General features: G+C 39.3%; 1 long non-coding RNA gene across 1 annotated transcript; it reads right to left on the bottom strand.

The window, feature by feature from the left end:
- Positions 1 to 85,785: 85,785 nt before the first annotated feature.
- Positions 85,786 to 143,739, bottom strand: LOC132647975 (uncharacterized). The gene is made up of 3 exons (XR_009586299.1): positions 143,476 to 143,739; positions 133,392 to 133,481; positions 85,786 to 86,630 (listed from the first exon to the last, which is right to left on the bottom strand). It is a non-coding gene; the product is annotated as an uncharacterized LOC132647975 (long non-coding RNA).
- Between the last annotated feature and the right edge of the window lie 440 nt (positions 143,740 to 144,179).

Raw genomic sequence — 144,179 nt, 5'->3', positions numbered from 1 at the left:
CTTCTTCTCTCCCCACAAACCTCTTCTGCCCTGATTTCCTCAGTTGCTCACTGCCTTGCCTGCTTTTGCTTGTCCCCTGTCTTGGCTCTATCTTGTGTCTAAGACTGTGCTGGTCAACAGTAAAGACAGGACCTGAAGTATTCTTCCTCTCTTTTGCCTTCTGGAAACCTAACTAACCGTTACCTTCTCTTTTGCTGGTTTTTTTTTTTTTTTTTTTTTTTTTTTTTTTTTTTTTTTTTTTGATGCTAAACAAATCCTCTTTGGCCTATCCTAGTAACTTTAAGCCAAACCTTGCTGTTGTTCTTGACATATTTTAGACTTTAAGAAAATGGATTGTCAGTGAGTTAATCATGGCAATCCTGAGCATAACCATTCCAACTTACCTGCCATTTAAATGTGGCCATGTGGCTCCAATCCATAAACACTCTCTTAGATGTCTCAAAGACTGAAGAGTTCTTGGTAAAGGCTTCCTGCAAGAATGGCTTCTGTACTGTTTTAACTCTTCAAAAAAATGTACTGCTTTTCTTAATCTCTTTCTTACTTGAGAGAATGTGACTGTTCGTAGCTTACAGGACAATGCTTGAAAGTTGAAAGCATTTGCGTGGTCAGCCTACCAGCTTAGCAACTTTCCAGTCCAGTTCCCTACACGGAAAAAATACGTTCCTGTTCTACAGAAATTAGTATCGACTGTCTGATTGTTATTTGCAGCTGACTATTCTGCTGATTCATTAAAATATTTCTTCTGCTGCTTATTAGTTATTCTTCAATTTCTTTGAATATGTATATTATTACTCTAACTAATTAATAATATTTAGCAATTACTTTTGGGAATTTTCATTTTTGTCTGGAAAATAAAGTCAGAATGCAGCATAACCCTCAAACGGAGTCTTGTAGCTGACACAACTAAGCTTTTTTAAAGCTTCATTCACCTCATTGAGCTTTATTTACGAATTATACAATCTTCTAGATATTCCGTTGTCTATTCTTTCATCTCCAAAACCACTTTCTAAACAACCGCTCTCAGTTTATTCTCATTCTCACAGTTGAGGACACTAAGGAAAAAGCCACACATATTTACATCGCAGCGGTAAACGCTGACCCCAAGAAGTGTAGCTTCAAAGCCTTGTTTTTAGTAACCATGCTACACCATGCATTTGACGAATGGTTCCAGCTTTCCAATTTATTGGCGAGTTATCACATTTGCACACACTCGGCAAACACACACACAATCACACACCCCACTCTCATTTAGACAACACTACACAATTTTTTTTCTGTTTATAGGACAATCATTTTCACACATGCTCTTTCAGTCCCGGGCTATTTGTGTTTTAGTAGCTATAGTAAAGCTATGTAAAGATTAAGTTTATTCAAAAGATTAATTCTAGCCTTTATCCAAACACTAGTTAACAGCAGACCTTTCTGCCTAGCTGTTAGATGGCTTCAAGTGAAGGCATTCACTTTATACCAAGTTAGATTTGACATGAATTTTCACTCTCTATTGGACTGAAGCCAAAACCTCAACTTTTCTAAAGTTTTAAGAGTAAAACTTCAGGCAGGCTTCCTGTCTTTTCTCTTTATACATCTCATGAGTTCTTGGGTTTTTTCAGGATAAGAACCAAAAGGATGTATTTCCCAGCCTAATATATCCATTGAGAAAACCTGTCACTTTAATTATTGTTTTCAGTAAATCATTATTTAGAGAATAGATAATCAAATGCTTATGTTATAATTAAATTTAATATGCTTTAATTATCACAAAACAAAATACTAGCGAAGTTATAGCAGAGTAGAAACTTTCCAAACTTTGCAAGTTTTGTGAGCTTAGGCCTAACTCTTCACACAGTTAACTACGTAAAGCGGGGTGCCTAACCCTGCCTCCAAGCCTGACAGGGAATTTTAAGGAAATACACACCACTATTCTCACACTGTTCTCATGCTAAGTCAGGCTCTAATCTGTGTGCTCTGTGTATAAATTTGTCTAGTCATCACAGTGATGCTATGAGATGGCCACTGTTAATATTTTCAGAGCTGAACAAATGGAGAAATGGATTGATTAAATGATTTGTCCAAATTCAGTTTGAAAGCCATAGAGGCAACTCACATAGGCAACCCCATGTCTGTGCTCTAACCACTGCCCTCCATCTTGTTTCAGAGACTATTCTCACTTTTGCCATGAAAAAATAAATGATGCATAAACAACTCTTCAAATTAAATGAAATGCCAAATTGAACTATATATGGTGTAAGAATTGATACATGTACAAATATAGCTGGAATCAGGATGTATAGCCTTAAGCGAATCTAAGCATCACTCATACATATGCATGTAGATCTGTATAGATTCATATTTTGAAAATTTTCTACAAAAGCTATTTTATTTTTTATTAAAGTTTATATTTTTAAATCATTGTAGACTATTAGGCAATTATAAAAAATAGAACAGAGGATCTGTATTCTCTTTCAAGCCACTGTAATCATCAGTAACTAATGTACTATATATTATGTATACACACATGCAGAGAAAGGGGAGATACAGAACACCTCTTCTCTACAGGATCCTCTTTCTTACACAGATTCTATTCTTACTCTGCCCTCCCCCACCCTCGCCCCATTCTGAACTCTAGACAACTAATCTCTTTCTCAATTTTCTATGAAGTCAATACTTGTAAACCAATTAGTTTCCACAAATATTTACCCTTGTATTTCTTAGTCCAAAACGTTGGGTACTGATGCATTTGGGTCTGTGATGGCACTGTAGAATCAACAGCACAAGGAGATGAGAAGTGGCTTCTTTCTCATTTCCCTGTGCCACTTTCCTCTTTACATTTAGCTTAAAGTTTTGACAGTTTTGAGCTTTATAGGTGTGAAGGACTTTTTTAAATTTCACATTCTAAACTCTTAATAAACTTTCCTTCTTGTTTACATGGTCATTTGTTAGACAAGGAAGCACAAAGATCATAGAAATGTCTAGCAGAAGTTCACCTATCGGTGAAAGAATCTTGGTTACTAAAGAGTTCTGCACATTACTCTCTAATGGTCTTTTGAGAAACATAAACCAATCCATCTATCACATAGAATCTGACCATGTGCTATGCACAGCAAACAAAGAGAGCTGAGTGTTCATTGTCTGCATTGGAGCTGTATGTAACTTTTTATACTTTGCTGCCTTTTCTAAAATGTGTATGACAGAAATTAAATTCTATATAGAAATATCAGAAATGATTTTCTTTATTCTATTTCTGAAGATTTTCTTAGCTGAAAGAAAAAAGGCAGATGCACATGCTTTTGTTTTATAGTTCTCCTCTCCTTTTCTCTTCTTTCTCTTCTCTGTCTCTCTGTGTAAGCGTATATGTGTTTGTGTGTTTTTATACATGTGTGTTTGGAGTGCGTATATGTGTGCTTTCTGATCTTTCAGTGTAATATGTTCTAAATATTCTTGAAAATCTTTAGTAAGACTTTTTTTATATTAATTACAGTTTATTCACTTTGTATCCCAGCTGTAGCCTCCTTCCTCATTCCCTCCCAATCCCACTCTCCTTCCCTCATCTCCTCCTTGCCCCTCTGTAAGTCCACTGATAAGGGAAGACCTTCTCCCCTTCCATATGACCCTAGCTTATCATCAGGACTGGCTGCAATGTCCTCCTCTATGGCCTAGCAAGGCTGCTCTTCCCTCTGGGCTTGGAGGGGGGGTCAAAGAGCTAGCCACAGAGTTAGTGCCAGAGACAGTCCCTGTTCCCATTACTAGGGAACACACTCGGATACTGAGCTGCCATGGGCTACGTCTGAGTAGGGGTTCTAGGTTCTAGGTTATATTCAAGAATGGTCCTTCGTTAGATCTCAGAAAAGATCCCTGTGCCCAGATATATTTGGTCCTTGTGGAGCTCCTGTCTTCTCCAGGTCTTACTAACTCCCACTTCTTTCATATGGTTTGGTTATGAGTCTCAGCATCTGCTTTGATACATTGCTAGGTAGAGTCTTTCAGAGGCACTCTGTGGTAGGCTCCTTTCCTGTTTCCTCTTTTCTCCTATTTCTAATGTCCATCCCATTTGTCTTTCTAAGTGAGGATTGATCACCTTACCCCATGTCCTCCTTCTTGTTTAGCTTCTTTAGGTGTACAGATTTTAGTATATTTATCCTATATTATATGTCTAATATCCACTTATAAGTGAGTATACACAGTGTGTGTCTTTCTCCTTCTGGGATACCTCACTCAGGATGATTTTTTTCTAGTTCTCACCATTTGCCTGCAAATTTCATGATTTCCTCGTTTTTAATTGCTGAGTAGTATTCCATTGTGTAAATGTACCACAATTTCTATATCCATGCCTCAGCTGAAGGACATCTGGGCTGTCCAAGCCTGTAGTCCCAGCTACTTGGGAGGCTGAGACAGGAGGATTGCTTGAGTCTAGGAGTTCTGATCTATAGTGGCTATGCCGATAGGGTGTCCGCACTAAGTTCAGCATCAATATGGTGACCTCCAGGGAGCGAGGGACCACCAAGTTCCCTAAGAAGGGGTGAACTGGCCCAGGTCAGAAACGAGCAGGTCAAAAAATGAGCAGGTCAAAACTCCCGTGTTGATCAGTAAGACGTTTTTAAAAACGAGAATTTCTCTGGTATTTATTGATAAGCTAGCAAAATCACCTTGATTCTCAAAAGCTATTTTTCATAGTTTCTAAACCTTCTAAAGGATGCTAATGAGCTAAGTTTTGTTGACAGGGCTTAAGTGACCCCACCCACGATGCAGCGCTAGTTCGTGCAGGCAGACTGGACAAGTAAATGTGATCATGCTTGAATTTTTTCATGGTTAGGACAAAACCGTCCACACACCATTCATTTACTAGTCCTGTTTGATCAGCTTAATTTTACAAGTTTGTTCCCCCCCCCCCCTTCAATTTCTTTCTATCTAACCTTTAGCCATGTGCATTACAGATGCGCGCCCTCGGGCTGGCTTATGGCCAGAGGTTTTTGGAGAGTCCGAGAAGACATGCAGCCTCCTCTAAAGGCGCTCCCTGTCGCGCTAACGGTGAACATTCTCCTGCCACCAGCAGTGTGGAGCCAGGCTCCACAGGCCTCACCTCCCACCTAGGCTAAAGCATTCACAGCATCTGCATGGCATTAAAGCCCAGAGTAAATAAATGTTTCCTCTTCTCTTCAAAGGCAGTGGTGTTTGTGTGTGTGTGTGTGTGTGTGTGTGCGCGTGTGTGCGTGTGTGCGTGTGCGTGTGTGTGTCTGCTGGGAGGGTCCAGTGTTTGTTTGCTTCTCCAGCCTATATAATACAAAGGCCGTGGTTTGAAATGTATACAGACAATTCTTCCTTTAAATCTGGACGTTGGCATATGGCAATTTTGCTGATTTGTGAGCTTCCTTTTTTTTTTTTTTTTTCCCTGATATTTCAATAATCGTTTTTGTGTGCTAACAGGAAGGAAGGATACTTTCCTTTTATCTGAGCATTCACTGCTAGCATGTAAATTGTCACTCAAGTTTCCATACCTTAGTGGCACATTTGTTCAAAGTTTATTTAAAGCTTCCCATGCACCCTTCATCTTTAGTCCTGTTTAAACAACTTGATTTTCCCCAAGTTTCTTTTCTTTTTCTAACTTTGTCTGTGTGATAAGTACTCTGTGAAGTGAAACAAATGGGCGAACTTCTGTCCCACTGGATAAGCACATCTACCTCAGAAAACAGGTGGAAGCAGGCCAGTTAAATGAGGCAGTAGCCAGTCAGATGAAAACGAAAAAGAAAGGAAGGAAACTAAATGCCCTTACAGTTGTCTTAGTGGGTAAAGCTGCTTGTTCCCAAGCCTGGTGACCTACAACCCACTGATCTAAGGAGAGAACCAGCCCCCTGACTCGCTTAAAGTTCTGCTAAAGTTAACTTAAGGAAATGTAAAGTATTTTCAAAACGTGTGTGCGTGCGGGGGGGGGCACACTCACATGGGTGTGTGCATGTGAGGGTGCGTGTGTATGGGCGCACATGTGGGGGTGCACGTGTGTGTGGGTCAGTGTGTACATATATTCATGCGTGTGTGTGTGTGTGTGTGTGCGCGCGTGCGCATGCACCACACATTTTAGCACCTACCGAAATGTACCCACTCATTAACATGTACCCTATTGGAAATGGATGGTGTGGACTAATTTTCAGTCTTCCGTTGACGTGTTTAGATAACTCTTAAGTGGCATGATACTTGACTGTAATGTAACTATCTTTATTATGAGTGACATAATTATCATAATTCTCGCTTTTAAAAGCCCTCTTTCTGAGAGCCTTTTCCCCCCTTTGTGAAAATCAAAACAGTTACTTCACTCCATGCTCTGTGGAGATGACTGACAATTGATGAAAACATACCCAGCTCCCACAAATAATTTTAATTTCCTTCCAAAATAAAAAAATGTGTTAATTCCTCATGCCTATAACAAAAATATTTTCATAATGATACTGTTTACACAGATTTAATCAGTTGTGTCACTGGGGTACAGCAAAAACAGCAATGTGACCTGCTGAGATTTCACAACAGATTGCCGTTTACAATCAAGGCAGCAAGAGCCACTCAAGTGCACGGCTCTCACCCCAATTACTAATTAATCAGACACAGAGAGGGCTCTATAAAAGGCAAAAAAAATCAGTTGTGCGCCCCATAAACCTGAAGAAGGCCTTCTTTATTTTCTTAAGCAGAACAGTGGCCCAAGGTGTAAAATCCTGTGAGGAGCCTATCTTGTACATACAACCTTCAGACTCCACTGCGTGCTTTCTTAGCCCCGCTCTCTTTGGAAAGGCTTTGGATACAAAATTTCACACTATGGCAATATCCCAAAATCATTAAAATGTCAGTGTGCTGCTTTCTGTACAAAGCAAGAGAGTGGTTGGCTTTTGTGAGTCTCTGTACCTGTACATTTTTTAATAACTTCCTGAATGTATAGAATTGAGGGTTATAAGTATATGCAAGAATATTTTGGGAATTATGAAAAACGGCAATCAGATACTGTCTGGGTCAATTTGGACACAATGTCATTGAATGGAAAATATATTTGATCCCCTTCACATGGGGCTCTGATCATAGTAGCCTTGCAAACTTCTCAGTTTGACAAAAGAAAAAAAAATGGAAGAAAGATAGAGAAGGAGAGAGGGAGGGAGGGAGAAAGGAAGGAAGGAAGGAAGGAAGGAAGGAAGGAAGGAAGGAAGGAGAGTCAAATTGCTTATTTTAGCCATATTTAGAATAATGTGTCTAATTTTCATTTTCCTTCCTTTCCTGAATAAGCCCTTTATTGACAGCTTTCATTTTGACATGCCTGGCAGCTGTGGGCCTTCAGCGGCTCTTGGGAAAGGAAGGAAGAAGTACGAACCAGGCCGCTGGTTGTGGAGTCTTAAACAGCCTGGTCAAATGAAAACCTACATGCCCGGAGCCTCGCTTCAGGCCTAAAGGTAGGCAGATTGGCACTCCCACTATATCTGAATCAAGAGGTAAAGAAACAGCAACTTTGATAATATAAGCTGACCCAGTTTTGCTTAGAGTGAGTTCTGGAAACTGCCATGGAGTGGAATATCATAATACAGATTATGTTTTTGTGGAGAGAGCATGCAGTGACTGGAGTCTTGCATTTTTTAACCAAGGAGCATATCACAGTAACCATAGCCATGACAAAAATAGACTGTCAACTAAAAATGTAACAGCTACAAGCCACTTTTAGGATTCAAGCAACTTACTTATGCTTCAGGTCCTAAATGTACACTACGCACCAAACAGAGAAGAGAGTGTAGCATTTCGTGGCGTTTCTAGCTCTTCTTCACCCGTAAGAGTAAGTCCCCACCTCTCTATAAATTTATTGCATGGAACTAGGTAACTTTTAAGGTTCCACAACAGTTACAACCTAGACCTAACACACTGAAACTCTCTTTTAAGAAGCACCTGCTGAGGAGATGGTTTAATTGACACAGTGTGTGCTCTGGGGCCATGAGGGACTGAACCCCTGTGTGATCAGCACGCATGTAAAACTCATGTGTCCTGGTACATGACTGCAGATCCAGCACTAGGGAAGGGAAGATCCTGAAGCCTTGCCAGTCAGCCAGGCTAGCCAAATCGGTGAGCCTCCGGTTCAGTGAAAGGCATCATCCTGACACAAACAGGTAAAGAATGCCGAGGAACACACATGACACTGACATCTGGTCTCCTCCAAACACACATGCACCACCCCCACATTCTACGGGAAGCATCCATTCTCCGATGAATTTCTAACAGTTGTGTTTACAACCCAGAGCATCTGAAAAGCACGGACACCTGAGCTGGTGCTGTCTCTTTCTCTTGACCACTTTGTCTCCAATAAACAGATAGATGTTGCAATAAATGGTGGGAGTTCACACTTCAGCAAGAATTAGGTTTTTGTTGTTGTTGTTGTTGTTTTGTTTTTGTTTTTTCCACCATAAGCTGAAGGAAGGGAGAGGTGCTGCCTGCCGCATTCTCCTGGCATCCTGGCTTCTCCAGGAAGGTGTTGTCTACCTGTGAGGTAGACATGTCCACCTGTGAGGATGAAGGGCTGGAGAGAGAGAGAGAGATCCATAGGTAGGTAAAATGTTTGCTGTTTAAGTGTGTGGACCCAAATGAACACCCAGCACCCACTTCAGAAATCCAGGCATGAGGGCATCACTTGTCATCACTGTGCTGGGAAGTCAGGGCTCACCAGCCAGTCACCCTCGCCTTCTTAGACTACCGTCTCAAAATAAAGTGGATAGTGCCTGAGGAGCAACACCTAGGGTCTTCTCTCCTCCGTGTGCGCACATATGTGCGCACACTCATACACACACACTCATGCACACGTGCATGTACACAGTTGTCTGCAACACACGTGCACACCTGTGTGGACAGACAGACAGACAGACACACACACACACACACACAAATGATCCAATGAATCTAAGCTGGGATCAATCACCGCATGACCTGTCCAGAATTACTTTAAGAAAGCACATTAGAAAAACAAAATCTGATGGTGACTATTTTAAGATAGTCGACCTACTTTTTCTTGTTACTGTTATTGACAGTGATTTAGGGAGAAGGGCCTTCTTTATTTCCCCAGGATCCCACAATGAAGTCACCTCAGTGCATCCAAAGCTGCAGCAACCATTTAGTTCAGAACCAACGGTGTTAACCAAGCCACAACAGGGCTTAGCAGCAATTCCTATATTAGTTTTCTTATGTGATGTTTTCTTTAGTGACTAAGAGGTCACTAAATGACCACTTACGGTCATTTAGGTAAAAGGGAAGGTACTCCAACTGATGCTTTTATAAGAATCATATTCCAAAATAAGATTGTTGATAATCTTAGATGTAAACTACAGGGCATTAACCAACAAGAGCTTGGCCCTTTAGAGCCTAGACTCTAAGCTAATGGTCACACTCGTGAGATGGCATGTTAAACACATGCCCCAGACCATCTACTAAGCTGCACCTGGGCCAGGGAACTTGCAAGTACCAAGGGAAGGAATGAACTTAATTTGCATTAAACATACCATTATTCAGTAATTTCTGTGAGAAAAAAATGACTATGAGTTTCATCCATGGATTCCATGGATCCTTACGTTTCACACACAGCTTCTCTCTCTCTCATTCTCTCTCTCCATCATTCTTATCTTTCAATCCATCTTATCTTATAGGAGGACAGGCTATAACTAAGCCATATGAAATACAGTGCAAGCCACAAAAATATCGAATCATCTGTGATTATCTTCTCACCTGTAAGTCTTTTGAAAACAGAACTTTGAGTGCCATCATGTGAAAACATCTTTCAGCATTGTTACATACCCCATGATGTTGCCAGGTAGAGTCAATATTTGAGTTTACAAATATTCAGGATGAGAACTAGGACATGGCATAGTGTGGGTGGGAAAATCACCGGTTAAGCTCAATGTCCCTTAGCTGAGGAGCTATTGGTAACTGATGGTCTCTGGAGGAGGGAGGTGTAGTTTTCCTCAATGTTGTGGCCCATAGTAAGTTTCCCATGTCCCCACACCAATGCATACACCTGCGGGACTGATTGAACTCAGAGTCGGAGGAGAAAAAGAGAAAATGAAGCTGAGAAGGGAATATGATGTATATGATAGAATATGCATCTTATGCTCTCCACAAGGAGAGAAACAGAACCAAAAATTCTGGACACGGGTCTTTTCTGAGACTGATACTCCAACTAAGGATAATTGATGGAGATAAACTAGAACCCCTGCACAGATGTTGCCCATGGTAGTTCAGTGTCCAAGTGGGTTCCATAGTAATGGGAACAGGGACTGTCTCTGATATGAACTGATGGGCCTGATCTTTGATCACCTCCCTCTGAGGAGGAGCAACCTTACCAGGCCACAGAAGAAGACAGTCAGCTACTCCTGATGAGACCTGATAGACTAGGATCAGAAGGAAGGAGAGGAAGACCTCCTTTATCAGTGGATTTGGGGAGGGGCATATGTGGAGAAGGAGGAGGGAGGGTAGGATTGGGAGGGGAAAAGGGGAAATACAAAGTGAAAAAGTGTAATTAATAAAAATTAAAATAAAAAACAGAAAAAATAATCAAAACCAAGTAATGATGATTAAGATTGCCATGCTCCTTCTTGCTTAGCTTCTTTAGGTCTGTAGATTTTAGTATGGTTATCTATATTATATGTCTAATAACTGCTTATAAGTGAGTATATACCATGCATGTCTTTCTACTTCTAGGTTACCTCATTCAGGCTGATCTTTTCTAGTTCCATCCATTTGCTTGCATATTTCATGATTTCCTTGTTTTTAATTGCTGAGTAGCAATTACATCTTTGAGGTATATGCCCAGGAGTGGTATAGCTGGGTCTTGAATTAGGTTAATTCCCAGTTTTCTGAGAAAGTGCCAGATTGATTTCCAAAGTATTTGGAAAAGATTGCACTCCCACCACCAATGGAGGAGGGTTCCTTTGATGCATCAACCAAGACCATACATGAAGAGGACCTAGAACCCCTGCTCAGAGGTAGCCCATGGGCATCTCGGTCTTCATTGGGGGTTCCCTAGTAAAGGGAGCAGGGCCAGTCTCTGACATGAACTCTGTTGCCTGCTCATTGATCACCTCTCCCTGATAGGGTGGCCTTACCAGGCCACAGAGGAAGAGAATCCAGATGGTCCTGATGAGACTTGATAGGCTAGGATCAGCTAGTAAGGGAGGAGGACTCCCCCATTTTAAGTGGACTAGGGAGGGGAATAAGGGAAAAAAGGGAGAGAGGGTGGTACCAGAAGGAGATGAGGGAGGAGACTATATTTGTGATACAAAGTGAATAAATTATAAAAAAAATAATTAAATAAAAAAATTTTAAAAAGAGTGCCGTGCTCTCTGAACATTGCTGAAAGTTCAGAAAAGTAGATTTTTTTATAGTTTATCATCTCAGGAAATATTGTATAAGCAAAGTGTTGAGCAGAGTAGTGAATCTCCTTGGGTAATACCACCTCTTATATCTGGGCAGGGAATCAGTCTCTGACACTCATGAGCCTAACAGCACTCCATGGAGAACCCAAATTCTGATATATGTCTTCTGTAGAGATGGAAAAAGGGAAACACGTCTCCTAAGGAGTGGTAGATTTGAATAATGAGCCCAAGGACAAATACAGAAACTGTTCTTGATTCATTCATGAATGCATAAAAAAAGAACACGATAAAGATATCTTTAAGAGTGCCTTTAATATTCTAATCAAAGCAAAGGCAAAAGATGACAGAAATAGATGTAAAAGGGAGTGAATGATTCACACATGCTGTCATTTGGTATGTTAAATTTTCCTATGCCTCCATTCTTTGAGACTCAGGAATGCTTAGAAGAAGCAATCACTATATGGAGCCCATGTGTCTACAGGAAGTTTTTGTCAGATGGAGTTGTCAGTGGACCACAAGGAATGAAGAGGGTGGAACTGCGTAGATGAAGGCTCCTCTAAGTGGGAGAGTAGAGGAACAGCGGTTACGTTGCATCCTCACCCAGAGCTGTTGCTTCTCAGGAAGTAACCGCACTTTCCATAAGGCCATTGATCCAGGATTTTAAACACAGCTTGGGGACAGATTGAGGACAAAAACTTAAACATGGCTTTCTCTGAATTGGCTGTATTGTAATAGTTTTTGGCTATCATTCAGGCTTTCTTTTAAAAAGAATATGTGTATGAAAGTTGCCCACATGTATATCTGTGTGCGTGCATGTTGTGCTCACGAAGGCCAAAAGAGTGTGCGGTATATTCTCAGACTGGAGTTATGGACGGTTGTTAGCCACCATGTGGGTGTTGAGAATTGAACCCCTTTCCTCTCGAAAAGCAACTCGTGTCTTTACGCCATCTCTCTATCCCCTCCATCAGAATTTACTAAATGTGAGCTCACATCATTCTGAACATGTACGAGCATTCTGAATCATGTATCATGAAATGAATTATTGGCATGCTTTGGTTCCCTCAGCCGCCCCCAGAAAAGAAAGATTAGAAACACAATTTTTAAATATTGTTTACCACAGCGAGAAAGCCACAACTCACATAGGTGATAAACTGTGCTGCCTGGCCATTTTTGTGGATAGCCCTTTTGTTCTTAGAGAATAGTTAAAAAAAAATTAAAATGAAATCCTATTGGATAAAGGCAACATAATTAAGACAGAGGAGGAAAAATACACGGGTTATATTCTACACTCGTTGAGCCCTGGATGGCATTTATCTAATGGCAGAGGCACAGTGTCACATATGTAAGTAATGTCTTACGTTCAGAAAGCCACACAGCAGCACAGCATGCACAAAAACCAGCAGCAGCAGCAGCAGCTGCTGCAGCATCTTTGATACTTCTTCCCTCCACTTCAGTTTGAGTAGGCTAGAACACTGCTTAGAAGATGCCCTTCCCATAGTCGCTGTCACTCATGAATCTCCCTAAAAATGTTTAATCATTTCATGAGAAGGCTGTTTTTTTGTGATTCTGAGCATTCCATATTCCATTACTTTGCCTCAGTTTTAGAAATGATGCTATTGATTAGTATTTCTCTTGCTGTGCCTAACTCTGAAACTGTAAGCATAGCATTTAATTAGAAACCCAGCCTACAAGAGGTGCAGGGATAGCCTTGCACAGGACCAAGAGCTGAACAATTAATTAGGGTTCATTCAAGAGGTTCTTAGACTCCATGTAGACAATTGATGCGGATAATTTGGTGTAAATGTGTTGTTGGTTCAGGTTTATTCTGCAAATCAACTTTTTCAGCAATGTGAGCACCGGTTTGATAATGGGAGGCTACACATCAATTAAGACTCGGGGCAAGGTTGGCATATACTCCAGTTTGTAGAGTACTTGCCTAGTATGTACAAAGCTCTAGGTTCAGTTTCTGCCACCACACGAAAACCAAGCTTTGGTTGCTGTAATCCAGCACTTTGGAGGCAAAGGCACAAGGATCAGAAGTTCTAGGTCATCACTAGCTATATAGCAAGTCTGAGGCCATTCTGAGGTATCCGAGGCCATACTTTAAAACTAAGTCACCTCATTTTACTTTTTACCAACCGTATTAAAATTTACGTTACTCATTTGAGCTGACTTTAAATACTGGTTTTTTGTTTTGTTTTCAGTCTCTATGTTTCTCTTTGGTATTAACCTGAATGAGGAGTAATGCTTTTGAGAAACACTCTAACTTCTGCACTCTTTGGAACAAAGCAAGTTTTTTTTTGTTGTTGTTGTTGTTTTTTGTTTTTCTTTTTCCTCTTCATGAATTTGGTGATTTTTCTGTTGTCATTCTTTTGTGAAACAGCAATAAAACTAAAATTCCTTTTGGAAAAAAAAAGAGATACAGGGATAAAGATAAGCAGAGATGGATGGAATGTTCAACCAAGCCCTGGCCCAACCTGAGAACCACCCCAGGGCAAAGAGCCAATCTCTGACACTCTGCTATGCTTGGAGTTGGGAGTCTAACATAGTTGTCTTCTGAGAGGCTCTGCCCAGCGAAAGATTGAAACAGATGCTGAGACTCAGCCAAAGATTGGGCAGAGCACAGGGAGCCTTGTGGAAGATTTTGGGGAAGAATAGAAGGAGTCAGAGGGGACATGAGCTTGACAAGAAGACCAACAGAGCCAACTAACCTGGGTCCAGGAGGGTCCTGTGGAGACTGAAGCATGGATTGGCTCTAGGCCCCATACATATACATACTGGAAGGGCAACTTGGTCTTCTTGTAGGCTTCCTAGTAAGGGGAGCAGGGAGCAGTTTCTGACATGGACTATGTTGCATGCTTTTCCATCACTTCCCCCTGTTGGGGCCGCCCTGCCAGGCCACTGTAGAAGAGGATGTGTTAGTCCTGTTGTGACTTGAAGTGCTGGAGCGGGCTGGGGGTGGGAGCACTTTCCTGAGGGAGAGCGGTGAGAGAAGAGGGGAAGATAGAGGGTAAGGTGTGACCAGGAGGAGAAGAAGATGGGGACTACAATTGGAATTTAAAGTGAACAACTAAATAAATAAAATTAAAAGTTTTCAAAAACACCAAAAAAAAGAAAGAAAAGGTAATAATATTGCAATATTTCAAGCTAATAATACTGTAAGTTAAACTTAGTTGACCGAAAAACAGGGGTGTGATTGTGAGAAGAAGGGAGAAGGCATTTGTTCGGAGAAGGGAGTTTCTGATGACTATGAGACACAGTGGTGAATCTGTCTAGAATATAGTATATACATTTATGAAACTGTCAAAGAATGAACCAGTTTTAAAAAAGAAGAAAACAGTACAAAGTGACCAGATCATTAAAAAAACATTAACTATTTTGTTTTTTTAAAGAGAACTTCTAACAATCCCCATTTGACAGCTACTCGTATATTCTAACATGAGGCCATTTCTCTTTATTTTGTCAAATGCATGGCTATTCCCATAGCACTGGTGGGGACGAGGTGGGGAGGGAGAGTCTTTAAACTCATCCTACCCCTTAACAACTTAACAGGGAAATTAAATGCACATCTGTAAATAAATGCATCATTAGATTCTCATCAATTTGTAAGCTTCACTTGACGTACGGCTGAAATAATCCCACAAGGAAGACTAAGTAAATGCCTGTTTCCAGGCACACACCAAATAGATAAAAATAGGGGCTTGATGGGTGAGGACAGGTTATTTAAACATAAAATTCTTCAGAGTCTAGAAACACCTTTACTACCATTTAGCGTGAGAAGCCATTGTGTGTACCCGGCCACCAGTGTGTTCGTTAGCAGAGGAGAGCACTGGACACATTAGAGGACCACAGTAAACAACTAATGATGCACTTGAGCAGTAACAGGTTGTCATTAGACCAGCATCTGCTCTCATCAGAGTTAATTATTCAGTTGCTTTGTTTTCCAAGTAGGTGTCTGGTAAAATTTAGCAGAATCTTAATTAAAACACATTTCCAAACTCCTTAGATGCTCATCTCATCTAAAGAAATCAAGACAATTTCCACTATAAACATCAAGCTTCAGTTGAGCTATCTAATAGAAGAAGGAACTCAGCCAATACAACGGGTTAGGTATTAACTATTGGTATGCCCGGAGCATGCAGAGGAGCATCCCGAAAAGCAACTGGCTTTTCCCCTCAGAATACAAGGTCAGATAACAAGGATGGCAATGTACTAAATTTACTCCAGCCATATTATATAGCAACTAAAAAATATTATATATGCTTGTGACACTAAAATATAGAAAGCTAAATTGAATGTCTATATTTAAGCTCAAATTCATTATTTAGAACTGAAAATATATCCTACAGTAGCAGCTACCTTTAATCCCAGCATTCTGGAGGAAGTCCAGGGAATCCAGAACTAAATAGTATATGCTTGTCTCAAATCACACACACACACACACACACACACACACACATCATATTTTAATATTTAATATTTCAAACAAAATTTCAAAAAATGTAACTTTTTTTTAAAAAGTAGCACATGGTTATGCCAATGGAGATTCTAGTTAAATCACTAATATCAATAGAAACACATCAAGTATTTGCAATGTCAATATGTCATGAGTAGAGTCATATGAAAATGGTTCTGTCATATGAATATAAATATTGATAGAATAAAATTTTTCTAATTCTTTGGTGTTTTTATTTCCTAATGTAAAAAAATTAAATCAATCAATCAATAATAATCATCATTTTTGACCTATAACTTAAATTCCTGGAAAAAATAGGTGACGTGAATGGAATAGAAGGGAAATAAAGAGAGAGAGAGAGAGGGAAAGAGGAGAAAGAAACAGTAACCAAGAGAAAGAAATGGAATTATTTCATAGCAGTAAATAGAGTTTAGTCAAAAAGTGCTACCAACTCCTGTTCTAAGCTTTAGGGACAATGACTTCTCTCTGAGTCTTTAGCATCTATCACACTGCCTAGAGGGTAAATGGCAAGAGATTCTTTGTTTAGATAATTTAATGTTGGCTTTATTCTGCTATCATGTCCCATAATGCTTGACCCCAGTACCGAACTGGGGAGTGGGAACAGATATGGTTACTTGATTTCATTTATCGCAGATATTAAGCTGTTAGCTCCTAAAGTGGGTGGAGTCCTGTTGAACAGATATCTACATATTACATACAATAGGACTCTTTTGCAGCCATACAGTTAATAACGATGTTATTAAGAATGAGTGAGTCAGTCATTAATAAAAATCCTTGGTCAATATATTCCATGAACTCACAAAGATTTGCATAGATCTCAACTTCTCCTGCCTCTCCTCACCAAATTTTTGATACGCCTCAGCCACTGAGACTAGGGTATATTTTATGTTCCCATTATACCTTTGCATAACTCCTATTGCTTTGATTATATTTAGCCTGAGTAATGTACATATCCAGGCATTTTGGTTGCTGCCTGTAGTCAGGGTCCATCTTGTACATTGCTTGGGCATTTGCTCAGGACTCGCTGTTTTCATGAGGACTGCTTCTCTGGGCTTCTTAGCGATAAAGAGTTGCTGGCCTGCTGCAGTGCTGCTGTTCCTTCCATAGCTGTGGTGAATGCACTGTATCTTCTGGGAGGCATACACCATTAGTCAGGTTACAGGCTAAAGCTCTGTAACAGATGGATCCCAAACAGTAAATTGAGAAAAATGGAATGTGGTTCTGCTCTCATGTACCAGGCTAGAAGTGGACGGGCAGTCCTGGTGAGTGGCAGAGTTCTGCTTCCGGTCATCCAGGCCTCTGCTTACTTTCCTCTTTACTTCCAAATGTCTAGGGCATTGCCATCTGTTAAAGTTGGGTCATGGTCACTTCTTATCCTTACCCCTGAGATGGAAGTTAAAAAAGAGATGCCAATTTTCTTTTCAGTACAAAGGTTGTGCATAACATTTTAGTTCACATTCCACTGACGAAAGTATAACCCTTTGCATTCAGTTAGCTGAAATCAACCCAAGGCTAGCAAATGCTGCCTATGGTATGGTCATCATGTTTCAGCAACTATAAGAGTATAATAAAAGAATAGATTCTGGTAAACATACAGTACAACCAGGGAAAAACAAAGTGAAACAAGCATCAGGTATGAGCATCTGAATTTTGGGTAAAATGGTTTTTTTGTGACTAGAATCCACATAAAGAGGTCTGCCTCAGAAGCACTGGTTGTGTATTCCTACCAGGGAGCCCTGGTGTCACAGCATCGCTAAGTAGTACTGTTCAGTATGGAGAAAAAAGCCCAGCATGCTTCTGTAGATCTCATCAAAGAGTTTTGTCTATCATCCTAGCTCTTGAGAGCATAAAGTTACTCTAAATATGATCTGTTATGTGCTTCTACTCCACATGTATTAAAATCAAAACATACAAAAACCAGGTTAAAAGATAAATGATGGTAAGTAATTATCATTGGCCTAGAAGTCTGGAGGTTAGAGTCCTAGTACCTACCACTGCATCCTCTTTCCAATGGCCATTCACAAAGTCCTTATATATACATCTAAAGGCGCCAATACCCAATGATGTACCCCAAGTCTACAAAGTCAGCTCCAGCTTCTACACAGGGCTTTTTATTTTTCTCCTACAATACCTTAGAATCATGGTAGTAGGCTCTCAAAAATGATTTCTTTAAAAATTAGATGAAACAAATGATGGGTAATTAGAATGGCCCTGGCTATGCCTGACATAATAAAGCATTTCTCAAACCGTGTCACAACTTATGCAATCAGTTATGTGTTCAACACAATGATGAGTTTCCTTTTCTGTTCAAAAGACGACTGGTTCGGCTATAAGCAAACAACAGTGCTTGGTTTAAGTTCAAGACCATGACAGCACAATTAGGGATCTCTAGGGCTATACAATTCAAATTACTTACACAATGTACTTGAATGAAAGCGCATTTATGATGTCCATCTCTATGCTCAACGAATATACTCCAATAATTATTTTTAAATTATGTTCTGTTTCGCTAACAAAGATAAGCAATGAAGTCAGGGACACGGTGTCACTAATTGCCATTAACCTGTAGACGGATATCATTGATTTAGAGCTAAAAGGGAACCTCTATGATCCCCAGTGGCTCAACAGGGAGGAAATGAAAGGCACTGAGCAAATATAAAGCACCTACTCCAAGGAACATAGTCCTTGAAGGAAAAAGGGGACAGTTTAGTGAATAAGGTAGCAAATATATTTGGGTCTCATAACGGACAAATTTAAGTTAACAAATAGAAATAGTAGAAACCAGAGGGCTCTAGAAGCCACGTATGCCTATCCTGTGAGCTCTTCCTCACAGGGCTATGGATGAGAGGGCAGGCTAACAGGGGCCTGTAAAGCATGGCACAAGGTAGGACAACTGCGGCACCATTAAAGTCTGGCCCCGCCTTACATCCAACTTTTCGCTGGATTAGGGAAGTAGCCAATTCAGTCAGTGGGCCAAAGGACGCCTGAGTAAGGCCTACTGGAGTGTGACCTCAGCTTTACCAGCTCTCGGAGACAGTCACCTAGAGTTTGTAGGCAGATTTCATTTTAATACCGGTTTTCCTGAAAGCGTCTGCCTTTGGACTTGATTCGCTTAGAAGTTTTCTCTGTTCCTTTCAAAGTTTGTTATTTTAATTCATAAGGCTAGACTGACCTTGGGTTGGGGATACTGGGCTTAGAAGACAGTTGCGGTGCTTTGAAATAATAAACGTGCCCTGAAAATACACATAACAAGTAACATTACAGGAAAAGGGCAGGTTAGATTTACAAGTACACATGTATATGCATATAAATAAGTGCATGCAATAACAATTAGTGAAAAAAAAGAGAACACGAATTAGAATGAAAGAAAGGAGGTAACTGGAATGGGTTGGAGGCAGGGAAGGGAGGAGAGAAAAGTTGTAATTAAATTATAATCTCAAAAGGTTTTTTGTTGTTTTTCTGTTTTGTTTTGTTTTGTTTTGTTTTGTTTTGTTTTGTTTTGTTTTTAATGTGTCCCATAGTTTTGGGTAGTAAAATGTTTACCCCCCATTTGGTCCTGTTTGGGAAGGTGTAGGAGGTATGGTCTTGTGTGAAGGAGTTTGTCACTGGGCATGGGCTGTCAGAGTTTAATATTCACGGGTGTTTCTTCTTGGTTTTCTCTACTTTACGTTTGTAGTTCACCCTGAGAAGTACAGCTTCCTGTCTCTCACACCTTTCGCTGCCATATTTCCCCTCTGGAATCATAGCTCAAATAAACACCTTTTCTACGTTGCTTTGTCCATAGTGTTTTATTAAGGTACTAGGAAAGTAACTAAGACAACATCTATCCTAAAAAAGTGTTTAAAATATAGAAAGAACTCCTGTCTAGATTCAGGGCCAAAATATAAACCAGCAATACATTGGCCTCTGTTTGTCTTTTGGGATTATTTTCTGTAACCCTCTCTCATTCTACACTTGACATGACCTATAATTATAAGGCCTCATGCTGGCTTCTCAAACAAAGGGAAACATTTTAGATTTGTTTAACAGAGGACATATTGCCCCTATGCAGAAATGCATATCATTGTTCAAACGGTATGATTTAACATGCTTTGCTATAATCTTGCAAAAATTATTATTGATGTGGAGGGTTTTTTTTTAACAAAAAAAAAAGAGTTTCAAAATCTAAATTACCATAGTCCAAAAACATTTGTTGATGAGTAATGATTGAGAACAACCTATGGCCATGGTACCTTCAGAACAGCCTGAAAGAATCACACTTTTGCCAAAAGTACTTTTCATCTCCAGTGCTGCTGTGACATGATTTTAAAGCAGCTGAGATTAAGCCATTAAAATTAACTAATGTCTAGACTCAAAATAGGAGTGTTAAATCTGGAAACCTATTTTTATGTGGCCCTCAGAGAACTTACCAGGGTGTTGATACTCAGTTGTTTTTTATTAAATTTTTATTTTTTATATTATTTACATTTTATTTGCTTTGTATCCAAGCTGTAGCCTCTCCATCATTCCCTCCCAGTCCCACCCACCTTCCCTCATCTCCTCCCATGTCCCTCTCCAAGTCCACTGATAATTCTCCTCCCCTTCCATATGACCCTAGCTTATCAGGTCTCATCAGGACTGTCCTCCTCTGTAGCCTGCCAAGGCTGTGCCCCCAACAGGGGGGTGGTCAAAGAGCCATCCACTGAGTTCATGTCAGAGACAGTCCCTGGTCCCCTTACTAGGGTACCTTCTTGGATACTGAGCTGCCATGGGCTACATCTGAGCAGGGGTTCTAGGTTATATCCATGAATGGTCCTTGGTTGGAGTATCAGTCTCAGAAAAGACCCCTGTGCCCAGACTTTTTTGGTTCTGTTGCTTTCCTTGTGGAGCTCCTATCCTCTCTAGGTCTTATTAACTCCCCCTTCTTTCATATGAATCCCTGAACTCTGCCCAAATTTTGGTTATGAGTCTCAGCATCTGCTTTGATAGCCTGCTGGCAGAGGCCCTCTGTGGTAGGTTCCTATCCTGTTTCCTGTTTTCTCTTTCTTCCAATGTCCATCCCTTAAACATACTAAAATATGTACACCTAAAGAAGCTAAACAAGAAAGAGGACCCTGGGTAAGATGATCACTACTCACTCAGACACTAAGTTTTTATTACATTTCCTCTAATTGGTAGATTAAATTTCTTGCTATCTGTTATCAGAGATGTCAGTCTGAAGGTTCAATGCTTTTTTAATGAGCTTGGAATATTTTGCTTTTCGTTGAATATGTTTCTTCTTTTTTTTCTTCTCCTCCTCCTCCTCCTCCTTTTCTTCTTTCTGACTTGATCTCTCCACTCCCATCTATCTTTTCTTCTATCCCTCTCCCATTTCGTTCCCTCCCCCAGCCCTTCCTGAGTATTGACTGAGTCCTTAATAGGGGCCTAATACCTTGCTAGGTATCAGAGCTGCAGATGCAATTTGTTTAATTTAAGCCTATGATGTATCAGTGATGCAAAATAACTTACAATGATGTCTACTTCTGAAAGGCATATGCATCCTTTGTACTTGGGAAACTTAAAATTTCTACTTTCCAAATCTGGCCCGAGAGTTTTAGAGAAGTATCCAACTCAACCCCAAACCATTCTTCTTTCTTTTGCAAAAGGGAGAGGAACTAGAGAGATGGTTCGGTGTTTAACAGCACTAGTTGCTTCCTCGCAGGACTTGGGCTCCATTTCTGACACCCACACAGCAGTTCACAATGCTCTACAATTCTGGCTTCAGGAGATCTGATGCCTCGTTCTGCCTTTCATGGGCGACACATGTATGCAGTACACAGACATGTATGCTGGCAAAACACCCACAAATTAATTAATTATTTAGTCAATTAAAGAAGGAAAGAAGAAGGGGTGAACTTTCTATATGAATTTTAGCTCAACTACATCTCTCCGAATTTGAGGTACTGAGGTGTGTATAATAACCATCTATGGCCACCAGTCTGGGTCCTGGTACAGGTATCTTGTGCCCCAAATCTCTCCAAGGCTACAGCAATAGTTTCCTCCTAGACATCACAGTAAAAACAATATAATTGACTGTTTGACTCTATTTTTTTTCCAGTAGTCAGGTTGTACAATGTACTTAGCTGTAGGTTTGTAGACCCGCTACATTTTTATGACTTAGTCAACATGAAATCTAAGAATGGGTTATAAACTGTCACTTTATGAGATGATGAGAGGGAGATTGAGAGCTCGACAATGGAAGTTAAAAATCCCACCACAACAGATGGCCTGTGCCATTTCGAATGGAGCCTCCCTTAGGATCAAACCCTCGTGGAGGCTATTAAAGTTTCTGCTTGTATGAGAAAATGCCGTTTCAATATTGATGGCTATGTCTGTATGACCTCTACCGAGAGCAAAGTCAGCGAGGTTTCCCCCTTGATTCACAAGGAGGGAAACACTGAAGCAGGAAGTCTTAACCCACCCAGCAGCGCACGCATCTTCGAGAACCGACTAAAATGACAGCAGGGTAACAAAACCGTGCTACTCAATGCAAGACTCGCCTCAAGGAATAAAAATAAAATAGGCACATTACTCCTCAAAGACACATATTTTATTTAGTTGTTAAGCGTAGAGTGTTGGAATTTTTGAAGAACCGTTGCTGTTTAATAGAGGTGAAAGTTTTAATGTGAATGCTGCCTGTGTGAGCGCGTGTGTGCAAAGTTGGCGTGACACATTCTGCTCAAATTAGACTTCTAAATAACTAGTAACAGCTGCGGTGCTTAGAAATCGGTTGGTTTTAAGCGGTGATGTCATGTGCTTATATAAGCAGAATAGGTGTGTTTATCAGACAGGGTGCTTAGGATTCGGCCATTCGTTATCTGAAAGAGAACGTGAGCGCAGGTATTTTCATTCAGAGGCTACAAACACGCCTCACCTACAAATCAATGTTTCCAGCTCCCTAAATGTTTAGCCTTGTATATCATTTAAAAAAACATGTAGACCCATTTAGATAGCAGAGATAGGACATACAAAATTATTTCGTGCTAGCATGAGAAATTACCAAACAAAATTGTGAATTTGTATTCACTTACGGTCCCCAGTCTTCATTAAAATTCCTGCTACATACATAGATGACTTTCTCTTCAGTCCACAGCGAAAATTGTTTAAAACGTCACCCGGAAAACAGCCAAGTTTGTAGGACCAAATGTTATTTTCTGGAGGCATATGAGCAGCTAAGCTAGAGTAGAAAACATAATTTTAAGAGCAATTAGAATTAATTAAATTAATTAAATAGCTTTCCTATTGATAAACATGGGTCAGAAATGAATGCCAAGGAATAGTTTGCCTAAAATATAGGACAAAAAGCAATGCATAAGCACAGATAATTATTATTTAAACAACTTGACTAAAAATAATTGAAGAAAGTAATATTATGTAGAGTAAGGAAATGAAGAAAAATTAAAATTAAAGGTGTGAAGCAGGAAGATTCTTCCCACTTACTAGAGACCTAAGGTCACGAATAAGTAGATCTGGTTTCCCTTCACACTCATAAAGATAGAAAGATGGTAGCAATACCCATGGGCTTATTTTGATATTGTCATTTAAAAGATCAGGTTAATTATACAAGCATTATTCATTTGTGTGAAAAGATTTGACGCCTGTTCTCGATTAAAGAAAAGCTCTTAAGAAATGAATTCAATTTCATTTTGAGACCCAAGATGCGGCTGTTTAAAAATGTCTCCCTCCAAAGCCGTACTTCGCGAAGGAGGCAAGGCAAGCCTTCCGTTCAGAACCGCGGAGGAAGAGCGCTCTTCCACGGAAGCTCGTCTCCCTCTCTCTGCACTGCTCATCTGTCTCTGAAGTGGGGAAGTCTGGTGCTAACACACTTCCCTCACGGATAATCAGCGCCTCTCATTTCAGCCATTAAGCATGTAAAGGCAAGTCGTTTGAGAGCTGGTCCTATCTCTTCTAATCCCGCGTAGGCTAAATGAAATTCGAGTTCTCAAAATGGCTTGTCATCGTGGAAGAGGAAGGAAGACGTGTTTAAGAGGGCACTTGGAGGAAGGATTGCTTCCAAAAGAAGCCATGGCGATACAATATGGTAAGAGAAAATAATAAAAAAAAAAAAAAAGAAGAAGAAGAAGAAGAAGAGGAAGAAAAAAAAAACTGTTTGCTGTGTCCTCTGGGCTGGAGCGTTTCCTGTTTGGAGATATTTCACAAAAATGATTTCACAGGCAAATGGTTTAATGCATGGCCAGCCAATTTAGCCTTTATTTTAAATATATTCTTTATGCATATAGATATTTTGAGATTGTGCCTTCTGGAATGATTACTGAAACCACATTGAAAAGTCATTATGCAGAAACATGGGTGTACGGATAGTTCATAGCTCGGGGGAACTATAAATAGAAGTGAGTGAATCTTGTTAAAGAGTTCATGTCCTGGTTATTTAAAAGAACGATCTTGGTGGCATTGATTAGCTCTAACACTTCTAATTTGCATTTCACTAAAATAAACTACAGAAAACAAACACACTCAATTTTTTGGAAAGGAATATTGATGAAAATATACTGAATTAGGAAATGACATACAGGGTTTGGACATACAGAAGACAACCTTCCTTTGTCCATCATGTCACTATGCTTCAGCTCTCAGGAGATACAAAGCAAGAACCTATGTGAGTTGTACATATTCTATAGGCCCGTGTGACATCTTACTAGCTTCCAGAAATTTCACTGATAATTTAAAGTAAAGGTGATGCCATTCCTTACTCTAAATTTGCATGGCAATGCCAATTAAAGGTGATTGTTGTAAACATTAGTCACTATCAAAGTAACAGAACATGGCTTTAAGACAGCTTTCCCCCCCTGTCTATCCATAAGTTTAGTGAAATAAAACAGCATGCTAGTTTTGTTAAAATCCTAACATCCTTCTTATAAGAAATAGAACCTTTGAAGTGAGTAGAGATTTGCCCACTTTATTAATTTTTTTTCTGAGGCTCTTTAGGGACTTAGGAATTGTCTGTTTCCACACATCAAAGCAGCTAGTGACCTACTATGTTGTAATTTTTAGAACTGGGTACAACGGCTCCTGCCTGTCCTCCAGCACTTAAGAGTCTAAAGCAAGAAGGTTGCTACAAACTCAAGGCTGACTCAAAACATAATAAACAAACAGACAAATACCTCCACATGGACGATATTTCCATGACTTTGGTGGACACTAAATGATGTTAAGACATATTTGGAAGAGTGGTTGCCTATTTATACACATTCATATACATAAACACATATGCTGCTTTTAAATTTATATCGTAATCATTGAACAAGGCTAAAATTGTAGAACATCATACGCATTTAAAATGAGTTTTTCAAAGTCAAGGAGCTTGTATTTCTAAGTACCTTCATTCATTGCCCAGGAGTTTTAAAACAATAAAAGATAATCATTGAGACCAGGATTGCAATCTTTCTGTTAATATAATTGACATAAAGTCTCTGCATTTATGAAGACCACATTAAGTAGCAGAATGAAAGTGAGGAATGTACATTGTATGATAAGTTTAAATTCCCGTGCACGAAATACCTTTCCTGAATTTATTTTTCATGGAAAGTAGCTACAAATAATTTCATTCAAAATGCGTACAGAAAGGCAGTTAGTGATCATGGAATCTGCATCGTCTTTCCCCAAGCGTACTGAAACAACCTCCCTCCCCTCCATCTCTTTTGCCACTTACTAATACGGACAACTTCTAGCTAACCACAATCAGTTAACAGTTTTCTTCCCAAAAGTTAGTCGTTCATAGTTCATGAAAATGATGTAGTGTAGTAGGTTCCGGGATTTTTTTTTTTTACTCTGAATTAAACATTACACAGTGTGTACATGTATCAAAACTTCTCTGTGAATCCACTCCCCAGATATGTACAATTTTATGCTTCTGCGAATCATTTAAAATTACTAATTTTTTAAAATAAAGAATTCAAAGAAGCTTGTGCCATGGTATTCAAATAGGTCCTGCGAAGCATTATGCTGAGGTATGTGGTGAGAAAATTAAGCCCATGAACAGCAGGAAAGATGTTTGTGCAACATATGCCAATGACATAGTCATTTGCCATCACTTAAATGAACCCAAAAGATAGTATTTTGGGCTTTTATACAAAAAGAAGGATTTGACTGGAAATTTTTAAAATCTTTTAAAACTATAGGAAATCACTATGAATACATTTCAAATTGAACTGCTACGGTTTAATTTAGCTCCATCACATTCATTTTCATTGATGGATGTTAATCACTCAGTTATTATTTCTATAAATAAAAACAAGAGTATTTTGACATAAAGCACATAATAAGCTTGAACTCGTGGGGAACTGAAGTAATCCAAATCCAAAGAAAGTGTGAAGCTCAAATGTTACCCTTGGACAAGTTTCTTGTTTCTTCCATTTATCAACAAATTTTTCAATTCTTTATCAAATGCTTATAAGCCATACTAGTCTTTCACCACACTTTGAGCACAGGAATGTGCTGCATTCACTTAGTTGGCTGAGGACATGCTGTTTAGAATAGAGCCAAAACACTACTGCCTGTATGGGGGCCAGTAATAATCTATCAGTGATCATTTAACTTCAGTAAGGTACCTGATGGGAAAGAGATCAGCTAGAGTTCAAACCCATTTTATTTTTTTAATGACCAAAGAAAGAGAACAGTTCATAGTGGTCAGCCTGCACTAGCCGAGTCTGGGAGACTCAGTGGCTTTGTTTCCCGTCAATGACAGACTGAAGCCAGCATGGAGAGAAGAGATGAGAGGAGGCACCAGTGACCCTCAAATAACTCTTTGTTCTAATATATCCCAATGTTCTCATTCACTCTACTCCAAAGGACTGTGACAAGAATTTCGGTAAGTTAGCCAAAATTACCTATGCGGCTTGCGTGAACCTCACTGCTTCTGATATATTTGTAGTAATCAATAGGTCTAATCACACTACACTGTGACAGCTCACCCAAACTACTGCCATGTAGCTCACAGGAAGTGTGTCACCACCGTATGGTACCAGGCCTTTAGGAAACACTTAGCACATGTAGGCAAACAGCTGGACTAAAATAACGGAGGAAATTAAACCAAATGATTAAGTCATCTGTCTGTGGCAGAACAGGACTCTGGCGTGAACTACTTCCATTCTGTTTAGGTCTTAAGAGGAAGTGAGTTCTGTATCCACCATGTTGAGGTAGAAAGCACTGACTGTGAGTGAAGAAACAGCTGAGATGGTGGAAACTCTTCCTTCCTTCCACCAGCCTCACAGTAAATACATTGGTAAACCATATAAGCAAGGATCTTACTTGCCCCTCATGATGTGGTCTTACCAGGCCACAGGGGAAGAGGATCCAGACAGTCCTGGTGAGACTTGATAAACTATGGGCAGATGGCAGAGGAGGAGAACTCCCCCTTTCAGTGGACTATGGGAAAAGGAAAGGGGGTGGAGAGGAAAGGGGAGTGGGACTGGGAAGAGTTGAGGGAGGGGGCTTTGATCTGGATATATAATGAATAAATTATGAAAAAAAATAAAAAATAAATAAAATAAAAACCAAACAAGGATCTTTGGAACTTTTGGATTCTGAGAACCAGAAGCCCAGCATGAATGAAACCCAGGATAGACCTTAGTGTAGTCTAAGTTCTTCAATATAGTGTCTGAAGAAAGTACTTCTGTATATGAACTTGAAAACAGCCTCACCAAGCTCTGGTTTGTGCTTACAAAAACAACAGAGAATTCCTAACTCGCCCCACAGCCTCTGCCCTGCCATTGCTCCATGCTCAGGCAGTTAAATAAAAGCCTGCTAGGGAGACCAGACAACAGCTAATGTGGGAACACTATGGACAACAACAGTGGTTAATATTGTGACCAGGACCATAGCTGGACAGACAAACACTAAAGCAGATAGCCCCGCAGCACATCCAGAGATCAGAAAACCAAAGGGAGAGGTCAGTAAGCACACAGGGTCTATAACTGACACCCAACCCCACCCCAGGGTCCTGATAAAAAATAATATGCAAATGCAATTTTCACACTCGGCATGAGGAGAGGCAGAAAAAGAAAGGAAGTAGAAGTAAGCGTATTCACTGGACTGAGATTAAATTCTGAATTTATGCTATTTAAAACAGACTACAACTGAGATATCTTGGGTGGGAGAAATTACTGTTTTTATCTCAAGGAGCAAATATAGGTACTCATGAGTGAGTTGAGCTCGTAGAAATATATAGAAGTATTTTAAATCTGTTACAACACATACTCATCTAAAAGAAATCTGGAAGAGGGATAAGGTACTTATACATGTCAAATACTGAAATGTACCATTTGTTAATTATATTCTCTTCCGGCAACTGCACAATTTCCGAGTATGGGTAGTAGGTCTCAGAGAGCAAGAACTATAGTAGAAAACCAACTTTCTATTTATATAATATAATTTCTTATTACAAAGCTGGCTTTTGACAGTGAAACATGAATGTTCATTGAAATAAATGATTTAGAACATATGATCTGCTATAAATATGTGAACTCAAGACTTGGAATGTCTAGGTCTTTGCTCAGTCTCCTATGAGCTCTTGTGTTTATCATGTAACAGATCTGCAATTCAGTCTGTTAATTTGTGAAAGAGGAAATAGAGTCTTCCAGCTCTACCACTTATAGCTCTCATGGGAAGCGTGTGATACTACATGGGAAAGTACTTCTGAACCATGAAGTTCTATGAAGACATAACCTCAAAATGAGAACCGTCTCTCTCTCTCTCTCTCTCTCTCTCTCTCTCTCTCTCTCTCTCTCTTTCTCGCTCTCTCTCTCTCTCTCTCTCTCTCTCTCTCTCTCTCTCTCTCCCTCTCTCTCTCAGACTACTTACTTTGTGGCTGTGACTATTCAAACAACTACTTATGAGTGGCTGGGGGCATGACATACATAGTAACCTTTGGTGGCTCAGTGAAACAAAGTTCTTCTTTCTTGTCTATGCTTCATGTTCAAAGAAGGAGACTGTCTTGTATGTTCATGTGGGACCGTAGTCTGACAAAAACCACATCATCTTTAATGTTGCTTCATGAGGAAGTGTTATTAAAATGTATGGAAGAGAAAGGACATGGAGAATCTGAGCCCAACTTGTATGTTTTTTTTTCAGCTCAAAAATAATAAAATGTATTCAAATCTCATTGCCCCCAATTTAATATGTAACCTTCAGCAAGGAATAAAATGTTTGCGTGTATAAAAAATGAAGAAAAAAGTAGGTAAGAAAAAGTTTATACCCTCAAATAAAAATGTATTACAAATAGGAGCATATCTCAGAGGCAGAGTATATTTTTAGCATGTGAAACGCCCTGGGTTCAACACACGGTATATGAAAAGTGAAGACTTATAGATGAATAATAATGTCTTTTCAAGGTTATTTAACTGTTAAATACAAATGAAAATATAAACACCATGTTTCTAGTGGTTATCACTTCAAAATGCCCCAAAGCAGAGAGATAATTCATAGTTTAGACGCATTTTTAGAAGGTATACATTTGCCCTTTCTTCTAATAAGAACATGTCTATTTTCCTTTCTATAACACAGCATAAATCACTCCACCTGCTGTACCAGAGAGTTTAGATACAGTACGTGAATCAAAGGGATATGTGACCTAGGTGTTGCCAATCATATTCCATTATTCTGGCAAAGATAGCAAGAACAAAACCTTTGTATAGACAAACGCTATTCAATTCGAAGATTACTTTGTGTAATAATTACTTAGGAAGTTTCATTATCTGGTGGATCACAACGGTAAGGGAGAATGCAAGAGCTGGTGGAGCGGACCTAAAATCAGGAGGAAAAAGAATAAAAAGTGACAATAGTGAGTCTGTGTGTTCAGTAGAATCTGAAGGAAATGCAAGGCTAGTCAATTTGCTAATTTTGATTCATCTGAGATTTGTAGCTTGCTAGCTCTGGCTTGCACATGAAAACTGTATGAGCTGAACTAACTAATTACAATGATCTTTACAATTATACCTTGTGACCTCTGGAAGATATATCAGACTTTAAAAACTCAAGGGAGGGACTTAGACATCCTGGGAGCCATAACAGAGTGAGACAAAATATGAATGGGAGCAACAGTTACAGAAGTTGCTATAGCACACACTGTGTTAGTAACCAAAGGATGGGAAACAAAGAGTCAAAAGATTATAAAGGATGGTAAAATTCAGACAGAAATGGTTTTGCTTTATTTTTTGTCTTTTGGGTTTTTTTTTTTTTTTTTTTTTTTTTTTTTGTCCAATAAGGAGTGGGGAACTGAATAAGAGTCCTATAATACACAAGAAAAACCAAAGTGAGTATGGACAGCACCGATATACCAGGTCTTCAGGTACTGAAATTCTCACAGTCAGACTCTATAAACAACTGTACCTACGAGATAGATTAAGTTGTATTTACACATTCAGTTTTGTATTTATTCTTTGGATTGTTATGTAACAATTAAAAAATAGAGGTCATGAATTTGAGAGAGAGGAAGAGAAGGTAAAAAAGAGTTGAAAAGAAGAAAGAGAAGGAGAAATATTTTAATTTCAAAAACTAAGGAAGTTTAAAAATCTCACCTTAAATTTTGACAAAGAATGTGAAGTTATAAAACTGTCTAATGCAAGTTTGAAATGAACACAAATATCTCAAATATCAAAATGAACTAAAGTGAAGAATTCAGTGGGCAGTTTTAACATTATATATGTATATAAATAAAGAAAAAATCGGAAAATAAGAAATTAAAATAATTTTAAAAAAAAAGAAATGGCAAAAAGATGGACAACTTATAAAGAGGGAACTACTGTGAGAATTGAAGTGCACATGAAACCAGGTACAGAGAAAGAGAAAAAATGAGGAGCACGGCAAGGTTGAACAGTAATGTAGATAAAAGCTCTGGAATTTTTCTAAAAATTGATGAAATGCATAAACTCACTGATTGAAGTAAAAGAATGAAAATCATAAGCAGAAGAGATTAAAACTAATTTTATACAGAAGTGTAATGGAGTGACAGTTGATTTAAAAAAAAAAAGATGGAGTTACAGTCAACTTTCTACATGCTGAAATAGTTGAGATTATGGGTTTTGAATGCACAAATCCTGACAGTGAACATCACCAACAAACTGAAAATAAGTAACATCCTGTGAAAACAGAAAGAGAAAAGGTGATCCGGAACTTTAAAAAGATTTAGAAGAAATCAAAGGGAAGTGAAACAACAAACCCAAGAGAAAACATAAGGACCATCGCTGGATACAATAGTGAAGGTTCCAGAGTGTTTCATGAACTCACAGGACAGGGCCTGCTCACACAGGAGCAAAACAGTGTATGGGGTGGTGGAGCATATGAAAGACCACAGAACAATCTCTGGGGTTATTTTTTAAATAAAATTACTTCTAGCATCTTCTCTAGATTTATTAGTTTTTACAGTAAAACTAATAAATCAATACCTTTTAATAATATAAGTATAGAGATACGTTTAAAGTAACACTGTTACTGAACAACCAATGAAGACATACAAAAGCAGGAGAGAGGTATAAAAACTGCTTTCGAGAAAGTAAAACAAGCAAAACATAATAAAACCCACGCGGGATACCCAAACCAGTATTATGAGTTTTCTCTAGCAATTAATACCTACATTAATAGAGCAGAAAGAGATCAATTGTTGCACTTGCAGAAATTAAAAAAAACAAAAACAAACAGACTGCTTCCTTTTCTCTTTGTTGTGACCAAATTCCCTGCAGGAAGCAACCTAGGAAGGAAGGAAGTTCTTTTGGCTTCTGGTTCAAGGGGAAACATTCAAGAAGACACAAGTGGAGCAGAGGGCAGGACCAGGCTATAAGCTTCAAGTCTGCACTGCAGAGATACATTAACTAAAAGCTCAAAATAGCACTAACAGCTAGAAAACAAGTGTTGATACAATGAGCCCGTGGAATTTATTTCACATTCAAATCACAGCAACAAACAAACTCAAAATTAGTAGAAGGAAAGTATTTAAGAATCAGAACAGAAATGAATGTTCTAAAGACAAAGAAAACAGCAAAAGATCAGTGGGGCAAAAGCTGATCTTTCAAAAGGTCAAGTTCACACTGATTCACATTGTAAAAGAGAAAGATTTTATTAGGAGAAACCTCCATGTGCTCAGCCAAAACATTGTTAGAAGTAAGAAAGAAATTCAAAACATAAGTTGTCATAACTTGGTAGCAGCATTATCAAATTATCTGAAAAACTCATCAGGAAAACAAACCTACCAAAACGAACAAATAGCTACCAAGGAAATGCTAAGAAAACCTAGGAATGGGCTGGGAGCTGCCTAGGGATGAAGTGCTGGCTAACTAAGTATCAGGACCTCCTAGTCCAACATAAAGACAGGTGAGGCAGCATGTATCTGTGATCCCTGTACTGGGGAAGGGCAAAGGTGTGGATCCTGAAGGTTTTCATATCAGCTAGTCGAGGCAAATCAATGAACACCAAGTTTCACGAGAGAATCTGGATCAAAAATTAATACCTGACATTGGCATCCACATACACCAACACAGGTGAGTTTTTATACATCCACACACATGTGTATACTACACAAAAACACACACACAGAAATAGAAAGAATCCATAGTATTAGACTACAAAAGTCTGTATTCTTAAAACCTCCATGCTACCCAAAAAGACTAGAAAATTCAATACAGCTTACTCAGAAGAAACAAATGAAAACCAATGACTTCTAACTAGAAAATACGGTATACTTTTATACCATATAAACAGAGAGAAAGAGAGAACTGAATACCCAAAGCTACCCATAACTAAAAGAACAATAGTGAGCTATGAAACTATCTGATTGCAAAATATAATACAGAGCTATGACATTGAAATCCCAATACAAAACTAAAAACAGGTACAAGTCAATGGAATAAGACAAAAGCCTAAAATAAACCCTTTAAACATCTGTATCCAAGTGATCTTCACCAATGTACGAAGGTGAGCATTCTAGAAAAAGGATAATCTTTTTAATACATAGTGTTGAAAAAACTGAATGTCTACATGCAAAGGATTCAAAAAGTATTTTTATTTCTCACCACAAACAAAAATCAACACAAACACATAAATGAAAGTGTATAAGGGGTAACACTATTAATCAAGACGGAGGACTCTGGCTAAAATGCTCAATCCCCATCACAAAGGCAAAGAGGATGGGCATCAGAAAAAGAAGAAAACGGGAAACAAGTTAGGAGCCTGCAACAGAGGGCCTCTGAAAGGCTCTGCCCTGCAGACTATCAAAGTAGATGCTGAGACTTATGGCCAACTGTTGGGCAGAGTGCATGGAATCTTATGAAAGAAGTGGGAAATAGTAAGATCTGGAGAGGACAGGAACTCCACAAGGAGAGCAACAGAACCAGAAAATTTGAACACAGGGATCTTTCCAGAGACTCAGACTCCAATCAAGTACCATGTATAGAGATAACCTAGAACCCCTGCACAGATGTAGCCCGTGGCAGTTCAGTGTCCAAATGGGTTCCATGGTAATGGAAAGAGGGACTGCCTCTGACATAAACTGATTGGCCTGTTCTTTGATCACCTCCCCCTGAGGGGGGAGCAGCCTTACCAGGCCACAGAAGATGGCAATGCAGCCACTCCTGATGAGATCTGATAGACTAGGATCAAAAGGAAAGAGAGGAGGACATCCCCTATCTGTGGACTTCGGGAGGGACATGCATGGAGAACAGGGAGAGAAGGTGGGATTAGGAAGGGGAGGAGGGGAGGTTATGAGAAGATACAAAGTGAATAAAGTGTAATTATTAAAAGTTAAAATAAAAAAAGAAAAAAATGTAAGGTGAGGAAAGGTGTTTTTATTAAAAAGAGACCCATAAAAGCATTGGAAACAAGACAATCTCCAAGCTAGAAGCTTCCTGTTTATCCAAGGAAACAGCAGGCTGAATAAGCAACTGAAAAAATGAGAAAATGTTTGCCAACTGTACTAAGACATTGACATAGAAGACATTACAAAAATTAATTAATACTCCACTGGCAATGGGAAAAGAGAGTCCTTCTTGGTGCTGCTTGTCTTATATCAGTCAGAGAACACTAGATGACAGTCCTTTCTCCATCCTAACTTGATGCCTGCCTTGGTGGCCAAAGCTGTTTTATGCCTAGGACACATAAAAATCAAATCAATTCAAATCCAGGTGGTGCAGCACGGGAGGAGGAAGACAAACAGCCCCGTGATGATCCACAGCATACGGTGTGGGTGGGAAGGATGCCCACAGACCTGTCCTCTGCCCCATGGCACAGAAAGGCCGTGGACACAGAAACCTGCCTACCACCATGCAGTGCAGCAAGGAAAGAAGAAGACAGAGACCTGAGGACCGCCACCCACAGACCTACTCTACTGCGTGGCCCAAAATCTGTATCATCTGCTAACAGCTGGGACTCGTGAAAGGGCCAGTCTTGCTGTTTCAAAGCTTTAGGATCTCCATGACACTGAACAACAACATAACTGGGAGGAAGCCTGGTGAGCGTTCAATATTGATGATGGTGTCACAGAAACCAGACACCTCGAGCCAGATCGTTGCAATGAACATTTGCAAGTGAAGATGTGCGAACAAGTAGATATTCTGTGGGACACAATACGACATACTACAGCTTCCACGATGAGACTTTTTTTTCTATTTTGTGTGTATGTGTGTTTGTCTTTTCTTTGTGGGGGAGGCTGCAAGGGCAAAGTGAATAAATGAGGGGAACAGGGGGATAAGCAGGACTGCGTTGCATGACGTGAAACACAAAGAATCAATAGAAAGTTTAAAAATAATTTAAGAGCAACTATTATATCCACATAGACTTTTTAAATTAAGTACATTTAAATTAAAATATAATAAATATAATTACACTAGTTCTCCCCTTCCTCCCTCCAAGCTCTTCTATGTATCCCATCCCTCATGCTTCCTCGCAAATTCATAGCCCGATGTTTTTCCTATCATTTTTATTGTTACATATGTGCATAAATGCATAAATATTTAACTATAACCTGCTGAGTCCGTTTGGCGTTGCTTATATGTATATTATATCAGGGATAATTATTTAAAATAAAATAACTAATTAGGGGCTCATTCCCCGAGAAGGCTAATTCTTCCCCTCTCCACATTCTCCACTTGCCTGAGTTACTTGTATAGGGTATGGCCCCATGAGATTACCCTCTTCACTATTGTATGTCTACTGCTCTTCTCTTTTTTATATTATTATTAAGTTGCACTTCTTCACATTACACACTGAATGCAGCCTCCTTCCTCCTCTCCTCCTGGTGGGTCCTACCCTCACACCCTTTTTCGTCCCTCCTTCCCCTTCTTCTCAGGAATAGGGAGTCCTCCTCCCCCCATATCAACCCTACTCAGATCATCAAGTCACATCATGAATGAGCATATCCTCATCTGCTGAGGCCAGGAAAGGCACCAGCTAGGGAGAAGTAATCCAAAAGCAGGCAACAAAGTCCATATCAGAGGCAGCCCCTGTTCCACTTGCTTGGGAGCTCATACAAAGACCAAGCTGCCCATCAGTTACATATGTGTAAGGGGGCTAGGTCCATACCATGCATGCTCTTGGTTGTTGCTTCAGTCTCTGTAAGCCCCCCCCATAGTAGTTGGAGTTAGTTGTCTCTGTTGCTCTTTCTGTATGGTTCTTGTCCCTTCTGGGTCCTTCTATCCTCCCCCTACACACACACTTCCATCAGACTCCCTGCGCTTTGCCCCATGTTTGGCTGCTGACTCTCAGTATCTGCTTCAATCCACTGCTGGGTGGAACCTCTCAGATGACAGTTATGCTAGGCTCCTGTCTGCAAGCATAGCAGTGTATCATTAATAGTGTCAGGGGTTGGCTCTTTACTGCAGGGTGAGTCTCAGGTAGGGCCAGTTATTGGTTGGGCATTCCCCAAATCTCTGTTCTCTCTTTATTTCTGTACTTCTTGTAGGCAGGGTAATTTTGGGGTCAAATATTTTGTGGGTGGGTTGTTGTTCCCCTCCCAGCCATATTGCTGAACTATTATGAACAACTTCTCTGACACTGCTAGGAGACGCAATCTAACAACAGATATTCTTGTGCTCTGGTTCTTAATATCTTTATACCTTTATGAAATTCTACTTAGCCATCCTAAAGGAAGCACTCTTGCTGTCTGTGGCAGCAAAGATGCAACATTCTGCTGCACTCAAGAAACACACCTTAGCAACAAAGATAGACACTATCCAGACTAAAGAGCTGGAAAAAGGGTTTTCCAAGCAAACGAACCCAAGAAGCAAGCTGCAATAGCCACCCTAATACCTAATTTAAAAAATACTTTCAACCAAAATTACTCAAAAGGAATGGGGAAGGACACTTCATTCCCATAAAAAAAAGCCACTTAGAGGACATCACACTCCTGGACATCTATGCCCCAAATATAAGGGCACCTGCATTCATTAAAGAAACATTATTAAAGCTTAAGTCACACATTGATCTCAGCACAGTAATAATGGGAGACATCAACACCCCACTCCCACCAATGGACAGATCATCAAGACAGAAGCTAAATAGAGAAATATTGAAACTAACAGAGGTCGTGAATCAAGTGGACCTAATGTATGTCTACAGAACTTTTCCCCTGAACACAAAAGAAAACACTTTTTTTTCTCTCAGCACTACAATGAACCCTCTCCAAAACTGACCATATAGTCAGTTGCAAAGCAAACCTCAGCCAATACATAAAAATTAAATTAATCTATGTTCTTTATCAGAAAAAAAACCATTAAAAGTGGCAGGGGGAAAAGGCCAAAACATATAAAAGGTAGACCTATCAGAATCACACCTGACTTCCTGACTTCTCAACAAAGACTATGAAAGTCAGAAGGGCCTGGGCAGATGTCATGCCCACATGGATTAAAGCTAGACCTCAACAACAACAGAAACAAGAAAAAGCCTACACACTCTTGAAGAATGAACAACTCCCTGATCAATGATCACTGGGTGAGGGAAGAACTAAAGAAACAAATTAAAGGCTCTCTAGAATCCAATGAAAATGAGGGCACAACTTACCCAAACATATGGGACACCATGAAAGCAATGCGAAGAGGAAAATTCATAGCACTGTCTTCAAAAAGAAATTGGAGAGATGCCATATTAGCAACTTAACAAAAACTTAAAAACAGAAGCAAACACACCCAAGAGGAGTAAACACTTCTTGTGCTATTTCTTATCTATTTTTATTTCTTCTATTGATAACTCCTTGAATATTTTGTTGAGTTCTTCATATATTTTAGATATTTTATGCCCTGTCAGCTACATAGCTATAACAGTTTATCTCTTGTTCTGTAGGTTTCTTCTTCACTAGATTAATTATTTTTATCTGTACAGACGCTTTTGATTTTTATGAGGATACTATCAATTATTGGCCTTTTTTCCTGGACAAATGAAATACTGTTCAGAGAGTACATATAGTGAGAGACTTTAATAAAGATGTTTTTAAAAGCCTGAGATAATTGTAGAATATTTTTATTTTTCAAAAATTGGATGCAATATATACATACATATAATAAATATCATTATATATGCATATAATTATATATTTGTATATATAATATATCATACATAAATGTATAACATATAGTTAGTTTATGTTTAGTTTATGTTATATATGCATATGTTTTATATACATATATATTCATATACATATATAAATGTGTGTACATGTATTTTTTATGGTAATGCTACTCAGGCTGACTATGTAGTTTTCAAGAACCATAGAGTGTCTAACAAAACCCCCAATACCGGGCATGAGAAAACTCCTTTGAAGTTGTTGTTCTGAGGTGTCCAAGAGACTCCCCCAAACAATCTAAGGTCTTGCTCTTGCTTTTGCTGCTCCTCCCAGAGTTTGAAGGTACGTCCTGCGGATGAAGATACCACACACTCTGCACACAGTACTCAGAAGTTTCAAGCTGGATCTACCCTGACCACCTCCCATTTTTCATTGCCAATGGTTCCTAGGCAAGCTGCCAAAGGAGAGCATTGATCAATAGTCCTTCCCATGAAGGAGTGACCATGGAGTGTCAGGCCCCAAAACAGACAAGTGTAACACAGTTTTTGAGTGTAAAATTCAGTAAAGTTCATAGAATAGGGGACAAAATAATTATTAAAGACCAGATGACTAACAGGTCTGCTGTGAGATTCCTTCTCCTAGAAATGACAAGGAAACTACACCCATAATATCTCAACAATATGTCTGCCTGAGCAAGACCCAAACAATAATGACACCAATAGACATGATATCATGAAGGGGGGGGGTGTCTAATAGGACCCCACCTTAGACAATGAAACTACAGGCAATGAATGACTGCTAAGAGAGGGAGAATTAATCTTTCCGTTAGCTCCCTAATTGGTTATCCAATACCAAGTTATCAGTCTTGCAATCGCATGCATAACAAGCAGCACTAAATGGATCTTGTGGTTGTATTTACACATTTATGCACATATATACATATATCTGTAGAAAGGGGTCGTGTATTTGAGAGGGAGTGGGGTGTAAGGGGAACATGGAGGATTTAAAGACAGGAGATGGAAGGAAAAAAATGAGTAATTATATTTTAATTAAACTTAAAAGCTTTTTAGCATAATATTTTACTGATTCTTTGGGAATTTCTTATCAACTCCCCAATTGCCCATCTTTCCAACCCAACTCTTGTGCCCTCCCCTTCACAAAAATAAAGAAAAAAAAACAAGTCCAGTTTGTGTTATCTATATATTCATTGCAGCATGGTCAAACTCTCAGTGGCCTGCCCCTTAAACAGAATTCCGTCCCCTCCTCTACCCCAGCCAGAAGCCAGAAATTGTAGAGAACACTTCAGCATCCTCATCACACCTTTTAAGAGTTCTATTCAATGGCTTCCTGTTTAGGTTAGTACTTTTTTTTGGGGGGGGAGGAGGTGAGATGGGATAGAGGTTGTGACAGGAGCTTTTCATATCCCTTGTTCTCTATTGTGTGTCTGCCGTCATTGATATCACTGCAAAAGTACCTTCCTTTCTCTACAATCAGAGCAAGGAAGAACACAGATCATGGCGTCCACATGGTTTCTGTTGACAGTATAAACCACTAACAAAGCCCTGGGAGCCAGCCTAGGCAAGAGACATTGACATGGTCTCAGGCTGCAGAACAGACCATGAATGTCCGCTTGGCTTTCCATGGGACCATGGGCCATGGACATCAACACTGACCCTGGCTGCAGGAAGACCGCAGACCCAGATATGGCCCTCTGTGATAGCACAAGCCAGGACATCACCATGGCTTCAGGTGGCAGCACGAGCCACTTTCATCAATATGACCCCAGAAGCAGCAAAAATGTGAAGTTTTTTCAAGTAACTGAATGTCACTGTGATGGCTATTCTTATGTCAATATGACACATCTGGAGTTAACTAAAATCCAAGCAGCCGAGTATACCTGTGAGGGATTTTTCTTAATTAAATCATTGGAACTGGGAAGAGCCACCTTTAGGTGGGATCTTTTGAGATGGGAAGATAAATCCACTTTTAATCTGGATCACACCTTCTGTGGCAGCCTATAGAATGGTCATGGAAGAAAAAAGCTCTTGCTCTTTACCTGCTTACACTAGTTTCTCACTGGCAAGTCCATTCCTTCACTGACATTAGAGCCTACTTCTCCAGGATTCCAGCATCTAATGAAGACCAGCTGAGACATCCAGCCTTGTGGAATGAACTACTGGATTCTCAGACTTTCTATTGGTATTTAGCCAATAAAACTTCCAGTTGGCTCCAAATGCTCTCAGAGACCATTGTGGAAGATGGAGCAAAAATATTACAAGAGTCATAGGTCAAGGGGTATTGGAACAAAATTGTTACATTCATGAACTCACAGAAGTTGTGCTTGCCTGCAGAAGATCAAGCCAGTCAACGTTCAATCAGGGAGGAGGTAAATAGATTAAGTAGACCTATTTACTAAGGCCCCTTGCTGAGGCGTTTGAATAAATGATGCTTTCTCAAAGAGAGACTGCCAGTTTTCTTTCAGGTTTTGGAGGACAGAAAGGGGACCATGGCTCAATGGATGTCCCTATATTCAGGAATATGTGGGCACGAAATTTGGAGTTCAAGGTTTATTAATGTTTTGTTTTGTTTTGTTTTTTTTTCAAAAATAAAATTAGTAAATGAAATCTGCAGTATAGCAGTACGGAAGTAGACCTTGGAAGAGTAGATAGCTTATATGACTAAAATATACCATTTGAAATTTCCAAATGATTATTAAAAATCTCCAGCTATGGAAGGCAGTTTCCATTACTTTACACAGCTTAAGGGGAAAGCTGACATTTCTAGAGCCACCGATTTGAAAATCCTCTCAAACAGAATTCTGAGTGTTTATTTATTGTGATTTGTTTACAATGGTTTGTGCAAGCTGAATTAATTGGAAGCCCTTATCTCTAAGTGATAGATCACTTACTTCATGGTTCCACTTTAAAATAATAGAATCCTTGCCAATATATCTCAGATAACCTATGCAAGTGATAGAAGCACCTGGTGTATACATACCAAAGCCATGCACTTTTTTCCACTACCTAATGCTGTAGAGGGGCAGATAAGGAACCTCTCCTCTCCCCAGAGTGCTAGTTGAGATGTTAAACACTGTGAAAACACACTGAAGACTATTAGAAATCACTATTAACATTTATGATAAGGACTTTTGGAAAATGCTCTTTCTGGTGTTTGCCTACAATTAAGTAAAGATGTTAGGTGATGTGGTGATTTGGCTCCTTAGTGAATGGCATTTAGACACTTCGCCACAACCCAGCTCCTTGAAGACAACACTGTCATTCTAACAGTCAGAGTGCTCTTAGACCATTCCTAAACAGAGCAGAGCCAGAAGTGGCTGAAGAGTCAGGGCAGCAGCCAGTCACAGGAATAAGCAACAGAACAATAGCAAAGGCTGGGGCTAATGCTGGTTTGTAGTTAGCAATGGCAGCCATTGCAGCAACCAAAGCAATGAGAAGCAAGATTATGTTTTGGAGAGCAGTCAGTGGGGGAAGGGGTAGACAGAAACAGTAAGGAAGTTCAGAACACTTAGATCAAATGAAGTAGAAGGCTGCTAGGTGCTGGAGAGAGAGAAAGAGAGAGAGAGAGAGAGAGAGAGAGAGAGAGAGAGAGAGAGAGAGAGAGAGAGATATGCCAGGAATTAAGAGACTCTGAGACATCTAAGCTAAGAACTCTAACAGAAGCCATCAGCAATGGATGGGGAATCCCAGCACATAGGCCTGGTGATAGAACTGCTACCGAGTATCGAAGGCTGCAAATCCCAGTTCTCCTAGCTTGACACCAAAGCCATAACGCTTGTTACTGTGCAGCTGAGAGCCCTAGTCCCACACTGTTGCACAAGATCCGTTACACTGTCGCCTACCACATGGTCACCCTTGCTGCTCTAGGCTGTCTGCTACTGCTTCTCGCTGGTATTAGAAGTCAAGTGTAACAAAAACTGCCAAGGATCTGCGCTAGAACAGCTTCACCCAGCCATGACCTTGTTTTGAAAGAGCAAAGGGATCCTGGCCAACAGACCAGCACCGGCAAGACTGCCCTTGTAGTGAGGCCACTCCCAGGAAGTCAGCCTTGCAGTCTGCTCCTTCATGTAGGAGCAAAGCAGCTCAGGGAAGCAGCAATGGCAAGGCTCAGAACACACCCACACAATTGCCTCCCTGCTCCTGAACATCAGCTGTTGAGCGGGGGAATGAAGCCGGAATTATCACCAGCTGTTTCCCAAGCTGTTTTGGCAGCAATTCAGAAAAAGAGTAGACTCTCCAGGCATATTCTTGAGTAATGTTACCGAAACAGAAGCTCTGTCTCCAGAAACATACAATACAGGAAAGAGACAAATGGGCTCAATTTTTTTACCTTCCAATCTGCATCTCAAGCTCCTAATTTAAGATTTAGATTCGTCACCAACACTTGAACTGCCCTCTTTGGCTGGCTCTGTGAATGCTGGTGCCTCCTCCTTCTTATTAACTAAATCCAGCTAGAGCTGGTTTTGATGTGAGGTTCGAGTTGTAGGAGTATGGAGTCAGACAACGAAACCACCCGAGTTTGGTTTCCTCTGGTTTTTGTTTTTGTTTTTTGTTTTTTTTTTTTTATTTTGCGCTGTAGCTCCTGTTAATTACTACACTATTAACTACTTTGAAATTTATCAGAGAGAAGTTTTCCTGAACAGTAAATGGTGGGTCATATTGCCAAGTCACTTCTTTCTTAAAATTGGTTCCATTTATGTAGCTTAGAGAAAAGAAGATGGGAGACACAGACTGTAATACAAATGATGACTCCAGTTCCTAACTGGAGTAACCTAAAACAACGAATTGTATTGATGATTAAGGTTTCTATTTTGTTTTTTTCCCCTCCATTTATTTATTTATTTAATCCCTTTACATCCTGCTATCAGCCCTCTCCCTCCTCTTCAACCAGTCCCATGCCCACATCCTCCTCTTCCCACTCCCCCATCTCCTTCCTCCCAGAAAAGGGGAGGCCCCCAATTGGTTCCAGTCCACACTGGTATCTCAAGTCATGGCAAGACTAAACATAAACTCTCCCACCAGAAATTGACAAGGCAGCCCAGCTTGGGAAAAGCGACTCAGCAGCTGGTAACAGAGCCAGAAACAGCCACTGCTCCTATTCTTAGGGGACACACGTGGTGACCAAGCTACACATTTGCTACAGCTGAAAAGGGTTCTAGGTTCAGTCTATACAAGCTCATTGGTAGGTGGTTCAGTCGCCCTGAGCATTTATGGACACAGATTAATTTAATCTGTAGGTCTTCTTATCATGTCCTTGACCCCTTGGCTCCCTCTATCCTTCCTCCAACATTTCCACAAGACTCCCCAAGCTCAGCCCATTACTTGGCCTGTATTTCTGCATCTGTCTCCATCAGCTGCTGAAGGAATCCTCTCAGAAGAGAGTTATGCTAGCCTCCCATCTGAAAACATAGCAAAGTAACATTGGTTGGCCCTCTCCCGTGGGGTAGGACAACAGAGTAAAAATACCCGTGCCCAGAGGGCCTTGCAGAGACTGGTACTCCAACCAGGGACAATGCATGGAGAACACCTAGAACCCCTGTTCAAAGGAAGCCCATAGGATTCTCAGTGTCCAAGTGGGTTCCCTAGTAAGAGGAACAGGGGCTGTCCCTGACATGGACTCAGTAACTATCTCTTTGATCACCTCCCCCTGGGGGGGGGGGGTGCAGCCTTGCCAGGCCACAGAGGAAGACAATGCAGCCAGTCCTCATGAGACCTGATAGGCTAGGGTCAGATGAAAGGGGAGGAGGACCTCCCTATTAGGGGACTAGGGAAAGGGCATAGGCGGAATAGAGGGAGGGTGAGTGGGACTGGGAAGAAATGAGGGAGGGGGCTCCAGCAGGGATACAAGGTAAATAAATTGTAATAAATAAATAAATGAATAATTAAATAAATATTGATTTTAAAAAAGGATTGATGGAATGGCAAACGAGTGGCTGGTCCAGCTTGATGATTAGGTTTTAAGTATGTGCACACACCCACACACACATTGCTACCCATCCGTGCCCCATACTGTTTCTACAGGCTTGGTAGAAAGTCCCTTAATTCCACAGTAACCAATACATAAAAGAGTCATTGCTCAATGAACAGCATATGAATTCATTTAGAAACATGTCACCTGGTCTCTTACAACAAAGAATATTTGGAAGTGAACCATTCTTATATCGAGGAAGAAAGTCAAGTAAAATTTCCATACCAAAAGTTTATTGAGAAGTCAGAGCTAAGAGAAATGCTACTAACTCTCATTTTCCTTTGAGGGTTTTTCCAAAAACACTCAAGCTATCTCACATGTCTCAGTGCATGACTGCTTTCTTGCCAAATCCAACTTGAAATATTATATTCTAAATATACATGTCACATAAGCATGAATATCCTTTCCTTACTTGAATGAGGTCTGGCCAAACAGTTTCCTGGCAGTTGTTACAACTATAAGAATACACTAGGATACCACAGAGCCAGCCAAAAAATTAGTAGGCTAACTGCCATGTAAGAATATGAAGATATTTATTTGATCAATATTAACAGGCTTTATGAGCAAGTCTGTATAGCAAAGGCACTCTTTGACTTTAGCATTTCCAATGTTCTTACTGATAGAAGAAGAAAGAAAACTTGAGCCTGGCAAAGTACCACGACAGAGTTAATTAACCTCTTTATTTTATCTAATAAGGAATAAGAAATTTAAACATGTAAAAATAAAAAGGAAAAGTACATTCATCTTCAGTAGCAGCGAATTGGGGTTTCATTAGACAAAAAGCACTTGCTCTCCTAATACTGTGCTCATTTACTTCAGCATGTTGGAGTTCTTCATATGAATGCCTTTTATTCCTGTAGCTACCTTACAGCACCAGCTATGACCTCCATATAAAGCTCAATAGATGATCCACAACCTCACATCATTCCCTTGTTCTCAAGAAAGACAGAAGGAGTTTTAATCTATTCATGATGTTAGCAGTGGACTGAGTTTTTTTGCAGCTGCCATTTATCAGACTGAGAAAATTGCCTCATTTTTCTCTTTACTTAGAATCTTTCCCTCATCATGAATGGATATTAAATTTTGTCAGAAGATTTTTTTCTGCATCAACTGAAATGATCATATGTTTCTTTTCTTTCAGTCTGTCAGCAGAGTGAATTCACCAGATTGTGTTGATTCGTTTTCAAAAGTTAATACAGTCTTGTATATTTAGGGTAAGCCCTACCTGGTAATATGTTATTTGTTATATTGTTGAATCTGAGTTAGTATTTTCCATTGATGTTCACAGGGGACATTGAACTGTGCTTTCATTTCTAATTAGGTGTTTCTTTAGTTTGGGCATTAAGGTAAATCTTGCCTTGTGATATCAGTTGGAAGGTGTTTCCACTTTGTATTAGTAAAATTCTGCTGCCTGATAAATTAAATAAACTTAGTAGAGAATAATCTTATGCTGGAATTAGCATTATAATCCTGCTGAGTCTTATGTTTGGGACATCACGGGGCTTTCATCACAGGGTCTGCGAAGGCTCATCACCTCTCCCTCCTCCTCTGCTTCTCTCTGCCTTCTACTTTTGTTGCAATTTCTTTCTATGTCGTTCTGTTGTTGTATCCTTTTCTTTTCAGCCGTTTCCTCCATCTTCTTCTTTACATCCCTTCCATAATGGATAAGCCATTCTTAATAGAATTCTGTGCAAAAGCAGACCTTAGGCCTGATCGGCTTGGGGCCATACAGCTTGCCAACTCTTGGTCCAAGACTCATTTGTTCTACAACTGAGACAATACTCAGGTTGACTCTACTCAATACCTGACATGTTAGAAGCTCTCTCCATTTTCATTATGGCAACACAAATCACTGACCAGCCAGGTAAGCTTCAGGCTCTGCTTGGTGTTGTGTCTTCCCCCGGCGGCCTGTGTGCTTGAACACTTGGTTCTCAGCTAGTAGCACTGTTTTGAAAGGCTGGGGAACTGTCGGGAGCCTCACTAGAGGAAGTTGGTCACCAGAGTCAGGCTTGAGGTTTCACAGGCTAGCCCAGCTTCCTGTGTTTTCTGTCTACTTCCTGGCTGTATGAGATCGGCCGGCCTCCTGCTCCTTTGACCGTGCTTTCCCCACCATGACGGTATGTGCTCTGGAACTGTAAGTCAGGAAAAACCCTTCAGTCTTTGCATTGCTTCCTCTCGGATATTTTGTCATAACACCGGAGAAAGGTGACTAACGCACACTCAGATTTCCGAATAGCTCCTTTCCTAGTCCCAAGCTGTCTCTTCCTATCTGTGACTTGGTAAATGCACAGTAAAGACTATGTTCCTGCTATCAAGCTCTTTGCATGTTGATCTTTTCTGCCTACAACCTTGACTCAACTATAGCCATTGTGGTCAGATCCAACTTGACCTTCTCAATATGCAGAGAACCCTGGGATTGGGGGGGGGGTGTTCCTCCTGTACTCATACAGTGATCTGGGATTATTGCCTTTATCATAGTGTCTGTTGAACTCCACTCTTGAGTGTCCTCCTTTCCAGCGACCTTCTACAACATTCTAGAAGCATGATTTTAACACACCATCTTTACAATCCTAAAACTTATTTGAAACTTGTTCAGTTGGGCAGTGTATTAATTTTAAGATATTATTATATTAATGTACTCAAAGCTTGAGTGAAAGCTAATTTCATTGAGTCAAAAGTATTATAAGAAATTACAATGAAAGTGTACATATTAGTAAATGTGTAAAAGCCATCTATCGAATGATAATAACCATACTCATTTTCCTAGGAAAAATATTAGTTTTAATAATAATCTTTCCCTAAATTCAAATGAGAAGTGGACATAACAAAGGTCTTTGAGTACATTAACATTTACAAGAAGCTTAAATGTCCAGCTTTTAATGTTGAACAAGTTTTATAACTAATGAGATGCAAGAATCTTTTAGTTACCAATTATAATTATTTACATTGTTAGGCAATAAATTAGGTAATTAAATAATTGATCTCACTTTAATTTTTGTTTTTACAAATATTGACCTTGGTGGACATTTTCCTGTGTTTTATTGGACTGATGAATAAAAAGACACTAACCTTTACACATCTTCAATGGAGTATTTTGAACATTTCCAAGGACACTAAAAAATACAAAGATTCTTTGTCTAATCAATGCTACTGAGAATCATTTCAAGTTTTTTAAGGTGTCAGCTTAATATTGTATTGGAATAAAATGGGCAAATTGGATATATAATCAATACAAACTGTGTTTCATTTGCTCTAACATCTTAGACATCTCATGAAAGAATACAACTCCTTCCTGGTCCTGGGAAAAGAATCTCTATGAAAGTGGATTAACATTTATCTTTGGAATATAAAGTTAAAAAGAATTTAGTGCATAACTTTGCCTGTCTGGAAGAGATGGCATTAAATGGCATATGTAAATTATATATAATATTATCCTTACTTGCAACGCCCTCAATATGACAACTGATTTTTTTTTTTTCTTTTTAGGTTCAGTGAAATTCCTCATGAACTCTGCTTTTTAGGGAAAGAACTTTCTGGACTCGTTATCTAATTTTTTTTAATCTTTCATTATAACTGCTATATTGTAAGACCTCTATCATCTGGGCAATTTCCCATCACTTACGAAGCTTAACAGTACCTCAATTACAGGAAGACAATTTAACCTAGAAAGAAAATTTAACTTGCAGATACTCCAGACTAGTCTCATCTGGGAGTCATGATCAGATCCTTGGGGTTTGGCTGGTAGTATGCACCACAAAAGTACTGTACCTTATAAGCAAGCCTGCGGACTTAATGGAGAGCAAGATGAACTTCTCCCCAGAACATAGGCTCAAGAACCCTACTCATATCTCTGCCCTGGGGTCTAAATATGTTTTCTGGTTGATTGTATAATCATAGCCTTCTCTCCAAACACCAAATGCACTCCTGTGAAGGAAGAGTCAGTTGATTTCTCTTTACCTAAATATTGTCAAGGTAAGTCTTTGGGGTCCAAGGTCCTAATGCCTCCAGAAGAGAAAATTGTGTGACAGTAACAAGTACAAAGAGACCTAAGGGAACAAATCCTGATGACACCTTGATCAAGGCATTCAGGTCTCCACAACTCTGTTATTTAATCCACCCAGACTGTGGCATTTTCTTAAGGCAGATGTAGTCTCTGGAAGACTGAGATAGACCTCTCCCTTCATCACATCCACTCAAGAAAAAACCTCCTGTGGGCCAGACGGGGCTTCTTGTCTGAGGAGCAATTTTTTTCCTCTCCTGCATGCTTTTGCATGTGATGTTTTCAGCCTTCCTTTCATTTTCTCCCAATTACAAATATACCTCATTTTCATGAACACAAAAACCTTAGTGCTGCTGGTAAAACTGAAAACTTCTGTGGACTACATCAGGAGATTATTTTTTTTTGAGAAATAAACAATAAATCTATTCTTTTTATAAATAGTTGCTGAACATTTGTGCTACGTATTTCTTTTTTTAATTTATTTACTTTTTATTCACTTTACATCTTGGTTGTAGCTCCTTCCCTCCTCACCTCCTAGTCCACTGTACCTCTCCCCCTTCCTCTCCCCATTCGCCTCTTCCTTGGAAAAGGGAAGCTCTCTTTCCTAACCACCCCAGCTCATCAAGTTGTATCAGGACTGAACATGTCCTCTTCCCCTGTGGCCTGGCATGGCAGTCCCACCAGGGAAAGTGATCAAAACGCCAACAGTGAGTTCATAAATATGCAGTCCCCCCCCCTTCCCTAACTACAGGACCCACATGAAGCCTAAGCTGCCCATATGCTAGATCTTGGTAGTGGGCCTAGGTCAAGTTCATCCAAGGTCCTTAGTTGATGCTTCGGTCTCAGCAAGCCCCCTGGGCCCTGTTCTCTCTTTATCCCTGCACACCTTGTAGGCAGGGTAAATTTGGGGTTGAAGTTTTTATGGGTGGGTTGATATTTCCCCCCTCTACTAGGAGACTACTCTAAAGGGTGTCCTCTTCAGTGTCTGTGCTCTCTGCTACTAGGAGTCTCTGGTTGAATCCTCTTCATCCTCCCAGGAGTCTACCTTGACTTAGCTCTCCAGGTTGTCACAGAGATACCCCCACCCTCAGTTTCTCTTTTCTCTCCAGGCCTTCTGCCCTCTCTCCCTTTCTCTTCCCGGTTCTGATCTCCACCCTGTTAATTCTCTGTGTCCCTTCTACTACCTTGTTCTGTCTTCAACCACGACGAGTGTCTATTCTGTCTCCCCTTCCAAGTGAGATGTATGCATCCTCCCTTGTATCCTCCTTGTTATTTATCTTCTTTGGGTCTTTACCTCATAGTGTGCTTATCCTGTATTATATAGACAAAATTATGTAATAGCTATTAGTGGATCCCTTCACGCAAACAAAACTCTCCCTCTCAAAATGCATCCTAAGAAAGTCACCAAAAAAAAAAAAAAAAGGAAAAGAAAGAAAGAAAGAAAGATCAAACTATACGAAAACTCATCAAGACGTTGTTTAAGGAAGCTGCAAGATATGCTGTGTTTGTACATGTGACAACGTGACATTTGGGATGAGGGTAGGGTAGAGGCAATGGTGGCGGTGGAAGAATGGGGGTGATGGGGATGACTGTGGCAGTAAGGTAATGATGGGTTGGGAGTAGTAGTGGTAATGGAGGTAGTGAGAGGGTCATGGTGGAGGGGGGTGATAGTGTTAGCAGTGGTCTAAATAAGAATGCCCCTCATTGGCTCAAATATTTGGATGATGGTGGTGTTTCGGTAAGTTTATAGGGTGTGGTCTGTTAAAGGAAGTATTCGCTGAGAGCAGGCTTTCAGGTTTAAACCCATGCGCCACCCTTAATTCTCCACCTCCTCTGTTTACTTTCTCTGTTTATTCTTGTGGTTCAAGGTTGAACCCTCAACTTCCTCTTCCTGTGAGCATACCTTACTCCATTCATGGACTCCACCCCTCTGGAACCACAAGCCTAAATAAATTTTTTTCTATAAGTTACCTTGAGTATGTTGCTTTATCACAGAAATATCAAGATGAATATATATTTATAATATACATATTCACATATTCTTGAAAATATATAGTATCAATCATTTGATTATACATGTTTCTGAAAAATAACTATTCAGTTATTAGAGAAAATTGTTGTTTTGTTTTGTCATTCTCTATACTATTTTTAATGTGCATTTACTTCTTTTAAAAGAATTTCTCATACATATATTACTAAATATGCATACATATATGCATATATATATATGATTTTATCATTCTTCTAGTCTACTTTTATACATTTTTTCACTGTTGGACATCAAATCAAGGCCTCGCACAAGTTGTCCATAATATTCAACTACAAATAAAATATATATAAAATATATAAAAGCCTCAATCCATCTGAAATGAAACATACAAATCTTCTGTGTATCATTTAATAAGCTTGAAAAATGCTTATGTTCATGTGACCAAATGCAAAGATATAAGACATTATGATAACTCTAGAATGTTCCCGAATGTCCTTCTAGGTACTTCCTGTTCCTGTGTCTAAGGCAACCAGGTAAACATCGCTTAATTTTTCTTTCTTTCTCTCTCTCTCTTTCTTTTTGCTAAATGTTAGCTTTTCCTACTTTTCCTATAATTTCATATAAATAAAAATAATTCTGCATGTATGGATTTTGGAAGCACTCAAAATTTTTGTTCCTTGTCTATGTTTGTAGTTCTCCTTAGTCTGTGTAAATGATGACAAGTTTATGATCGTGGACTGTTCAGAGACTTGTGCATCAATTTACTGTTTGTTTGTATTATAAATAAATCCCTGAACTTTGATACAGTCTAAGTGGATACATTTCTGACATTCACATTTGTAATTACACAAGAACACAATGCTCAGTGAAAAGATAATTGTGTGGCGTTGTTGAAAGCATCGCCAATTTGACTTCCTATGTTGTGTGTTGCATCCTATGCTCTTGTTGACAACATAAAAGTTTCACTTCCTCTACGTCCTTGCAAATATATGATGTTTATTTAGTTATTTTAATTTTAGTCTTTCTAATGACCACACAACAGTATCTCAACTGGCTTTCAAGGGCATTTCCCTACACTTTTTTATTTTGTTTTGTTTTGTTTTAAGATCATAACATAATTACAGCATTTTTCCCTTTCCTTACCTCCCTCAAAACTCTCCTATATACCCCATCACAACCACTTTCCTTCAAATTCGTGACCTCCTTTCTCGCTAGTTGTTATTTCATGCTTTTATGTCTATACATATATATTCCAAAGTATAACCACTTAAGTCCATGTGATGTTGCTTTCATGTATGTTTTCAGGGCTGACTGTCCCTGTACAAACCATTGGTATGTTCTCCCCTGGGGAGGACCACCTCTTCTGCTCTATGCCTTCCTCAGTATCTATAGTTCTTTGTTTGGGGCTGATAGCTAACGGGCTTTTCTCTGTCCACTTTTACATGTTCTCTGCTGTCTCCCTTGTTCAGCTCACGGTTGGGCAGTCATGCTGTTGAGACTTTATGGACATTGCTTCTGTAATTACCAGAACACACAGTCTCACAGAAAATACCCTGAACCCTGGGCTCTTATAATGTTCCCTGAGACTTTGGTGTGAGAAATCTCTGGTAGAAATGTCCATTGGGGCTGGGGTCCTCAGCTCTGCATGTTGATCAGTTGTGGTTTTCTGCAGTGGTCTCTATCTGGTACAAAAAGAGTTTTCCTTGATGAGGGCTGACTACTTCACTTATCTGTGGGATTGATGTTTCTAGATTATTGTAAAGAAATGTGCTAGTTTCATGAACTGGTGTTCTAGATTCTTCAGCAACCATGATGTCACCAGCCCTGAGTAGATGTATTTATTTTTAAGGTCATTTTTCTTTATTAAGCTTCCCCAGATCACTAAAGGTCAGTCTCTGTCACTTTTATTTACACTTGATAACAATAAACAAAATAAATCTATTACATTTGGTCACCTCTTACCGCTGCTTCATGGTGCTTAATTTCTGTCCTATATTACTTCTTGTTTATACAGTGAGCTTTTAAAATATATATATAAAAAAATTAAGTCTAGTTTACTCCTTTGTGTGTTCCACAACTGTTAACATAAAAAGGCTTAAAGGCGCTGGGATTTAAAACTATGTACTATCTATGTAATTTTTCCACAAAACAGAAACTTAGATTAATAAAATATTTACTAATGAATTAAAGCCACCTGCACCAATACAAAGGACATGCATGAGTATGATATTGAATAAAGGAGGAAAAGATGAATAATGCTGCTCATGTTCACTTAATTACGAAAGAATGGTTTTACCCAAGTGCTGGAAATCTAAAAGAGAGTTATCTGCATCAAAAGCCTTGGGCATGGAGGCAAGGCTAAGGACCCTGCATTTTGGCCTTGTGGCTACAAAAACACAGTGTGTCCACTTTGTGTCTTTTATTAATTACTAAAATCATGACATTCACTTGTATGTGAATTTTATAAAATTTAATTACTTATATCCATAGTTATGCTCAGTACTTCTATAGTGGTAAGGCTTTTGTCAACAAGAAATTGTTGCTGACTTTGAGGACAAGTTATTTTATGCTGCTACAATATATTCCTCAACTGTTACTGCGACATGTATTTGCTAAAAAAAATAACATTAATTCTTCTATTAATTAATACACATGAATTTATTTTTCAGGAAAGCAACAGCAACTTATATGTGAGAATAGACCATGATAAGAATATTTATAAAATGTAACTTTTATTGAACTTGTTTTTGGATAATTTCATGTTTGTATAAAATGGATTCTGATTATTATATAATCTCCTTCATGTCCTTTTAAACTTCTGCTGCCTATAAAGCACCTCCCACTCTTGTTGTTTTATTGTTATATAAAGGTCAGGGTTAAGGATGAACATTCAGCCATCACTTATTATCGTGGGCAGCCACGTGTCTGCATTCACTGCTATTCACTGAATAGAGGATTCTCTGATTAAAGCATGAGTAGCATTTGTAAGCAGATTTATTTATTAGAAGGATGTGAAATTATAAATCTTCAATGTGATACTATTTCTGAAAAACTACATCTAGTACAGTCGAGGCACCATGTAAGATAAAAATCTGATTTCCAGTAACCCAGTCATAGGCAAGTAATGTTTTGCCAATAGAGAGTGATGAGCTACAATGTTCTTCTAATAGCTTCAACGATTTTCTTCAGTGTTGCGCTATGTCACTTTCTTTAGCAGTTCTTGGTCTGGTTTAGTCACATAACGACTGTCAGTATGCTGATACCTGTTCAGGAAACTTTTATCAACACTCCTGAGAAACATGGAAGCAAAACAACGAATAGAAAACTATACACATTATTTGCACAAAAGCCATGAGCCCTGTGAGAATGTCCATTTCTGGGGATAAGTCACTCTATCACCAAACTTTCCTCTTCTGAAGGAGATAAAAACAAATGAAATCTCACAAAATAATACACAGTCAAAAAGCCCTCCTATCACATAGATACCTAATCTCTGCTTAGGCTCTTTGATGTCAACACACACACCATTTGAAAATGCCTCCCCTTTGCTGGCATATCATCAATAGATGTCCAATTATGCTTTTCACTGTTTATCATTTGTTCTCTTTTCTACCCAACCATTAACAAAGGAGTAGTGGTTTCCACTGTTTAGTCTCTTGTCCTGATGGATGCAGGATCTGAAGCTCCAGGGGAGATTTTCTCCAACGCCCTTTACTTAGTCCCATGTTGAAATTATAGTGTGTGGTTTTAAAAACATCTTTGAATGTTCATCTTTATTCAAATATATATTATCTTTAGCCAGAGAAAATTTAGGGAAATACATTAAAGAGGGTGTTTTCAGTGTCTTTATGAAGAAAAAAGATAATCTACTTACAATTCAGTATTTTTTCAAATCCATTCTTACATAATTCCTGATCAAAGAGCAAGAAACAATTTTTTTATTTAGAATAATTTTATATATGATTAAAAATGGACTAGGAATTAACAATTTAAATAATTCCATTCCAATTGAAGATACATAGTCAACAGGATGGGAGCTTAAAAGTAAACTGTAGATCAAAAAATGTCTGAATGTCACTTCCCATAATTTTGGTTACAAATAGCATATGGTTTGAATCCTCTCACCAAAACCTTTCTACGTACATTCAAAACAATACCAGCATTTTGGTCTCTTCCCAACCAGTCATTAGAGGTCCTTCTTTAGAACAAGAAGCATCCTCAAGTACACTAGAATTGCCCTTCACAGTAAAAATAAAATGCTCATCTTTTTTATCTCCCAAGGGCATGTAGAAAGTACAGTTATTAAAAATAAGGACAGTAGAAGTTTCTCCATTCTTTGAAGTATTAAGTATCTGCTGCTTACACAATTCATGCAAACCTCGTTTTATAAAAGTTGAAGCTTAGGTCATGAAATGCATCTTTCACATAAAAAGACTTTGAGAACAGGGCACACTTTGAATTAAGTGATTCTTTTTTCTGAGCAAAAGAAAAGATTTGTTTGCTTATCATCTGTATTTCTAATTCTTACTTAACATAAGATAGCTACAGCACTCATGTATTCACGTGAGGATGACTCCACCAGGTGAAGGCATTGTTCTTAACTAGCATGTTTCTACAGACCACCTCCTTGAGAAAATTTTTTTCAGATCAAATGAATTTATGAAGTGGGAGTAACACCAGGTCTTATTCACAGTTGTAGAAAAGTTAAAGTATATTGCCATAGATTTTGAGAAACATTATTATTATAATCTATTTACCTTGAATCCCAGCTGTAGACCCCTCACTCATCTCCTGTTGGTCCACCCTCCCTCCCTCTTCACCTCTATGTCCCTCTGCTAGTCAACTGATGGGGAGGTCCTCACCCCTGCTATCTGACTCTAGCCTGTCAGGTCTCATCAGGACTGTGTGGATCGGTGAAACGCAAATCAAAACAACCCTGATAATTCCACCTTACTCCCATCAAAAGGGCTAAGATCAAAACCTCAAGTGACAACACATGCTGGAGAGGATGTGAAGAAGGGAAACCCTCTTCCATTGCAGGTGGGACTGTAGACTTGTACAACCACTTTGGAAATCAATTTGGCACTTTCTTAAAAATTAGAAATAGTGCTACTGCAAGATCCAGCTATACCACCCCTGGGCATATATCTGAAAGATGCTCAACCATACAACAAGGACATAACTATGTTCATAGAATCTTTATTCATAATAACCAGAATCTGAAAACAACCTAGATGTCCCTCAGAGTAGAAATGGATAAAGAAATTATGGTACATTTACACAATAGACCACAATTTCTTGAGCCTCATAGCCAAACTTTGGGCAGAGTGCAAGGAATCTTATGAAAGAAGGGGAAGACAGAAATACCTGGAGAGGACAGGAGCTCCATAAGGAGAGAAAAAAAATCTGGGCACAGGGATCTTTTCTGAGACTGATAAACTAACCAAGGACCATTCATGGAGAAAATCTAGAACCCATGCAGATGTAGCCCATGGCAGCTCAGTGTCCAAGTGGGTTCCCTAGTAATGGGAATAGGGACTGTCTCTGACATGAACTCAGTGGCTGGCTCTTTGATCATCTCCCCTTGAGGGGGGAAGCCTTACCAGGCTACAGAGGAAGACAATGCAGCCAGTCCTGATGAGACCTGATAGACTAGGATCAGAAGGAAGGGGAGGAGGACCTCCCCTATCAGTGGACTGGGGGAGTGGCACATGGGTGGAGAAGAGGGAGGGAGGGTGAGGAATGGGAGAATGAGAGAATGGGAGGGGACAAAGGAGAGGGCTGCAGTTGGGATACAAAGTGAATAAACTGTAATTAAGAAAATAAATAAATAAATATTTTAAAAGATTAATTATAATACCAAAAAAAACTTTCCCCAATGAAATACTGCTCAGCAATTAAAACCAAGGAAATCATAAAATCTGCAGGCAAATGGATGAAACTAGAAAATGTCATCCTGAGTGAGATAACACAAAAGCAGAAAGACACATATGATATATACTCATTATAGGTAGATATTAGCCATATAATATAGGATAAACATACTAAGATCTATAGTCCTAAAGAAGCCAAAAAACAAGAAGAACCTAAGGGAAGATGCTTAATCCTCATTCAGAAGGGCAAACAGGATGGACATCAGAAGTGGGAGAAGACAAGGAACAGGACAGGAGCCTTCCACAAAGAGCCTCTGAGAGACTACCCAGCAGGGTATCAAAGCAGATGCTGAGACTCATAGTCAAACTTTGGGCAAAGTGTATGGATTCTTATGGAGGAGGGGGAGATAGAAAGACCTGGAGGGGACAGGAGCTCCACAAAGAGACCAACAGAGCCAAAAAAATCTAGACCCAGGGGAGCCTGCAGAAACTGATGAATCAACAAAGGACCATTCATGGAGAGGACCTAGATCCCCTACTCAGATGTAGCCTATAGGCAGCTCAGTCTCCATGTGGGTTTCCTACCAAGGAGAGCAAGGGCTGTCACAGGCATAAACTTGGTTGCCTGTTCTTTGATGAACCCCCCCGGTGAGGTGGCCTTACTAAGCCACAGCGAAAAAAAAATTTAAAGAGAAATTTCCTTTATGTTTCCTACATTTAGAGGAATCTGTGTACATTCAGACATGCACATGCCGGTGTGCACATGTTCTTTTGCACATCTGCACTCAAATTGATGTTTCATGCAAATCTGTGCTTCTGGAGAAGGTGTAGGCAAAAGGCCACCTGCATTGCATTAGCCTGTTTCCAGGTGACAGAAGCACTTACTTTTGTGGAAAGTTAAGTTGAATTTAGAGATTTTTCAGTTGCCGGTCTGGCCTTATGCAGCCTTCTACAAAGCCCCTTTTCTATTGTTCATATTTTGTAACTGGAATATAAAATCTCCAAAGGTTTCTCTTTGGGTTCTGCATTTGTGCTTTATAATGCATCTGGACACAGACAATAACTCTTTCTGTGGTATTGATATTTTTAATGTAAAATGGTATTCTGCTTTAATAATTTAAATATTCTTTCATATTTAAGGGATGGTCTAAAAAGGATAGGTCATATGTTTATTCTTCCCAATACTTCAATGGTTCTTTCTTAGAAAAAGACCAAGGATGCACATGCTATTAGTTAACCCTTCTTTTTTTTGCTGTGAATTAGGTAGTATAACTAGAATACCAAATCTGAGTTGAGATCAGTTTTATTTCTTACTCACATAACAGTTCAGTGTTGGGGGTATTTAATGGGTTGACTATTGGCTCAGAGACTCAATTCCCTCCTTTTTTTTTTTTTTTTTTTTTTTTGATGCTGCCATCCTATAAAATCTCATAGGTACCTGCTTAATATCCTATATGTACTCAGATAATTAGTGAAGAGACAGAGCTCACAATTTGGGAGCCAAATTTAGGGGTCAAGCCAGTTGGAATTAGTCTCTGCTCTGATACCAGCTGACTAAGTGAACACGACTGTGATGGCATTTCTCACTGAATGGACTGAAAACTTTTACGGTCAGTTAATTCCTCCAAATCCTAAATTAATGTGTTCTGAAAACCTTTCAAATGTCTAACCCACAGAAAATTACATATGTTCTTCCATAACATGAATGCTTCCTGTGCCCGTTTATTTAAAATTATAAATATACAACCCACCTTGAAATTTTCATGTAAAAATTGATTTGACTTTCATAAAAAGTAAACAAGATTATGAAAGTTGTGGCAGATTCAAAATAGAAAGAAAAGAAAAAGGAAGAAAGAAAGAAAGAAAGAAAGAAAGAAAGAAAGAAAGAAAGAAAGAAAGACTAAACAAATCCTAAATATTCAATACTTGAAATGTTACTTAGGCAGTTTGAACACACACAATTACAGTATCAGGATGTACATGTCTCAAATAGCTCTTTATAGAAGAAATCTTTAGATTTCTGAAAGGCTTCGTGACCCCCCACAGAAAACCAAGATAATACTGTCTTGCCAAGGGACATGTAGGCTGATGATATCTACATTGCCAGAACTAGAGAAGAAGGAAAATAAATAAATAAATAAATAAATAAATAAATAAATAAATAAATAAGACTTCAAATTATTTTGATAGTTAACATTAGGACTCTTGCTCTCTCCAAGTACAGTGATATCTAACACCCCTTTTGCACTTCATGGCTCCAAAAGTTGCCAAGAGAGGGTTGTTTTTTTGTTTTTTTTTTTTTTTCCCAGCACCATTATATCATGCTGTCTGCTTTGCAAAGAACTGGAATCATCAGTCTGATTCAGCCCATGCCAGTTGCTGATGCTACAATCCCACAGAAAATGACTAAAATTTAACACATTTTTTACACAAAGATTTACCACTGAGCAACATTCATCGGATCGTAAATGCATATTTTTAAGTCCTTTACAGAAAACAGTCTTCAGTGTCTTACAATAAAGGACAGAAAGGGAGTATTCTTTGCAATGTCCAAATCTGCGAGATTTTTGGCTAGCATAGAAGGCATTGCACTGAGAGGAAGAAAATGAGGTGTAGCACTTTCATTTCATCACAAGCTAAATAGAAAAGGCTGTTTCCACTGGAAACTGTGACAAACGTTAACCTGACTTTCCTGTGTTACTTTTAAGTGTCTCGGAACTGGCTTTATGTGCATACATATCTGAGGTGTGGAGTATATTAGGCACAAATTATGAGCGAGATACAAATAGCAGATCTTGGCCATCTCTTCATGGAACCCAATCACTACAAAAGACAAATGTGAAACTAAAACCCTCTTTTCATCTTTGTTCTTTTATCAACCAAATAGCAATAAAGTCGAGATGGCCGTAAAATCACCTTCTTCTCAATAGAACTGAGAACGGCAATGGATGAGAGAGAGGTGGGTAGGAAGGAGGTATTTAAAACTGCATAGGCACATTATAATTTAGGTGAATTTCCCTTTCCAAATATAGACTTCCATCTGTTTCTCTTCATAAACTGTATTCCAACCAGGCTGTTCTATTCATGGCCTTCAATATTCCTTCCACACAATGACCTTTCTGATCCTCTTACCTGCTTCTCTCAGTCTCCACAGCTAACGACAAAACTTAAATCTTTCAGCTGCAGTTTGGAGTACTTTTTCCCCCAAAAAACTTTATGATGGCAAAATTAACTTGCTTTGGGTAATTTGATCCCCTCCTATAGGAATAAGGGTATCAATACCAGCATTTCATGATTAAATATAAGAGTTAAAAGATATGATTCAAGCAAAGATGTGTAGCAGATTTAGCATATTGAAGTCGTATAATAAATGCTTGATAACTTACTCCCTGTTCTTTATCACCACTGTGATTAACTCAGTAAAAATACTGGCATTTATAATCAAACAGGACATTTCTTTTATGGGTTTTTATCTCTCAATTTTTGTTTAAAACACATAGATGCCCAGTAAATGGGGATTTTGCCTTTATGCCTATAGACTAGACGTAGCCTTTAATCTCTATTTTACCACTGCACCTCAATCATTAAATATGCTAGAGCAACAGACTTAACTCTCTCAGTCTCGTAGCTCTGCCTGATATTCATGCCGGTCTAATTCCAGATGCACCAACGCATCTTTTTAAAGACTGTTCATCTGTTTTAGTTTACGTGCGTGTACATGTACCTGAGAGAATGCATGTGCAGCACACGATTACGTGAATCTGCAGAGTTGAGAACAGGTGGCAGATCCCCAGAACCCGGAGCTATACATGGTTGGGAGCTCATAACTTCTGAGCCATCTCTCCAGTCCAAATCAATGCGTCTTGGGACCAGCAGTGTATATTCTGAAAGATGCCCTTGCGTTTTCACAAGCTTTACCTTTACTCTTGTCGTCATCCGTAACTGAAAGTATAAACTCCTTAACGCCAAGATTAACTCCCTCTACCATTTCATTCATTCACGTGGATACCTCTTATCTCTGCCTGTATAAAGAACAATAGCATAGCCCTAGGAGTGCTTTCACAGCATTGTTTTGACAGTTGCTGGTCAGCCTTAGACCTAGTCACTTTCCTCCTCTCACTGGAAATATCCACAGATATTTTAACAAACAAAAATAACCCATGCTTCAATTTTCCTTTTGTCCTGCAACCTGTGTGAACTTTAATCAGCCCCAAGTGTCAAAAAAATTTACTTCCATTTTATGCCCAATCTCTTTCTTATAAAAAACAATGTTACCTTTTATTGAAGCTGTCCTGACCGTGGAGATCCCTGCTGGCCAGCTTTCATAGTACCAGACAATGCTACATATGCTGCTGATAGGTCGGTAAGATCATTATCAATCTCACCTAGCCCTAAACCTTGTGAACTACAATATTGACTGACATGCCCATGGGTCCAATACAGACATGATTATTATGGGGGTAACCAGCGACGTTCCGTATTTAAGGGTTGCTGTACAAGAGAAAAAAAAATATGCCTGCTACTGCAATATAGCCAGGTACCCAGGGTGTCGAGATCACAGACCCAACTGGATGAGCCTAATATTATTATTATTCTAATAAATGGACCTAGTACTAAACTCCTCTAACATTTGCATCTCTCTACCCCTAGATCAGCTCAGCACTCAGACCTTATCAGAAAAGTTTCTTTCTGCCTTGGACAGTAATGAAATCAGAAATTCACAGCCGATAGAAGTGGACAGAATGTTCAGCCACAAGTGGGACAACTCTAAACACACAGGTCCATGTGGCTCAGGGAACGTCACAAAAGAGGGGAGAGAATATTGAACGTCTAGAGGTCAGGGAAGATGAGGACAGAACACGGACAAGGCAGGACCGCTGTGCTCAGGAACTCACAGCAGCTGTGTTTTCATGCTCAAGGTCAAGCTGGTCAGCTTTCTAGTACGGAAAGGAAACGCCTGTGTGAGCCTCCGCCCCTAGTTAAGGAGATACAGATAGTTGACGGTGAGTTGACCATTCTCCAGCGGATGGCCCCATACCCAGGAGTATATTGTCAGCAGAACCTGGATTTGATGGTTGAGAGAGAGAGAGAGAACACAACTTGGGAGAAATAAGGAAACAGTAGCATGTGAGACAAGTTAATGTGAGGAATGGGGGTGACTAGGATCACAAGACTAGGTTTGGAATCATAAATAATTAATAAAAATATCTTCAATGCAAATATCAAAAGCTCAAACGATCCAGTTAGCAGATGAGAAGACGAAAGAAACAGCCACTTTTTAAGAAGTTTTGTTTCCAAAAATTACCAGAACTCCAGTGTGATCTACAACGCATAGATGTTTAAGTGACAAACGGCCCTTCACGCCCTATGTGCTGCTATTTTGCGCAGACATTAGCTTTGTTTGATGAGCACAGTAGCTGGAAAATACCAGTGAAAGTCAAGGCCTGAGAAGGAGGTTGCTCAACTGGAGCGTCAGTTCTTACACTCTTAAGCAAGGTCACCCTGTCTGCTCTGGAGTCTGCGGTCATAGTAGCATCACCCCAAGGGGTGGTTAATTAATGTATGGGTAAAGAGACACAGGTGTAATGCTCAGAAAATACACATCTAGTGCAGCATTCTTACTGCTCTTCTTTCATCTTACCTCCCTTTCTAGAATGCTCCTTCACCCCTTCTGTCCTCCTCCCTTACTTTCTTCCTAGGAAGAACAGGCGCTTTGCAAAAGAATTAGCAACAGGAAATAAATATTTTTCTCAAAAGTCCAACATCTGTAGCCATCATGGAAATTCAAGTTAAAACTATATTGGGAGTCTATCTCTCTCCAGTCAGAATAACTACCATGACTTACAAACAAATGCTGGAGAGGATGTAGGGGAAAGTAATCTTATACACTGTAGGGATGAAAACTGGTACAGTCTCTATGGAGATTGGTATAGAAATTTAAAACCTTGAAAATACAACGTTCATGCTAAACCTCTACTGGGTGTACTGCAGAAGGAACGAGGGGTAACAAAGCAGAGGCAGCTGTGCCCCCAGGTCCACTGCAGCACCAGGCACAGCAGCCAGGTTGTAGAATCAGCCTGTGTCTGTCAGCAGATGAGTAACCAAGTAAAACTGGGTGCACACGCACACAGAAGGGATGTCACTCACCCAGAAAGAATAATGAAACCATGCTGATTGCAGATATGGTGAATGCATGTGGGGAATGGTCATCTGGAAAAAAAAGTGTCAACTAGACTAACAAAGTTATGTTTTTCTGATAAGTGGAATCTAGAAAAATAACAAGATATGAAAGAAAAATTGAAAAAGGAGAGGGCGGAAATGGAGAGGAAGGGAAGAGGCCATAAGAGAGAAAGCAAAAGAATGGATGTGATCAAGACAAATAATATTCATATTTTAAAATGTCACAGTGAGACATTATTTTGTGCAATTAGCATATACTGATATTTTTATTTAAAAATATAATCCTCCCACAATTAAGAACAGTATGGTCCTTCTCTCAAGCCTTTCAGGCAATCTTGTCTTGCTGACTTTGTCCTGAATTATTTTTTTTTAGAAAAAAAAAAAATCTCTTGAATCTAGCCTAACCCTTGTCTTGTAGCTGTCCTGATTTTTCCCAAAAACTCTTACACACAAACTTTTGAACCATTAAAATATCTGGACTCCAGTGTGTGTGTGCATGCATGCATGTGCAGAACATATGCAGCATCCCCTTGCTAACTGTTACATGAGTTGAGCTCATGTGACTCACACAGCCCTTTTTATTTCCCATCTGGAAATGCAAAGGCAGTTGCTGCACACTAGGTTGGCTGTAGAATATATTTTAAATTGCCAACTCCATTTACAAATAAGGCTCACTCAGCCTCTTCTTTAATGCAAACAAAGTTGAACCCAATTTCTATTTAAAAAAAAAAAAAAGGGAAAGGCGACGCCTGCAACTAAATTTAGGTTGAACTCAGCTGGATGATATAATGAAGGTTATTTATTTTTAAGAGAGACAAACCTGCATTTGAGGTCTCGTACCATCATTCACGGATTCTTGTGACTTAGCCTGAGATACCTTGTAGGGGAAACGGCCATGATGGTCTTCCATAGAGTTAAGTGTGAAAGCCATATAAAGTCATCATCAGGAAACCTAATGTCATCAATACTAGCATCATTCACCATATCCTAAAGAGTATTATTCAAGTCAATCTTAAAAAGTTGATTCTAGTTTGTCAGAAATCATCTCATGTATTCAAGTGAAATTTAAGTCATTTTTAAGAGAAAGCTTGAAAAATTTCCACGTAGGAATATTCTAACTTTTGACATTTATAGTAAGACTGACTTAAAACAGTGAATCCAACTGTTTAAATCTTGAATAAGAAAGTAAGATGTCCCTGAAGGTTATTAGGCCATTGCTAGATGTGCGCTTTATACAGACAGAAGCTTTGAACTGTGAGGCATGGACTCCAGTTGAGATTGGCCCTCTTTCCACTAAGTGAAGAAAACCTGAAGTAGCTGCTTCAACTGCATGGGGACAGAACATCTACACCAATTCTTGTTCCAGATTACAGAACTTTTACCAAGAGAAATGCAGTCCTATAAAGCAGTGCGAATAGAAAGGAGACAAGAACTCCATGGCTGAAATGCATGGAAATAGATCAAAACCACAAACAATTATAATACAAAGCATAGCATGTTTAAGTGTATAGAGCTTTGAGGTCAGCGCACAGCCACGGTGAAGCATCATAAACCTGGAAACACAGACCCAAAATACTTTATGTCCTAACACAAACAGGGTGGCCTTAAGATGGGCTTTGACTCTCAATTTGAATGTATGTCAAGCACATGACAAAGAGTGCATGGCGAACTTTATATACAGACCTTAAATCATTGGGACAGAAGCAATAAATAGCATCACTGCCACATCCATGTCTCAAGAAAGGATAACAATGAGCAGTTTCTTGCTAGAGACATTTTTCTGCATGCTTGTTCATCTTAATGAGTCTTGTGATAGACAAATGCACTGCAAAAGCTTGTTTTTCTTTGTTTGACAACTAGAAATTAGGCGTAAACATTGGTAATATGCTGAAGAAAAAAACCTCAAACAACTGAATCCTGGCTGCTTTTCATGCATAGGTCAAGTATGAAGCTATTTCACTTCTGATTTAACTATAAAACTATTATAAAAAAGAAATAAAGGGAGAGAAAAATATACAGAGTAAGAGAGAGAAAGAGAGATAGAAACAGAGACACAGAGAGAAGATACACACACATGAGAGAGTTGGATTTTTCTTCAAATAAAATTCTAGAACTCAAATAAAAAATATTTGAAGACAATGTATAATAAGACATTTTTCAAGTCATATAAAAGCTATTTTATGAAATTAATCTGGAAATAGTGGTAAGTGGGAAATGACCACAGAATAAATAGGGACCTTTTAGAATGATCTCAGACATGTGTTGTTTATTTTACTAGTAAACAGAAATGGCATATTCAATCAGCAAGAAACGCCAGATAGTTATGATCATTCCAATCCATTGTGTTCATTATTCATTCTTATTATGTACCAAAAAAAATTTGTAGGAGTTGTTTGTGACACATAAAATAGCATCCTCAGGTTGAGCTTGAGGAAAATAGATAAGTTCTGTTCAGCAAGAGTCAAGATAAGTTCTGGTTGTCTCATGTGAGTAGTTCTTTGAGGGACATAGAATGCCTCAGCATCTCTGCCACTACCTCCTTTCACTCTTTATAAACATATGGAAATAGTTACACCCAATTGCATAAAAGTACTTAAAACTATAAAACAGTTCCAAATCATGTACTGTGCCATATTTCATGTGGAAAGAGACTGCCTTCAGTTCCATTTTGAAAGGACCAAAAAGTGCAAAGCAATAGTGCTTTAAGTATTTATATCTCCGTAGATTCTTTAATGTTTAAAGTCATGTTGGAAATGTTAATTTTAGATGTTAATTATAGAGCTGGAATAAAGCATTGGTTATAAAATAGCTAGCTGAGGTTAAATCCCTACATAATGATCAGTTTTTGGTATTCCCTGTTATTTAAAATACTACCAAAGAAATACATCACGCAAAAAAATACACTGGCATGTGGCATCTCACTCATTTGGAATTTTTATGAATGATAAAACTAAAATCAAGGAGAGTAAGTATTTATCTGATACTAGTTTTACCTTGAACAGGCTAATATGGAGCCTTCTTCAAATCTCCCCTTGTATTTACAATTCATGAGTAAAGGTAAAACACTAATGTAAAGTCATGATGCTGAATATTTCCCAGATGATGGATCCTCAACTTTGCACGAGTCTTCATTTTACTTGTCTTGTTTTTAGGAGAGCAATGTTGACAGAAAACTCATGTAAAAATGAAAACGATCCCGTAAGTGATGAAATCCTTGTCTCACAAGAATTTTCTCTAAATATGAGATACTTTAGTTCTTGAGGTCAAAGTACAAAATTTCACACCACTCAAAACTCTGAATGAGCAAAGCCAAGTTGCTGACAAAGAATTCTCTCTAGACACATGTGATAGTATTGTCAGAGAAGGTTCAGTTTGGGAAATCAGGTAAGATGCCCCTTCTCATGTAGTTTCACATAATTCATTGTTTTTACACCAATGTGTGAAGAAAACTATAGCTTCAAAAATACCAACAAGCCAGTGCGACAAAATGTTGATGGTCAGCTGTTTCTACAAACTGGCCTTTGATTGTCTGTCTCTTGTCCTTTACTCCCTTTCTCCCTAAGGCACTTACATTCCATGCTGGGCTTTACAGCACTTTGGGGCTTTCAGTACCCCTCTTCCCAGTGAAAAGGGAACAGATGTACATTGCACACCTTTTTTCCTATTGCCCATTATTCAAGGTAATAGCTACTATCCTCATAAATGATTAATTTTAGTTTAAATCAAACTCAAAGACTTAACATGTCAGCCTTCTGTAAACACATCTGATTTTTTCCTTGCACCAATCTGAGAGTCCCCTACTATTTTACATATTCTATACCCTACACCACTACCAACAATATGGGAGGGCAGTTAATTGTAAAGTGTGCTATTATCTTAGGAATCGCTAAGCAAGGAAACATGTTACTTGGCACTTAAGCCATGACATGATGCCTTAATGACAAATCTGCAACACTTGGGTTGAGAACATCAGCCCCTCATTGCTTTGAAAGGATTTCATAGATTCCAAAGAATTTGGCACTCTCACCTACCTTCAGCTGGAGTGCTTGGAGTGTGAGAGTAAGCTCTTTGCATGTATTTTAAGAACAAAATATAACACGTCTTTATCTACTTGTAGATCTCTTCCTTTTCTAGGTCCCATAAAATCTTTGGTTGTTAATTTGCGATAAAATATGAAATTCTGATCATCCTTACAATGACACTTTATTAATATCAAATGTAGTTTTCACCCAGGAATACAGAGAGCAGGGAAGAGTGACATTTATACCCATATAATGCATCAGAGCCAAACAAATTCACAAGTTTTCTTGAAATCATTTGAAGCTAAAATGCAGGGCAAAAATCTAAAAGATGGCAGGTGCCCACAGAAGTAATAAGACATAAGCAATGGCCTACTTAAACAGATGCAACTGAAAACCAGTAAAAAATTAAATTAGAGTAGTTGGCAAATTGGCAAAGGCTAAGTATGCTCCTGAAGGAATATAGAGTTCCTAGGAAATATGGACTGTAAGGGATGCCACATCTTAGGCCTTCTCTATGGACTAAGCCCAGACTCAGAAAGACCAAAGATGGACTCAAGAAAATGTCCCTTGTGAAGATTAGAATCCAAGGGACGATACAGGGCCTTGCCTGCAGCCTCTCTTTTATCCTGTGCAACAAAGCCTCAAACTACAGGATCCTAAATGCCAGGTGAACACTATCTGGAACTTCAGGAAGGAACAAAATCCTACCCCTGAGAAAGGGCCAGGATCCTATGCAAGAATCAACCCAGAAGCTTACAGTGAAGGAGCAGCACCGAGGAAGTACCAGGGAGTCAACAATCCAGGCAAGATCCAGAGACACAACCCCATGCCAACTCGAAGAGTAAAGGTTAACGTGAGTCGACAGACGGCCCAACCCCCACCCACTGTAGAGCACCGCGCAGTAACACAGCCATGCGGCTGCGCGCAAGTAAGAGGGAGAGCGCGAAAAAAAACGTCCTAGAGCCATGAGAAAGACAAAGAACATTAGGAGGTCCTGAAGGATAGTAAAGACTGTGATGTCATGAAGTCACTGATAACACTAAAAAAAAACTGTACCTAGTTGAAACTTAATTGCATTAATTAAAACCCCCACCATCTTAGGTCTAACAAGAAAAACATCAACTTCCAGACATAAAAATGGCAAAGTGTCTAGCTTTTCTAAGATGCCCATTTCAATAATAAAATAACATATATAACAAGTAAAAACAACATGCAACTGAACAGTTGTTCCCATGCCACACTCAGAAATGGCGTAGTGAAGTTGAGAAAAAGGAAAATAGATGAGCTATGTAAAAATTTAATTGAAGAGATAGATCATATTCAAATATGTGGATGAGTTTTTGGAGAGATATAGAAAATGTAATTAAAAAACTCAGTTGAAAGTTAAAAATCCATCTTTAATCCTAGTATTTGGGAGGCAGAAGCAAGTGCATCTCTGTGAGTTCAAAACCAGCCTGGTCTACACGATGAATTTCAGTTTAACCAGAGCGACATAGTATGACACTGTTTCAAAAACACAAACAAAATAAAGAAGGAAGGCAGAAAGGAAGGAAGGAAGGAAGGAAGGAAGGAAGGAAGGAAGGAAGGAAGGAAGGAAGGAAGGAAACCATTGGGCTGCCTCATCATAAAAGTTGGCAACTCCTAAGAAAAAAATGAATAAACTTCAAAATAATTCGATGATATATCAACAGAAATTACAGAAACTAAAACAGAAAAGAAAAAATTGAGTAAAAAAAATAATGAAGTTTAAAAAATGAAACCACAACATCTGAAGATAATATCAGTATCTACGAATTGATCTAGTACACAAATTCGTCAGAATCTATAGTTCTAATCCCAGAAGAGACTGAGAGGACTGGTAGAAGAAACACTTAAGGAATTCATGGCAGTGTTCTCTAACACTAATGACTGCCACTGAGCTATGTATCTAAGAAGTTCAGAAACCAGTAATTAGATATATGTAAGCAAAGCACACTGACACAGCTTATTCAAAATAAGTAAAAATAGCAGATGATGAGAAAACTATGAAAATAGCCAGAAGAAATGATACAAAAAGAATTATAATAAATTTGATTGAAAACCATGAAAACTAGAAGAAAATGAAACAAATATTTAATATGCTGAAAATTTTAAAACTGTGAAACTCAACTCTACACCATAGAAAAATCTATTTCCTAAAAGAAAAAAAAAATGTCTCAGAAAATACTTAGGAAATTCAGTATCAGAAGACCCCCCCATGTAAAGGATAAAAGTAACAATAATCTATCTGCTTATCCATTCATTCATTTATATACCTGCACATGTGTTCATGTGTGTATGCAGGAGGTATGTTTGCCCCTACTAGCACATGAGAAGGCCTGCGACCAACATTAGATGCCATCCTTTCTTGCCATATATATATTTTTTTTTTTTGAGGCAGGATCTTCTTTTTAACTAGAAGCTTACTGCTTGGCTTGGCTAGACAGCTAGACAGCAGACCAGCAAACCTCTAGTCTCCTCTGACCTCCATCTCCCAAGACTGGAATTACAAGTACCCACTTTAACATCCGGGTGCTGGATAGCTGGAATCTGGTCTTCAGACCTGCACAGCTAGCTAGCTAGCCTTACCCACCAGCAGTCTCCTCCGGCCATGGAATAAACTTTTATAGGCAGGAAGAACAATATATTGAAACATGTTTATGTTTCTAGCAAACATAAAACTAAACTGTGTGATGACACAAAGAATGGGGGAAATGATGGCTATACTGCAACAAAGTCTCTACACTCGGGCGGTATTTAACAATGGCGGCTTATTGGTTAAACAAAGTTATTACAGGTTCCGGGGCAACCAGTGATTTTTTTGAGAGGTGTAAACAATAAATCAGTAGAAAATTGTAAAACAAACATATAAATGTTCTATTAAACTACAAAAGGAAAAAAGCAGATGGTGAATATAGAAAATAGTATAGAGGATGAAACCACCAATCTAAATATTCAGTTAATTGAAAACACTTTCTGTCCATAAGAAACCTGATTTAGATAAAAATGTACAGGTATGTGAAAAATAAAAGAGTAGAAACACAGATCATGCAAATAGTAATGAAGGAAAAGCTGACACACTATGTCAATATCACATAAAGTACACTTCAAACAGAGGTTATTACCATTGGAAAAGGAGGTATTGCCTAACAGCAAGGAAGTTGGATCTCTGAAAAGGCTTATGAATTCCAAGTTACTATTCATCTAAAATTAGAAATGTAAAGTAAAGAGGGGATAGCTGGGAAAACTGAGATGAGACACAAGCAAATATACAGCTAGTCAAAACTTCAATAACCCCAAGTTGTGAGCAAAGCAAATAGAATAAAAAAAAAAAAAAAAAAGTATTAGCTCATTTTAACACTGTTAGCCACTTGGTCTGATTGACAGTCATGGAACACTACCACCAGCATCCAACAATATCAAAATACATATCATGTTGAGTCTAATGTGGCATGCTTGATACCCCACCACTCATGAGACTGAGACAGAATTGCAGTGAGTGGCAGGAGTGGGGAGGGGAGAGTTATTCAATAGTAAAATCATAGCATACAGAAAAAAAGAAACCTACCCCCATGACAGGACCCCAGACACAGACTTGGGGGAGTCTCTGGATTTCTTTGTTTCTTTCCCACTGTGGTCACATTAAAAAAAATCTCCTTTTCTGCTTTTCACTATTAAACAAAAGAGAAAAAAATTATATACCAGATGAAGAATGTTTTTAGAATATATTTGAATTGAAGAAGGGTTAAGAGAAAAACTTGGAAATTGTCCAATAGTTGAAGATCACTAGATACTTCTGAAAAACTAGTGGTTTAAAATGAAATCTCAGAGGAATTTCAAAAACATACCACACATCAAACGTTTGTGAATAAATTACTTTACCTGTGGGGAATTTTGTAGCATAAAAACCTTACATTAGAAAAGAAAGATGTCTTGTCAGAATTCGTTAGAATAAAACTAGAAAAAGAAAAGCAAATAAAACATAAGTCTAACAGAAAACATCCATAATAGTTGTCTTAGTCACTGTTCTGTTGCTGTAAAGAGACATCGTGACCATGGCTGGTCACTTACTAGGGACTGGACTACAGTTTCAGGCATTTAGTCCATTGTCATCATGATGGAGAGTATGTTGGCATTCTGGCAGACATGGTACTGGAGAAGTAGCTGAGAGTCCTAAACCAGACCAGCAGGCAGCAGGAAGAATGAGCCACTGGGCCTGACTTGATCTCTTAAAATTTCAAAGCCTTCCCCTAGTGACACACTTCCTCCAACAAGGCTATACCCACTCCAGCAATGCTACATGTCCTAATCTTTTCAAATAATGCTACTTCCTTGTGACCAAACATTCAAATCTATAAACCTATGGGGCCCATTCTCATTCAAACCACCAAAATTGTACAAGATGAGATCAATGATTGTGAAGCCAGAAAAACAGAGGAAAAAAATAGTGACAAAACTAGTTCTTTGTAACATGTGAACGTCAAATGCATACTAGCTTATTTTCCAAGAGAAATAACTTTGAAGACCAACACTGAATCATATTATAATCTTTTGGAACATATTTTAAAGGGTGAGTAAACTCAGAGTATTCCTGGATTCCTGAGTATTTCAGACAGAACAGCTACCAGAAGAACTTAGAATATGTGTGTCTAGTATGTTAAAAAAATGCATAACACATATGAAGACATGATGGGTTTTCATAAAAATAATACAACGCATAGTCTAGGGTCAAATAGAAGGGGGGGAGGACCTCCCCTATCAGTGGACTAGGGGGAGCATAGAGGAAGAAAAGGGAAAGAGGTGAGTTTGGCAGTAGATGAGGGAGGGGGCCATAGCCAGGACACAAATTGAATAAATTGTAATAAATGAAAATAATAAAAATTAAATATATATATAATACAACTGAAATTATAGAGGTGAATAATTTCATTCTAAAATTAAGAATTCATTAAATGAGTTAAGCACATTTAATGTGGAAACACACTGGAAACACAACAGAGAACTAGACAAATAAGATTTAAAAATAAGCCAAAAGAAAATTTAAGCAAAGAAAAGGCTTTAAATAAAATAAGCTGATAGGAATATATTTTCTTAAGGCCTGTCTCCTCCCCAGACACAGGTTCTTGGCCTGGTTTACAATGCCAGAACTGAGTTCCTTCCTATGAGCCTCAACTCCAAAGAAGAATGCTGTGACTTATTCATGTAACTTTTATGCCATTTTTGTACCAATATGCACATCTTGACAGGCAAGAAAGAATTGTAGCTTCCAAGTCCACAACTGGGTAGGACTGCTGATGACTTTTCTCCACCATCAGCCCACACAGCACTTCCCAGTGCTGAAAGCTAGCCAGAAGGTGAAAGCTTATAGGGGAGTAAAAGCTTGTTTTTTCTATGTCCACTGAGCCAGGTGTGTAGTATTTTTAGCACTAGAATCTTTATATCAAGTTCTCATGAACAACCAAAAACAACATCAATAGAATGTATTATTTTCATGGAGCATAACAATAAAATTAGTCCGAATGATATTCTGTTATAGATCAGTGAATTGCTCAAACTGTCTGTAGACACCTTCCATTACCAGAGCACAGAGCTCCAAACCCTGATGCTCACTCTCACTGTCTTGTGGAGTGAAGACCTTCTAGCACCCGGGGCACATGTCTCCAAACTCAGGAGCCACTCTCACCACCCCAGGCACAGAGCCACAGTGTCAGGCCTTTTGATACATGGGACCCACAGAAGCAACCCCAGACAATGCTCCAAGGCTCAACATGTCTCCTTCAGGAGACCAGCAAGACATCTGAACTCACAGGCTCTCTAAAAAAAGGCTGTGCTCTGCAAGCTCAGTGTCTGAGCACAGGGTCTGGGTTCACTAACCTAAGAGCTAGGACTTCCCTTAGCAAAAGAAGGATCCCTGAACTCCTGAAGAATCCACTTGGTCATTAGGATCAAAAAGTTGAGGAGATCCATGGACAATTACCTGAAAACCACCCTTGAGCCCAAGATCATTTCCACTCTGAGAAGAGCTTCTGAAGGAACACCAGCTTCCTGCCTAGGGCTCTTCCTGCACCCAATAGGCAACAGGCTCTAACAGCCAGCACCAGAGACAACCAGATGGCTAAAGGTCAATGTAAAAATACAATCAGCAAAGGCCTAAAAAAAATGTCATCCCCAGAACTCAGTTATCCCAAGGCAAGCAGTCCTGGATATCCTAACACAACTGACATACAAGAAAATGACCTTAAATCTATGCTAATGATAACAAAGGAAACTAATAAAATCCTTAAAGAAATACAGGAAGATACAGTCAAACAGATTGAGACCTTTAGAGCAGAAATAACTAAATCACTGAATGAGAAATACAGAAAAGTTCAAACAAACAGGTGGTGAATTGAACAAATCAATTAATGAAAGGTAAAAAACACAAACATGTGAAGGAAATCAACAAAACCACTCAAGATTTGAAAATGGAAATGGAAACATTAAAAAAGCACAAATTAAAGAAATCCTGGAGAAGAAGAACTTAGGGAAGGAAACAGGAACTACAGAGGTAAGCATTAGCAACAGAATACAAGAAATGAAGGAAAGAATCTCAGATGTAGAAGAGACATGGAAGAAATAGATGCATCTACCAAAGAAAATGTTAAATCCAAAAAAATTTCTGACACAAAACATCCAAGAAATCAAGAACACCACAAAAAGGAGAAACCTAAGTATAATAGAAATAAAGAGAAAATTTCTGACTCCAAGGACCAAAAAGTATTTTCAACAAAATCATAGAAGAAAATTTCCCCAAGCATAAAAAAGATATGACTATAAGCATACAAAAGGCCTAAAAAACACTAAATAGATTAGACAAGAAAAGAAAACCCTGCTGCCACATAATGAACAAAACACTAAATGAACGGAACAAAGAAATATATTAAATGCTACAAGAGAAAAAGGCCAAGTAACATATAATGGCAAACCTATCAAAATCTCACCTGACTTCTCAGCAGAGACCATAAAACCCTGACAGATATCTTGAAAACCATAAGAGACCGCAGATACTAGTCCAGAATACTATACCCAGCAACACTTTCAATCACCATAAGTAGAGAAAACAAGATTTTTCACGGCAAAACCGAATTTAAACAATATCTCCACACATACCCAGTCCTACAGAAGATACAAAAAAAAGAAAAAAACAAAAACAAAAACAAAAACCTCCCACATGAGGAAGTTAACTCCACCGCCCCCCCCAAAAAAAAGAGGATATAAATAACTTCACTACAGCAAAACCAAAAGTAAAGAACACAAATATACTACAACAACCAACACCAAAATAAAAGGAACTAGCAGTTCCTGGTATTGGTATCTCTCTACCTCAATAGACTCAAATCTTGGAAAAAAAAAAAAGACTAACAGAATGGCTGCATAAACAGGCTCCATCATTTTGCTGCATACAAGAAACGCACATCAGCCACAAAGATAGACATTATGTGAGAGTAAGGGGCTGGAAAAAAAAAAAGGTTTTCCAAGCAAATAGACCCAGAAAAAGCTGGAGTAGCCATTCTAATATCTAATAAAATACGCTTTCAAATAAAACCAATCAAATATGAAGAAGGACTCTTCATACTCATCAAAAGAAATTTCCATCAAGAAGACATTTCAATTATGAACATCTATGCCCCAAATACAAGGGCATCCACATTTGTGAAAGAAACATTAATAAAGCTTAAACCACAAATCGATCCCCACATATCAGTAGTGGGAGACTTCAACACCCCACTCTCACCAAAGGACAGGTCAACAAAACAGAAACTAAAGAGAGAAATAAGGACACCAACATGTTATGAATCAAATGGACGTAACAGACAACTACAGAACTTTTCACCTAACACAAAAGAATATACATATCATGGAACCTTCTCCAAAACGGACCATATAGTCAGTCACGAAGCAAACCTCAATAGATACAAGAAGATTGAAATAATCCCTATCAGACCAAAATGAAGTAAGCTGGACCTCAACCACAACAAAAAAAAAGCAAATAGCCTATGCATATATGAAAACTAAACAGCTCTCTACTCAACAACAACTAGGTCAGAGAAGAAATAAAGAACAAAATTAAAGACTTCCTAGAAGTCAATGAAAATGAAGGCACAACACACCAAACTTATGGGACACATTGAGAGTAGTACTAAGAGGAAAGTTCATAGCACTTAATGCCTTCATAGGGAAATTGAAGAAATATCATACAAGGAACATAATGGCACATCTGACAACCCCAAGGAGGAAAAAAAAAAAAAAAGAAGCAGACACACTCAAGAAAACTAAACAGCTGGAACTAGGGACTGAAATCAATAAATAAAAACAAAGAGAACACTTCAGAGAATCAATGAAACCAAGAGCTACTTATTTGAGAAAATCAACAAGATAGACAAACCCTTAGCCAAACTAACTAAAAGGCAGAGCAATAGTATCCAAATCAAGAAAATCAGAACTGAGAAGGGGGACATAACAACAAACACTGAGGAAATCCAAAGAATCGTTAGGTCTAATTTCAAAGGCCATGTGCCACAAAATTTGAAAATATAAATCAAGTGGACAATTATATTGATAGATTCCACTTATCAAAGTTGACTCAAGATCAAGTAAACAAACTAAATTGTCCTATATTCCATATAGAAATAGAACCAGTCACCAAAACTCTTCCATCTAAAAAAATTTCAAGTCCGGGTGATTTCAAAGCAGAATTTTACCAGACCATCAAAGAAGAGCTAATACCAATATTCTTCAAACTATTTCACAAAAAAAGAAAAAGAACAAACATTACCAAACTCAATCTATGAAGCTACAGTCACGTTGATACTTAAATTTCACAAAGATCCAGCAGCCACCGGAGAGAAACTGGGGTTAAAGAGAGACTGTAGTCATGAAAATCTCAGCAGGGAGATTCAAGGACAAGGAGAAATCAGATGACCATGCTGCAGCCACCCAGGGCTGATGTCTTCATGGAGCCATCAGAAGGCTGCTTCTGAAATGTTCAAGATTGTCCAACTAGACTTTGATGCTCCCAGAATCAAAAGTTGACAAGAACCTTCTGTTTCTTCCATCTTCCTCCTCTCCTAGCCTTATGTACTCCAGGCTCAGCAGCGAGTCGAAAGACAATAAATCAGTAAGGATGGCCTCATGTTTAATATATTTTTTAGAAATTTAAAAAAAAAGATGTTTTGGTTAGGGACAACAAAACTTTCTATGGCTTTTGAAAAATAAAATGTTAGGACATCCTATATTCTAGTCACCATTAACTTGAAAACATGGGTATTATACCTCAATAATCAGCAACAATAGTATTTTCTGAAAAGAAAAATGTTTTCATATATTTTTTTTATTTTTTATATTAATTACAGTTTATTTACTTTGTGTCCCAGCTGTAGCCCCCTCCCTCATTCTCTCCCAATCCTACTCTCCCTCCCTCATATCCTCCTTGCCCCTCTCTAAGTCCACTTGTAGGGGAGGTCTTCCTCCCTTTCCATCTGACCCTAGCTTATCAGGTCTCACCAGGACTGGCTGCAATGTCCTGCACTGTAGCCTAGCTAGATTGTTCCTCCCATGCGGGGGGTCGAGGAGGTCAAGGAGCTAGCCATAGAGTTCATGCCAGAGACAGTATCTGTTCCCCTTACTAGGGTAGCCACTTGGATACTGAACTGCCATGGGCTACGTCCGAGCAGGGGTTCTAGTTTATATCCATGCATGGTCCCTGGTGGGAGAATCAGTCTCAGACAAGCCCCTGTCCCAGATATATTTGGTCCTTGTGGAGCTCCTGTTCTCTCCAGGTCTTACTAACTCTCTCTTTTTTTATATGATTCCCTCACTCTGCCCAAAGTTTGCTTATGAGTCTCAGCATCTGCTTTGATACACTGCTATGTAGAGTCTTTCAGAGGCCCTCTATGGTAGGCTCCTATCCTGCTTCTCATTTTCTCCTACTTCCAATGTCCATCCTATTTGTCCTTCTAAGTGAGGATTGATCTTCTTACCCTGGGTCCTCCTTTTTGTTTAGCTTCTTTAGGTGTACAGATTTTAGTATGTTTATATCATCTTATCTTATAGGTCTATTATCCACTTATAAGTGAGTATATACCATGTGTATATTTCTGCTTCTGAGATACCTCACTCAGAATTATCTTTTCCAGGTCCCACCATTTGCCTGCAAATTTCATGATTTCCTTGTTTTTAATTGCTGAGTAATATTTCATTGTGTAGATGTACCACAATTTCTGTATCCATTCTTTCATTGAGGGACATCTGGATTGTTTCCAGGTTCTGGCTATTATGAATAAAGCTACTACAATCATGGTTGAACAAATGTCCTTGTTGTGTACTTGAGCATGGTGGGATATATGCCTAGGAGTGGTATAGCTGGATCTTGAGGAAGCACTATTGCTGATTATCTGAGATAGCACCAGATTGATTTCCAAAGTGGTTGTACAAGTTTGCATTCCCACCAGCAGTGGAGGAGGGTCCCCCTTTCTCCACATCCTCTCCAGCATGTGATGCCACTTGAGTTTTTTATCTTAGCCAAGAAAAAAATGTTTTTTAAAAGTAGGATTTTTTTCCCTAAGTCTTTGCTGTCCTTATCCTCACTACCCAGACACCACAGATAGAAAAAGCAAATATTTATGTCCCCAAGACATGAGTGTGCTGTGCAATATCTAGCATGCAATAGATCCCCAGGATCCATTGCCAACATATGTTACATTCTCTGCCTTTGTATAAGGGATTATGGCTTTGCTCAAAACATTACCACATTCTTTTTTGTCATTTAAAGTATTAAAGCATTAAGAAAGTATTCATCAGAGTGAGACATGAAAGCAGTTACTTACTTTTGGTACAATGAGACTAAGATACAGCCTGAGACACACTGGATTTAAGTGTGCAGTTTCTACAAGCCCATCCATTCAACCAAGCTCTCATTTGCTGATTAAGAAATTAAATTCCGGAAATGCTTAATGTCTTGCCGGTTGTCACAATTTACAAATCCAAGTTTGTTCTTCGCTATAGTTTTTAGTTCTTTCAGTGAATGGATTTGCAACTAGTATCTTGCTTTTAAAAAGCTGGAAAAGAAGCATGCCATTTACAATGGCTTGTGATGGTTTATATTGGAGACTTGATTGCACTGAGAAATGTCTGCATGATTATTAAAGCAAATGTCTAAGTATTTCTATGATGATATTTCTAGAAAAGGAAAGACTCTCACAGATGTGGGCAACACCATGTAATTGGCTGAAAGTCTATTAAGAAAAAAAAGAAGAGGCAAAAACCTACTGGTGTAGAATAGTGTGTGTGTGTGTGTGTGTGTGTGTGTGTGTACAAGACTTAGCATTTATTCCTCTGGTTTTGTTCTATGTTTGTCAAATCTCTTCTTCATATGTCCCCATTCTTTCCTTCGAGGCTGGAAAATAGTTATGCCATTGCATGCTGGAAGTATAAACTTTTCTTATAACTTTAACAAAATACTCACAAGTAAAAGTTTGCTTTGAGTCTCAAAATAGACTTTGAGTTAGACTTTTGAGTAATGGTACAACTGTTCACATAAAGGTAAATGAATTGATGCAGTCTGGTTGCGTGGGGGCTAGCTATAGCATGTTAGCATATGGAACTAATATATAGTAGGTATAATTTGGTCATTGTCTATATTTGGAGACTCTGTATAAGAAGGCTTGTCTGGCTATTAAGAAATTGACCTGTGGTAGTTAGGCTGGATTGGTCATTTGATTACATTGATAGACGTAGTAGCCCTAGTAGCCACAATACTATTATGAAATAAGCTATCCTATAACTAGCACTCATGACAGCCATGCTTTCATACAGAGCTAGAATTGCTGCTTGCTGTTGTTAAGCTGAGCTAGATTAGCTTCACTTGTGTATCCAGACTCTAGACCAGGGATTCTCAACCTGTGGGTCATGACCCTTTTGAGGATTGCTTATCAGATATTCTGTATACCAGGTATTTACATTGTGGTTCATAACAGTAGCAAAATTGGATTTATGAGGTGGAAAGAAAATCAATTTATGGTTGGGGTTCCACAACATGAGGAACTCCACTAAAGGCTCACAGCATTAGGGAGGTTGAGAAGCCTGCTCTAGACAGTCAGCGGTAGATTGTGGTTAGCTGACCTGCAGGGGCCTCTCTGTTCAGATGTATTTATTTTGTTCTCCTGATCATGACAATGGCCCAAGGGAGTAAAGGAAGAATGCAGAAGAACTGTCAAGCTATGTGTTCAATTCTTTGTTTATGTAGCTAAGCCCAATACTTGTATTAGAAAATGATACAACAATCCATAACTACAGGAAGCCTGAAGCATCACAGCCATCAATGGATAGGCACATATATACATTTCCAGCAATTTTCTGGACTAGAGTCTTAAATGATCCACAATAAATCCTTTTTTGTGTTGTTTTCACTAACACGTACAACGTTTATCTCTCAAAGCATTTATCTTTTCCCCTGAGATCTCTTGTAACTCAAGTGGTGTATCCTGGAGAAATTACCAAATGTCTCACAGTAATGAAGATTAACGTCTTGTAAGGCTTGCTGAACTAGAGAGCCACGTCAGATTTCTCCAGCATATAGTAATATCTAATTCAGCTTTATTTTATGATAAAGTAAATGAGCTAAGATAAATGAAAGGCAATGTCTGCAAATATTAATGTTAATTTGAATCGTTGTGAATTAACACCTTCTGCAGAACAGTCTGTACATGGTAAGTTCATTTGGTTAGTGAATGGAGCCAATACAGATAGAATTGTGCATTTTATTCTCAGTCATTTTACCCTGTGGGCAGAGGGGCCTTTATTTTCCTTGGTAGGATGACCAAGCAAACATTTCTCAAGGCATCAATGATGCATTAGGTTACCTGTCTAAGAAGCCTTCAGTGAGTACTGCTCTAACTTTAGTTTCAGGACTACAAAGATGAGAACATCTCGGTCTAGCTTCCTCATTGGTAGTGAGGAGCTGTCACATAGTACACCCTCACAATACCTCTGTGGAAGGATAAGAATGTCCTAACGTTGAGCTCACATTAGTCTGATAAGAAAAGACAGTCCAGGCACACACCAGGGGTAAGCCAGGGCCAGAGAGGTTTGATATTAGCTTGGGATTTGTAAATAATGAGACCAACGAAAAATCACGAAATCAGTCAGGGATAGTCTTCCAGAAGTCCCTAGGGCAGAGGCAGAGAGTCTACAAATGGGCAGGGGTATCAGCAGAAATCTGAACTGAGTACTCTGAGAGCATTGTGGGTGTAGGAACCAAAAGTAAAAGTTCAATTTCCAGCCTTCTTTGGCTTAACTCAGTAGGTCAGAAAACAAAACAAAAAATCACGAACATGGGGAAGGGACTTATCTGGAGGAGAAGGGAGGACAGAAGAGAGAGAGAAATAATGTGGGTGAGAGACATGAGATGTATTAGATATATGTATAAAACAAGAACAATAAAAGTTATAGAGACAGAGATTGGGTTTGCCTGTTGGAAGACTTTTATGATCTAAAAATCATAAGTCTGTGCATACATAATGCAGTGGACTATGTAACCAGGAATTTGGAGTTGAAGAAAACTCATGTAAGCCCTCATCTTCAAAAGCAGAAAAATGAGACAGAAAAATACTGTAAAACCAAGCACACACAAACCAAATTAGAATACTAATAACAAAACAAGGTGGGGTTTGGTGCTTTTAAAGGCATACACAGCCTTTTTAGAGGATTAAGGGGGAGAAGCCTCATAAAGTAATGGTTTGGAAAATGGAAATAAATAGGAAGGCAGTCGGCAGAGTGACTGGATGGAGAGAGGACGTTAGCAGCTGAGGAAACCCAGGGCAGAGTCAAGGCAGATACCTCACTTCCCTCACATGACAGACTCCTGGAGAACCAAAGCTGCAGGGAACATGTGGCTCCTTGGTCCTCGGCTTTTGCAGTATGAATACTTCAGTCACTAAGGAGTTTTACAGTGATGGCCCCTTCATGACACATGTCATTTCTACCAGTGAAGAACCGCTTTCAAAAATGACTATGAATGGGGCAGGGGGTGAGGGGGCACAGCACATGCCTGTAATCCCAGGACATAGCAAGCTGAAGAAGGACAATTCTTAGTTAAGGGTCAGCCTGGGCTACACAGCCAGCCTGTTGAAAAAGGGAGAGGGGGAGGGGAAGAAGAAGAGAGAGCGAGAGATCAAATCTCCAGCAACCACATACAAAGTCAGACATGGTGATTCTTTCCTGTAACCACAGAGTTGTAGGCCAGAGACTATGCAGCCAGCCAGTCCAAAACGGTGATCTTCCGAGTCAGTCTCAAAAAAACAAGGCAGAGCACAACAGAGGCAGGCTCCAGCGTCTGGCATCCTTCTCTGGCCTCTGCATGTTCCTTTATACATGCATGTGTACATACAGTGCATGCACACACACACACACACACACACACACACACACACACATACACACCAGGGAAGCCCCACAGGTGAGGTGCGGCCACTTAGGTATTACGGTGGTGAGTCTGTTTATGGGGCAAGTCTACTTATGAGGCTACCCAACCATTATCTTAATCGAACTAAGTCCTGCTCCAAGGAGGGAGTTCTTGCGTGATGCTGTAAACATTGTCAAAAGACATGGCCCCAGATGTCACAGGCCCAAGAAGAGGAGCTTATTCATGTTGTTTTATTGCTGTGGTCATGTTGGTAAACTGTCTTTGAAATGTTTATATTAATAAATGGATTTGGGCTGCTGTCCTGGTCAGAGAGGCTTCTTAACTGCTCAAAGTGCTCAGAATAAGTGACTATGATGCACTGATAGAGAAGGGCTATCAATATCACACACACACACACACACACACACACCACAGGCTCAGGGAACACTGTGAAAGAGAAGGTGGAAAATGTACTAGACAGAGAATGGGGAGCGATGTTTTGAAATGTGGTCCCTTGAACGTGAACCTGTCCATTGCACACATAAATTCACAGTGGCTATATTTACTTGCTGTGGTACCAGACATAAGGAAGATCACCAAGTAAAGCCATTTTAAAATTCTTAAAATGGGCCAGGCACAGTAGCTCATGCCTGTAATCCTAGTACCCGAGCAGGCAGAGGCAGGCAGATCTCTGTGAGTTCAAGGCCAGCCTCCTCCACAAACTGCAACAAAGAGAAACCCTGTCTCGAAAAAAAAGAAAACAAAACAAAACAAAAATTCTAATATACTTTGAGGAGGGGGGATGAGACCACATTTGCTCCTGGCAGTTGATGGGTACTGAAGGGGGGAAGAATCGCTTTCCATTGGGGGAGTGATCACTGATGGGCTGTCTATGTCCCAGCAGGCAACCACACACTGTTGTAACACATGTCAGAATTAATCACTCTAAGTGGAAGATGGATGATACATGGGTGGATGGATAGACAGACAGACAGACAGACAGATAGGTCATAGTGATATAAATGGAGGACATGAAGTTGGGAGAGAAATGTGTTGAGAGGGAGTGAAGAGCTGAAGAGTGTGAGTAGGAGTGCATACGATCAAGATACACTGTGTACCTTGTGAGGTTGTCAAAGAATAGATAAAAATTAAAAACAAGTCCTCTTGCAGAGTTATAATTTAGGAAATTTGGAAATAGGAAATCATTAGGGGAGTAGTGATACAGCTTGAACAGTGGAAATGCTGATTTTTCCTACTACCCGTACTAATGCTTATTTTTGTAACCGTATCTTGGATTTTCATATAATGTTGAGATTAGTTATATATTTCATCAAAGTGACACATGTGTTTTGTTGGTGTGAATTTTTTGCAACACTGGATGATGGTAACAAGTATAAGAACAAGCTAAATATAAGTTCGCTTATCAGAAGGAAAGAAATCTAGAGATTTGTAATATCTTGATTTGTTTTACTTAAAGAATTAAAAAAAAAAAACCATGGGCATGACAGCTGCAGGGACACGTAGGACTAGACGAAAAGATAAGTTCCAGGTTAAGTGGCCTCATTTCCATTGTGCTTGTACAATTTTTCCAGGTATGTTGAAAACTGAGTTTGGTTAATAGCACTGAGTATGTCTGAACTGTGTGTGGACATAATGGCATGACTTCTACTTCTAATCGAGAGAGCTATTTTGTTTTACATTTTGCCCTCACATCTTTCAAACAAAACATAAATAAAGTTCTTTGCTGACTGTTCTAGTTTGCCTTTATGTGACAATCACAAACATCACGACCAGAAGCAACTTGGAAAGGACAGGGTTTGCTTGCTTTACACTTCCTGACTACAGCTCATCACTGAAAGAAATTAGAGTTAGAACTCAGACAACACCCAAAGGCCATGGAAAAATCCTTCTTCTGTAGCCCAGGACCACTTGTCCAGGAATGGAACTGCCCACAGTGGGCTGGCCCTTTCCATATCAATCAACAATCAGGACAGTCCTCTACAGACCAATCTGAAGGAGACAATTCATCAGGATGTTCTCTTCCCCCAGGGAAGTCAGAGATAAAAACTAACATGGATACTGAGCCGTTGCTTCCTTCTTTTTGTATCCATGATTAGTTAGTTGTGATATTAAGAAAGGGCAAGAAGAGGAGGAGGAGGAGAAGGCAGAAAAGGAGGAGGAGGGAGAAGACATGGTTTTTTGATGAATCAGAGTCATTGAGCTTGTCAAATCTTTGTAACTTTCTAGACTCAACTGCAGGAAATGTTCATGGCTCAATGGGACCTTGAGAAATACTTCCCATTCTAAGATAGCTCTGGGATCCAGCAAAAGGACTCCATCCAGAGTCTCTTCATTTTCTGGACTGTCTTCACTGCTACATCACAGAGGACTGCAAGACCCAGTGCACTGTCTCGGAACAAGCTGACCCACACGTATGCATGTTTGTATCACTGTCCTTAGTGGTGGCACAAGACTGCTACCCTGTCCCTTCCTGCATCTTAGCTGGACAGAAAGAAGCTGACTCCAACGGATGCCATATTCTATTTCTGTTCTGGCTCAGTAATGCCTAAAGCTTAAAAATGAGAATTGCCCCTCTTCTCTCTGCATTTCTTGGGCAACTGAGATTTTTAAAGTGTTGCTGAGAAGTGTTAGGGAGTAGAAAAAAATACCAGAAATAAAAAGCCATCAGTTATCTCTTTTAAAATATTCTGGTGAGTTCATGAATGATTAGGTAATGGAAATACAATGGAAAGAGGACTCAGTGCTTAAGGGCATTGGCCGCTCCCATAGAGTACCTGAGCTTGGTTCCCAGCACCCACATAGGGCAGCTCACAAATGCCTGTAACTCTAGTTATAGGGTCACACATCCTCTTCTGTGTTCCACAGGCACCTCCACATACAGACATACACGCATACAATTACATACAAGCACAAATGCAAATAAGAATAAGCCTTTTTTAGAGTTTTGCTTTCCTCGAGCCATAATGCACAATGTGAGGGAAGAATTGCACTTATTATTTGCTTGACTTGAGCATCTCTATTTCCTGAAGCTACAAGTCATCTTGTGCTATACTAAGTCCATATCCACACAGCTGGGAAATAAGGTCTTCAGGAAAGGTTTGGGGTATACTGATGGGAGGGAAGACATCTTTCCTCACACCAGTGGCCAGGAAATGTTCACAGCCAGAGTGTGAATGGTCGTGAATGTTAGGGAAGGATGGAGACAGAGGAGAGGTCCACGAGGCTTACTTCAAGTCCCAAAATCTCATATGGGATTCAACCGAAGCTGTTTTGCTGTGAAATGATAAAACAGTTTGTAGTAACTAATAAAAAAAAATGAGTGTTGGGTTATATAATGTTTATTATTAGCCCTAAGATTATCACAGCAGTAGTATTTCACCTTCTATCACAAATAATAAGACACAGACACCTGTTAGATTTTATAATTGCCCTATTTACCTTGGGCTGGGTAGATATTTATCTTACACTGTCTTAATATCCTCACCATCCATCTCCTAGGCCTCATCCAATGCCATCTGCCTTAATTCTTCTCATCTGGTCTACCTTCCATACATAATCCCATGGTACTTGCTTTTATTTTTCATCTGGGCCTTTCCACATCATTATGGAGTCCTTTCTTTTGGCCCATGTGGTTTCTTCTCCACACTAACCCATCCTGTAGTCCTTCCTCCTCTCTTTCGGTATATCTGTCTCCCATGATTCTCTCAAAGCCTGGGAACCTAAGCCATGCCTATGCCATTCTGCCCTGCCCAGGCTGTTAAATGAACCAATCCAATATAATGACTTAGTCAAGTTTTCAAAATGAGGGTAGGTGTAACCCCTTGAGGGTCAGCATTAGAACAACCCCCAACAAACAATCCTTTATAAGCAAGGCCATGTATGGTCCATACTGACTACTCCTGTGAGCTTCTTTTTCATTTAACTACTTGGTAATGCCATCTGAGACTAGCAAAGTGTTTTAAATCCAAGGTAAAGATTTTGCACCTACTTAGACCAAAACCTGCTTAGATTCTGGATGAAAGTTTTTGTAGGTGGGTTGGTGTTCCCCTCTTTCCACCAGAAGCCCTGTCTGGTTAGTCCTGTCTCCATGACCCCTGCCACCAGGGGTTTCAGCTACAGTCACCCCCATACCCTTCCAGGAGCCTACTCTGTTACAGGTCTTTGGCTTGTCTAAGTGTTGCCCGGCCCATTGTTCTCTCTAGGCAAGCCCTCTGTCCTCTCTCCCAACCCCCACTCACCCTGTATCTGATCCCTACCTTTGTTTCCCTCAGTGTTCCCTCTTTCATCCTGTTCCCTCTCCTCAACCCCTTCCACTGACTTTTTCTATTTCCTTTTCTGGGTGAGGGTCATGCATTCTCCATTGTATCCTTCTTGTTTCTTAGCTTCTTTGGGTCTGTGAGTTTTAGTATATCCTGTACTTTATGGCTAATATCCATTTATAAGTGAATACATACAATGTGTATCTTTCTGGGTCTGGGTTACCTCACTCAGGATAATCTTTTCTAGTTCCATCCATTTGCCTGCAAATTCCATGATTTCCTTGTTTTTAATTGCTGAGTAGTATTCAATTGTACAACTGTACCACAGTTTCTTTATTCATTCTTCGGTGTAGAGATATCTAGGTTGTTTCTAGATTCTGGCTATTTAGAACAGAGCTGCTATGAATATAGGGGCATTGCTTGGGCATATGCCCAGGAGTGGTAAATTTGGGTCTTGAGGTAGAGTTATATCCAATTTTCTAAGAAACCTCCAGATTGATTTCCAAAGTAGTTGCCCAAGTTTGCACTTCCACCCATAATGGAGGCGTGTTCCCGTTTCTCCATATCATCCATATGTAGAGATTAAGACAGAGTTGAGATCAAAGGAATCGGCAGCTTATGCCTTGTCCAACCTCAGATCCACTCCATCAGAGTGTCCAAACCCTGACACTACTGATGCCTCTCTACTGTGTTTACAGACAGGAGGCTAGCATTCTGTCTTCTGAGAGGCCTTTCCCAGCAAAGATCAAAACAGAAACAGATATTCACAGCCAAACTTGTGGAGCATAGGGAGCCTTATAGAAGAGTGGTGTGAGAGATAGATAGAATGACCCAGAGGGGACAAGAGTTCCACAAGAAGACCAACAATCATAACTAACCCAGGCCCAGGGTTGCTTGTGGAGAACAGAAGAACCAGCCAAGGACCAGGCATGGACTAGACCTGGACCCTCTACACATAGACACCCAATGGACAGCTCAGCCTCTATGTGGGCACCTAGAAAGGGGATGGGGCTGTCTCTGATATGGGCCCTGTTGCATGCCCTTTGATCACTTCACCCTGGCATGGCTGTCTTACCAGGACACTGTGAAAGAGGGAGTACATGGTACTGATGAGACTGGTGGAGGTGCTGGGGCAGGTTTTGGGGAGGTTTCCCCTTTTCTGAGGGGCAAGAGGATGAGGAAGGCACAGAGGGGAGGGAGCAGAAGGAAAGGAGAGAGGGGGCTACAACTGAGATGTAAAGTGAATAACTAACTAAAATAAAAATAATCTGCTTAGAAAGAGTAGCGCCCTCTGTAGTCCAGAAGGAGACAGTGCTGGACAAGGACCCCAGAGAGTATAAGAGGCCAAGAAGTCATCCATCCCTTTCTCTACTGGAGACACTATCTCTACGAAGCTACCACTGAACAGTGTTTTTCAAAGTCTGATATCATCTCTTTAAGCACAAATAGTGTGTGCCCCCTTGCACATAAATGTGTAGACATCATACACACACACACACACACACACACAAAGCCCCCATCAATCCTCAGTTTTGCAAGCTTTCCACTATGGTCTTCTCCCCTGAAGACACACCCATCCGTGACTATCAGAGAAGAAAGACTATCAAAAACTTTTTCTGCTGTGACTGGCATCTTTTAATTTTATAAGTGTAAAAATTACATTTCGGCAAAGAACATGCCTTTTTTAACAATACAAACACTAGTTCCTTTGCCGCCTATGGGCCGTCAGTGCTGTGAGTTCAGACTTCCGCTTTATTTATAGTGATTTTAGTAACTAGCTTCTCCGCCATGAGTTAAAGAACAGGGAAAAGTTAAACAAGACTTGTTATAGATGTTCAAGGAGCTCAGAGCGGAGGGGTGGCGACAGAAATGTAAACAAGTCCTTAGAACGCAAGTCCCTAATAGAACCTGTGGGGGAAAAAAGAGCATTTAGCTTCAAGGAGCTAAGGAAAGCACCTCCAGACACTCCAGCTGGGAGTTTTTAATCTAATTAAAATGAGCCTTTAAAAATCAGAAACCCTTTGCCAAAAAATATAGAAAGCAAAGCTAAGTGGAATTATCTATTAAAATATTTTATTGTGTTTTATCATTGAGTCTGGTTTTTTTTTTTTTTTTTTTTGACGTGAATCTAACGTACGCTTTATTCTTCCATTTCTCAAAGAGTGTATTAAACTTTTTTGCGAAACAGTTTAGAACATGCATATCTCTGGGTGATGGCATGAAACACCTAGCATGTACCTCAAACCTATAAACACTTTACATTGAACAATGATTCATGTTAAGGGCTGGGCGATAGCTCGGCGGTTGGTAGGGTGTGATGTCCTTGCAGAGTCCTGCGTTCAGTTCCCAGAACCAAATCGGGCAGTCGCGGGCCCTTGCCATGCCAGTTTTAGGGAATTCACCACTCTCTGCCCTCCTCCGGCATCTGCACGCATGTGGTGCACGTGAGCTCCTGCAAGCACACAAGCACGCAAACCTGTTAAAAAAAAAAGTGAAATGTAAAAATTTTTAAAGTATTTATTTTTAAAATTAGCAAGCTAAAAATGACAAGAGAAATACTGTATCCTGTGGCGTAAATACCCTTAATATGGTTAATTTGCAGGTGAATAAAACAGAGCACCAGCACACAGTAAAAATGCAACTTGGCCAGGACTAGTAGGTTAAAGCAGTAGGAGCTGGTAGAACCCAGTCTTTGAACTTGTAAAGTCAGTTCATTCAGAATCAGTTTCCAAAGACCTTTGTTTTTATTATTAGACCCTATTTGCTTCTCCAGCCCACTTTAGAAATACATACACATGCTCAAAGCACATGTCCGGATGTGCTGTTATGTCTGACACTCTATTTTTTTTTGTAATGCTCCACAAAACACAAAATGTATCAAAAATGCATCAAATCTTCCCCTGAAAATATTTATATACTAAGTCTCAGGAATACTACATTACTGAACTTGCCCAGCAGATAATCAGACAGTGTATCTTTTAAAAAAAATCTTGATTATTATTCATTATGCCATTTTCCTGACATTTTAAAAATTGACAGTGGTGATTGTTTGTGAACTTTAGCAATCTATGAATTGTCTAGTAAATATTGTCGATGTTATTTCATTAGGGTTTTTGCTCCTATTCTTTTATTATTTTTTATTAATTACAGTTTATTCACTTTGTATCTCCCCATAAGCCCCTCCCTCCTCCCCTCCTAGCCCCACCTTCCCTCCCCCTTCTTCTTGCTTGCCCCTCCCCAAGTCCACTGATAGGGGAGGTCCTCCTCTCCTTCCTTCTGATCTTAGTTTATCAGATCACATCAGGAGTGGCTGCATTGTCATCTTCTGTGGCCTGGTAGGGCTGCTCTCCCCTCAGGGGGAGGTGATCAAAGAACAGGCATATCAGATTATGTCAGAGTATATAGCTCATATAAATTTTTAGAAATATATTGTGGTTCATCTTTCTCATTGAAGATGACTCTGGTTATTTTATGGAGTAGATGAAACTTGCATTTGTCTGAAACATAACCATCACATTAATTATAGCTTTAGTCTCTGCTGTTGATTGTTCTGCTCTGAGGGCAGAGAGTTTATATATACATTTCCAATTTTCAAGCATTAATTTTTTTCTTTTTTTTTCCAAAAATGGAAAAGTTTAACTTAATTTATTAGGAACAAAAATATTACATGAAGGTGAAACCTTGTGTAACTTGGCCATTTTATAATGAACTATGAATTGATCTGAAGAGCTTCCCTTTAATATTCAGCTCAGCGTGGAGTAGCAAATGCATATGAAGAAGTGACCCAGGCACGGGGAAAGAACCAGGAAAGAGGAAAGAGATAATATCCAAAACTGCAAAGTCACTGAAAGAGAATCTGTCCATAACAGCCAAATCTGAGGACCTTGTGGTTCAGGAGCATTTGGTAGAAAACTGAAAAGAATTCAGCCTCTAAGTGTCTCTCCACGCCTGGCTGTTGACTGGTTCATTCTTGCACAGCCCATCATGGCAGGCAGCCATTACTGCTGAGAGTTTGTGCTCATAACGGCTGTATCTTGCCCAGAGATGACACGTTACAGTAGCAATAAGACAAGCACTGTTTACGTCTTGGCTCACTAGTACAAGGCCCAGACTCAAAAAGATCCTTTGTCCAAACAATGTAAACTTTATATGGAAAAAAATGTTTTTAAAATTATTTATTTGTTTTATTTGATGTACATTGGTATTTTGCCTACATGGTCTGTGTGAGAGTATTGATAGCCTGCAGATGGGCCTGCAGAGAGCTATGAGCCACCTTCAAGGTATTAGGAATTGAACTCAGGTCCCCTGGAAGAGCAGCCAGTGCTCTTAACTCCAGAGCCATCTCTCCAGCCCCTAGAAAAATTATAATATTTGAAAAAACATAATTATATCCAGCATACAGAAAAGTGAAATTTACTCTGGCATCCAATAAAAATTTCCAATCAAGAAAACAAGCTGAAAACACAAACCACAATGAGAAAAAATAATCCAGCAACTGAAAACAAGCATGGATGTTAGCATCTGAAGATGAGGGCATTCAATTGTTGCAACTTTGTTTCGTGCATTCAAAGAGTTATGGAAAGATACAAAAGACATAGAGAGAATGAAAATCAGATGTCACAGAAAGACTATAATGCCAATAAAAGTATTACACTAAGTGGGATAAACACTACACTAACATTTGTAAAAAGAAATCAGTAAACTTGAAGATAATTGACTAGGAAGCTATGTAAATTGAGACTGGAGTACTTTTTTAAGAGGGAGAAAAAAATGGCAGGAGCAGAGGATATGGAGACAGGCTTCAAAGTGTAATGCTTTGGACAAGATACAACCATTAGATCACAATCCCTAATCAGTAATGGCTCCCTGCTTAGATTAGCACCAGAATGAACGAGTCAACCTTGAGACATAGAAAGGCATTGTGTACACAAGCAAGGTTAATATTATGAATGTATCAGACACGCAAGAGAGCAAAGCCAACTTCCCAAGTGCAGTTGAAGCTTCTGTAAATGCCAAAATGTTAATATGCCAGTGACCACCAATGTCACTTAAAGTCAAAATTCAAGAAAATATATCCTACCATTGTATCATATAGATATGTGCTATATCTTACATAGTTATTAAACCTGAGTGATACATGACTTTATTGCAGTGGACTAAAGACTCAAGACCTATAATCAGCTGGTAGCAGGGAAAATAATAGAAAGTGAATTTAAGAATAAATAAATAAAAAGAAATTAGTGGACAATGAGAATGTAGATAGTGGGAGGAAAATGTGGAGAAGACAAAGTGAGGAGATGACTTACAGACACCTTTGAGTGACAGGTTTCCATTAGATGTTAGCTCTTCTCCTTACCTACCTTCACCTGAACCTGAAGCCTCTTTGGGTTTCTGCTGTGAGTTTTATTATTATATGTCAATCACTGATTCTTGTTTATACGCTGTGCCATAGCAAAAGATTTCCAAAGTCTTCCCTCATTCCACAATGTGAGGTTAAAAGTTATCTGCTAATGATGCTCCACTCTTCTGTACTGTTCAGTCAGAAATGGGTGAGGAGGCAGTAACACCTGAAATAACAGAAGATCACCAGGATACTCCTTGCAGAGAAGCTGATACGGTCTAGATCCGGAGTCACTTTGTAAAATATACAATAGGAGTTCAGATGATATGGCATGTATAGAGAAAGCATTGAAAAGATGAGAGAGTGACTTTATAGAATCATATTTGGATGTTAGCAAAATAGACCTAGAGATTTCCCATTAACTGGGAGAAGATAAATTAGACATTAATTTCCTCCCAAAACCTACTGAAAGGAATAAACTACTAGATTCCCAGAATAGCAGAAGAATGGGAGAAGCAATGGCAGCAGACAATATCCACCATATTATGAAAGATGAAAGATAACAAAGAGGTTGCTCACTTAGAAAATGGAAAAAGATTTAAGTGCTGTAGTAGAGGGGACAACAAGGAGGAATACACCTTCACTCCAGAATCCGGAAGACCAACAAGAACAACCAAGGACATTTAGAAACAGAGTGAAGCTTTGAACAAAGGCAGGAGCATCCCCTAACAAGTGTCAGGAGAATTCCTTTCTTTTTTGTTTCAGGTCTTTCAACACAAGTTTTATATAAATGAAAATGGATTGGGTCAACAAATATACAACATATATACACATTTATACATATACATATGTACACATTTATATATTCAGGTAATGTGTGTATACATAGAGTATATGTATACATATACAGGCAATTATTTTTTAATTCTTTAAATTAATTTATGTTTTATTAATTACAGTTTATTCATGCTGTATATCAGCTGTAGCCCTCTCTCTCATCCCCTCTCAATCCTGCCCTCCCTCCCTCATATCCTCTCATGCTCCTCCCCAAGTCCACTGATAGGAGAGGTCCTCCTCCCCTTCCCTCTGATCCTAGCCTATCAGATCTCAAGAGGACTGGCTGCATTGGCCTCCGCTGGGGCCTGGTAGATAGAAAGAACTGGAGGGGACAGGAGCTACACAAGAAGAGCAACAGAACCAAAAAATCTGGGCACAGGGGTCTTTTTAGAGACTGACAACTCCAACCAAGAACCATTCATGGAGATAACCTAGAACCCCTGAACAGAAGTAGCCCATGGCAGTTCAGTGTCCAAGTGGGTTCCCTAGTAAGGGGAACAGGGACTGTCTCTCACCTGAACTCAATAGGTGGCTCTTTGTCAGGAGAATTTCAACCTCAGATACCACCCACCATCTCATTCGGTCACGCAAAGTAACTAAGTACAGAGAGGTGGCAAGGGCCGGGGAGGAAAGGGTATGATCACAATATATTGTATGAACTTTTCAAAGACTAAAATGTTATAAAAAAAAATAAAAAAATTCTCTTGCACCCAGGCAGAGGAGAGAAGATTGGCCAACTACGAAACAGGAATTAGACCAACTCATTTCTTGAAACCACCAGGGAAACAGAAGGTTGTGGTAGTGAAGTATATAGAAAAGCTCAATATCTAATCCCCAGCTCACATGAGTCTGAGGGTCATAGAATCCAACACTATTCAGAGAACAGAAAATTCAAGAGAAAATTATGTACTCAGAGTCTCAAACTTGGCAGAAGTCAAGTAACATGAAAATTTAAGAATGTCTTTGGAATGTAACAGAAAGCCGTTTGTACCCACTGAAATGGAAAATACACTAGGTCTTGGGGGTAATAGTTTAACCCTTAGAAATTTCTTATATGGTTTGTCTGTTGCTGTGACTCATGAGCTACAAAATTTTGAGTACAAAGGCATTCCTGGAATCTTCCCACCGTGGAGCACAAATGACCACCCACTCGACATATGTGAAAAATAAGTCATGGGCAGGAATTATAATGAGCCATTTTTAAAAAATTAAACTTTAAACAATCTCAAACTTAATGGCTGGGCTAAAATTTGGGCCCCAAATTATTTCAAGATGCAGCAATATGCAGAAATTTGTCCACCATGCTTGAATGGACTCCATGATCACTATTGTTAAAGAGAAATGTTAGAAAAAAGTGGTTGCATTGGTTACTTCTACAGTTTTATCATGATACTACTGAAATTTAACCTTCACACCATCATATTAGCTGCAGTTTCATGGCGACAATCAGCACAAGGTGAAGCTTTCATCTTTTTTAGCAATGTTGGGTACTAGAGCTGCGTGGTAGGGGATGAGCATCATCACTTCTTACTATAACATCTGGACACCTGCTTCCTCCCATCCTTGTGTTCTAACCTGACTATCAGCATTCTCACATAAACTTTGACTACTCTATTCCTCTTTTCTATTCTGGGAGTAACTGCTAATTGTTTACCCACTTAACACTTACACATCCTTAGCTGGAAAGACAAGAGTTCTTTCTATGGAGTCATTCTGAGTCCTCATTTGGGCACATTTAAAACTTTCTTTATGAATCAAAGAATGTTATGCATTTTTCTGTGGGCACTTACAATAGTGTTGTAATTTTCTGTTGCTATAGAAACCACGTCCTTAAGCTTCATAGTTTCATGGTCCAAAATGTTTTCTAGAATACAGCAAGTGTTCAGTAAATGTCTGGTAAAAGTGTGATGATTTCTTGATTATTATTCTTATTATTTCTAAACATTTTGTAAATAGAAAAATGACCATTAATTTCAGTTCATGGCTTTCAGTTGAAGCATCTAATTAACCTCTAATTATAGAGCTTTGCTTTGTTGGTTTAAAGTTTTTTCACTGTAAAGGCCTTCGAGTTGAGATCTTGAATCAGCGAGCTAATGTAGAGCAGCGATCTTAAGAAAGCAAGCTCAGGTCTACATGTAGCTATTTTAATAACACAGCATCATCACATTTGTTTACTCATTAATTCCGATTTCTAACTAGTTCTGAATCCCTAAAATAAAGGGTGTAACAAAATGACAAAGTATGACACCATAAGCACGTATAACTAAGGGTTACAATTATTCATAAAAAAATTCGCGGAATCTCATCAGCATATGTGTTTTAAGGGGATTTTTAAAAACTTACTGTCATATATTAAAGAATGGAGAAGAAGTGTAAAAAAGAAAAGAAAACCTATTTGACTCAATATAAATTTGGTACAGCCTTCAGTTAGTAATTGCTAAGTGTTAAGAGCTGTGCAGGGCACCAGAAGTTCGTAAGTAAGCAAGAGAATAGGTCCCTGACTTGATGGAACTCAAACTTCAATATGTAATTTGGAAAATTAGGTGCATAAATAAAATGCAAAAGTGAGTAAATGTTAATTATATTCCTATATTCCTTAAGGAAACACACATCCATGTTCTGTGAATGGGTGACATTTATGTCAATGAAGATTTCTCAGTAAACAAAGCCCTGAAGGGAAACATCAGTCCTGAAAGATGAGGCAAGTGTTACATAGTCAAGGACTAAGAACAAGCATAAATACAGACCCTGAGGTGACAGATAGCTTAGTTTGTTCAAGGGGTTTTAAAAACAGAGCAGAGAAGACAAGAGAGGAAAGTACAGTGATAAGATAGTACAGAAGAGGTAAGAGGCTGAAGGCGGATGTCAGATCATGATGAGCCTTATTGACTCTGAGGAGTCTCTGCTCCATTTCAGAGAAGTGGGAAAACGCCAAAGAGATTTAAACAACAGAGGTACCAGGCCAAATTGGCCTTTAGGTAAAACAGGTTATCAACATGTGGAAGACAGAATAGAAGAATGAAAAGGTACAGCGGACTGCTGGTCTAAGTGCTCAGTCTTTGGAATAATTAGGCACAGATAGCTGTCTCAAATGAGGAAGACCAAAGACAGACATGTCAGAAAGGCAATTTGGCCAAGAAGTTCAAGTAAGTGTTCATTTTGGCTAACGATCCCAGTAATAATACACAAGTAGATTTCTGAGGCATGAGTGCGGAGTTCAGGAGAACCCATGCTGTGGGCAGAAACTTGGAAAGTGTATTTAAAGTCGTGAAAGGAACAAGTTTCCCAAGAGGAAAAACGGGATAGAATGGGGCAAATAAATACACAGAGCTCTGTAATTGTCAACTGGAAGAGACAGAGATCAAAGGAGAAAGCATAAAAGTCAGCAAAGATCCATGGATCGCAGGTTCAGAGAAACCACAAGTGACTATGGGAAATGTGGACCACAGTGTGGGCGCTTCTAAAACAGAAGACATAGGTGAAATGTAAAAAGAATTGACATCACGTCAAGGCAGAGGCCAAAATGTTAGATTATAAATAATATTTAATGAAGAGAGCATGGATTTCTGATGGGGCAGGGGACACAGAAGGAGTTGGAGTGGGAAGGGAGGAATGAAAGTGATGTGGGTGCAGTGTCCCTGTGTGAACTTCTCAAAAAACAAAATATTCATTTTTAAAATATTGGGTTATAGAAAAACACATAAGTGAAAATAGGTTTAATAAATGTAATAAAATCATTTATGGAAATTATGCAGTGAAAATCTCAGTAACTGGGGAAGTAAGGAGCACCACATGAACTGCATTGGGTAAAGGGCTTAACACCAACAATTAGAAGATTCTGCGTCTGAACGGCAAAGTTGTGTTGCAACTGTAGGAGCAAATGGCAAAAGACATGAGGCTGTCCGGAAATCATGAGCCTGAAGTAGGCCTGCCCTTTACTAAGGGGCCCTAAAGAAGGTAAGAGTTGGAGGAAGACAGCATCTATACACCATCTGTATTTAAACAGCCCAGCAGGATGTTGGATGACACTCATAACAGCGGAAACAGCAAGAAAGTTTGTCCATTTCTAAGAGGACATGCTGGGAGTGAGGAGTAAGGAATGAGGAATGGGTAAAAGTGAATAAAGACCCACAGGGAAAGAGTAAGGCAGGACCCTACTTTAGCCAGTGACCCTAGGGACGATCTTCAGACTGTAAACAAAGTCATGTTCTACAGAATAATCATTTTTCAGTTAAGCTAAGGACATGGATTTGTCAACTGAGTAAATGTTCATTTATGTGTACCTGAGTGTGGTGGTGGCAGTGTGTGTGTGTGTGTGTGTGTGTGTGTGTGTGTGTGTGTGTGTTATCAGGCATAGTCCCTGACAATACATCTACGACTGAACTAAAAGTTGAAGCAATGTAGAGTGTTTAGCAGATCCACCTGAAGAGTGTGAGGCCAGAGTACGGATGATATCAAAGAGACTGCGCAGTGTGGAAAGGAGAAACTGGAAGGTGAGGGTTCAAATCATGATGAAATGAGATGTGGCAAAATTTCTCTTGGTGTCCTAGAAGAGAAAGTTACCTGCCTAGAACATGCCTGGCCACATGATGGTTGGTCAAGCAGCACTTCCTCCTGTCCCCTGGTATGGTAGTAGTCATTCAATGCCACTGTGTGCAAGCATCTTATGCTAGAATTCATTATTGAAAACATGTTTGCCTTTCCAGCTTCCTTTTCTTAGCTCAGTCAGGGAATTTGCTTTTAATAAGATCTTATCTATCAGCATCCTACTTGAACTTCTGACTTCTGGTCATGCTACTCTCAAGCTGAGACGAAAGACTTGACAATGCTTTCCAAGTAAATAAGCCTTACTGACTGATCACTAAGGAAAATGGCCCGTGACGACCTGTATTTATGAAGCAGTTTCATTGCCAGTGTGTGGTGATGTGGGAGAAGAGAAAGGCCTTCGAGTCTGTCCACATCTTCCTGCCTGGTAAAGTTTTCAGTGGTGATGTAGGTTTTTCATAAACAATATATATATATATATATATATATATATATATATATATATATATATATATATATTGCAGATTACCCAAGCATACCCACTGGAATAACCAGAAACCAGCCATAGAATGTGGAAAGGCTCAGAGAAAGCAGCCTTTCCCTAGCCTCTTAGCTATAGCTTCTCTCTGGAAAAAAGTTATTAGTGTCAAGCTCATAATTTGACTAAAAAGTGGAGACCATTTTAACTAGCCTGACAGTGTCCTCTTGGAGGAATATGGAGTTATTTTCTCAGAAGATTATCTGGTCAAATTACACACTACCTGTTTGTCAAAGAGACAAAAGACTTCTGTTCTTCAACAGAAAAAAAAAATAGGGAGCTTGGAGAAGAATTAAAATGTTTAAGAACTGCTTTGAAAAAGATCACATGTATGTTCACATATACTCAGTCCTATAAAAGGAAAATATAGATTAAAAATTATTTGTCTTGTGGTTTCTGACATTATGACTTCTCTCTCCTTGTTCTCTCTCCCACTCTCATCTTTGACCCTCCCCTACAATTACTACACTCTGTAACTTAATGACAGAGCCTACGTGTCTAAGGATAATGGAGCATCAAGGAATAAACAAGACCCAGCAGCACTGGCCTGAGAAGCTTGGGCCGGGGTGATCACTGGACATTACTGTGATATCGGAGCAGGGACTAGTTTTCTCCCAGAGTCCAATGTTCACTGAAGCAATAGAAGGTGCCCATGGGACTGGAGCTGGCATAAAGTGTCATAAATGATCCATAAGATTATTTCTTTATTTGAATAGACGGACTTTTATTATGAAATAACCCAGAAATTCTCTGGATGGGCTTTGTCGTCAACTCTGCAGCTAGAGAAAACAGGTTTTTCTTCATTTCATTTTTTTTTAAATTGACAGCTTAAAATTTTTAGGTGTTTGCAACACAGCTCAGCCTTTATCATATAACTATAAAGACTTTAGTTGGGATTACCAGATCACAGTAAAAAACAAAAACAGACAAACAAAAAACCTGTAATCTCTGAACCTTGGAGACAGAGATGGAATCCCTGGAGCAAGGGAGCTAGCCAGCCCAACCCAGAGCATGGGTTCCAAGTTAAGTGAAAGGCCCATCCTCAACAAATATAATGGAGAAAAAACAAGAAGTTATGGTCCATCAACCTCAGGCCACCCTATGTGTACAGTCATGCATGTGAACCTGCACATATAAATAAACCCAATCACACATGTAAACATACATGTCACACTCACACACAAAATAAAAATATTTTGCATTTATGATATAACTGATACTTTCACAAACATACATGTTATAGAATGCCAGAGTCAGGCTAATTAACATATCATCACCTCACACACTTACCTCTTTTGTTTCTGGTGATCTACGACTAGTGCTATGGTCTGTGATCTCCAAGTTCACAATGTTAACATTAATGCACAGAAGATCTCTGTGTATTAGTTCTTCAAAACATGACTGAACAGTCATGTGACATGAACCATGTAGAATTCAGGGAACAGAAGGGTAGAGAGAGTTGCAGGAAGGGTAGAAGGAGTCATATGGACAGAGTTAACTAGGGAGTGCAGGACAGAAGGAAATAAATCACAACCAACGAGCTGAAGAATCATCTCTAAGTTACTCAGCCGATGCAGGTCTTTGATCATTCTATGAGTTCCCCAGAATAGATTTCATGCATTGGATTTGATTGTCACCTTTGGTGGCCTGGCCACCTCAGTGTGCAGCCTGGTTGCCTGGCAGCTTGAACAGATGCCCGACCTGCTGTGGTCTGGAGATGGCCCTAGATGACAGGGTTCCTTAAATGGAGACCTGGAGGAGTGATTGCAAGGTTCGCCTCCTCCAACCTATTTTGTTATTACTGTTGAAGAATATATATAGAAAGGAGAGGAAAGCCACTCTGGACTTTGACAAGGAAGTCTAGCAATTTCTTTGTGGTGCATTTAGTCTCCTGTATTTACTTCAACTTTATTTTAAGATTAAAGGCAATTGAATATTTATAAGTCTGAATTTTTTAAAAATGGAAATGGTGCTGAGATAATAAATTTGTAATGACATCCTTAGATTATATGCTTATTTTACATTATAGCTTCACTTAAATCTTCTCTTTAAGGTGCCAATATAATAATATAAAACTAATTGAATTAATTTGTATAAACTAAATAGTACTGTGAGGCTGAACTCTGATACACTATACATGCTCATTACTATGGCTTGATCTTGGAATTGCTAAAAACATCTGACCATCATGCTCGTTCCCCCATGTGGTACCCATACTATACCTAAATTGTCAATAGTCTATGTTTGTTCTTAAAGTAGTTATACTTGAATTTTGGTCATACTGCAATCCACTTCAATGGCAAGGGAAAAAATTCATGGTGAGCGTTATCACCATACATACATGTGTGCATTAAACCTCAAGTTCTCTCCGCTTCTTCATTTCCATTCTATTCATTATATTTATCCACTATCACCTATCTGCCAACGTCCCAGTAGATTTAAGCTTCCCTCATATCTCAATCAGTTCAGGCCTCTACAAGAAAGGACAACAAACTGCACAAAGTTTTTAAAAGTTAGAATTGCTTTCTCACAGAACTGAAGGCTTTGGAAGTCCAACAGCAAAGTACCAGTGGAGTTGATTTCCACTGGGAGCTCTCTCTCTCTCTCTCTCTCTCTCTCTCTCTTTCTCTCTCTCTCTCTCTCTCTCTCTCTCTCTCCTAGATGACATCTATCATCATAGCTCTGCCACCAGCAAAGATGAGGAAGAAAGCATGGAGAGTCAGCATAAGGAACACAGGACGACAGAAAGAAAGTGAGAAAGAAGAAGCCACTTGCCTGAATACTGCACTCATCAAGCTTTACTACATTCTGAAGCAACTGTCTTCCAGCCACCCTGTGAAAACTGTGGTGAGTTTTCTTTTCCTAGGACATCTCATGATTTTTGTTTTACAATAAAATACTTGAATAATTTTTATATAGCATGAGCATTCATAACAACTTTAAATAAAATAATATGTACAAATCAGTAGTTTATACCTAGCTTTATTACTTAAGACATAAATCTAACCAAGATTTCAGAAATAATATTTGTGATGGTTAGTTTTAACTGTCAACTTGACCCAACCTGGGATCCCTGGAGAAGAAAGTCTTAACAAAGGACTGTCTAGATTGAGCTCGCCTGTGAGTCTTTCTTGTTTATATCAAAAGACCTGCTCACTGTGGGCAGCACCGTTCCTTGGGGTTGGATCCTGGAGTGTATAAAATAGGAGAGACTGAGCTGAGCTTTCACTCACTCTCTGCTCTTGATTGCAGATATAAGTAGCTCTGCTACTGTGACCTTCCTGTTGTGAAGACCTATAACCTAGTAATTGTGAGGTAAAAATAACCCCTTTAGTCCCGAAGTTCCTTTTGTCAGGGTATTTTACCACAGTAGCAGAAAATAAAATGGAAGCCATATTGATGCTTACTTGCGGTAATTATTGACGGCAACACTACTGATCACGTGGGCAAAACTTCGCAAGCTTAGCTCTGGAATTCCAGCTGACTCTGAATTCATTTTATGAAACATTTACTAAGCACCACTCTCTCACTCTTCAACATGCAAATTATAAAATGTTTGGCATCAGACTTTTAATAAAAATCTACAATATTTATAACAGTTGCTAATGATTAATGAAGAGCTCTTCTGAAACCCATATGTTAATTATTCACATCAGCCTCTATTTTTCTAATCTCTACTAGAGTCTCCTTCTTTATAAAAATTAACTTCAGATAATAAATATATGATGAAAATAATAAATTTAGTATGGCTGTCTTCTCCACTAGCACCTGTTATATACTGATAGTCATATGAACTTGAACCTTAGGGGGAAAAAAATGGTAGCACTTCAGAAATGCATGTTAAAAAGACTATCTGCTTTTGTGTCGGTATAAAATTGGGACTATCATAAATTGACAATTAAAATTTCACTGGCAAATATAATAGAATGTAAAGGTTAAACGCCAATATGCAGGCATTTAACTTCCCTTTTCAAATCCATGTGGAACCAGATGGAGACGATTAAGAAAACAGCACTCAGGAGTAAGCATGAACCCTGAGGTTGACCCTATAGCACTAATGTGTAATCACTCTGAATTCTAACAGAAGAGGAGGAAAGACCAGTTTCTGCTGCCATTGTATAAAAGACACTCTCTAATTAGTAATTTTTTTAGACAAACTTTTTTCTAGTGCAAGTGAAATGTAAGTAAGGAATAATATTATAAGAATTAAAAATCAAATGGGATGGACATTGGAAGTAGGAGAAAACAAGTAACAAGACGGGAGCCTACCAGAGAGGGCCTCTGAAAGACTCTACCTAGCAGTGTATCAAAGCAGATGCTGAGGCTCATAACCAAACCTTGGGCAGTGTGCTGGGAATCATATGAAAAAGGGGGAGTTAGTAAGACCTGGAGAGTGCAGTAGCTCCACAAGGACCAAATATATCTGGGCACAGGGGCTTGTCTGAGACTGATTCTCCAACCAAGGACCAGGCAGGGATATAAACTAGAACTTCTGCTCAGATGGAGCCCATGGTAGCTCAGTATCCAAGTGGCTACCCTAGTAAGGGGAACAGGGACTGTGTCTGATATGAACTCAGTGGCTGGCTCTTTGACCTCTCCCCCCCTGAGGGAGGAGCAGCCTTGATAAGCCACAGAGGAGGACATTGCAGCCAGTCCTGAAGAGACCTGATAAGCTAAGGTCAGATGGAAGGGGAGGAGGATATCCCCTATCAGTGGACTTAGAGAGGGGCAGGAAGGAGATGAGGGAGGGAGGGTAGAATTGGGAGGGAATGAGGGGGCTACAGCTGGGATACAAAGAAAATGAACTAATTTAAAAATAAAAATTAAAAAATCTGACTTTGAATTCAGTGGCTAGCTCTTTGACCGCCTCTCCCAATGGGGGAGCAGCCTTGTCAGGCCACAGAGGAAGAAAATGAAGCCAGTTCTGATGAGACCTGATAAGCCAGGGTCAGATGGAAGGGGAGGAGGACCTCCCCTATCTTGGAAAGGGGCATGGGAGGAAGTGAGGGAGGGAGAGTGGGATTGGGAGAGATTGAGGGAGGGGGCTACAGCTGGGACACAAACTGAATAAACTGTAATTAATATAAAAAATAAAAATGTAATAAAAAATCTGACTTTTAACAGTAATGCAACATTAATATTAGAAAGATGTCAGCAGCAACTCTAAAGCAAAATGCTTCTTTTAATTATCTTAATCTGTTCTGCTTATCTCATAATTTTTCTTATTTTTTTGTTCACGGAGAAAGAGGAAAGATAAGAAGCAACATATGTTACTTCTTATGTTAGCTCATTTAAGCATTTAATATTCACAGTCAGACAGACAGTAGATACAACCCCTTTTCTCAGATGTTAAAATGAGTCCTTGTGTCACAGCAGAGGCACGGGACCCGGATCCACCCAGCTCTGCATCTACACCGCTGTCAGGCACTGCCAAAGTTCAGTAATTCACAAAAGGTATTTCATTGCATTCTTTCAAAAATCAGTGTCAACAGTCTTTGGGATCATAAAGTCCCCCTCAACTCATTTTAACTGCCAAGAAATTAAAGCATATGCTAATATGCTAATATCTTGGGAAGACTGTGTGTGTATGTGTGTGTGTGTGTGTGTGATACTTTCTGTGTCTCAAGGGATTTAAAATTCTTCAAAGAACCCCTTTACTAATTAGAGTTAGATTTTGGCATTTTCACATAGACTCCTACAAGAAGTGACAGTTATACAAGAAGCAAACTTTCCTACATCCAAGGATTGTTTGATCACTTCAGTCTGAGGTGATTTCTGAAGTTACAACTATTATGTAAGTATTATAAGAGAATAAACGAGAGAGAGAAGCACAGAGAGGGCAAGGGAGGGAGGGAAGGGGAAGGGAGGGACAGAAGGGAGGGAGGGCAGAAAGGAAGGATGGAAGAAGGGAGAAAGGGAAAGAGGGAAGGGGGAAAGAAAGGAGGGAACAAAGAAGGAAAGGAGGGAGGGAGAAAGGCAGGGCAAAGAGACTCTTTCAGCTGAGGTGGCTCCTGCTAGCCTTCCTAAACATCTCAAAATCGACACCTACTGACGTCTTTTTGGTCAAAGGAGTTCCATCATTTGGTCATACCTAAATACAGGGAGATGGGAAACACAGGCCTTTATATCCCACAGCCAGGTGAAAGTCAGATTAAAGGAAAAGCCAGAAATAAAGTCAGCAAAGCTTCGGGATAAATAACTGTCCTAATCTCTACTGTAGTCAATGAGCCAAAATACTTGAAAACGAACATACAGGCGATCGTAAAATTTTACTGATAATTTTTTTTTTATATCTCTATTTAATTAGATCTCACTTGGACCACTTTTTAAAGATACCTGACATCATACCATCAACACTTGAGAAATATCTGATACAAAATGATCATGACTTTGAGATGAGTGGGCTACACAGTGAGCTGAGGATCAGTCTGGTAAGCACCGGAATTAAAAAGAAAAACTAATGTTTCCTCCCTTAAAACTCTGTTTTCTAGGCAGCTACAGCTGGGATACAAAGTGAATGAACTGTGATTAATATAAAAAATTAAAATTAAAATAAAAAACTCTGTTTCCTAATCCTTCAAATTCCTTCTACATCCACACATCTCCCCATGAAAGCGTGCTGATCTTGACTTCCCACTGACTGCATTTGGGAGATCTCATTGTCCCAATAGCATTCCACAGTGAGGAGCTGCATATTGTTTCATAAATGTTCACCCCACCACAGGCAGACGGACAGATACACACACCCACACCCACACACACACACACACACACACACCACATACAATAGAGACCAACAGATACATATACAGAGACAAATGTACACACAGATCCACACACAGAGACATATGTACACACAGATAACACATACAAACACACAGAGAGAAAGAGACCCTAGAAAATAATAATCTGCTCTAAATGCCTAAATTCCAAACTTAAAATTCAACCTCACTTAGCCTTTACTTTATGATTCATAAACCCAGTGTGAAAGGTCAAAATGAGAGGCCAAGTTTGCCTTAATTGTTAATTTTATTAACTTGGCAAGTTCAATGACTAATCCACCTTTAAATTGGGTGGCTTTATAGATATATATTTAGGTTACAGGTTGCCACAATAAAAAAAAAAAAAACAGCTATTAAGTTGATTAAACCTGAACATATTCTCGGGATCCATTGCAAACAGCTCTTCGTGCTTGATATGCAGGTAGGGAGCCTGTAAACTGTGCTACAGTGGGAGCAAAGGGCACTTTCCTGACCAGGAACACTAATGTGCTGGACAGGGCTGCTGGCTTTAAAGCAGACAACAGATTGAATTGCACAATGGACAGCAGATCAGGAGATGTGGGCTCCTGATCGCTTGTCAATAACAGATTTTTTTATGTAAGGTGGGTTCAAAGGAAAATGAGGTACAGATGCTTTGAGGCGACACTATAAAAAAAACCTCAATATGAAATTAAGTTTCCAAGACTATTTGTTTTTATGTTTCTTCTTATTTGTTTATTTTTGAGACTGTAGTTTAACTAAAACATTTCTCTCTTCCCTTTCCTCCATCTAAACCAGTGATTTCCAACCTCCCTAATGATTGAACTCTTTAATGCCCTTCCCTGTGTTGTGGAGACCCCTATAAAATTATAAACTATAAAAGTATTTCATTGCTGCTTCTGAACTGTAATTTTGCAGTTAGGAATCTGCAAAACTGTTATGAATCTTATATAAATGTCTGAAATGCAGGCGATCTGACATGTGACTCCCCCCAAAGGGTTCAAAACCCACAGGTTGAGAACCTCTGCTCTAAACCCTTCCGTGTATCTTATGCCACTTTCTTACTAATTCGTGGCCTCTTTCTTCACTAACTGTTACCCCATACATGTCTGTGTTTTCATCTACATATATACTCCTAAATATAACCTATCAAGTTCATATAATGTTACTTGCATTTATGTTTTCAGAGCTGATCAAAGAACAATGAATTTGTATGGTTTTTTTGTTTGCTTGGTTTGGTTTGGTTTGGTTTTTGCCCAAAAGTAAATCAGCTGAAAAGAGTACATTTAACAGTTTTGAGTATATAAAGGAATTTGAGGCTTAATCATGAGGTACTTGTTAATAACTGTATGAATAAACTTTTCCTAACTATAATCCCAAAACCTAGGCTAATAGCCGGGTCTCCTAAAGGCAACCACTGGCTCAGGCTTTCCTTCTGTGCTGCCCTACCCTTCCATTTAAAGCCAGGTGTCCTTTTCCAATGGCATTCACTCACGTGGATGCTCTCAGAGGGTCTGGCTGCCTTTCTCTAACACAAGCTGCTTCCAATCTGCTTGGAAGAGTGTGTTGTTCCCCCCGCCCCCCACCGTCATGTGACCCTGGAGGTTCTTCTATGATGTCATCATTAAGTCCTTCTTTTCACCTATTTTCATGCGTTTATGTTTCACTCTTTTTCTATGGGCATGAACTGCCCATCTATCCTCCTATCCCATTTGGGTATCTCCTTCTATTACTATCTGAAACTATGCATTTTCAGTCCACATAAACAAACAGGATTTAACTGAGACGTGATCCTAACATCTTTTCTGCTTGTCTGCCTTTTTTCAAACTGTTCTGTCAGCATGAAACGTTATTTCCTTGTCCTTATATTTTGAAGCCATACTTAGGATAAAAATCTTTAGAAACAAATTCCAAGATGCTTTATGGTCCATCTTAGCCAGAAATGACAACAACTGAGCAACATTTTTGATAAAATATCCACATAAAAGGATAAGATAATGCTAACAAAAACTAATTAAACAAACAAAAAGTGTAAAAGATTGGTGTTTGAAATGCAATGTCAAAGGGCTGGGAAGATGGCTCAGTGCATAAAGTACTGCCTGCAGAAACATGAGAACCTAAGTTCTGATTGCCAACACTCAAGGGAAAGCTGGGGATGGTAGCACACTCTGCAAAAAATGCCGGTTTTCCCAGTGCTGGAGAGCCAGGGACCAGCAAGACCCTGAAACTTTCTGGCCATCAACTTTATCTAAATAGGTGAGCTATAGGTTCAGCAAGAGTCACTATCTAGAAAATAAGATTGGAGAGTGACTGATGAGCATACCCAACATTGAGCTCTCACCTACAAACACACACACACACACACACACACACACACACACACACACACATAATGTAATGGCTGCACAGTAAAGGCAAAATCATCACAAATCATTTGACATCCCTTGACTAAGGGTCTTTGAAATACTAAGGTGAGCAATGGGAGGTATATCTCAAGTGCCTTCTATGTTATATGCTATATATTAAAGTATATTTTATTGATTGTGTTGCTATATCCTTGGAACTTTAAGCAAAATAATTTGCTTTTCAGCCATACTGAAATATACATAAGGAAGAATGTTCACAGATACATTACAAAGCATTCATATATTTTACATTTGTTAAATAGCATCAATTTTGAAGCACAAAGTACAACAGGTCTGAGTTTATTGTCAGAGAAGAGGTGTGGATGATGACTGGCGAGTAAAAATTGGAGTCACAGGTGCCATAAAACTCAGACAAAGCCTCTTAGATGGAGGGAATGGTCACTGGCTTGCTTTAGATAAGCAGCATGAACAAAAGAGATGTTTGAAACAGATCCTGCCCAATGTAATAGCAGGAGGAAAGAGAACAACAGACTTTCCTTAAGGATGGGGGAGGGGAGCTGCCTGATCAGTGGCGAGATTGCAACCCAGGAGCTGACAGCAACATAAAGACTAGTAAGAAAACTGAGCACAGTGCTCCCTGCGAAGGCTGCCTCACAGGGCCATGGTGTCAGCCTTGAAGCTGTGGCCACTCTCCGCTGTCATCAAGAGAGGGCCTCATTGGGTCTGTGCCCCAGAAATTTTGTCTAAAAGCATTAGAGAAGCTAGCTATGGAATATGAGGGAGTGGTGGAGGAAAAGACTGGGACACCAGATGATCAAATAAATAAAGGAACGGACACATACATTACCATAATTAAACTTTACGGTCTTGGTGAATGTCTTGCTATATTGGTATGATAGAAGATGAGAGATCAGAAAATTGGTGCCATTTCTGCACTGTCTAAAATGGGGAGAGTCGGTGCTATCAGCAGAAATCATAAAAGGTGAGAGTGTCAGCATTAAGGAGGAATGGAAGGTCTTTTCCTTAAAGCCAGATCTGTGAGAGTGGATATTGAGTCTCTTGTCCACAAATTGCCAATCCAGCTGCTCCTCTGACTCCATGGGTTTTCCATACTGCTCACGGACAATAACTTTAGACCTCCCACTCCCCTTCACTCTGGGTCCCTCTTGCTCTCTTGTTCTGTGACGTACTAGCCTCCTTATTTCCTATAAGTCCTCAGCTCTCTATAATTTTAATCACAGTAGAGTGTGTAAACCACTTCAGAGAACAAAGATTCTTTAGGGGAGTCAAATGATGTTCTGCCATTCCGGGCAGTCAGACCACCCAACTCGGGTTCCTGGGAGGGGATGTGAGAAAGATGACCTCACATTCGCATTCTGAGAAGCATCATCAGAGGACTCTTGATTGAGCTCACTGAAGACACCTCATGGGGTACTGAGCCCAGGACCTAACTGGTATGACTTTCTTACCAGTAGAGTTAGAGCAATCATTCTGTATACATGCTTTTAAAATTATGTAAGAAATCTGGTTTATTTAGTTATTTTTTAAATGCTTGCCCTCATAATTACATTCTACCAAGCATGTTATAATGTCAAAAGGTTTTCAATGTTCAATGATAGGCAGCAAACTGACAAAATTAAAATATATATATATATATTTTGTTATTTATTCTGTTCAATGCATTTACTTTTAAATCTTGAATAGCAGTAAAATGCCGGTTTTCCTGGCGGTTTTGAATAGTTTATAGCTAACATTAACATTTAATGAAACAAAATAAGCCAAGAAAATGACTCTAAAAACTTAATAACTTGGGAAGGCACCAGCTTATTATATAACTATTACACAAACCTTTATCAGCTTATAACTCTACAAGACTGGTTCATAATTATTCTTTCTTAAAGAAAAAAAAAACAAAACAAAGCTACACACAGTTTTATTTTTTCTTTTCACTAGCTTTCAGTGTTACATTTGTATGTGGTTCTGTGATTAAATCCTAGCTGAGCTGAATGAAGTTATGCTGACATGATAGATATTTTTATAACTTAGTATGGTCATTGTCCACACTCAGAGGATTCCAGAAAAGCAAGATTTTTATGTTTTTGATATTTCATAATTCAACCCTGCAAAACTTCCCATCTTTGTTTCCTTCTCTACTACTCAATCATTCATTAAGCGTTGATTTAACATATATTACCACAAAGCACTAGGAAGAATAAAATCAGGAGCCTTAGTTGGACATTATCATATTTCCTAGGAATAACAGCAGCAAATTACCAGCACCCCCCAAAAAAAACCCTAATTTTTAAAAAAAAGAAAGAGAAGAAAGCTCAGGGAACAGAGGGTGTGTGCTAGAATTTAAAATAAATAAAGGTGCAGAAAAAATAGACAGCAGAGCCTGAGAAGAAATGAGAAAACCAATAGACTGAAACCTGCACAAATTTCAAAAGTAGCGTATTTGATTGACTAACTGACAAGAAAGAAAGAAAGAAAGGAAGGAAGGAAGAAAGAAAGAAAGAAAGAAAGAAGAAAAGCAGCAAAGAAACAAAAAGATTAAACCTAAAATCTGCAAAGGTAAGGCAAGTACGATGATAATTACATTTATTTCTTCTCATTTAAAGCATTTTAGTGTATGTGGTATCTTCGACTTTCAACTTTTCCAGCTGTGGTACATACAGTGACATGTGAGCACATGTGCATGTGTGTATATGTGTGTGTGTGGTGTGTGCGTGTGTGATTAGGTGTCCGTGTACTCACTTATTTTTTTAAAAGGCAAGTGATTATCTCTTTTCCTATAGGACCTTTTGTCCATTTCCAAAGACAGCCAGCAGTCACCCATCTGTGTCTAAGTTAAAATGACAAGACAAGTTTTCTTTGATTTATTAGTAAACGACTAAATAGCAACATTAAGCTTTTAAGAAAAGATTAACAACACTGCGCTGTAGTACCTGTCAGGGTAATTTAAGTAAGAGCTGTTAGAAAGGTTCATTCTTCATAATGGAGCCTCCACTGGCGTGCCTAATGGATGGGGGCCACTGAGACACACCTTTGGAACTAGGGCAACGTGAGAAGGGCAGTGAACGATGCTGTGAGCCATGCTTTGGTTTAAGGCAGATTGTTAACAACTGGTTTAATTCTGGTTGCAAACAATTTCCCTTAAAGTTTTATATTCTTTTTTCTTTTCTTTCTTTCTTTCTTTCTTTCTTTCTTTCTTTCTTTCTTTCTTTATTTATTTATTTATTTATTTGCCAAAAAAATCTTAAATCTGCATGGCATCTGAAATCATATTTATCCAACGAAGCTAGGGGTTATTCACCAGTTTTTTCAGCTTTATTCAAATTATTTTCTCTGAGGAAAAGCACCCGTCTACAAACAGATTCTCTCCTAGGTGTTAAAGAACAGCCAAATACAAGAGTGTGGCAAATGTGAGATTGTTTGTAATTGTGAAAATAATGCTTGTTGGTGCCTTGAGAGGAGGAACGTGATTAATAAAATTACTTTTTTTTCAGTAAGCAAGAAATGTTTGAGTGAAGGGACTCTCAGGGTTGAGTTATTGCATTTTCTTCAAAGTCACAGAACAGCTTCCAGACAGCAGAACACCAGTCCCGCTGCCCACCAGTAAAGAGACGTTGCTTGGAGTTGTGTGAATTAATAGAAAGCTTAGCTGTCCCAGAAGCTACAGTTTCAAGTTTGGTTCCTGTCCTTACAAAAACCCAGATAAATGTGGTATTTTCAATAAAATTCCTTTGATTCTTGGGCTACAGAGTGAAGCAGCATGTGGAGTCGGAAACACAAATATTTTCACCGCATTCACTCCCGTGGCATAAATAAATACTGACGGGGAAAAAGGTGATTGCTGGTCAGTTTGTTCCTTCTATGGAGCCAAGCACTGATGTTACCCATATCTCACAAATTCCATTGGCGTTTGCAGATACAACCCCTAAGTTCCTTGATTTGGGAAGAATTCAAAATGTACTGATTCATAACAGCATTAGCTAGACCTTACAGTTACTAATACTGTAAATTGGCTGGCTCTGAACTAAAGATATAGCCAAGAGTTCAAGCATGACCAAAAGGCACCTTCCACTAGAGCCTGTTGGTCGGAATGCCAACAAATACAAAGTGTGTCTTTTTTAGAATTAAATTTGGAAGGCTTATATGGTTATATTATAGTATGGAATAAAATCTCAGGAAGACAAAGTTATTTAGGGAATGTCTAGCCCTAAATAAAATATATTTAGACAACCAATGAATGAGCATGCTCAGATGCCAGAATAATGTTCAAGAAAGAAACCATGGCAGAAGGTTTCACTGGCTTTCCAACTAGGAGCCCTCAGAACAAAGACAGTGGAGGCCTGGCGGTTGGACAAAGCGACTCTCACAGTGCTGAAAGGCTAGCATCCTAACTAGTCATATAGCAACAAAAGAGGTGTTTTACTCGAACTTCATTGAGGTCAGTCAGGTGGCCCTTCCAGTGAATAACGAGTCAGGCAGTGCCTTCACGTGTCGTGGAAACCCACGGAGAACAAGAGAGTAACACACGCCCAACTATCTCTGGGCACACAGCCTGAGAGGGACTCAGAAGCATGGGTTTTATGATTGAACTTTAACGAATCTAACCTTCCATGAAAAGCAAACCAACCGTAAAGGTATGACACGTTATTATGTGAAGCCATATTTTAACTATAATTTTTTGACTCAAGATGTTATGGTAAGGAGTCCAATTGACTTGCTGTATCATTTTTATTGTTTACTTTAAATTCAAGGATTTTATGTCGTAATATGCATTATGTTACAATTTATTAAAGATAGCAACATATACATATATATATATATATATAATGACATTATTATAGAAAAAAATAACAGTGACATTTATTGGATGCTTACATTCTAAAGGCTTTTCCCGGATGGGTTCGTAATGGGTTAGCCCCATTGCTCTCAAGTCTGTAATGAGGCAGCTCAGCGTGGATAAGCATGTACCGAATCTCAGATCTCAGACCTCAGGGTCAGGGTATACACGAGAAAACCTGATCCCACTGTCTCTTTAGTAGACATGGCCCCCAACAGCAGGAGGACCTCCTATAGGCCCCACTTGTGAACCTTTCCACTGCCTTGTAATTGCACTAATTTGGGGACTAATCTTTAACACCAGAGACTCCTAAATCATTGTCCGAACAAATAAAAGAAATTAGGATTTAGTTTTCAAATTTACAAATGACGATTTCTTTGGAGTTTTATTCAGTTTTTGTTTGTTTTACTATGTGAGTGGGTGTCCTTGCATGTATGTATGTGTGGTTATAATACGTGTGAGTGTGATCACCTGTTCATGATACATCTGGAAGTCAGTTCATGGAGTCACTTCTCTCTTTCAACATTTATGTTGGCTCTGGGGTCGAACTCAAGCCATCTCCTTTGTGCTGCAAGTGTTTTTCTTGCTGAGCCATCTTGCCTGCCCAAATGCATACACTTAAGGGAGGACAACCAAAACAAGAAGAGATGAAGTTCTAGGACACACTTTTGATGCTGCTTTCCCAGTTCCACAGAACTGGCCTCACCATTCTGCTAGGACCAGAACATTCTTACGGGTGACATGGCCACTCTCAAATTGTATTCTGAAACAGAAAGAAGGGTGGGGAAAATGGGAGGAAGCATGAAGACAAGCGGAGAAAAAGAAATAACATCAGAATGAAAAAGGAATAAGAAAGAAGTAAGGGAGGAAAGAAGAGAGGGGGAGGGAGATGAAAAGAAAAAACAAAGAAGAAAGGAAGGAAGGAAGGAAAAAGTAAGAAAAGAAGGAAGGAAGAAAGAAGGAAAGAAAGAAAGGAAGGAAGGAAAGAAAGAAAACAAGAAGGAAGGAAGGAAGGAAAGAAAGAAAAAGAAAGAAAAGAAGAGAGAGAATGAGGATAGAAAGAGGAACAACATAAGCACTGGCCCTGGGGCCTGCAAGCTGCTGCTGCTCCAGCCTCTCTCTACAGAACTGTGAGATGCCCCCAGGGCATGGGGCAATCCTGGAGGCTCCTGCCCTCCCTTATTCCTTTTTTCAGCAGCTCCACTCCTCTCCCCAGGCACAGAGACATTCTTTCCCACAGTCCCTGCTCCCTGCGCCACAGGAATGGGCGAAAGGCCACAGTTTCCATTGCAAAAAAAAAAAAAAAAAAAGATGGGGAAAACAAAATCGTGGCGAATAATTTATAATGAGTTAATTATACCTTTAAATGGCAGAAACAGTAATGTGTGACCTGTTTCCAAAACATAGAGGAAACAGGCAGTATGCACTCTGTGAAGAAAGATTTCTCCATTCACAGGGTCACTCTTTGATAGTAGTTATGACGCAGGGCAGGAGACAGATGTGCTGCATATGTGTGCAGAGATTTTTCCAAGTGGGTTCAGCAGAAGACATGAGTATTGGGTGACTATCCAGTGGATCACCCACAGCATCAGGGAGTCATTCTGAGAACCTAAGACCCCTGCACTATCTATTCTCTATACTTTGAGTCTTCATCGTTGTCCGCCTGGTCTCTCCAAATTCCAGCAGAAGGACCTCTCACCTTCAGGACTGCCATTTACTTTGGGAGACCAACCTATTCTCAATTCTCTCATTTAATTCTAACTCCACTATCATAAAGTTTCTATATTTTTTTTCATGTTGTAACTGCTCAACATAGTTCAATACCCTCTTGTTGCCTACTAAACTCTTCGATGTGGCAATATACACAACGTCTCATGCCATCATCCTACAGTCACGGCACATTATTTGTCTTTTACCTATACTCAAATTTCCACCACCATCCCCCCTCCCAAAATGGAACCACTATGACTTAGCCACTGGATTCTTTTGAACACCACACTCTCCCATCCTCTGGCTTTAATTTGAATGATTCTCTGTCTGCCGTATAGTCCATGACTATCCTAGCCAGCTCTGAGCTTTTAAAAATACATGCTGCATCTATTAACTTGTTTATTATTCTGAGGTGTGTGTCACAGCAAGGGTATTGCCCCTATATCCATTAACCCATCTTGATCGCCCCAGCTCTGAGATAGTCACGCCTTGGCTCAGACTAATCCTTTGAACAGTGGTTCTCAACCTGTGGGTTGCGATCTCTCGAGGGGGTAAAATGACCCTTTCACAGGGGTCACATATAAGACATCTTGCATATCAGATATTTATATTCTGATTCATAACAGTAGAAAGGGGGTCCTGTAAAAGTGTCACATTCCCCAGCCTGAAGGCCGATGCAGCGTCTCACGTTTCTGTGTCTCGTTCTCCCTCTGGTCGCAGCTGTATTCAAAGTTCTCAGCATCCCTCCATAACCCACAAATCACCTTATCCACAAAAGGATTGCTCTAAATTCTTTGGTGGGTCAAATGTTATGACTTGTTAATGTTTTAGAAAAAGGTGGGGAAAGGAAGGCTCCTCGAACAGAGGCATCCATTTACTCATCATCTTTACAAACAGCATGCGCAGGAGCACAGAGCTGAAAACCAGGTCTTGCTGGGAAGACCTCTCTGTTCTGCAAGTGGTGACTCCAGCGATGGCCCTTGTGTTCACAGAGCTACCTTGTGGTCTCAGGAAACATGAGTCTCCCACCCCAAGACTGTTCTCAGAGAAGTGTGGCTCTCTGGCCGCTGTGTCATTATCACTCTTAGAAATCTATCCTGCTTAAACATGGATCCACCTGCCTGTTGCTCCTGTATGAGAAAATTCCTCCTTCCCATAAAAATGAGCTTATTTTACGAGAACCCCCTGAGCCCTTCTATTATAACCATACACCTAAAGGGATTAAAGAAAAAAGCTTATTCTGTTATTTTAAATCCATTTAGAGTGACTATTGAGCCTTTGTTTTGCTGCTGGGGAACGTAAGTTAACAGGGAAAATTACATTCCCGAGCCTATCCACCTACTGTTAGTGAGGTGTAATTATTGTTATTAGGGATTAGTAACTGAGTGATGCCCTCTAATTAACAGAAGCTTTAAAAAGCGACCCAAGAAAACACTACTGAAGAGTAACAAATACAGTTCCTCCTGTCACTTCATTTTTGTGGGTTTAAACTTACTGATTTTGATTTATTGATATGACATAATTCTTATTTTTATACTTGAAATTAAAGTGTAAGCATCACTGAAGTCGGCCCCAAGGATGTTAGCTATGCTCGTGTTCATGCGTCACCAGGTTGTCTCACGGGAGCCCTGCACAAGCTGTCACCACCATCAGGCAGAGAAATGGTCCTCCAGAATTCTACGTCCTCTGTCATGGGACTGCCTAGTCATCCATGGTGTCAGTGAGAGAAACAACAGCCCCCGATTCTTCAACAGAGACAAGTTTGCAAAGTTTGACTTCTCCCTAACAGAAAATACAGAAAATTCTGGAAAAGTCGATGTGCAGAATTATGTTGCTATAAAGAGTCTTAAATGTTGCACACGCGTGAGCTCTAAGGGGACAGCACCATGGAAATTGCATTCCTAGCCTTCGTGCACTTTTATTGCATAAAATAAATGATTTAAAAGATAAATGTTGATAACCACCTGCCAAATTACATTTGTCCCTTGGGAAAAAGCATTACCTGTTATATGAACAATTCACACAGATGAGTTAAACACCAAAGCAAGCACAGTCTAGTGTGCATCCGAATCAAATAGCATGATTCTAACTTAGCCCGCCTTTGAGTTTAAATATAAAAAAAATAAGGAGCTTAAAGCAGCTGAGTGGTCGAGAAAGATAAAAAGCCACGAGGCTAGACCCCAAATTTGCATGCTGGGGCCAGGTTTTCTGAGTTGGAATGCTCACGCCTCCGTTAAACAAGTAATTGTGTGCTCTCAGTTTCTCCTCTGCAAGGAGGCCGCGGAAGTTGTCCTCCCATACCTATTAAGAGGCTGAGGAAATGAGCATTCGCAGCCTACTGAAAACAGTGCCTGAAATACAGCGGAGAGTAGACGCTTGCTTATTCAAATCAGCCTCTGAAAAGATAATGGAGTAAACAGCTGCCTTTCCAGGGACATTTTTTTTTTCTTTTGCATTTTTTGTTTTCGCTTTTGTTTTTGTTTCTGGTTTTGTTTTGTTTTTCATATTTCTCTTTAGATTTTCTGTTTGTGACGTCGTAACCAGCTTGTCTGGCTCATTTGCTCTGACTGTGGTAGTCGGTGGTGGCAGTCACAGTGGAAAGCCTGTCCCATACTCTAATTCTATCTCCAGAGAGTGTTAGACCTCCCTGTACGCACTTCCATCTCTTCCTGCTCTGCATCCAGAGCGAGCACGTCTAACTGACGCAATAATTATCTGCCTGACTCAAGGTTAGGCTTCCAGACACTCGGCTCATCTGGCTTTCTCACCATCCCTAAATCCTCAAAAAATGGAAGGGATGGAATTTTACCTCTTCATGTAATAGGGACGTCCTGACATCATATCCTTAAGTCAAGTTACACCCAGTTTATGCTAATCTGGAGTCTCAGATAACAAAACAACATACATAGAGGTCAGAACTATCATATTCAAGCATGTTTCATAGCTTCACCCAACTTTCATAGCTATTCTATTTGAAAAGCTAACACCCCCCTTAACCTCTATTACTTTCTGAAATAAATCAAGAGAAAAATGATACTTTATCTCTTTTCCAGTATAATTTTTTAAAAATCTATGCTGTATTTTCAAGTTCTCAGTAAACTTTCAGTGTGTTATCTCATTTCAGCCTGGTGGCGAGGCTGTGAGAGAGATGAAGTGGTGACCAACAGTTCCATTTCTATAAAACAAGAAATTAAAAGTTGTTACAAAATGACACCCTACAGACTCAGAAAAGATTGTCACCAACCCTACATACGACAGTGGGCTAATATCCAGAATATATAAAGAACTCAAGAAATTAGACATAAACAAACCAAATAATACAATTAAAAAATGGGGTACAGAGCTAAGCAGAGAATTCTCAACAGAGGAATATCGAATGGCGGAGAAACACTTAAAGAAATGCTCAACATCCTTAGTCATCAGGGAAATGCAAATCAAAACAACACAGAGACTCCATCTTACACCAATCAGAATGGCTAAGATAAAAAAAAAAAAAACTCAAGTGAAAACACATGCTGGAGAGAAGAAAGGGGAACCCTCCTCCACTGCTGGTGAGAGTGCAAACTTGTACAACCACTTTGAAAATCAACCTGGCGCTTTCTTAAAAAATTGAGAATAATACTACTTCAAGACCCAGCTTTACCATTCCTGAGTACATACCCAAAAGATGCCCCACCATTCAATAAGGACATTTGCTCAACTATATTCATAGCAGCTTTATTTGTAATAGCCAGAATCTGGAAACAACCTAGATGTCCCTCAACAGAGGAATGGATACAGAAATTGTAATACATCTACACAATGGAATATGACTCAGATATTAAAAACAAGGAAATCATGAAATTTGTAGGCAAATGAGTGGAACTAGAAAAGTCATCCTGAGTGAGGTAATCCAGAACCAGAAATACAGGCATGGTATATACTCACTTATAAGGACCTAGACCCCCTTGCTCAGATGTGGCCATTGGCAACTCATTCTCTATGTGGATCTCTGAGGGAGGGGATCAAGGGCTGCCTCTATCATGAACTCCGTTGACTGCTCTCTGATCACTAGCCCCTGATGATGCAGCCTTGCCAGGCCACGGAGGAAGAAGATCCAATCAGTCCTGCTGAGACTCAACAAGCTATGGGCAGACAGCAAAGGAGGAAAACTCTTCCTTTCAGTGAACTAGAGGAAGGGGATAGGTGGGAAGAGGGAGGGAGGGTGAGACTGGGGAAGTTGAGGGAGGGGGTTTCAATGGGGATATGTAATGAAAAATTGAGAAGAAAAAATTAAAATTTAAATTAAAAAAACTAGAGAGTTAGTGTCATGGGGTAAAACATGGACATAATGAGTCAATAACTGAGAGTTTTAGTTTATTTTTAGTCCATGATGTGCATTCTCTGTCCAAGTCTTTCCTTGCCACCTCCTCTGTGGATTTGTATAGGACACCAAATGCATCACAAAGGGAGGGAACTTTAAACAACAGCTTTAATAGTTTATCATCAACAATCTGATGTTCTACTTTCTATGGTAAGCTTTCTAAAAGAAAGCAACCACCAAAGCAGGCAGTTTGTGCCTTTTGAATCTACTTATACTTAATACAAATACATGCAATGAATCACTTCTAGTGACCTCAACATCCACTCATTTTTGTGGTCGGCTTTATGATGTTGGCATGAATAGTAAAAACATCAACCAAAACCTGCTGACAGGTAGTTGTGAAGCACACAAACACGTTAAATAAACAGGTTCAGTGTAAATTTGTTAACAAAATAGCTGTGAGGTGATAAGGAAAGGAGGAAGTCCCCCTGAGGCACAATCAAGCCCACTGGCCAGGCCAATGCTTTACTAATTTTTTGTATCTTCTTCTTCAGGATTTCTATCTAAGTTCTCTATAGCTTATTTTCTACACATGTTCGATGAATGTATAGTTATATTTTTAATTTCCTGATATATTTGAGAGAAGTTTGTCCATGCTGTGTCTAGCTCTATTGTAAAGATAAATTCTTGTTTAAGAATCATCTATTCCTCACTAAAAACACTTACAAAGGCTGTATCCTTTCAAGGAAGTTGAAACTTCTCCCACAGATTCTGTAAAACTCTAAACTATCTCAAATATATAAATGGTGTTCTAAAATGCCCCACCTCATCACCTTTAGCCATTCATCCCTTCCTCACAATTAAAAATATTCATGAGAGGGCTGGGGATCTGAATCAATCACCAAAACACCCACCATAAAATTGTGAAGACCTGGGTTCAGATGCCCAGTACCCATGTGAAAATATATGGTTAAGCATGGCCCTAGAGTTCTCAGGCAGGGAAGTAAAGAGAGGCAGATTTCCGGAGATCACTGGCCAACCAGATTACTCAATGACTGAGCACTGGGTTCAGCGAAAGCCTGTCTGAAAAGATATGGTGAAGAGGGATCACAAAAGACGTCCAGTTTTTACCTTTAGACTTCTCATACGCACCCACATCAAGGTGCAGACAAACAGGAGAAACACAGACTACACATCCTCTTATCCACATATACACAAAGGTTCATGCTGTATTTGTACTTATTAACATACACACCCTAACTAAGAGGTTAGGGTCTATATGTTAGTAACATATACATATATTTCAAATATTTGTTACAAGGAAACTTCAAAGAAATAGGCAAAGGATCAAACACAAGTAAAGGCAGATTCTGTAAGAAGCAGCAAGTGCCTCTGCTGGCTTAACTGTTGGGAGAAACTATGCTCAGTGTGCAGAAAAGTTACACAAGAAAAACCATTGTCTCGTCATGGCTGGTCAGGAAAGCTTATGCGCTGATACCTGCCCTTGCTCCAAGAATCTAAAGACTCGATGCCAAAATAAATAGATGATAGATAGATAGATAGATAGATAGATAGATAGATAGATAGATAGGTTTTCATGAAGCTGTGGAATTGATAGAGACTTCAAACATGTCTAAGTCCAAGGCCTATTTTAAATCTAACAAGACAAACCCCTAGCTTTGTGTGTAGACTTGGGGTTTCTCAGTCAGAATTGCTCATGACAACTGGAAAAACTTTCCCTTTTCCTTTGATGTTACTATTTTCCTCTAATGAGATGAATCATTTCATTCCATCTTGACTTGATGGAGACACCGCCTGTGTCCAACTTCAGAGCATCAACCTGTCCTGCTGTCTTCCTGTCTCTGCTGCCATCTCACTGTTCTCCCACATTCCCAAGGTCACAAAGATACTTAGTTTTCGGTATCTGCTGGCCTGGATTTGTTATCACTGAGAAACAAACATCTATGCACATGTTTATGATGGCATTTCCAGAGAGGATTGGCTGAGGATTGGAGCGCCACTGTAAATGTGGGAAATTCTGTCCCTTGGGTGAGGGTCATGGATTGAATGAAAAGAGAAATGAGGAAGTGAGCTGGACAGCAGCCTTCTCTGTCTGACTGTAGACTTAATGAATTGTTGCTTAGCAATCCCGCACCATGCCTTGTCAGTCACGATGATACCCTCAAACTGTGAGCCAAAATGAACCTTTCCTTAAGTTGTTTTTGTCAGTGTTCTGTCACAACAACAGCAACAAAATGTAACCAAGACAGTCACATGCTGACCATTTGACAGAACTAGGATGACTACTTCTTATTGCAAACCCCAGAACTTATTTTTTTTCCTGTGTCAGGTAATATACTGGAAAGACACTTCTGCTGTTGGCTATATTCATCTGGTATCCATTTTTGTTCAAAGAACTTGATTATCTTTTGAGAAAATAAAAAAAATTATAACTATTTGTAAAAACAAAAAAATCCAGCTCAGCTTTTCCTGAGACAGACATCCACCTTTCCCCCCAGAACATTACTAGCAGTCTGTAATAGTTTAAGCGTATGTTTTATAGACTCATTGTTCCTCTATAAAAACAACAATGTATTAATTTCCTGGTCAACAAAAACTATCTGTGACAATACATAGTCTGATCCTTTCTTTCTGCATAAAAACGATAAATAGTTATTTCAGTATCATTGAAGATTATAGGTAAAAGAATACAATTTTGAAATAATGAAAAAGCAGCCTTGCAATACCACTGTAAGCATTAAGTAATCAAATCCATTGACTGTTCCCATGTTAACAAGGCTGAGGTCAAGCTAGTGTCATATATTTTATTTGCATTTGTATTTAATGCCAATCAACTCAGTTAGTTCAGCATGGTATGTGTATATTATCTCTCTTTAAGCACTTCGGTTACATTTAGTGTAATTTTCATTACCCAAGAGATTATATTTCTTATACGTTTTTAGCTATTTCTCAATGTCATCTTTTAATCTGAAAATATGGATGTAACACTAGAGTTTTTCAGGCTTCGAAAATGATGGTATTCAGTTATATATTCTCTCTTTCAGAAGATATCTCCATCTTTCATAGCAGCAAGAACACTGGGTAATGTTGCTTTTCAGGAAAATAGCAAATACTTTGCAAATGGGCTTTTCATTGCAAAATTTCATAATCTCTGTAAAGGAAGGCTAGAACTTCAGAACCACTGAAATCTAGGAGTAAAATCACTCTTTCCCTGTTCTAGCCGGTGCTAACATGAACCCTAGGATTGAGCAAAAACTGATACAAGCAAGTGAGCTTGGTAGTTAAAGTTAAGGGTATAGAAAGGAGCATTGAAAAAATGGGTTGCAAACAGAAAGTCTGGAATCCTTTTGTTTGAAAATTATCTACCCCCACCCAACCCCTCACCACCAAATGAGATTGCATTCACTTCCTGTTGGATGCCTTTTCTTTTTTTTTTTTTATTTTCTTGGTATTATCCCTCATGTTTACTTCATTTTCATAAGGGGAAATCATCACAGTTTGGTATTACCTGCAGGTCCCATAACCTGAAACAGCTAATGAAACTTTTGAAGAAAGGTGACAGAATTAGTTTCATGTGAATCACAAAAAGAAAATGGCTTGCCAGAGATCGAAAGTTTGTCCACAAAATAATATACTTTAGAAGTGTATCATTTATTCAGATAGAAAACAGTCGGGTAATGTACATAGAAAATGAAGATTTGTAGGAATGTGAAACAAAGCTTGGGAAAGCTAACTAGAGAATGGACCTTGGGTAAGTCACTGGAAGGAAGTATGTGAGTCTGTTTAAAAAGAAATGCACTACATACAAGCTCACTAGGAAAAAAAGACAAACAAGGAAAAGGACCACACCCTAATATGTTCTATTAAACCCTACTTGAACAGAGTGTATCCATTCATTCAGACTAGACATGCTGTTATGAATAGAGTAGATGAAGCAGCTGCCTAAAACAAAATAACAGTGCTGTCACCACTGTGAATTTTATTTAAAACCAAAACACCAGTACTACTACAATAGACATTTTATTGATGACAACATATTAGAAAGACGATTTCCTACTACTGGGAAAACTGAGTCAAACTTGATGGCCACTGGCTTTATTATATTAGGAAGAGATTATAATGTAGTATTTGTTTTGTAATAAGACCACAAAATCCCATTGTTTAGACTTTAAAGTGAGACTGTTTGTGTGTGTGTGTGTGTGTGTTATTGCAAATGAAGACATATTGATAGTCATATTTCTTCCTCCTTATAAAAGTCATCAAGGTGCAAAAGGTTTGCCTAAGCTTTGATTCAAACATTTTGAATTGACCTATGCCTTGAAATTTTAATAACTTAAGTTCAGAGTTTTAATGTCAAAATAATGATATTATTTTATCAAAATGTGGCATTTAAAATAAATAAAAATAAATTGAATACCTTAACATTTGAACATAAACACTCAAATAGTCAAATTCTCTCCTTTTTGTACATGGACAAAAGCTGTCCATATGTATTTCCAAATGTACAGCAAATTCAGCTAATATTCCACCTCTTGGCAGAGTACAAGAATCCGCTGAGGAGGATAATATTGATTACTGACATTCTGAACAAAGCTAGCAAGCAGATAATCTATGTCTGAGACATCAAATTTAGCATGCTAACCTGACTGATGGTAAGGGCCAGGTCTCTCTCATTTTAAATTTAATTCATCTGCTATCAATTGGAAATTGTTCTGTTTCATATTTAAAACTGTATCCTTTACATGAAAATCCATGCTTGTGGTTTTGAAAAACTGTGCTCTTAAAAACTGCAGCAATTAGACCTCAGTGCGCTTAAGTTCCCACAGGGCAGCAAAAGGCTATCCTCCAGAGCCATTTGAGAGAAGCCACCCTGAGGTGACTGTTCCCAAGACACTCGATTGGGACGAACAGCTTGGGCCTGGGAACACTTGAATCTTCCAAGTGCAACCAAGTGCTGTATAGTAGATACAGCAATGTTGGCAGCAGGAAGGCTGGGTCTAAGCAGGTGTCAGTCTAAGAGTGCAGCTTTCTCAAAAGGTTCTGTTTGAATTTTTGTCACACTGTCAAGGTTCCAGTCCTCCCTTCTTCCATGTGTTTATTAGAGCAGAGAAAACTAAGGCTCTTCCCTGCTTTGGAACCATTGAAAAAGGCCTGGGATAGCCCACCCCACATTCTAAGAATTTTTCATATTTTCGTATTCCTCTCTTGTTCTTCTCTCCATTCTTTCCAGAAAGTAGCAACTATAAGGCTGTGCTCAGTGACTCCAAGGACAGCAAAAGGAAATGACAGATTCAGAACAGTTTACGATGTAAATCAACATACTCTACCTATTTGATCTCTTCAGCATACAAAAGCCTAACACCATTTCAAAAGCTACATCTCTTGGAAATAGCATCACATCATGAACTATAACTCGTTTCACTGTACCTTTTCTTCACAGGACTGGTTCTTACCAGTTCTTAATGCTGCCTTCTCTACAGCCCCAGGTTACTCGGTATGTTCTCTAACGCAGCATTCCCAGAGTTCAGAAAGGGTGCCAGAAGGGTAAGAGATGATTTACTGTGGCTATGAATCAGACAAACACGCTTTGGGATCCCAAATGTCCTGGATGAGCACATTCAGGTAGAGTAGGAGGTGGCTAAAGAAAGCACAAAGAAAGACTTGTCTATTTGCAATTTCCCGATCCTCTCTGGGGGGTCCCAACACAGCATTCATGGCCTTTGGCAGTTGACCCTGAAGACTGTGTGAGTAAGACTGAGGTGCGGAAATCTGCACCTGTGCCTGGTGCTCCAGCATAGGGTGAGGAGCAGAGAGAGTGCAGAGAGCTAGTGGCAGGATTCAGCCTCTTGAGCTCCCTGCTGGAGTCCTCTTCCACACACTTAGGGCTTCACAGCACATGCCACGTTTGGATGCCGAGTTCCTGACTGAGCAATACAACCAATGGAAGAACAAAGCAGCCACTGAAACAATTCCTAAAGATGAGCAATACAATCAAGGGGAAAACCATTTACTGTGAAAGTGAGGCCTAAATATAGCCCTCACAAACCCCCACTGAAGCACAACAGAGGTACAGATCTGGGAGGTAATAAAGTCAGGACTTTACTGTAGTGAATTTCAGGGAGTTGGTGTAAGAAATGTCACAGCACACTGAGTGCCCTCATACTACAGAACGAGACCACAGGAATGACACCTTGTCCTAATTAGAATGTGTAAATGGAATTTCTTCGTCGATGTGACTGACCTCAAGGCTTTTAGATAGAATGGTCATTGATCTGTTTTGTTGGAGCTAGAAAGATATCTCGCTGGTTCAGAGACCGATTCCAAACACTCATCTTGGACAGTTCACAGCAGCATCAGTAACACCAGCCCTAGGGGGCCTGACCTGGCACTCACATGTGCACACCCTACACACAACACACATGCGTGTAATTTTTAATTAAAGACAATCTTTATAATATACAGTTCATCCTATCACGGTTAATGATTTTTAAAATAATGTCCAAGTAGATTCCCTTTAATTAAAATCACCAATAAAAACTCAGATTGTGTTTTGGCGTGATTCCATATTCCCAGTAACAATTGACAGAGAGTTCTCATTTTATATAAGATGTAGTAAAGGGAATCATATATATTTGAAGATTCTTCTATTTGAAAAGAATGTATGAGATGTAAAAAATAGAAATTACTTTAAATACCAAGCTAAAGGGAACGCTCTCAGAAGTTTGCACATTTTAAAGGCTTATTTAACTTAGAAAAGACTAGATTATTAAACTACTAAAAACCGGGTCATTTTGTCTTTGCCACTCTCCAAGAAAATGCAAGCCATAAACCCCAAATAACACTGAGGCACAGAGAGACTGGGAAGCATTCTAATATGGAAAACTGTAGTCAATTTATAGAATTTATTTTTAACCAAATTCACCACTAAACACATGCACAGAAAAAAAAATTTCAAATTCAATTTTTGTTTACAGGTGTGAGTCTACATCTACAATCGCTGGGTGTCAAAAAATCCGGTTGTTAGCTATTTTGAAATGTGCTTTTCTCCCAAACAACAACTCACATCCAAGATTATATAACTTGTTCTGTGGACTCAGTGGCCGTGGAGTTACTTAGAGACAAGACTGAACCTGTTACTGAAACCCTCCCACCACAACGTGAGGGGTTCTCCTGACTAAATCTGGGTATGCTGAACAAATCAGTCTGTAAGATTGAGACTTACAGACCTAAACCTTGACTCCCCAAGAAAATGCTCATGTTTGAGGAAGTGCGCACCGAAATCCCAACAGCTGTGCATTAAGGGAAGATGCATTAAGCACGCGGCTGGAGAGGAAAAGTGAGCTTCAAGTGAACCCGACAAGCTACAACAATGACAAGACCTGCCAAGATACACCTACTAGTACAGTAATAGCACAAATGTTATGAAAAGAAGCAGCTGCTTTCTGATCGAATCAGAGGAGCACTCCATGGGACAGAACCTCTACCTGGCACTGTTAATGATTCCAAGGACCTATGGGTGAACAGGTCACAGCTCTGAGGAGATCTGATACAATCTTTCTGCTGATAGCTACTAGGAGAGGGAGAGTCAACTTTCTTTAAAAGTTAGCCACATGTGAGAGAAGGCCCAACACCCAGGATTACCAGGCCACACAAAATGGACTCCTCAGAAAAACGGAATCTTTTTAAAAATACATACACTCAAAGTTATGTAGGAAAGACTGGGAAAGTGAAGAGGGTGGTAACAGGAGGAGTCAGGGTGAGGTGAATATATTCAAGATACATTGCATGAAATCAATTCAAAGAATTAATAAACATATTGTAAAAAAAATCAAAAAGAAGAGTGAGTTTAACTTTGCTGCTGTTTTGCTGTCTTCGAGTCCCCTTGCTGTAGGAAATGCACTGCACAGATAATGCACAGCTGCAGTCAGGTCACAGCAGTGGCCAGGTCAGCAGAACCACTGCTCATGTCCAGCGGATGGAACAGGAAGGCTTTTCACTACTCTTGATCTCTTGATTGAAGCTTTTTCTTTCTTTCTTTCTTGAATCCCTATCTTCCCTTAAAATGTTTTGTAACAGAGGAAAGGTACCTATTTTCTGTGCTGAAGAAAAAAAAATACCTGCAGTAAATATTGCTTTTAGAATTCTACCAGGGCCATAATGCTTATTGACAAAAGACAATTTTGTGAAGATACTACTTTTCATTTAAAATTTTTTCATACAATATATTTTGATCACATTATTTCCCTTGTCCCAGCTCCTGAAGATCTTCCTCTACCTCCCTAAAGTCTCCATGGATTTTTTGCTGTTGTTGTTATTTTTGTTTTGTTGTGAAGCTAATATTTTAAGAGCCTACGAATAGGAGAAAACAGTCCCTTCAGAAATCGCTGCTGTTATCCAGGAGAGTGCATGTGGTATGGAGAGAATATTTAATTGTCTTTTGCACAACACTGCATTCACTCTATAACTAAATAAAAGTTGAAAATATTTAAGAAAATTATTCTACAAGCAGGAATAAAACTCTCTACCCCACAGACATAAGCATAAATGCTTCACCATACGTGGGATCAGAATCCCTTGGTGTTACATTGCTGCCTCCTCTGGTAAGCTTTCTCCTGCCACTCTGCATCTTTCTCTGAGTTTTCCCCCTACCACAGGAGCATTTCTTCTAACAAGGGAGCGGTTTGATAGGAAGCAATGTCAGATTGCTCCTCCAAAACATGAAAACAACCTGTTGGCTGGTTGTATTAAGTCATTAACTTGTCAGCTCAGGTTTACTTAAGGCAAAATGGCTTGAGAAAATGAACTGTATTATTGGCTAGCATAGTTAATTCAACCAAAATGGTCTAAATGTCTCAGTCTACTTAGACTGTGCTTCCTTTACTGAGTCTCAATTGATATTTATTTTGCTATAATATTTTATTCATATTATATGAAATATGCCATGGAGACAATGCTGAACAATTCTTCCCTGATAAATGTAATAAATTTAGTGTAGCCATGTAGAGTATCTTATATGCCTCACATCTATTGGTTAGGCGTTACCAACGCATTAATTCTATTTGTTCATTCTAACTTTGGGGAAGTACCCTGGGTTGCCTATCTAATGGCAATGTGCTCTTTCTTCCTTGATGACTGTATCCTGTTTTTCTTGGGGTGATCTCTTCACTACTTTAAAGCCACCTGTATATTTCTGTTTTCCTAAAATGGTCAAGGGACATCCTGACTCAGCTGCCGACTAATGAGCCTCGAAGGGATGTTTGATGCATCTGAGCTAATATTTCATTTTGAGCTAAGTTTTCATATGTTCAGAGAGGTACCCTACAAATTGTAATGTAATGATATGGAGCAATATTCGGTCAAGACAGAAGGAGAAAGCTACCAAATCAATCGCTGGACTGGTAACTTAAGAACCTTGAAAGTGCTTGCCATTGCCCCTTATCTACCTCTTACGATGAGTTTGTTATATTTATATTTCAGTGTGATGTAAGTACACAAAAATACAGCCAAACAAAGTCATCCTAGCAATTACTATGCCCTTCAAACAAAAATTAATCAAGCAATTAATTAATTAAAAGTAAGCATGTTTAGATTTTCTTTCACTTTACATAGAATTTAGCAGCCTGTAGATAATTTGATAGAGATACCAATCATGGGTAAGAAAACATATTACTGCTTTCACAATAAAAATACAGCCCCTTAGATATAGCCATCTTATTTGGACAGACTAAAACAGGTCTTCCAAAGTCTTGGCTCTATCTATAACAGGCTATTTTTAATATGAGCATTTCACTTTGGCACATGAACTTGAGGATGCTGACTCTGTTGTATGAAGTAATACAACAGCACAGAATCTTCATGGTTTTGTCTTAGGAAAGTTATTTCTACAGTGGAAATGTTTACAGAGCAATTTAACCTGTATCTCAACCCTATCAAGGAGTCTCGCTCTGTTCAGATTCATTTGCAATATCAGGCACAGGTGCGCTTTAAAGCTTATAAATCATGCCCCAGTCCTTTTAAAATAACTTCTGGAAAACTTAAGAAGCAGAGAGTGTGAATCGGCCCGTGCTCAGGAGGCAGCCATGTTCATTATATTTACTGTTATGACATATTCGATTATTTTCTCCCAGTGCCCCAAAGGCACACACTTTCCAAAAAGGAAATACAGTTCTCTCTGTTTGGCTCACATAATCCAGACCTGCAGTGTCAGTGCCTGGAACAAATTACTGTTTATATTAGAAACTTAGTTTAATAAATTAGGTCTGGTCTATGAACTGTCAAAGTCCTTATAGTCTGCAATTCATATAGACCAGATGCCTTCTCCGCGACTCTGAGCTAGAAGTGGCCGACATGATTGCTTCCTCTCTGCCATTACTACATTCCGTACGTTTAGTTATCTGCTGCCCACAGAGAATTTAAAACAATTTAAAAGGGCATCTGGAATAAAGCACTCAAAGGGAAAAATGTCTTTCCATACACAGTAACTTTCTGTTTGGGTCAGAGAATTATTCAATAATTGGCACTTGTTTAAATAGACCATTCAAGATCAGCTTGGTTTTTCCAATCACAGATTGAGTTACAGGACAACTTTTCCCAAACTCACTTAGCAAGTCCTAATTCCCAGCATCTTTGTGGCACTGCTGTGATTAACACAGTCGCTAATTTTTGTATAAGATACAAACATATTTTTCAAAAGTGTTGTAAATAATTCACTAATTTTTCCACAGATTGCCTATAAATTATGAATTTTAGTTTACTTGCCCTAGTTTAGAAAATATACCGGTAAAACAGGGAAGCTGAAAGCAGTAATTTTATCTTATGAATTTATACAATTTAAATTTCATGAGAAAGCTGGGCTCTTCATCTTTTATGCTACTTTCTTCACAAGCATCTCTTTAAGAGTTGGACCAAGAAGCGTGTGCATGCCACTAATGCTGTCCCCACCTCTTACCTTGTTCGTGCTCCACACAGGAACAGTTGTTGCATAAAAAGTTAATAATGATGCCCGTCTGCAAAGATTAGATAATAAGGCTCTGGAAAGATGCATCTGCTCACATCAACGCTTACAAATTCAACCATACAGACACTTCCAAACTCCTTTTCTTTGTTTCAAAAAGCTGCATTGTAATATTCCTTCCTTTAAGTTCTGTGGTCAGCAAACTCTCAACTCTAGAATTTCTATGCAAAAGATTCACCATAAAAAAAAAAGGAGTTGTATTCACTCAGATCTTTAAAACTAGACAAGGATGTGATCAGAGGTGTTGACATTTCATTTATTTCCAGTAATATGCTGACATTTCAATAAAGGAAAAGCTATTCTAAGTATGAAAAGAAATGATTTCCTTACAACAACAACAATAAAATTATCTGCCAAGAAAGTTTTTTTTTCAAACATATCATAGGTTAAAAGCTTTCATAGCAGATCCTGCAAGTTGTTTTCAATGTAAAAATGTTCTCTTTAGTACAATGAGGCACAGGTAAACCATAACTGGCTCTTTCCAGCCCCGTGGTACTTTTGACTATATAATCTTATTTTAAATTTCACTCTTGTTCTTTGATCTTTCAAATGATTATAGTTTTCCTGGAGTGAAAATAACTTAAACTTACTAGACTTTTTAATATCTTTACAGCCAAACTGCTACAATTCTCACTTTGCTAATCTGTAATTCTCACAGAAGAGCTGGCAACGATACCAGGCCTTCAGCAAGGACCCTGCAGTGAAATCACTTCAAACTTCCTCTATTTTAATTTCAAATGATAGATTCTGTATATAAACCACACACACACACACACACACACACACACACACACACCATCAAATCCATCGACACATACCTGAGACGCTAACATTTCTCCCTGAGCTCGGGCTGAGGGCATTCATGCATCCCAGAGGCGCCAGTTTATTGTGGAACTCATAGAATAACCGCTCCTCCATCCCTTCTTACGGCCCAATGGCTCAGGTTCTTGGGATGGCACAACTCAGTTGGGCAGAGATTGTTCTTGAGCCAATTGTGTTGGATTTTGACCCTAGGTTTCCACTGGAGTCTCCTGGGAAGCTTTGTGAAGACAATGACAACATCTCAGCCCTGCTGTGTTCTTTTCTGGTATGCAGTCAGGATGGTGCTGGATATGTTTACTTATCTTCTTGATGATTCTGGCATGGCCTAGATTCAGAACCCCAGGACCATTGCTCTTTGTGTCACAGTTTTATATTTCAAAAGATTAGGATTATAGTTCCAGATTTTTCCTCATCCTTCTACAGTCTCAATTTCTCCTCTAAAAGTAGTTGACAAATGTATTTGAATATTCAGAGAATAAGCTGAAATTTGGTAAGTAAAACCCTTTTTCATAAAAACCCCAACTGTTTAAGACCCCTGTGCAAGCAAATTAAGGCTCCTGCACTCCAGTTTAAATAGAAATAGACTAATCATAAAAGTACTTGGCCACTTATATTTAAAAGTAAAGGAAGATAAAGCATCTTTAATAAAGGACAAAACAAACAGTAAAAGTCTATCAACTTCCTCTGAGAAATCTCAAGATATAAAAAAGATAAATTTAAGTATAACAAAATTAATCATCTTCCTAAACCAAGTGAATTTTAAAAATGTAGAAACTAATATATTTCACATATGCAAGCTATAACAGGATACAATCCTTTTCGCCCAAAACCTGCACCGTGTCACACCATCACATTTTTAAATGTTTATTTAAAAACCCTACGTCAATGAGCATTTTCAGAAAGAAGACACTCCTATTGCTAAGAATGATAAAAGTAGAATCAGTCTTTGCCTCTCGGAGGCAAAGTATAAATACGTGTTATGGCATTAAATGGCCCATTCCTTACTGCACAACTGCCTTACACTTGATCGTATGGCGATCTGCATAAAGTGATTGTCAGTATTACAGATAATATCGAATTAACCGAAGTTAATCGGTTAACACATCGGTGTGTGAAAACCAATTTTGAAAATGGTTGCAACCATTAAGTAAAAATAAATAAAAGTTTACAATGTAAAATCAATCCTCCATCTATACGCAAATGTACTTGTGTGTGTTTATGTGTGAGTGTGTTTTATGCTAAGAAAGATAAATACACGCATAGCAAATGGATTTTCAGGAAAACTAACAAACTAATACATTATTGCATTTGAGTTGAATGTTTTTATTTTTACTTTTTAATTTAAAATTTTTGTACTTGATTTAAATTATTTTTAAGATCAGTGAGGAAGAATTGTTGCCCCACAAAGTCCAAATTTTCTCTTGGGATTATTTAGTAAATTGTTACTAAACAGTTGGAGCCCTTTCTTCGTGGTAACCAAGGGAGAAAGTTGTGAAGGCACCTGAGAACGAGTATTGACTACTGCCATAACCCAGATTAAACTGACTCCAGGTGATCATGGCAGAAAAGAAAATGAGATAAACTGAAACAACTCTATAACAGAGACATTATTATCAAACAAATCTAGCTCACAAACCGAAAAACAACCTGCCCATATTATGGTAACTGATGCAATCATCAGGGGGCATTTCCGTAGGTATCTTACAATCCAGAAGGGAATGTGACTGATTGTTCACAGTGATGGTGAGGGAGGCCTGCCAAAAACATAAAATGCGTTGTCTTCTGGCTAGTTTTAAATCAACCTGGATTTAGCACAAGCTAGCATAAGCTAGACTCATTTGGGAAGAGGGACTCTCAATAGAGAATATGCCTCCATAAGACTGTCATGTACACAAGGATGTAACACGTTTTCTTAGTTAATGATTGTGACGCTACCCATGACTGTTGATCCTGGGTGTTAGAAGAAAGCAGGCCGCAAACTTTGGGCAGAGTGCAGGGAATCTTATGAAAGAAGAGGGAGATAGTAAGACCTGGAGAGGATAGGAGCTCCACAAGGAGAGCAACAAAACCAAAATATCTGGGCACAGGGGTCTTTTCTGAAACAGATACTCCAAACAAGGACCATGCATGGAGATAACCTAGAACCCCTGCACAGAAGTAGCCCCATGGCAGCTCAGTCTCCAAGTAGGTTCCCTAGTAAGGGGAACAGGGACTGTCTCTGACATGAACTCCCTGGCTGGCTCTTTGATCACCTCCCCCTGAGGAGGGAGCTGCCTTACCAGGCTACAGAGGAGGAGAGTGCAGCCAGTGCTGATAAGGGTCAGATGGAAGGGGAGAAAGACCTCCCCTATCAGTTGACTTAGAGAGGGGCATGAGAGGAGATAAGGAAGGGGGAGTGGGTTTGGGAGGGAACAAAGGAGGGGACTACAGCTGGGATACAAAATGAATAAACTGCAATTAAGTAAAAAAAAATAAAATTTTAATTAAAAAAAAAGAACAGAAAGAAAAAAAAAAGAAAGCAGGTCAAGCAATCCATGAAAGAGAGCAAGCCAAATAAGCACATTTCTCCATGACCTCTGAATCAGTTCCTGCCTCTAGGTTTTTGCCTTGAGTTCCTGCCTTGACTTCCCTAGTGATGTCAGCATGGAGTATCACTTGAGAGTTGCAAGTTGAAATAAACCCTTCTCCACCCACCTCTCAGACAGAACAAATATCAGGTACTGGCAATGATTTGAACCCTAAACAATATTTTTTCATCTGCTCCCTAATTTACTCATTTCTGCTACCCAATGAGGTACAGAAATGTTTTCCTGTTTTCCGCTTTAGAGATGAAATCACTAGGAGCTCCAGTCGTCAATTTCCAGCTAGTTTTCCAAGCCATTACTCCAAACCTCATAGTAGTTTCTAATGCTATTCACCCGGGGTCGGGGGGACACTCTTGATGCCCAGCTTCAAAAAATAACCTGGAAATTCTAATAGCTTGGTGGCCACAGCGAAATTCTAATCAAAACATAAGTTAATCAGGTGTGAGGTTATTCCCCTTTTGGCAAGGGATTTTGGGTGACAATGAGGAGAGGGAAGAGAGGGATGGGGTAGAGGATGAAGAGACGGGCACACACAGCTGTGACCACCTGAGCTCTCGAAGCAGCAATCAACTTCAAGGTGAGCTTTCAGCAGCCACCGGCCACCTCACACAGGGAAAAGCTCTTCTTCTAAATCCCGAGCGACTCAGCACAACAAACTTGGGATGAGTGCCGGTCACTGCATCTCGACCATCTGACCTAACTCCAATCCTTAAAACAGCTTATGTGGAATTTTGTGAATCAAAATAACTTTAAAAGAAAATTTGCCATTTTTACAATAGCTGAAGCAAGGGTTCAGAGGAAAGTCATGTTTCCCTACCATGTGGCTTCCAGATTTTGACCAAAAAGCCAAGGTAGCCAAGAAAAGATTTAGTACCCAGAACTTAACACTGTTGTGTTAAGTTATTAAATTAGACCAAGTTTGTAGTGTACAATATCTTCTATATTTTTTTAAACATTTCTAGCATAAACTTAAAAACTAGGATAAGGACCATTTATCTCAAAAATAGTATCCCTTCTGATTGCCCAATAATTTGTATAATCAAGTTAGAAACTAAATTCTAGTTAAAAAGTACTGCAATGGAAGCAAGTTGAGATCCCATATTATAGTACATTGTTTAGATTTTATTTAATATATCATTCCACTTTAATAGTTTAATCAATAAATTGGATTACTTGGTAGTCATTATGCCAAATTATATGTTGTCAACATGTACTAGTTAAAAGGATCAGTGGTATGTCCGTGTTGCTAAGACCCTTCCTCCCTAAAACAGTGACAGAAAAAGTAAAATTCTCTTCTTATAATGCAAGTAGTTTCACTTTCAAACAATTCAGTGTTTTATCATATCTGACCTTCTCACAACAGTGCTGGAAAAGAGAAGTCAGAAATCTGACAAAAAGACTCCCTCAACCTGAATGTGATGAGATTAAACATTCTATCATAATCATTACTGAAGCATCCTTTGAAGGAAAAGCATAACAATTTCTCTAAAGTTACAAGCACCTGATGCTTATAACTGGGATAGCTGGGAAATAAGACATAGTAAGCATATCTTTTCATAGGAAAACAGTGTGGTATGCCTCACTGAAGCTCTAAAGAAGCAAATAGGAGGAATGGCACCTGCAAAACTTCTGAAAATCAGATTATCAATACTTATTTCCCATTTGATATTCTACTCTAAGACCAAACTAGAGACACTCCTCTGAAGACTGTTCTCTTACTTTCTCTGAACTTCTTTTACTTTTTTAGGTCTTACTTTTTCTCCTACTTCACTTGTACCTGTTTGTGGGAAACCATTTAATATTTTTGATACATGCTTATACTAGGCAATGTTTAACTCAGGACCAACCCACCTACTTCCTGAAACATTTTTTCTTTATAACAAAACATTTGAAGTTGTGCCTTTTTGAATATGATATTCAACTATGTTGTTCATAGTCAACCTGCTGTGAAGTAACATCCAAAGCTTCTTGCTCTTAAGTGTAACTTGGACCCAATTGATAAACTCCTCCTCAGTAACAGAAAGCCCTTCTGTTGGTTTTAGTCAGCATCAGTCTCCACAGCCACATTTTCCTGATTGGCTTGGTCATCCTTTGTTTCTTGTGTTGCCTGAGCATCAGAGCTATGTCAATAGACATAAGGGTATGTGAACATACCTGGATGATACTCACTAAGGGACACAAAGCAGTCTTAGGTTAGCTGATGGCAAGGCCATAGGGTGCTCAGTGCCTGGATTAGAACAGTGAAGAACATGGTCTTTCTGGCGCTGGAAGATGGCATCATTGTACCATCTTTTCTACATTTAGCCTATCTTCCAACACTTTTCAAAGTTTTAACTGTGAGTCTGCACATGTTCACAATAGCCCAAAGTAAAATGTGTCTCCAATACAATCTCAAATGGAAATCCATAATCTCCAATATATCTTATAGTGAATCATATTGCTTTATTCATTTCTAGCTTTCTGTATGCTATAATCATAAATACTTACAAGACAGCTGGTGGGAACCAATTCCAAATGAGAATTTATACTTTACATTTTAGTAAAATAAGTTATTTTAAAATTGGTCCCACATTTTCGTGAACACCTAGGAATGCTCTTGTTTGAATTTTCTTTGGAATTCCTTTCTGAAACAACACTAACTGAACTATAAAATATTTTAATGAATTCCACTTCTAAACACATTCTAAATGCAGCTTCTAACCATGCTCTCTAGTTTGTAGACTTACAACAAAATGAAGAGCTGGGTTTTTATTTAGCCGCCATCTTCTCTTCTCATTTTAAAACATTGAAAATAATTCGTTGGATGCTTTCTGCTTTTTCCCTTGTTATATCTCTGAATTCCCTAAATTTTATCTTATTATATGCTTACTCAAGCCCAACATCATGTATTATCTCCTGGAAGTTTCATTCTCCAAGTGTAGGTTTGGTATAATTTTCTGTTTAAATGAAAGGACTTAGAGAAATACACTTGTGGAAAATTCTAAGACACTACTGTGTCTCAGCCTCCTTTGTGTCTGTGTGGCTTAAAATCATACTCACTAGGATATAAGCATTACCACCTAGGCTGAAATAAATTTACTGATAAGTTTTGGTTCATGGAAAAAAGTAAAAATTAATCTAATTATATGTCTTTGATATCACAAGAAAGTATAAAAGGCTCCAAGGGGGATTGGGATTTGAAATCGAAGGCATATGTGATGAGTCAGGACATTTACTTAGGCAGCTGCAGGTTGGTCTGAAAAAGTCTGCTTTCCAGACTAAAGTAAAATGTAGAATGTCTGGAGGTAATGTAAAAATAATGGTGTGGGGGGTGGGGTGGAAATGAGCTAGTAGAGAGCTCTTACTTGATTTGAATGAATCCAAACAAAAAACATTAATCATTTTTAAAAAAGCATTGCATAACTAGAGCCTTAACAGTTAAAAAAGAAATCCATGAAAAAAGAAGAAGAAGAAAGGTCATCATCTCTAAAGTCCAAAAATATTCCATGTTAAAAAATTGTTGTGTGGGGCCTGGAAGTGATGGCTTGGTGGTTAAGGTCACTTACTCCTCTTCCAGAGGACCCAGGTTCAAATGCCAGCACCAACATGGCAGCTCACAACTGATTCCAAGATCTGACACTCTCAGATGGACATACCTGCATGCAAAAAATACCAATGCACATAAAATAAAGGTTAAGAAACTTTAATTTTTTTTATTTTTATTAATTACACTTTATTCACTTTTTATCCCCCCATAAGCCCCTCCCTCCCCCCTTCCCGATCCCACCCTCCCTCTCCCTTCTTCATGCATGCCCCTCCCCAAGTCCACTGATAGGGGAGGTCTTCCTCTCCTTCCTTCTGATCCTAGTCTATCAGATCTCATCAGGAGTGGCTGCATTGTCATCTTCTGTGGCCTGATAAGGCTGCTCCCCTTGAAAGAGGTCAAAGAGCAGGCCAATCAGATTATGTCAGAGGCAGAACCTTTTCCCATTACTATGTAACCCACTTGGATGCTGAACTGCCATGTGCTCTCTTATGTAAGAAGTGGGAAATAGTAAGAGCTGGAGAGGATGGGAACCACACAAGGAGAGCAACAGAACCAGAAAATATGAACACAGGGAACTTCCCAGAGACAAATATTCCAACCAAGGACTATTCATGGAGATAACCTAGAACCCCTGCACAGATGTAGCACATGACAAGGTTAATAAATTTTAAAAAAATGTTGTGTGTGAATCTCAGACTGTAGAAGGGCGACCAAGACAAGATGTGGACTCTTTTTGAAGATAAATATAGTGTTAAATAAGAGGAAACAGACGAGCAGCTCCACCCAATTGTCTGACATCTTCTACCTGGGATAAAATGAGTATTTGTCACACACCAAAAGGTGTTATGAGAGATAAAGAGTGACAGTAATGGTGGATGAGAAATGCTGAGTAATGTCAAGTGATCTAGTAATTATTGAGTGCTAGCTAGATGGAAATGCTCTTCTAAACACTATGGTGACAATTCATTCTGACCCCCAGCACAACCCTGTCACCATGTGCTGGCAAATAAGCTGTAGCACAGTAGTAGTCAGTAGCTTTCCTAAGCTGCCCAGGGGTAGTGTGAGGAGATGAATGCAGAGGTTCTACCCACAGAGAAGGGGTGCCCTACTATCTCATCTCTTAGAATTCAGGAAGAGTGGCTGATGGGAAGGAAGAGGGAAGCTCCTGACCAGAAGGGGTGGCTCTTGAAAGAGTTGCCTCATTTCCTTTATTTGGTGAATAATATGAGAGACAGTTGGACATCTGACACAGGGCTACAAAGGAAGGACACACTGTTAAGTACATTTTTAAGGAGTGTTTGAGGTGAAACAACTTGGAGTATAGGATTTTTAGTGAAAACAAAGCAGGATACAGATTACAGAAAGGGATGGATGCCACTCCTGGGAAAATTATTATATTCACTAATGTGTCACAGCAGAAAAAAGTCCTTTTTTTTTCTATTTAACTACAAAACAGTGAGTTAAATTTAAATTCTATTTTAAGACGGCAAAAAGGGAGTTGGAGCTTATAGTATGAAACCTCTAAAATGACCCCAAACACTCCCAATCTCATCACTGCACAGTCCTCCCCTTGAGCAGAGCTAGGACGGGCTGGCTCACCGTTCAGAAGCACAGAATACAGAACAACTACCACCACCAAGATTAGTTCTAAAGAGCACAGATGCCACTCTGAGTTCTGTCCTTCACAGTTCCCAGGAATTGTGGAGGAGTGAGGTACTACCTCATGAGACAATCCTGGGAAAGGCCCATGTGGTAAAAGACAGACCTTCCAAAAACCAACTGTACATGTGGATTTTTATGCTGGAGAGATAGTTCTGCCAGTGAAGTGCTTGCCACTCAAGCATGAGGACCTTGGCTTGATCCTATGGACCCAAGGAAAATAGCCAGGTATAGTGATGGTGCTTGTTACTCCAGTGCTAGGAAGTCAAAGGAAGCAGATGGATGGGGCTCATTAACCAGCCAGCCACAGCGAAGACATGAGCACTGGGTTCCATTGAGAGGCCTGATATCTAAAAACCAAAACAAACAAACAAAAAAAGGTGGACAATTCCTGAGGAATGACACCTATGCCTAACCTCTGACCTCCACAATCCCATGCACAGTTGCACACATATACATACAACCTGTCACAATTTTTAAAACTTCATGAATAGCTTTGGCAAATGCACCCAGCTAAGTGGAAGGCAGATTTCTGGCTGAAGGAAACTGAGAGGTCACCAATATTTGTTGCATTAGCCTATTGTTTTTCAGTAATACATTAGCAATAGCTATCTCTACAAAACTTCAATCTCTCTATATACACAATATTCTATTTTCAACTACTATTTTTTTATCATAGAATTCTACTTCACAAACAACCTTAGCCAAGAAGAAAGAGAAGCAAGATGGAAGGAAAACAAAAACAGTGAAAACCTCTTGGAGGGAGAAAGCAAAGCAGGGGTGGGGGGGAAGACTCAACCAAGCCTTTCTCAATACATTACCAAGCCAGAGGGAAACAGAAGTCAGCATGTGAGAGTGTCTGTGACTCCTGCCTGATATTCATTGTATCTGCCTGTGTGTAGTGATCTGTCATTCCACAGCTTCTACTCATTATTTGTTGGTTTCTCGTGTTTGTGTTTTGAACTGAGCAGTAACAGTGCTGGCTGAAGCAATTTGGAAATCTCACCATGCCCTTAGTCAACATCTGTTTATTTGTACTGCTGCTTCTTAATCAATTATTTGATTAATATTATCTTTAGCCCCGAAGTTCAATTAGAGATACACCTTTTTATAGACAATAAGCAGTGGGTAACAACTGATGGAACCCAGCATGTCTAGGTAGTTAGAGTGGGCATTATTTTTTATTTGCTTTCAAACTGCAGAGCAGGAGGAACAATAGACAGTAAACAACTCATTTTGTACAGCTTTTGTGAGACTTGAAAAGAATTTGGACTTAATGGAAACGATGCTTTGTTGGGAGCCCCACGAAAGAAGCAATAGAAGGCCCGAGCGGTAAGTGCCTCAACTGTCTTCACACGGGGGAGCACCACATTTCACTTGAAAATTAGGTGGTAAAGGTCAGTGTGTAGTGTAGCATTAATAGGTGGTATCTCACTAAGACTCTTCACCTCCTGCCTTGAGAAAACTTTCAAGGTTTCCACAGATAAAGAGAAGGACTCAAGGACCAGAGTCACCTCAGATATGTAGATGACACTGTCGTCTTTTGCTTAAGCTGAAGACCTTGAAGCAGTGGTGAAAGAGAATAGCATGAGAGCAAAGACTCTAGATCATAGCAGAAAAGAAGCATATGCAAAACCACATGAGTACATACATTCAAGAGGGAAAGCTGGCTGAAAAAAAAAATTAGGCATTGCAAAGGAGCGTTTGTTGAGGCCATATGGCGCATATTGTTACAACCCCGAAAGGTTCAGAAAGCAGAATAGACCCTTGTTAGAATCTGTGCAAAGCTGAAAATGAAGAGTTTCTTACATTTAAAGAATTATCTACTAGGGGAAAATAAAAAAATGTGATGCCTGCACATGCCCAGTTTGGGCAACTCTAGTAAAAGCACACATATTTAACACTGAGACAGAGGAAACTTGTGTAATAAAAATTTTTAAATACATGTTTTGTAAATAGACAAAAGAAAAACCTGTTGGAAGAGGACCAAGGTCAACACTTACTAGCAAGGAAAACACTCTGCCTTCCTCAAAGATGTAAACTATCAAGGGAGAGCCACAGGCATACCTCTGAAGTGTGGGACAGCCCTTCCCCCACTCCAGGAGAGCAAAGGGACCTGTCATGTCCCCTCAGGAACTGAGATCTCAGTCTCCCTGAATTGTCATAAACAGAAATCATCAAAGCATAAAACAAACGTGTGAGCCCTATCATTCTCCTATATTTTACATTAACCCTGGATCATGGTAGATTTTTTTTTTCTTACCCTGCAATTCAGAGGTATAAAAGTACTCCATGAGGAGGGAGGTTACTTATTAAGAAATTAATATACAAGGGAAAAGTTTTCTATCATAAAAGACAAGTTTGTTTGTTTTTTTTTTTAAAGATCTTTATAAAAACAAGACATGCATCACTCCTCTTGGCGCTAAGTGAATAAGCGAACATTAAGAAACCTCTTCACAAAATGAGTTCATGGTATATTCATCAGTAAATGCCAGCTGAGTACCTTCTTCTGTGTGTCAAGTATTATGCAAAGGGTCAAGGTGAATGAGAAAATTTCCCTCGATGAGTTGGCCGTTTAGCAAGGAAGTGGTGGAAGAAGGAAAGATAAGCAACAATAAATTGAATATTTGTGCAAAGAGACATTTAAGAGAAATACAGATGGCTATAACAGAGTCTAAAAATATAGAAACTGATCGGAGAAGGTCGATAAATTAGTGTGAGTGCCTGATAAGTTGCGATATCCAAGATGAAAAAGAGTGTTCTAATATCAAGGAAGGGGAAGTGAGCTTGCAGGGTGGAGGTAAGGAGGGGGAATTTGTGCATGCACACATACATATACAGAAAATATTTAAGAGAAAAAGGGAAAGAGAAGATATTTAAGACATTTAAGCCATCTGAGAAGATAAAAAACAAGTCCAGCACAACTTGGACATTGGTGTGAGGGAGCCCTACAAGGAGAGACCAAAGGGTGGTTATTTCAAAGGCAACAGAAAGACATCAAAGATGGCCAGCTAAAAATTGCACTTGTCCTTCTCAGTGAGCAATTAAAGAAAAAGCAAATTCAATAAACCTCCAGCAATCCTCACAACACAGATCTAAGCTTCCAAAGGATGGGCCCCACAGCAAGGTGAACTCTAGGGTACATTTTGTGTGTTAGGGGAAGAGAGAACAGCTGGAACTTATCTAATGCAGCAGAAGGAACCTTGTCTTCCTAAAAGAAGAATGCGTAGAAGATTCCAGAAATCAGCACTAGGTTGTAGTTCCCTGAGTGATGAGAGGTCTAGCAAGTGAACTAACTGCCATGTCTGTAGTTACCTGGTATGTATAAAAGGGCCTTGTAGGCAGGTTAAATCAGTGAGCTTGAAGCAGAGAGGCAATCCTGGATTTTCCTGAGTGGCTCAGATACACCACACCCTACCTGTGATCTCAAGGGCTGTAGGAGAGTGACAAGTGGGCAGAGGCCATGTGACAACAGTAGCAGTGGGAGCAAAGGCCATGTGGCACGTGCCTGGGGGATGTGGAGTGCAGGTGGCTTCCGGAAATTGAACAAATTAGAGAAGGCAGAAGGAGCCCCCAAAAGGAACTAGCTCTGTCCTGTGCACATTGCAAGACTCACTTCAGACTTCTGACCTCCCCTAACAATAAACTTCTGTTGTCTTGGGTCACTCAATTGGTGGCGATTTGGTATAGCTGCAATAAGAAAATAACAAAATAGATACAATTCCAGCAGAACAACCAGGAAAATATATCAGCAGGGTGACTAGCTGTCCCAGGCTGCTCAGTCTGGTCCCAGTTTCCAGCTGTTATCTGGCTTATTTATTCACACTGTCTCCTTTCTCTCCCCAAGTACTCTACTGAGTATTATAAATCTATATAGACAAAGCTATTAAAGCAGGTGCTAGCAACAGAAGCAGATATCCGAGGAACACTTACACAGAGTATGACTTTCACTCTTGCCAAAGCCCAGGTTGCATTAAAACGTTTACACAATTAACCACAGTAATGGCAACAAAAGCACCAAAATTACACATTTCTATAAAAATGGAAGGAATATGAAGGCTAGAATACTGAGTAGGGCTTCCACAGAGGGTCTGGCTTGGTTGCAAGCCAAGACACTGAAGTACATGGATGCTGAGGGGAGATACATGCCCTCAGGAAACTGCAAGACCAATTAAGTAACCTGTGAGTGAAAATAAACTACTCAGTGCTCTAATCTGACTTGAGAGAGACAATGCCATGGTACGTGGAATTCTTAGTGGCAGATGTGAAGTTAGAAAGGAGGGACAGCCTCCAGACTAAGCCTATGGTGAAGGGGCCTTCAGAATCCCAATCTCCACCTTGCTTCCAGCTTTCATTATTAGCTGTGTGCTTGTCACAGAAGGCCATTGGGCCTGCCCTCCCCAGTCACACCACTGTCATTCTGAGAAATGTTACTTTGTGCCTGAATTTATATCTACCATGTCTGTGCTTTCAGATCTCTGATTCGTCACTGTTTCTGCCACTCAATTAGATATCACTTTCAACTTGGGTGCTTCCTTCTACAAACTAACTTTACCTTCATTGTTTGGGATTAGAGGCGTGGACCACCCTGCCTGCGACTAAGCTTTTCTTTACCTGAAACTTGCTCTCTAACCAGACTGGCCTTGAACTCAGATCTGCTTGGCTCTTTCTCCTGGATTAAAGGCTTGTTTGTTGTATTCCAGCCAGCTCTCACAGACCTAGAAGGTCTTTAGATGTAATCTCTTGCCAGAACAGCCACTTTCTGGATTAACATTCCTCTACAACAGGGTCTTCAGGTAAATCAAGGGGAGTAGCACTGTTTTCTGAGTTCTCATGGAAAAATCAGGCCCACCCATTTCCGCTGATTATTTTCTAGTTGTCTTGAAATATTTGATGAACAGAAATGACATCAGAGGCATCCTCGTTCCCTAATTCTGAATAGGAAATAGTTGTTCAGTACTCCCCAGTTATGAGTTGGTCTTTTCTTGTGTAACAATGACCATAGTTTGTTTCTATTTTCAGGTCACTCTCACTGCAACACACGCAGTCAGCTGTTGTTAAACAGTGTCATGCAAGTGCTATCATGGCATCCCTGTTTCCGCACAATGGGAGTTCTCCTTTTAGCTCACACCCAAGATAGAATCCCTATTCTCGATACTTGGAAGCGATCCTGACACCTTTTGTGGGTCCAGGATGGTCAGAACAGAAGGGCAGCCAGCCGGAAGAGACTGAACTCACACACAAGCACACGCAGCCTGGGATCCCTTTCTTCCCAGAAAGTCTAGTGAGCTCCATCTGTCTTTGTTCCCACAAGTGCTTTTCTTACAGCCTCTCCCAACAAGTTCCTGACTCTTAAAATTCAAAGACAAGGCACAATCCTGGAACATCTCTTCTTTACTATCCAGATCTCTCCCTTCTATCTGCCTTCGATTACCCCTCCTTTGTTTTCTCTGCACCACTGCCAGCCTCCTTGTCCTTGATGGCATGCCTTTCCTGGTCCTTAGTCCAGGCTTCCCCCATTGTTCTGGATTTCATCTCCTCGAATCTTCCTAAGACTTCTGTCTTTCCCTTACCTGCTGTATCATCGGAAACTTCAAACCCACCCACTCTACACAATCCTGACTGTGTATTGAAGCCCTCTCTGATGAATGGCGTTTTTATAAACCTTCCACTTCTGGTTTACACATTTTTTTTTCTCTTTACAGAGGAACATCTCAAAGGTAGAACCAAATGACAGAGGCCATCACATCTACCATTTTTCCCCCATCTCCTTATCTCTTTTAAATATCATGAAGACAAAACTAGTTTTCTAACTGTATAAAATATACAGCTTTTTTTTTTTTTTTTGGAAAATCAGAAAACAAATTAAACTGTAAGGAAGAAGGTAAAAATAACCTAAATCCTCACCTCCCTAAGACTACCCCCTTGTGCATTTGGGAAATATTATTTTGCATGCTTCCTATATATGAGCTGAAACTACTCTAACCAGTAATAGTACATATGACATCAGATTCCTTTATCATACCTTGTCAAACTTCAGTTTTTTATTTAATCCCCACCCCCCACCCCTTTAACATAACAAGGCACTGCGCATGTGGTAGCTGAACTTCTCCTGGCCTGAATCCTCCTTACAGCCCTCCTGTTCCTATACTCACATGCAAAGAGCGGGGTAACCGGTTTTCTGACTCTTTATTGCCATCGGGAAGCAGATCTGTTGGGGACACAGAGATCCTTGTACACACAGAGACACACTAAAAGAACCAAGAATGTTAATCCTGCAGAGGTGACTCCTCGATGGGGGAGATAAAAATCAAACACCTGAATTCCATCCAGAAAGATGGGAGTGGATTTTGTTAATGACCTGGTGACCTTTTTCTATCTGTGGAGGAAGACCTCACCCAAATTTCCCAAAATGATTATTCCAGACCCTTCCCTCCCTAGACTGTTCCCCATTCTTTGGGAAGGTGTCAGATGTACTCTATGGCCTGCTGACCTCCAGGCTATCAGTCAGAGACCACATTAGATCTTATGCCTTTCAGCTATAGAGCCCACCGTCCTCACGGCCGCAGGTAACTTTGTGAGGGAGTTTCTGGGTAGTCACACCTTAAGCCTCACTGTGCACCCAGAAGTGCTCTGATTGAGCTGATCGTTTCGTGGAAACCTTTTCCCACACTGTAGTGTGTTTTAAATAGGCTGGCAATGAGCTGCCTGCCATTAGACGCCCTGAAGTCTGATCCAGGTTGACAAAGTCAATCTGCACTGGGTTTTCATTCTTATCTCTTCTCGGGCACTGGCTGCATTGACCCCTGCAGGGTTCCCCTCATAGATCATAAAGATTTCACATGTTAAGTGATACATATGAAATTGATTGTTTGGTGAGTGAATAAAATTTCAACGTAAAGCGTAGTATGAATTATTCAGCACCCTTCCACAGAAAGGCGAATTCACTTGATTCTAGTTCACGAGGAACGTATGTGCTTCCTCCTCTCACACTGATACACTCCAACTATCCTTGTACATATTTTCTTACACACTGGATTCTTTACTTCTTTGGGAATACAAGTAGTTGGTGGTTGGATGTGTTTGTACTTATTTGTATGGCATCTTAGATTATTTTCTATAATGTCCACAATTTTCAAAACACAATGCTCCTCCGCTCTCAAGCCTGTAAGCGTGAAAAAAGCAGTCATTAAAATGCTGTAATCCTCTGTGATAGGCTCCTTCCTCCATGATTAGCTTCCTTAGGTGGACAGATTTTAGTAGGATTATCCTAGATTCTATGTCTAATATCCACTTATGAGTGAGTCTACACCATGTGTGTCTTTCTGCTTCTGGGAAACCTCACTCAGGTTGTTCTTTTCTAGATCCTACCAATTGCCTGCAAAATTCATGATTTCTTTGTTTTTAATTGCCGAGTAGTATTCGTACCACAATTTCTGTATCCACTAAAGACTCCACCCAGCAGGGTATCAAACAGATGCTCAGATTCATCCCAAACTTTGGGCATAGTACAAGGAATCTTATGAAAGAAGGGGGAGATAGAAAGACCTGGAGGGAACAGGAGCTCCACAATGAGAGTAACAGAACCCAAAAAAAATCTGGGCACAGGGGTCTTTTCTGAAACTGATACTTCAGACAAGGACCATGAATGGAGATAACTTAGACCCTCTGCACAGAAGTAGCCCAAGGCAGCTCAATATCCAAGAGAGTTCCCCAATAATAGGACCAGAGACTATCTCTGACATGAACTCAGGGGCTGGCTCTTTGATCACCTCCACCTGAGAGGGGAGCAGCCTTACCAGTCCACAGAGGAAGACAAAGAAACCAGTCCTGATGAGACCTGATAGACTAGGATCAGATGGAAGGGGAGGAAAACCTCCCCTATCATTGAATCGGGGAGGAGCATAGAAGAAGAAGAGGGAGGGAGGATGGGATTGGGAGGGGAAAAGGGAGGGAGCTACAGCTTAGATACAAAGTGAATAAACTGTAATTAATAAAAATTTTAAAATTTTTAAAAATAATAAAAATAAAAAATGCTATAATCCAGGCATAATTGTGAACTTTCTATAGATATTAGCTCAAAAATAGGAGGAAAATTTGTGGGCTGAGAAATTTTCCCAAGCATATATGATTTTTAAATGATGAAGCAAGGATTTAAACCTCGATTAACTAGCTTCACAGCTCTCACTCTTAATCTTAAGCTGTTTTTCTTTGGGTTTTTTTTCCCAGTGTATAAAAGGATAAAACATTATCTGTTCTTGTTCTTTTAATTCTGGTGTGTTTTTTTTTTTTTCAGAACACAGATGTACTAGGGCATTTTCTAAGATTTGTATTTCTCATTTAGGTATTTTCTGTAAGTAACTTATTTGTGTTTATATAGATATGGATTACATTGAGCTTCTATTACAGAAAGCTCACGTAAAGGGGACATAGGGAAAACTTACCTTTCTTTCGAATTAAAAGTGCAGGAACAAAAGTCCTGCCATGGTGCAGGGGTCTTCTAGATCCCTGGGAAACTGGATGCATCAAGGTTTGCCTCCTCCTTTCTTGAGCCATAAAGTCATTTTGATGATCGCAGGATGGTTATGTACCACTTAATCAGAGGAGAAAGAAGATGGGGAAAAGAGAACCAAGGAAGGTGTTTTGCAGATGCCCATAGAGAAAGCTATGTTGTGAACTGACTGCACACTCCAGCTGCAGGGAAGGCTGCAGCTCCCAGCTGAACCCAGGATGTCTGAATGAGGACAGTACTCCAGTGAGAAGAAACAAAGGAGAGTGGGCAGACTAGCACGCCTTACAGTCACACTCTCCATTCAGTTTTCCCCCATTGGACTGTTTTCTTGTTATGAAAATTGTGAGACCTCTCTTTTGACCTGCCTTTTGTGTTCCTCTACTACAGACTTAGAGATAAAACTAGAAACAAAACTAACACAGACCTGTAGTGTTTTCATTATAGGAAGGATGCAGGAAAAAGAAAATGCATGGTGTATTAAGTGCTAAAAGAATGTTCGTAAAGAAAAGTAAAGGAAGATGGAAGGACGGGCCAGCAGGTGGCTCCTCCAGTAAAGGCACTTGTCTCTGAGCCTGAAGGTCTGTGTTCCACCCCCACAACACACATGGTGGAGAGTAAAAACCACCTTGCAAAGGC

This window comes from Meriones unguiculatus, chromosome 15 (assembly GCF_030254825.1).
Source record: "Meriones unguiculatus strain TT.TT164.6M chromosome 15, Bangor_MerUng_6.1, whole genome shotgun sequence".
NCBI lineage: Eukaryota > Metazoa > Chordata > Mammalia > Rodentia > Muridae > Meriones > Meriones unguiculatus.
This window is presented reverse-complemented; position numbering and strand designations above follow the sequence as displayed.